This window comes from Eubalaena glacialis, chromosome 1, assembly GCF_028564815.1.
Source record: "Eubalaena glacialis isolate mEubGla1 chromosome 1, mEubGla1.1.hap2.+ XY, whole genome shotgun sequence".
NCBI classification, from domain to species: domain Eukaryota; kingdom Metazoa; phylum Chordata; class Mammalia; order Artiodactyla; family Balaenidae; genus Eubalaena; species Eubalaena glacialis.
In genome coordinates, this window is record NC_083716.1 from 148,803,489 (window position 1) to 148,947,667 (window position 144,179).

At 38.2% G+C, this 144,179-nt stretch overlaps 1 protein-coding gene across 8 annotated transcripts; it reads left to right on the forward strand.

Annotated features, from left to right (window-relative positions):
• Positions 1 to 9,091: 9,091 nt before the first annotated feature.
• Positions 9,092 to 67,372, forward strand: SPOPL (speckle type BTB/POZ protein like). Of its 8 annotated transcripts, XM_061199651.1 has the most exons (14): positions 9,092 to 9,244; positions 27,043 to 27,074; positions 35,336 to 35,367; positions 49,458 to 49,594; positions 49,780 to 49,901; positions 50,174 to 50,325; positions 52,231 to 52,358; positions 54,054 to 54,149; positions 57,828 to 58,005; positions 58,086 to 58,141; positions 59,516 to 59,638; positions 62,587 to 62,729; positions 62,819 to 62,872; positions 66,634 to 67,372. In XM_061199651.1, exons 4-14 carry the CDS (start codon positions 49,517 to 49,519, stop codon positions 66,776 to 66,778), a joined length of 1,275 nt encoding a protein of 424 aa, XP_061055634.1. In that variant the 5' UTR covers positions 9,092 to 9,244; positions 27,043 to 27,074; positions 35,336 to 35,367; positions 49,458 to 49,516; the 3' UTR covers positions 66,779 to 67,372. The 8 variants fall into 8 exon arrangements, with proteins under 8 accessions (XP_061055634.1, XP_061055626.1, XP_061055642.1 ...); XM_061199643.1 differs by lacking the exon at positions 35,336 to 35,367; XM_061199659.1 differs by lacking the exon at positions 27,043 to 27,074.
• The last annotated feature ends 76,807 nt before the right edge of the window (positions 67,373 to 144,179 follow it).

Below are 144,179 nucleotides of genomic sequence, written 5' to 3' on the forward strand. Positions count from 1 at the left end.
CTGCATTTTAATTTTTATTTTATTTATTTATTTTTGGCTGTGTTGGGTCTTCATTGCTGTGCATGGGCTTTTCTCCAGTTGCGGCGAGTGGGCTTCTCATTGCGGTGGCTTCTCTTGTTGCGGAGCATGGGCTCTAGGCGCGCGGGCTTCAGTAGTTGTGGCACACGGGCTCTAGAGGGCAGGCTCAGTAGTTGTGGTGCACGGGCTTAGTTGCTCCTCGGCATGTGGCATCTTCCCAGGGCTCGAACCCATGTCCCCTGCACTGGCAGGTGGATTCCTAACCACTGCGCCTGCAAGGAAGCCCCTGAACTGCATGTTTAAAAGTCCTTTTCCAAAATCTTCTTTGAAAGTCAAACTCTTTTTTAACAGCTTAAATTAAAAGGAGGTGACACGTTTCCCAAGTAGGTTTGGTTAGATCAGTGGTTCTCAACCTGGGTTTTTGTTTGTTTGTTTTTTGGTTTTTTTTTTTTGCTCCACCCTTTCTCCTAGGGAAATCTGGCAATGTTTAGAAATGTTTTGATTGTCAAAAATGAGGAGGAAGGTGTTACTGGCATCTAGCAGCTAGAGGCAGGGATTCCACTAAACATTTTACAATATACAGAGCAGGCTCCTACAACAAAGAATTATCCAGTCCCAAACGTCAATAGAACCATGACTGAGAAATCCCATGTTAGATGAAGGCTGTGTGATGCTATTAAATTTCACTATAAATTCGAATTGAGAAACACCTTTGTGCTAACTTTTAAAATTACGTTTGTTTCATGGACTTCCTCCGTGGTCCAGTGGCTAAGACTCCGCGCTCCCAATGCAAGGGGCATGTGTTTGATCCCAGGCCAGGAAACTAGATACCACACGCTGCAACTAAGAGTCCACATGACGCAACTAGATTCCTCATGGATCAACTAAAGGTCCCACATGCCACAATGAAGATCTCGCACACGGCAACGAAGATCCCTCGTGCCTCAAAGACCCAACACAGCCAAATAAATAAATATTAAAAAATAAAATAAAATTACACCTGTTTCAAGAAAAGATAGTCTTATTCACTGTTTTTAAATAATAACTTCTTACATTTTATCATTTACAAAATCCTTTCATTAATCTCATTTGCTCTTCATAGCTCTGATGAAGAAGTCATCTTTTCCCCTGTTTTACTACCAAGGGCACTGTTGCGCAGGAAGAGGCTGAGGGATTTGAGCAAGATCACAAAGACTCAAATTCTGGGTGGATAATCTAGTGCCCTTTTTGCTATCCTATAGCTGTGACACTCTTGTTAAGAACACTATATAAAAAAGGATTTAAAAAATTTAAAAGCAAATTGTTGTGCATCTATGTGCACAGAAGACAGAAGACAGATGTCATATGCTTTAAGGATGGAGAATGGGAGAAGGACTGGGCCTGGGTTGGGTATTATCAGAGGTGGGAAGCAAGTATGGAAGGTAAGGACCTAAAAGAACGATGACATTAGCCAAGCCACATGGAGGAGAACAGATAGATCCCTAAGTTTAAAAAGGCGACTTCTTGGGACTTCCCTGGAGGTCCAGTGGGTAAGACTCTGTGCTTCCACTGCAGGGGGCATAGGTTTGATCCCTGGCCAGGGAACAAAGATCTCACAAGGCACGCAGCATGGCAGAAAATAAAATAAAATGACTACTTCTCTGTGAAAATCATTCCTTCCCCTATAAATAGGATAAGACCCTTATGAAAACATAAAATGGACAAATGTGCTGAGTCCAACCAGAAAAAAAGAAACCACACTCATTACTTCCAACAGAGGATTTGATACATCCATTGTACAGATGACGGAAAAACTGAGAAGAATTCAGGGATTAACAACCACAGGAAGCCATTACACTTTTAAACAGGCCTGAAGGAGGAGGCGGTATTGCCAGGGCTGATGTGGTGGTAGGCTTGTGCAGCAGGAGTTGGAGCCTGGGAGAAAACACAGTTGCTGCCGGGGAGGGTGCCTAAGGCAGAAAAAGAGGGGGAATACACTGGCTTCTCCATTCCTCCCTCCCTCCAGGACCCCCACAGTGCCTCCTATGGGCCAAAGCCGGCAGGAAGCCAGCTGACACAGGAGCCTGGGAAACAGCCTGCAGGAGCTGGCTGAGATGTGGAGCAGAGAAGGGAAAGGGCAAGGGGTGGCTGGGATGGAAAACGGGTTCAGAACCATAGCATGTCCTGTAGGCTTTATGCCAAAATAAGGACACCACGACTAATTAGCGCAAGGCATCAGGTGAATATTCCAGGAGCTAAATCATGTTTTCCTTCAAGTCAAGGAAAACATATCTTGAATCTATCCTGGACCAAACAAATAAACAAGTAAAATAAAAATCAAACTCAGAAAAGGAACGTGACAAATGAAGCACAACATTCTGTATAAATATCCAGACTTTTTATGGTTAAGTGATTACAACTGAGAAAAATAAAAAACAGAACAAAAGAAAGAAAACAGCTCTAACAGGTGTTCAGAAAGGAAGCTGGGCTTTTGTCACACCTGTTTTGCACACAGTAGGCTCCACATTCAAAATAGAAGCAAGTTCTTGCTGAGCTCTTGACATGAAAATAAAAACATTCATCACTTTTCCTCTCAAAATTGTAGACTATAGCAGAACACAATTTTTAAAAGGCTAGCCTAATTTTCTTTCTGGGGAAAAAAATATTAAGAAAAGACGACTAAAGAGGCAATAATGTATTGCTGCAGGCTCTCTCTCTTAACTGGTTCACTCTGTGCACTGAATATGCATAATTCAATTTTAAGAAGTATATTGAAATTATAGAATCACTAGTATAAAATCCAGAAATCCTGGAAAGTAAAAGCCAAACTACTAATGGCTATTTCAGCTTACTAACAGTTAATACTTAGAAGAGATGTAATCTGGGGTAATTGCTGAGGACATTTTGGTTTCTTTTTCTTTTTTTTTTCTTTTTTTAATATTTATTTATTTATTTGCTTATTTGGTTGCACCGGGTCTTAGTCGCGGCAGGCGGGCTCCTTAGTTGTGGCACATGGCCTCCTTAGTTGGGGCATGCATGTGGGATCTAGTTCCCTGACCAGGGATCGAACCCGTGCCCCCTGCATTGGGAGCACAGAGTCCTATCCACTATGCCACTAGGGAAGTCCCTTGGTTTCTTATATATAAGCTCAATCTGCAAGAATGAGTAACCAGGAAAACTTCCAGAAAAGTGTAGCAGTGATGCCATATGTAACGGAGGCGTACATAGTGCCTCCTTCGGGGAAGGAGACACTCAAAACAGAGAGAAATGTGAGCAGGTACTTAAGTAGAAAAATGTAAAGTGTGGTTTCTGATAGCTATTCTGCTTCAGACACAAGTGGGCTTTGCTGGTCAGTCCTAGCAGACAGGGTAAGACTGAAGCATCCAAAATGCAGTACAGGTGGGCAGGAACTGTCTCATACAGCAGGGGGTGGCGGGTGGAGCGCCAGAGAGCTGGATTGAGCTGTAGACTTACAAAGGTCCAGTCTGAGAACATTGTCATACCTACAGGGTCAAGCAAACAAACGCCATATTTGAAAGCTGCAGCCTCAGAGGGCGAAGGGGCTTCAAGACAATACCCAGGGCCCTCAGTGGTGGAAGGAGTGCTGTGAAAGGGAATCTAGGGGCTGGTGATGCTGTGAAATCCAGACTGGCCAGCCGGCACTGGGAATAAGGGGAGTGTCACATGTGAGCAGCATGGGTAAAAGGTGAGTGACCAAGGCAGAGATCAAACAGAGAAGCCCAGTTATTAAAAACTGGAGAAGAGAAAGATTTCAGTGATGACGAGGTTGCGGGGAGAAGCCTTGAGATGGAGTCAAGGGTGGAAGGGCTTACCTCCCTCCCTCCCAGAGCCATTGTTTTAATCCTTTTAAGGCTCAGGTTCTCACTATAGGCAAGTGCCCAGGGCCCATAAGCTTTTCCAGGTTTTATCAAATGGTTTGAGAGCTGGAAAAGAAACGGTTTTTGGCTCTAAAATACAAAGAAAACTGCAAAATGAAATTATTAAATATTTCAAAAGGAAAATTAGATGAATCTCTTTCATTTTGCATAACAAAACATTGTATTTTTCATGTGAGACATGGCTGCATTTTTTTCCGTGTTTGACAGGATGTGGGATGAGGCCTCTAAGAGGCCTATATAATCCAGGGTTTATATAGCCCTTGAGTTGGCCCTTCTCCAGCCTGGCATAGTTCAGGCAGAGAAGGTCAAGGGTGCTAAACCTTCGGCAAGGTTGGACAGGCAGGGAGGGGAAGGCAAAAAAACCAAATCACCTAGGCTAGAAATGCGGGGACGGGGAGGGGGGGAGGAAGGCTTCGGGGGAGGGTGTTTGGCACCATTGCAGAGGTTGGGCTTGACCGGCTGCTGGGAGGTGAAGGCGCAGTGTCCCCGGAGATGGCGCGGTCTGGTTTCTAATTTTGGAAATGGCCATGCCAGGATTTCCAATTTGGCAGCCAGGCTGGCAGCGAAGGGCTCTGAATAGCAGAGAGAACCATCTGGAGGCAGGTGGCCATTCAGTGTTGTGTAGGGGTATGGATGCAGATTTGGTGACAGCTAGACAGCAGGGCTTAGTTTCTAAAGCAGGGAGGCGGCAGAAGGGGAGAGAAGAGAGTGGGAGAACTCAGTCCTTCTGAGGCTGCAGAGCAGGGGAAAAGCAGCAAGTCAAGGAACACTTGAGGCACGGAGGTTCCAAGGCTCCCGGCTTCACCTAGCGTCTGATTGGCCGCAGGACAATCCCAGGAACACTGCTGCAGCTCACCCAATGGGCCCTACAGGGCTTCTAGATTGCTGGTCTGGGAGCAGGGCCCAATTCTACATGCTTCCCCTTGGAGGAGGAGTGCCTAGTCTGAGGGAAACAGAAGCCCTTCCGAGATTCCGCTGGAGGCAGGGCCCCTTAATATGTCCAAAGAAAACGCCATGCAGCTGCCATTTCTTGAGTCAGGGTCAGAAGGAAGTGGAGTGAAGTGACCCCAATCTTCAGGAAGAAGAAGGCCAGAGAGGCAGGGACCCACGCAGTGGGCGTTGCAGGGACAGATGTTTAAATAAACTCCTCTAGCCAGAAATTGCCCTGATAGGCATTAGGGTGTGTCTCTCTGGGAGGGGACTGAAGACCCTGACCCGGAGACATTGTGATGACTGAGCAGAGATAAAAGAGGAGGAGACAGAGCTGCTGCACCTCTAGAGCCATTTGGGGCTGCTGCAGAGGCTGGTGACCCTGGCTGGAGAGCACAGTGGAGAGCTCCAGCGTTCCCCTGGGACTGTCTCCAGGGTCCAGAATCAACCGCAACTTCTTGGGTTACCTGAGAAGCAAAGAAGGGGCAAGGCCAGTGCACCAGCAGAGGAGAGAGAACTTAGCTGGCCAAGCTGAAGAAGGGAGAGGTCATCAGGGACTACTAGATTATGGCAGCAGCGACCGCCTGGATCCTGGCACAGTAAAAATATTTCCAGCAACCGTAAGTGACCTTGGATGAGACTTCTCAGGGCACATCTGGAGCGATGCAGTAGGGGCTTTGGGTAATCTTGTAGAAGAGAACATTTTTGATGTTTTTCTCCTATTACACTGTGAATAGAGGACTTGCAAGTTGGGTGACCAAGATTTTTCCAAGACGATATATTGTGTAGGTAGAGGTATCACTATTTCTCATTAACTGGGCATTATTGATCCAGAATCTAGGATTGCTGATGGTTTAAGAGCCTCAAAGTGTTTCAGACTTGGTTAAATTTAATATTTAATTAAATGTCTAGAAAATGTAACAGTATGCCAACTAGTGAACTGTTGCTACTCAACCCTTACTCTTCACATGGTGATTGATAGAACAACAAAAGTCCTCCCTCCTATAGCAGACCCGACAGATTATGCAAAGGACCAAAGCATTAAATATATGAATGTGTTTGAAACAAGGGAGCAACTCGAAATATTTGACATAATGTGGCTGAGGACATGAAAATAAGGGTGTCAGTGAAAGACTTAAAAGACATAAGATCCTATTCTCAGAGTTCTGGGCAGGTCCTGTTCTCAGTTTTCTGAGAATGGTTTTTGAGTGATAAGTCCATCAAGTTTACTGGCCCTTTTTTTTTGCTATAGGCATCACTACACAAGAGTTGTAGGTATAATGCTAGTGTTCTGAAGTTTTTAGATCCTTAAAAAGTGAGTATTATATAATGCAAAAGTACTACAAAAGTAGGAATTCATATGCAAGATGAAAAGCCAGAGATAGAAGAAATGGAGACAAGGGAACAGAAAATGAAATTACATGTAATTTACAGGTAATTTACAGGTTATTCAACAAGGGTTTTAGTGTTTTCTTCCAAATAAAAGGCCTAATATTTATAACAATGAAAAATTAACAAATGAGTTGTTCTTTTCTTTCCACCTAAATTCCAAAAACTAAATGTTAAGTGTCTGATCACAAGTGTTAGCTTGTGGGAAGTAAGACCTGAGTTTGGTTCCCTTGAAGAAAATTTAAGATAGGAAGGGACAATGGTTAGAAAAATATGGGGAAGCCAGCTCACTAGGAGAGAAGAGCTTGGTGGACCACATTAACAAGGGTAGGCGTATGAGCAAAATGTTCAGGGAAGCTCAGAGAGCACACCACTTAGGATTCATGAAGAATACAATGTTTGCTAACAAGCACATTATTACCTTTTTTTGCTCTCTAAACAGAAGATAATAATGGATTTGTTAATTGTTTGCCACTGTATGTTTTAGGTTTTGACAGTTAGAATTGGAAAATGATAATACAAAACAGGGTAGTGGCATGCAAGGCAGTGGCAAGTCCATTGTGCCATGAAATGGAAGGAACTGTGATGTTTAATTTAGAAAAGAGGAATAAGATGCTGCAGTCACTAAAATATCAAAGTGGAGTGCTTGGATAGCTCCTCAGACAGAGCCTCATAGGGTTGAGTCAAGAAGATTCGAAATCTGGTCCTCATCTGCATGCATTAAGGTCAGAGAATAAATGGCTCTTCTGATCTTTACTAGCTGCTGACCTATTATCTACAATAAGTAGAACTTCCAAGTCAGCCACATCCATTGAGGAATCTGAATGGTTTCCTATAGAAAACTGACAATGAGCAGCAAAATGAGTATCATAAAGTTTCTTGGCATCTAAGGAGTTGGTCATAATGGCTAATGCCTTAGCAATGCAAATATGAGTGGAAGCACACGATGCTCTACATCAGTGATAAAGCTGTTACTTATTTCTCTATTTATAAAAGTCACTTATGGCTGCAATAAACTAAAACCTATTTTTTCTTTTTCTTTCTTTCTTTTTTTTTTTTTGGCCACATGGCACGCGGGATCTTAGTTCCCCGACCAGGGATCAAATCCGCGCCCCCTGCAGTGTCCTAATCACTGGACTGCCAGGGAATTCCCAACTAAAACCTATTGTAATAAGCTAGTTTTCCAACAGGTATCCAGCAAGTAGGAAATCAAATCAAGAAAGGAAGTTCTTTAGGGGACTGATAATATAGCACCAAGCTTTAATCCAGGTTTATTGACCATAGAGCCATCTTTTACTTTGCCAAACGATCACATTTTTGTTAGCATTATTTACAAGCCTTATTTACTCTTACTATTTACTATTATTTTATCAGTGGATAAAGTCACCAAATACTTCAAGGAAAAGAATGATATATCCTAATACTGCAAAGAGATCAAGCCTAGGGGAAAGACTCTGATAATACCTTGACGAGCAGTCTGACATCCTTGTGGTGGAAGTTTACTGAACCACTCCCCAACCAGAACTCAGTCAAGTATCAAGAGTCACCAAGTACCACTCATTTCTTAACTCCCAATTGGAAATCTACTTGAAGGATTTATTGCAGTTTGATTCCTTGAGCCTATTACATTCATTAGAGCCTAATAATGGTTGATTAGCAAAAGAAAGGGCATGAGTGCTAAGGGGTTGACATAGCTAAAAGGCCTGGGCAAAAATTACATGTAATTTTCACCCTTTCTGTCACATATCATAAAGTTAACACAGACCCACAATGAGTACAGCAACTAATATTAACTGGTTTTTGTTCATGTTTGGAGAACGAGAAATTCTGCACTAATAATTTCCTCTCCCTACAGGCCCCAACACATCAATGCTCACTTCCACTTCTGTTTTTTTAATTCTTGGCTTAAGGTAACTTTGATTATGCGGATCCTATCTCCTCCCTGAAAATCCGGCTGAAGCTGCCTGTATTCCACGCACGTTTTTCTGTGTCAAAACACGTGAATAAGATTGCCAATGTAGTACCGTGGTCACCTTTCTCTTAACTCCGTGAGGCAGTCCCCTCATCTCTTAAGACATCTACTTAGATATAGCCCTATTTACCACCAACGTCCAGCCTCGGGAGGCCGCCTGCTCTTCTGTGCTTCACAAGCATCCTCAGCCGCCCCTCGGCGGACCCCTCCCCTCCTAAGCCTGAGATTTCAGGTTCATCTCCAACCGAAAACCTCTCCACCGTGGCACTTCATTTGTCTACCACACTGCTGTCTTTATCTGTATCCCTCTTCGGAGACTGTATACTGCTGTTTTGTTTGGGCAGTTCATATGGCTCTTGGCTCGCAACAGGAGCGCGGTACAAGTTGTACCTTGGCTTTCTAGCCTGGTACAGCCCTAAAGAAACCGTGCACAGAAACGGCAGTCGCCTCTCACCCGACGTGATCAATCAGACCAGTTAGGAGGAGCTATTCAGTGGGCTTTTTAGTTAAGGAAAGTTTAACGCTGGGCCGAGGAGGCGGGGGGGGGGGGGGGGGGGCGTCCCCACCAGGCGAGGTTCGGCCCGGGATGCGGAACCCGCCGGGCTGGCAACCCAGGACCCGGCGCAAACGGTGGCAGCTACATTCAAACCCCAGCAGCGGATCCGGCCCGGCCCGGAAGTGCCCGGCGCCGGAGGGAGGGAGGGAGGGAGGGAGGGAGGAAAGGCCTTGCGAGCAGACGCCGCAGCGCGCACGCGCCCTCGCGGGCTGGGGGCTGGAGTCGCAACTCGGAAGCCGGAGCCCAGACGGGCCCGGGGCGGGGGGTGGGGGGGGAACCTGCGCGGGGGCGGGAGCGGCGGAGACGGCCGCCCCTGGCGGCGGGTTTGTTTATCCCGGGGAAGAAGTTTAGGAGCGGGAGATAGGGAAGGAGGGCGGGCCGGGGAGGAGGGATGCGGTTCGGCGGAGGCGGCCGCCACAGGGACTCGCCGCCATCACCTCAGTCGCCTCAGCCGGAGAGGAGCCGCCGCCGGGGCTGCCCGCCGCCGCCCCGCACGTCCGGGTAGGTGCCCCTCCCCCTCCGGGGTCCCGGCCGCTGGCTGCCCCCCTCTTTCCCGGGACTCACCTGCACTGAAACCCAGCGACCTCCTCCTCCCCCATTTCGGCGCCCCCATCTCTCTCGGTCTGGGACCCCCGCTCCTGAGGCGTGCCTTCCGCCCCCGCCCTTCAGCCCCACCTCCGCCCCCCGGACCTCCCTAACCTCGCGCGTCTCTACTTCCCCTGGGAATTACCCCCTCCCCCATTGATCTCCCAGCTGCCGTCTACCAGGATCCCCCCGACTTTCCTCCACAAGCCTTGCCCCTTTTTTCTTTATCATTCTCCCCCCTTTGTACCTGTAGACCTCCTCGCCCGCACCTTGATACCTTGTCTTCTTCCCACCTTGAGTACTGCCCAAAGCGAGAAACTGCACGCCACCCCCGCGTTCACGTCCATCCCTCCTTATCCCAAACGTATACGCCTGAAACTGTCCCCATTAGCCCATTTTAGGGTGAATTCTCAGCTCTCCAGCCAGACCACTCGGTGCCTCCACCCCAGTGGGCATGCCCTCAACCTGCCTACCTCCAGGCACACATTGCCCTCTCATCCGTTCTCTCTCCCCAGGTACGTCAAGCTCACTCTGCAGTTCAGGGTCCACGTCCTGACTTACCCCTTTCTGCTCCCTTCTGCTGTCCTTTCCCCTTACAGTTCTTCTTGAATTGATGCATTTGTGTACTGAATCATAGAAAGGGGAGGAGATGGGTGGGATTTTCTCTCTCAAAGCAGTAGATCCAGTAGAAATAGGATTAACCTTCTGCTTAGCCCAACTTTTGGCATCTTTCTCTGTGAATAGTGTCATTCAGCCATACTTTTGAGGCTTCTGATGATTTGTCTGTATTTAAATACTCCTGGGCCTAGATTGTTTTATTATAGTACTCATCTTCCCAGTTTTTCCATATAGCTGAACCTCCTGTTTCTTAGACTGGAAACTTAAGTAATAAAAGGTTCATACCTTGGAAAATTACATCTCTCCTGCCATAATGGGAAAGGTGGAATATTTCATATTATCATTCTATTATTCTTGAGAGAAATGGTGCCTAGTGGTTAAGAGCTCAGACTCTGTAGCTGAACTGCCAGGATCTAAATCCCTGCCTTTCTGTCTACCAGGTCTGGCCTTGGGCAAGTTATTTAATCTCTCTGTGCCTCAGTATTCTTACAGCTGTAGAATGGGGTTAGTGATGTACTTCATAAGATGGTGGTGATAATTGCATAACTTAATGCAGGTAAAATACAACAGTGCCTGGTAAGAGTTCAGTAAATGTTCTTTATCATCATCTCTTAGCTTGGCTTGGCTTGGCTATTGGTAGGATAATTTTGAGAGAGGAAGGGGGGAATGGAAAACTGTCTTTTTGCTCTTTTTTATTTAACACCTTTTTTGAGGTAGCTATGATTCATATTTTGTTACTGTATAAATTAGTTCCTTCTGGTGTGAAAAGTACAGTTTTAGCTCCCTATTTTCAGGTAAGTTACCAGGCTACACGCAGTCCCATTTTCAGGTACCTGTTTGGAAATTTTAAATTTTTATCTTTGTTTTGAGAATAACTGAAGTTGAATTATGTAGCAGATTTATCGTAGGGAAAAATGAGGATTTTGCCGATGAGAATTTTAGTACTACAATTAAATACTCAAACCTGGTTGGATACTTCACACCTACCTGTCCTTTATGTTGAATTGCTACTCAGGATAGAGCTTTGGCTTCATTCCAAAGACTGGTGGCTTTTCTCTTACTAACATGTTATGTTTTATTCACATGACCATGCCTTGATGTGTTCAAAAGTTTACTCTTTAAAACCCTGACAATTTCTGTCATATTTGCTTACCTCCTGTGCATTATTATTTTCTTGATACATTTTTTAAACAACTCACAAAAAAATATCCAAATAGGTACTGTCAACTCAATGTTGTTATAAGTAGTAAAAGTTTGAAATCACAATTTGCTGTCCCAATTACACATAAAAATGTGTGCATATGGAACTATCAAAATAAAGTTGTTTGCCTGTGTATAGCTTAAAATCTTTTTTGTGTGTCACCAATGGAATGTTCATTAAACTTTGGGTAACACTGCCTTTGTTTATGCTATTCTCTGGCCTAGAATAACCTTTGCTCTTTCTCCTGCATATCCAAATTCTACTTATCTTTCACCTCTTACTGTTTTCATAGTTCTTGCCAACATTGGTTTCTATTCCTTGGCTTTCCTACTGTCTGTATTCTGCATTTGGCTTTGAATAATACAGACTGCCCCAGTTCAAGAAAAATGACTCCCATAGAATCATACTTTTAAAGTTTGTAGAAACTTTGAAGGGGTGGAATAAAATTGATAATTAGTATCTACTCTGTGCTGAGCACTATTCCTTTGGTTTTGTAAATATTCATTCTTTCCAAAAATATTTAATGAGCACCTACTTCATGCCAGGTGTTGGGGATACACAAGAGCAGCCCTTCCCAACTGGGGTTCCAGTAAATATCAAGCCCTAATGCTCTAAAGTATCCAGGGTATGTAATAACTACTCTCCTGTGCACCTAAAATGGTCCTGTGTCCCATCCTTGAGAGAGAGAACTGAGGAAATAGTCACTTAACTCAGTTTCTGTAGGGTTTAAGTCTTTGAGAAAAGCTCCACCAGAGAATAATAACACAGTCTCTGCTTTTTTGGTAATTTATATCAGTATGGCACTGGCAGACAATAAGCAAGTAAGAAGATAAAATTATAAGAGCACTGGTAATGTTAAAAACAATGATAATCGCTAATACTTATAAAGCACTATGCCAGCCACTCTTTCAAATGATTTATATATATTAACTTGTTTAAACCTCTCAACAATCCATTGAAGAAGGCTTTATTATATCTCCATTTCACAAATGAGGAACCTGAGAATCAGATTACTTAACTTCCACAAAATCACACAGCTAAGTAAGCAATGGAGCCAGACAATATGGTTGTAGAGACTATTACCCTTTGTTGCCTCTCAGACCTTCCAACCTTCCAATTTTTTGTTGGTTACTTTAGACAAGATTCTTCACCTTTCTGAAAAATCTTTTTTTTTTTTAAATCTCAACAGTGAGATTTCCCTGTCTTTTAGGTTGTTGAGGGGAGTAAAGAAGATTTAACTTTGTAAAGCACCTGGTATACAGATGTATCCCAAGTCTTATATATGACTAGATATCGCAGGCATTTGCATTTTGGTGGTCCTGGTCACCATTTTGTTTCCTGACTTAGATTTATTCACTTAGCAAAAGTTTATTGAACATCTGATCTGTGCCAGGCACTTGCTAGGCTGTGGTGACACACGTTATGGAAAGAGTGTACCTGTATTCATGATGGCAAAACTCTGTTGGGGAATAGAGAAACTAAGCGAATTATTACAAAAATAATAATTACAGTTATGATAACTGCCACAAAGGAAAATTATTGTAAACAACAAAAGCTCACTAATGTATCAGAGAATGTTTGTCTGAAGAAATGACTTTCAGGCCGAAGTCTGAAGGATGAACTGGAGTTACCCAGGCGATGCTGGCGATTTCAGCTTTCTAGGACTGAAAAGTCCTGTGGAGACTGGACCTTAGCACATGAGGCTGGGTGATATGAAATGAGACTGGAGCAGATCACAGTGGTCAATTATTGCTAAGCTCTTTGTACTTAATCCTAAGAGCAGTGGGAAGCCACTGGAGAATGTTCAACAGCTGAGTAAGTTACTTTAATTTTTGTTTTAAAAACATCACTTGGCTGCTCTGTGGAGGACAGATTGGAGAGGCAAGTGTAAAAGCAAGGAGACGAGTTAGGCCAGGGCTTCTCAAACTTATCTGTGACGAAGGACGTATTTTGTTTTGTTTTACTTTCTAGTTTGTGCTGGTACTTTAGTAATACACAGTAAAATGGATGTTGTGGCAGTGTCTGTCAAATTGCTATAAAAATGTCTAAATGCTGCCTCTCAGTTTCTGTATTTACCTTGTCTCACACCAATAACAGTAGTTCATGGGTCAGTATTGGTCCACAGCTCACACTTTGAGTAGAATTGAATTCACCTGTTATAGTCATTCAGGCAAGAGATGATAGAATCTCAGTCCAGACTGGTGGTGATAGAGATAAAGCAGCTGGATTTGACAAATATTTGGGAAGTAAAGTTAATAGGATTTGGTGATGGATTTTATTTGAGGGTCTAGGGAGAGGAGAAGGCCGATTTCCAGGGTTAGCGGTTCTTGTGCTTAACCTAGGGGGATATTGGGGGAGGAGCAGTTTTTTGTTAGTTTATGGAAACGGGGGGAGTATTGATCATAATTCAGTTGGGAATAATCAGTACATAGCTGTTAATGGATGTTTTAGTATGGAAGGTGGGGGATGAGATTGCCTAAGGAGAGAGTAGAGAGAGAGAAGATAAAGGGGCGTGGTCCCCTATGATTCTTCAACATTTAACATTGAGGAAAAGAAATGGAGCAAAGGAGACTGAGAAGATATAGCCAGAGGTTGGAGGAAAATTTCCTTAGCGTCACTGAAGTCAAGGCAATAGACTGAAAAAGGAGGGCGTGGCTAATCTGCTATGTTGATTGAAGCTGAGAAATCAATTAAGTTGGGAACTAAAGAGTACACATTGCATTTAGTGACAGGGAGAAAATTTTATGTCTCAGTCGTCAGTCCATCCATAAACTATTTGATGATTTTTGTTTTAATCTGCCAAAGCAACAATTCTAAATTTAGGGTAGAATTTTATCTGTAACATGAACCATGTCTTCCTTCCTGAGCTCAGACCCATGTTTCTATTTATCACCATCTGGGTGTTCTATAAGCATCTCAGACTCTACAACTCATTCATTCAGAACATACTCAAATAGAATATGTTTTTAAGTACTGTTTATCAGGCGGTAACTATTAGACTTTTAGGAATGCAATTAGACCTCAGAGTCTAGGGGCAATGGACAATTAAATATTGTTTAGTGTGATTAGTGCTGTCATAGCAGTTTATTCAGGTTGCCTTGTAAGCACAGAAAAGGAGCCTTAAGGAAGGCTTTCTAAGGAAAGTAGAGTGTTGGGCAGAGTGTTTCCGAAGGACAAGTGGAGAGATGGAAAGGGCAATGCAATGGTAGAGGAGTTTACTTTGAAAGCATGCAAGTTTGCTGTTTTGATTAATGTCATCACTACCCATTTAGTCACCAAACATGGAGATATCTTCAGACTGTCTTCAGGATTTAAAGATTTTCTTTGTTATTGTCCAAGGTGGTGTTTTGTTTTTGCTGGTTAGCTTTATATTTTATTTATTATATCTATACTTATGGAATCATTAAGTAATAGTAGAATGTAAATATTTTGGTTATGCTTTAATGATTTATTTTTTTCTGAATGGGAGAAATTTTATACATACAACTTTTTCTCAGATTTAGAGAATTAAAATGAAAGCCTTGGTAAGGATTGCTAAGAGTTTACTGCTAAACATCAGGTATATGGTCAATGATGGTGCTTTTGGGCTCAGTGGAATAACACTCCCCTGATACCTTAAATGCTATTTTAGATAGTTGTCTAAATGTCCCTAGACTTAAGTCTTACATCATAGTAGAACACAGTTCATCTTCAGGAATTACTTTATGAAGAATACTGTAGTTGGCAAAACCTTAATTGACAAGAAAATAGTGTATTAGAAGGGTAAATGATGTTAAAATGGAATTTAAAAACACAGTAAATAAAGGTTCTAGAAGACATCTGCTTTAAAATAACAGGAATATAGGGTCAATCAAAATTTTTGCTTCTGAAATACCTTCTTGAGTTTTTGTAGAAACATCGTATTATTCTGATCTGCTAAGGCAGTCTTCCTTATATTTTATATTAAGGAAGTTATAACTTAAAAATTTTGTTTTTATTAGTTCCTACTGGCTTTTGCTCTTGTCTTCTCCCTGGTTTTTTTTTTAATCTTAGTAAATTCTTGTACGACAGCTATATATTTTTCATATATTATGGTTCTTATAGGTATACTTTCCCAGGCCTTTTGTTTATATGCATAAGTAGAATTCTTCTGATATTCTTCAGACTTGCCTACATGTTCTAAAGGACAGAATAATTATTAGCATTAAATTCTGAATTATATAACTTTGTGAAACAGAACTTTACATACATAAAAAATAGCAGTTTTTTAAAAATTTGACCTACAAATATAAAATTGCATTACCTCAGACTTTGGTTGGGGTAGGTTGTTTATACACTTGAAGGGAAAGTAATATAGTTATAAAAATAATTAGGAGTAACAAATACAAAAGAAAGAGGTTTCACTCTGGTATTAGGTAATGCAAGATCTCAAAGGTTGTAGTGTAACTGAAAAGTAGTATGAGGCTTTTAAAATATTATTTGAGATATGTTAAAAGAAGATACTGTTGTTTCCTGTTTTGGTATGTTTTCTGAAGCACATTTCACAGTTTTTCCTTGTGAAAATGCATTTTAATCCTCTCCCCTCTGCCTCATCAAAATTAAGTGATTTTTAAGGTAAAGCGTGCTCAAGGTGGTTTTTTTGTTGTTGTAATTTGGATGCAATTTTTGGTGTTTTAGTGGGAAATTACCCTGAAAGGTAGTTTTCATCCAATAAGACAAAAGCAAACCAAAAAAAAAAAAAAAAAATTGAATATTAATTAAGTCATCCTGAAATTACCAAGGCAAGTATTGACACAGGAATATTTAAATGAATTGAATTTTATTTAAATAAATTTTTTTGGTGGCCGCTCTTAGGATCAGTTTAAACCTTTGTTAACCAGTTATTTAACATGGTGGTTAAGTTCAATATGCCCAGTTTTGTTAGAAAAGCCCAAGTAGGGCATGGGCACACACCAAGCATATTTGGTTATTTGCATTCAAAGTGTATTTTTTAAAAAGTGAAGATACTTTTTCATGTGAACATTTTATCAGTGGCATTTGAGAACTGGCTTGAATCAAGTGGTACTTGGGAGGTATCTTGAGTTATGCTTTACTGTTGATAATTTTTATTTTCTCAGGTGTCTCATTTTCACTGTTGTTTTGTCTGCCTGCCTTCTCCCCACCCAAAGTCCTTTATTTCTTCATCAGATTGTATAACGAAACCAGTTATTTTTCCCTAGTAGGATATAACCAGGTTTAGTTGAACATGGGCCTGAGAAACTGACAACTTACTACAGCGTAAATGGAATTTCCTCATAGATCATTTTGGTTTAAAGGGAAAAAATGCCCTTTTTTAAAGCATTTGTACCAGAGTTGTCAAGTACTTTAGATATTTTATCTCATTTACTTCTTATCACTAACCCATGAGGGTCATACCATAAGTTTTTGAATCGTACTTGCCTGCAATTACCAGATGCACCACTGCTTTATGTACTCCACAGAGAGAGAGCACTGTCAGTTAAAATTGTAAAATGCCATCAATTTTAGATATGTTAAAATATGAAAAAAAATGGGTATCTTAGAATTAATTAACTGTGCCATAGTGCTGCTTCATTTTATGGTTATCACCCAAGGTCTTCAAAATAACTAACCTCCCAACATCAAGTGAAGTCAGGATAAATTTAGTTTTGCTTAACTTCAGAGATCTCTGGGCAGTATAGCATAGAGGTTAATAGAGTGCATCCAGTCTGCTTTTTAATAGCTTTGTGACTTTAGGTAAGTTACTTAGCATCTCTGCCTCAGTGTTCTCATCTGTAAAATGGAAGGGATAACTGTACCTCCCTTGTAAGAGTTGTTACAAGAACCAAATGAGTTATATTTACATTTAGAATAGTGCTTTCCACATAAGTTGCTTTGTGTAAATGTCGGTTAATTAAAACAGTGATGCTATTTCTGATCTAAGATATATAAGTAGATGATGTGCTTAAAAGGAAGGGAAAAAGGGAACCATTAGAACCTTATCTAATGGTTCATTGGTGTTTTGTGCACACGATGGAGATTAAAGTATCTTATTAATTTGTCTTTTAAGTTTAATATAAGATTGCAGTCTTGATGATTTTGATATCTAAATTCATAAAAATAATACCACTGTATAAAGGTTCAACTGAAATCTGCTTTCCTTTCATTTCTGTTATGACATATTTAGTCAGAATATTGACGTGCTATGATAGATGTCTTAAAAATAACCTGTTATATACTTATGATTCCTGTCAAACTCATAAGAAATTCATTCAGAAATATTTTTAAAGGATTTCAGTATTAAAGAACCATGTTTAAATTTTAGTTAAGACATCTGACTTCTTCATTTTGAAGTATATGGAGGAAAAGTAATACTGAGGCAGTTTTTATTTATTTTAATGGTTTTAATATGTACCTGATTCTGTTGCTTCATTTGAGATTTAAAATCTTGTCATTTACCCTGATATAAAAATAAGGCCTTCCTTTGAACTTCTTGATATTTCCCTTTTTCCCACTTTTGCCTTGTTTTTATTTTATTCTTTTTGTTTTGAGCTCATATCATTCATTTACTCCATAAATTGACCAACTGTTAAATGCTGGGTTCTGTGTTTACAGTGATGAATTGGAAATAGCCCTTGACCTGTAAAACTCACTGTTTGGGATTTTTTAATACTGTTTAGTCATTGAGTGCTTAGGCACAATGCTGAAGACTTCATATATCTGCTCTTTTTGCTTCAATCCTCATAACTACCTTTCTAGGGTAGTTCATTCCTTTAAAAATGTTTCCACTAAATAAATGGCAGAGAAGAGTGAACTCTTGGTAGATGGAAGGATGGTGAAGATCTGAGTGTGGTCAAGGTAATGTGGAGAGGGAGAGCTTTGGTGTTAAAATTCTTTTCAGATTAGTGTTTTCTCTCCTAAAAAGGATATGACTCTTGCATTCTGTTACCCTAATATAGCCTTCTTTGTTTTAATATAAAAATGTATTAGAGTAGCATGAGGGAAGATTTTAAAAAGTGTTCTGTCCCAATTTTAGGGTGGAGGGAACATGGCCCTGGGAATAGGATTGTATTATAAACATTTAGGCATCAAGGTTGCTTATTTATTTATTAAATATTTATTTGCTTTTTTATTTTACATAAACTTTTATGGAGTATAACATACATTCAGAGACAAGCATGTAACATCATACAGCATCAACACCCTTGTGTATGGCTTCTTACATCAGTTTTTATGTGATCCATCCATGTAGTGTGTAGTGGTAGCTTCTTCATTCTCATTCTGTTGTTTTCCATCCCATTGTATGACTAGGTATATGTACCGTAATTTATCCATTTTACTGTTGATGAACATATAGGTTGTTTCCAGTTTTGAGTCACAATGGATAGTGCCCCTTATAGAATATTCTTGTATCAATACATATCTTTTGCTGCACATCTGCGCATATTGCTGTAGTAGAATTTTTTGGACCGTGTGTGCTTTTGTTCAGTTTTAGTATACATTATCTAGTGTTTTCCAAAGTGTCTTTTCAGTAGTGAATGAGAGTTTTATTTGTCCCACATACTCTGCAACGTTTGCTTGATATTGTTTCATTTATTTAGCTATTCCGGTGGGTGTAAAGTGGTATGGCTAGTTTTTCAAAATATACACGATTCCTTTCTTCACTCATACCCACGTACCCCTCCCATGTGCACACCAAGGGAAAGTGGAATAGAGACATGTATATTTTCATAAAACCCATCAAATGATTCTGGTTGCCTTGTCAGTTGATAAGATGCAGAATATAAAACAAATGTAAGTATAATTTAAGGAAAATGAGACTGTCATGAAAATTACAACTTCACTGGATAGTTTACTGACTTTCTTACAAATGATGCATTTCTGCCTAACTATTGCTAAACATGGGACAGGTTTTAAGATTTTGCAAGCTGGTGAAAAGTTTTGTAGGCCCTTTTATTGAGTGAGTCTGCAACATTTCCCCAAAGCTCTAATTACACAATACTGGAATGCACTTGCTCTTACTTGACTATCTACCCAGATTGTAGGTTGTGTTCATTCATTATTTTGTGAGGTTTTGCAACCCCTTAAATAGGGGAAGTGCTGTCTACCCAGCAGAGTTGACTCAATTTTCAGAACTTGAAAGTTGAGCAAATTTTACCAAATGCCCACAACATGCTACGTATTGTTTTAGACTTAATTTCTTGTTATTTATGGAGTTTTTCTTGTGTCACAGACGGCAGTGTTGCTACTAATTTTTTTTTTTTTTTTAATTATCGAATTGTGTAGTGAATACCAAGGATGTGAAAAATACTTTTGCCTGTGTATCTTTTTCAGGGTTAGGATTGCGGTTAGTCTCGTCTCATTCCCCAGTCAATGTAGATCATGTTAGAATCATATGTAAGGATGCACCATTCCTGTACCTTTTATGAGTCATAATTAGTTGTTGATTTCTTCTGTTTTAAGTCACACATACAGACTCATAACTGCAGATAAGCTCATAGTTTTCCCTTTTTAACATTGTCTTATGCCTTTTTAGAGCTAATATTTTAATATCTGACTTTATTTCTTACTGCTGCAAAGTACTGTTCGTGGGTAGCACAGCTGTTTGATAAATACTTGTGCTCTACATATTCATAAGTAGTTACTGATTATTGCTAGTCATAAGAATCTTGGGATTATTAGCTCATCATCAGAAGAGCTGAGATGGCATTCATGTACTTAAAGTGTTCTCTTGAGGTATAAGAACAACTCAGTTTATTTTTTTGCAAAGCATTTCCTTGAGAGGCAGGGCCGGTAGGTGGATGGCAATAGCCTCCTTTTATTTAGTCTAGCTTGACCGTGCGTTACATTATTTCAGAAAAGACTGGATTAAAATCCAGGGTCTCCTAACACATTGCTCTTCATGGATCATTTTGCTTCATTTCTTTCTCTTTCAACTTTTCTCTCTTTCTTTCCTTTTTTTCCTCTTTTTTTCCCCTGTAAACTAAGCAACTATATGAAATGTTTTTCTTTAACAAAGTGTGATTCCTTAAGGAGGATTAAGCCATTTTAATGGTTATAGACATGAAAGGTGTAATGATAGAGACATACAGATCCCTACAACCCTGTATCCTAAGGCATGCTGTTTTGCCCATTTCTTTCCCCTAGATTTTATAATTTAGAGTTCCCCAAAGTGGTAGTTCTTCTTATCTTTTTCAAGGATGGTGGTTTTTCCTGCTTTTGTCTAGGATAGTACTAGTTTATGTCTTTTGTCCCAGCATCTTGTCCAATTTAACATTTGTAATGACTTTAATTTTTAATGAAATACTATTATTAATAGTTGCATTAAAATAAGCCTTAGTGGGTTTGGTAGAATTTTTATTTCCAGCTGCTGCCATGGTCTAGTCTAGTGATAGGTGAGAGACATGTGTAATAATGAGTTCTGCCTTTAACAGGTGGTAAAATCTGAAAGGAATCTTAAGTACACCTCTCTTTCCCTAACCCATCTCAGATACAGTGTAACCAGTGACAGTATCAAGGTGGGGATCTCCATGATTAGAAGTGGGCTGGGACATAAATGATTAGGGGTAACTAACTCCTCTTGGTCTCAGGTGATGGTAAGAGATTTGATGCCTCCGCCTTCATTGACTGCTTTGGGTACCAGCCTGTTCCATATTCATGCAGCTTGCAAGATTCATGAAGTCACAAGGATAGCAATAAGTGGTGTCCATGAGAAACTGTAGGTTATGTAAGCTGAATAGTGTTTGAGCAGTTCTGCCATAGAATGAGTAAGCAGCACTGTTTAGTAAAGCTTTGTGTGATGATGGAAATGTTCTATGATTCCCACTTTCCATTATGGTAGCCATTCGCCACTTGTGTATGTTGAGCACTGAAAATGAGTCTAGTACAACTAAGGAGCTGAATTTCTAGTTTAATTATTTCATCATTTGGTAAGACTTTTATTTTGCAACAAATCCTCTTGAAATCAATTAGTTAAAAACAGAAGTACCTATTTAATGAAAGTGTACACTTCAGAAGCTGTTATTCTGCTTTTTTAAAAGATTTTGTACACCATTGCTCAGCAACCCAAATAACAGAGCGTACAGTGGGTGGTTAGACTGATACAGAATGGAGGGTTTACCGAATTGTTGCGATAAAAGAACAAAGGAGTGAAATGTTAAGCATGCTTACTAGAGAGTTTTTGAAGTGATGCACTGTGGGTTTTGAGTTTGATAAGGAAGGAAGGGAAGCCATAAGGGAGTAATGACTTAAGAAGAATGGTATGGACTCAGTGAAGTGTTGGTAATAAGAGCTGTTGGGGGATTAAATTGAGGACAGAATAGGAATAAGTTCTGTTATTAAAATGATATATTCAAGTTTATTTCCATGGTTGGTCAAGCTATCCTAGGTAGTAAGTTCCAAGTCAGAATCTCTGAAAAAGATTGCTAAAATTTTAAGTGGGTGAGATCATTCAGGAAGGTAAAAGAACTTTGATGCTGGTAGGAAAGAAGTCCACTGGAGTGCAGTCATCCAGGGTGGTGGCAGGAATAGTGAATAAGACAATGGAGACAGTGGTTGAAGTCCTCCATGAAGGAGTCTAACTCAGAGAGGTGAGTAGGTGATTGCAAGAGAGAAGAATGTAAGAGAATTTTTTAAGAATGGACTCATGCAGTTGCCATACACTTTTGTTAGGTTGGAAAAGTAGTCTGGAAGCAACAGTGGTGAGTCAGAAGAACTCTTTAACTACTTCCAACTCCTTTTACTATGGGGTTCGCCAAAAAGTTCATTTGTTTTTTTCCATAAGATGACTCAAGTGGTGCTTAGTTGTCTTTAACTTCATTTGAAACAATTTTGTTAGATTGTATTATGACAGCTGTCATATCAGCGTGCATTAAAAAAAACTTACCAAATTGGTGAATTTTTGTGTAGCCATTTTAATATTGAAGATGGAAGAAAAAACAACATTTTCGGCATAGTATGCTTTATTATTTCAAGAAAGGTAAAAACACAACTGAAATGCAAAAACAGATTTGTGCAGTGTATGGAAAAGGTGCTATGACTGATCAAACGTGTCAAAAGTGGTTTGTGAAGTTCCATGCTGGAGATTTCTTGCGGACAGTGCTCCACGGTTGGGTAGACCAGTTGAAGTTGATAACGATCAAATTGAGACATTAATTGAGAACAATCAACATTATACCACACGGGAGATAGCTGACATACTCAAAATATCCAAATCAAGCATTGAAAATTATTTGCATCAGCTTGGATATGTGAATTGCTTTAATGTTTGGGTTCCACATAAGTGAAAAAAACCCTTCTTGACCATATTTCCACATTCAGTTCTCTATTTAAACATAACAAAAATGTTCCGTTTTTAAAACAAATTGTGACGGGCGATGAAAAGTGGATACTGTACAATAATGTGGAACGGAAGAGATCGTGGGGCAAGCAAAGTGAAACACCACCAACCACACCAAAAGCCGGTCTTTATCCAAAGAAGGTGATGTTGTGTATATGGTGGGATTGGAAGGGAGTCCTCTATTTTGAGCTCCTTCCAGAAAACTAAATGATTAATTCTAACAAGTTCTGTTATTAAAATAATATATTCAAGTTTATTTTCGTAGTTGGTCAAGCTATCCTAGGTAGTAAGTTCCACTGAACCCCAATTAGACCAACTGAAAGCATCACTCAACGAAAAGTGTCCAGAATTAGTCAACAGAAAACGCATAATCTTCCATCAGGGTAACGCAAGACCGCACGTTTCTTTGATGACCAGGCAAAAACTGTTTCAGCTTCACTGGGAAGTTCTGATCATCCACCGTATTCACCAGACATTGCACCTTCGGATTTCCATTTATTTCGGTCTTTACAAAATTCTCTTAATGGAAAAAATTTCAATTCCCTGGAAGACTGTAAAAGGCACATGGAACAGTTCTTTGCTCAAAAAGATAAGTTTTGGGAAGATGGAATTATGAAGTTGCCTGAAAAATGGCAGAAGGTAGTGGAACAAAATGGTGAATACGTTAAGTTCAGTAAAGTTCTTAGTGAAAATGAAAAATGTGTCTTTTATTTTTGCTTAAAAACCAAAGGAACTTTTTGGCCAACCCAATAGATCCTTCACAGGTGTAAGAAAAGGATATGATTTTAGCAGTTCTATTTGATCTGTTTTAGTTAGGTATTTGCCTCTCTGACCTTATCTTTGTTTCTCCAGTGCCTGACCGATTTAGGTTCTTAATAAATGTTTGCTCAGTAATTGCTAGATGAATGTGAAATTGTTCCAGTGTCCTGGAATTCTAGAACAAAGAACATTGCTTAGACACTTTTTAAAAGTGATTTGAAAACTAGTAACAGGAATTGTTACTTGGTTTTGTTTTTGGCAGCACCAGGTGGTTTGCGGGATCTTAGTTCCCGACCAGGGATCGAACCCAGGCCCTCGGCAGTGAAAGCGCGGAGTCTTAATTACTAGACCCCCAGGGAATTCTCACTTTCTTGACTATAATTAAATGAGAAGGAAGAGAAATATGAAGGCAAAAGACTATTATGATTTGTTAAAAAAAAACTATGGAGGCAAAAGCTTTAATCAAATATTTACTCATATTTTCCTAAAATAAAAGAGGTGAGGGGAAGAGTAGGAGAAGGGAGAGGGAGAGAATATAGGTTTTATTTTGGAGGAATGTTTTAGGACTCAAATAAATCTGAAAAATGCCTAGGGTTAATGTTAAGTGGATCCAGAATTGGCAACTAACTGTGCAGAAACTAAGTATTTTATAGACCTTATCTCCTTTAACACTTACTATATTCTTTCTGTATGAGAAATTATTCCCTTTCTGAAGATGAGAAAGCTAAGGGCCAAAAAGGGAAAGTAACTTGTTCAAGGGTTATAAAACCTAAAAAAACTTGTTTTTTTTTTTAACTTGCCTTGTTTCATATACACATCTTTTCTTTTGTGTACATTTCAATGAGTTTTGACAGATACGTTCACCTGTGTAACAACAGCCCAGTCAAGAGACAGATCATTTCCATTACTCCAGAAAGTTCTCTAGAAGTTTACACAATTCCTGAGAGACACTTTGGATGTTAGTCTATCTTTTTACAACTACACCTCCACACTACTTGCATTAAAAGGGAGATGGAAGTTGTTAGAGATAAGCAGTGTGAGAGCAGCAGCGTGAGAGCAGTAGTGTTCATAGCTCATGTAAATAGCTCATGGAGAGCCAAGTGATAAAGGTTGAAAAAGTAAAAACAAAACCTCAAAAACATACTTAGGCAAATTTAACTCTGTTCTTCTTCATAGTTCATGAGATTATTACTGTTTTGTAAACTAGTTCTACTTTTTAGTTTCATATTAATACTCATACACATTAAACTAATTTATTGAGTGCTTTCTATGTACCAGACACTATACTAGGCGTCTTCTATACACTCCCATTCAGTACACCAGTCATTTGAGATAATTACCATTTATTATTCCCATTTTACAAACAAAACTGAGGCCCAGAGAGCTTACACAGCTTCAGGATCTGCACCTAACTCTAAATTCAGAAACCAAATTCTTAACCCTGATGGTGTTCCATGGATCATTCTGTAATACTAAATTATATCTGGTACTTTGTTTTTTAGGAAGCAATAAATTTTGTACTGTCTAGTAAATATGTAATACCTTTCCAGTAGTTGACTTCAAATCTAGTCAATATGTCTTTGCTTAGTATCTGCCATCGTATACACTAGGCAGTACGTAAAGGTGAAAATATAATCTCAAGGAGTTCAGCATATTTGATGAATTGAAAAAAACCATAGTATTTTCAGTTAAAAATCCTGGATTCACGGACTTCCCTGGTGGTCCCATGGTTAAGACTCCGTGCTTCCAGTGCAGGGGGCGCAGGTTCAATCCCTGATCAGGGCACTAAGGTCCCACACGCTGTGGGGCATGGCCAAAATGTGGAAAAAAAAAAACCAAAAAAAAAATCCTGGATTCAATTTCTGAATTTTTTTTTGGTCTTTTTGGTTTTTTTTTAAACTCTGTGACCTTAGATCATATTGCTTCTGTTTCAGTTTCCCTGTCTGTAAAATAGAAGTAACTACTTCACAGGGTTGTTTAGAGGATCAAATGAGATAATATGTATAGGAGTAAAATTCTAAAGTGTGAAGTAAAATCTTACAGATTATTGTACTAATAATTACAATAAATTTGGTTAATTCTATATGAGAGGCATTGGTTATGAAAGTGCTTGGGTACCTAAGGAGTAATTCATTTTACTGAAGAAAATGGTATGGGAGTAAACATAAACGGTTGGTTAGTAAACATTTTACAGAAGAAGTGGCAGGCGAGATCAACAGATTAAAACACTGTTGGTGCTTAAAGAAGGAATAAGGTTAAGTTATCTACTGTTTGTTGATTGAGATAACTTATTCCTCTTGTGTTTGATAAAGAGTCTGTTGCTATAATTTATAAACTAGATCTTGAATAAATATTCTACCTGAAGGGACCCCTGAGATCTAGTTCAAATAATGCCATCCTTCCTTGTCTCCACAGGGCTTAGCTCAGCGTAGAACCTCCCAAGATACTCAAACGGGTCAGTGAATAAGAGAGAGAGAGAGACTATAAAGGAACAAATGAATGAGTAAAAAAAAAAACAAAGGAATGGGGGGTGGGGTGGGGTCTTGCAGCTTGGCCATAGTGAGTAGTCTCCTGACTGCTAGTCTTGCCCTGTTTTGGTTCACCACAGTTTATATATTACTATAATTTAAAATCTTAGGGCTTCCCTGGTGGCGCAGTGGTTGGGAATCTGCCTGCCAATGCGGGGGACATGGGTTCGGGCCCTGGTCCGGGAGGATCCCACGTGCTGCGGAGCAACTGGGCCTGTGCACCACAACTACTGAGCCTGCGAGCCACAACTACTGAGCCCGTGAGCCACAACTGCGGAAGCCCACGCGCCTGGAGCCTGTGCTCCGCAGCAAGAGAGGCCACCACAATGAGAAGCCCAATGAAGAGTGGCCCCTGCTTGCCGCAACTAGAGAAGGCCCGCGTGCAGCAACGGGGACCCAATATAGCCAAAAATAAATAAATAAAATTTATAAAATCTTACCTCACGAAGTTTAATGACCATAGTCATAAACTGCCATGCTAAGTATTTAAATAAGGCTGATTTTTTAAAATCCCAATACTGTCTTCATAAGATTTCTGGAAATAGCCTCCTTTTACTTATATTTTTTCCTTCACCCTCCTCTGGAAATAGCCTCCTTTTAGAAAGTGAAATATTTGCTTCATACATCTTAAGGGGATATGACTATTAATATAGATGCAGATAGGCTTATAATTTTCTTATTGTGCCTTGTATATGTCATTACACAAGTAATACGAAAACAATTGAACTTGTAGCAACTAGCATGACATAAATCTAGTTTTTAAATGATGATTTTTTTTTTAAATGGTTGCCAAAGAGCCAGACTGTCCTTAATATGTAATGCTACAGGAAACGCAATCAGGTTCTGAAGTGATCTGTAGTCGATTCTTTTTTTTCCAAGAAGTTCATTGCACTGTGAGGAAACCATGTAGTGATATCGAGTACATCTTAGTCTACAGTGTATGAGTCTTACTGTATAAGCTTATGTTAGAACTGGATAGGATTTAGTGATTCTTGCCCTGAATGCTTTGTTTAGCCAACAGCTCAGTGATGTGCAAAAGGGCATGTGTTCTGAAACCAAAAAGGGCCAGGGATAGAATCCAGGTCTCTCAACACATGGACCCCAGGGCTTTTTTCCATTTTTACCTTTGTTAAGGAAAATGACATTGCGTCTATGTCAAGAAATGTTAAATGACTTTTAGTTTTAATCCTTTTTTTAAAAAAATACATTAAAGCGACAGAAATGGAGTGATTTTTTGGGGTTACAGTGTGTGTACATGGGAGTTGACTTTTAGTTTTTTGTTCTTTTTTTTAAGGGAGAACCTTGGCGTTGAATGACAAGGCAACAGTAAGTAGAGGCTTTAAATCCCTGCTTGTGTGCAAACCTTCACCAACATGTATTAATGGCTTTTAGGATTTATCAAATAGAGAAAGAGTTCATCTTAAAATGTCTGTATTTTGCCTATGCTAATAAAGTTTCCATATATATGTTATTAGAACTACCTCCTTACTATCGGTGTTAGAGGATGTTGTAGATTTCAAAACAGATTCCATAACACTGGAATAAGACCCTGAAACAAAGAAGTTGAAAACTAGCCCAAGAGATCTACCTCTCAGGATAATACTCAGATAAAATGGAAGACTTAGTCATAAGTAGAGGACAGATGGATAGCTGCAGCAGGGATGATGAGATTTTTGTATTATTGGTAATAATAGCTTTCTGGTCTAATCCTCACACTAGAAATGTGATTCTCAGTGTGAGATCCCTAGACGAGCAGCATCAGCACCATCTGAGACTTGTTAGAAATGCAAATTCTGGGGCCTAACCCAGACCCACTGAATCATTCATCCTAGGGTTGGGGCTCCGTATTCTGGTTTCACAAGGCTTCCAGGTGATTCTAATGCACAGTTAAATTTGAGAATCACTGCCCTAGAAAAATATAAACCTGTGAGTCTACCATTTGTAATCACTTAGAGGCTGGCACTACTTGGTTGGACCATATCAAATTACCCATAGTCTCCTGCTTTTGATTTACAAAAATTTCAAATTACCAAGTTTTAAAGAAAAGTCACCTTTTATTTTGGGCAGAGAGTTCAAACTGTAAAACTGCTATTTCACTTAGGCCTCTCAATAACCAAAGTAGGAAAAAATTAAGGGCCCCACTAAGAGACTATGAGGTAAATGGAAGTATTTGCGCAACGTGTGTGTGTGTGTGTGTGTGTGTGTGTGTGTGTGTGTGTGTGTGTGTGTGTGTGTGCGCGCGCATGCGCACGCCCTGCGTAATTTCATCATAAGCCGTGACTCCTGGGTGCCCGTCCACTCCCCCCCAGCTCTTTTGGCTTTCCTCTTCTATAGGAATATATATAGTCAGGAAGGAGGAATGGTCTTCCCACCCCCAGCCATTTTTTTTCTTGAGGGTTCAGAGTATTTCCGTTGCTATATCCTTCATCAGCCCCTGTTCCTGCCCCCTAAAATTTTTACTAGGACCTGTGTTTAGATGTGCTGCCACTGAGTTGACTCACTCTCCTGAGAGTCACAGCTGTTTCTATTTCAAAGAGGAGCCTTTCTCTCCGTGTTATATGCATTTTAGTGAACTTTAGTAAACTTGAGATAAACTGGTTTTAAGTGATTGGAACTACAAGATGGCTTTTCTCCATTATTTTCCTCAGACCATTTAATTAGTCCCCTCCCTCTTTTTAAAAAATAAACACTGAGCATTGTGCTAGGCTTTGCATTGCAGAAATGAATAAAACAGAAAAACCTTCAAGAAGATCATAGTTTAGGTAAAAACACAGCTGTTCTGTGCACATAAAACTCAGTAGTAAAAGGCAGTAAATGAACGGAGGGTGATGGAGGTGGTAGGTGTATTTAATGGGAGCTGACTATGGCCATCAGTAACCAATTTCAGTTTTCTAAATGGGCATACTGTGTTATGTACTGCTTTCCCTCCTGCTTATAATGCTTCTTAAAAATAGAAGTCGTAATTATATTGCAATTCATATTACATAAGAGTAAAAAGAAGAGGAAGTCACCTTCCCACCCCCAGTTCCACTTCCCACTGTAAATTGTGCCTGCTTTTAGTTCTAGACAGTATTGCCTACCTCTGTGAATGATAGTCTTATTTCTCTCCTCACTCCGTCAATCTCCCAATTATTATTCGTTGTTAAGGCTACATCATCAAGGTGTTTGCATTTTAATTTCTTTTTTGCAGACCAATTCTAAAAATTTTAAACCTGGAAATATTTATAATGTGATTATATAAATACTTACTATAGAACAAAGTAGGGTGGCCTCACAGAAAATGAAATGTAATCCTATGTACATAAAAACTTTACCAATGGAAAATTTTCTAAGTGTCAAATTGTAGTGAATTCTCCTAGTTCTTTTTTAGTTTCCTTCTCTACTGAGACCTGTTCAATTCTGTTGTTTTTTCAAGCCCATGGTTTCTTTCTTTAGGGTTCATTTTCATTTGGTTAGAGCTGTGGTCTTCAAAACGAAGCATCCACATAAACAGGTTACACAGGATAATTTGGGGGGGGGTGTCAGAATATATTAAAAATTAAATTATTTAATTTTATCTGATTATTTTAAATTTGATATGCTTTATAATATACATAAATATATTAGTATAATAATATGTTAATTTATAAATAGACATGCATGCTGAGAGCAAATGGTTTTTTACTCATAAAGGCATGTCATACAAAAAAGTTTGGAGTTCATTGGGTTCATTGAGTAATTTTCAATATAGAATGGCAGACTTTTCAAGTATTTGCTGTCTGAAAATGTCCTTTCTTCAGCTTGCATTCCTGAAGAATTTTGAGTATGAAATTCTAAATTCAAAATTTTTCTTAAAAACCTTAAAAGCATTTCTCCTTATATCTTAACAGCATTTAGATTTCAGTGTGACTGGTTCCTTTGTAGATAACGTGAGAAGTTTTAGGATTTTCTCTTTTTTGGTGGAACTTTGAAATTTTGCCAGGATGTGTCTAGGTATAGATCTTTTTTCAGTAAGTATTCTTGGTACTTGGTGAGGCCTGACTGGGAACTTGTGTCTTCCTTCAGATCGTGGAAATAGTCTTCTGGTTTTTTCTCTTGATATAGCTCTGTTATTTCTGTCTTAATCCCCTTCAGGAGCATTTAATGGCTCTCCTGTTGGAATATTGGATCTCTTCTGTCTGACCTCCAGGTCCCTAACTTCTCTTATTTCCTATATTCTTTGTGTATTTAGTTTGTGTCTTCAAAAGTAGTCTTTATCTTTTATTCTCCATTAATTATAAACATTTTATTGTTTATCTTACCCATTGGAATTATCATTTATATATATATTTTTTTTTTAATATTTATTATTTTTGGCTGCGTCAGGTCTTAGTTGCGGCACGCGGGCTCTTCGTTGCAGTGTGCAGGCTTTTCTCTAGTTGTGGAGTGCAGGCTTCTCTCTAGTTGTGGCACGCGGGCTCCACAGCGTGTGGGCTCAGTAGTTGGGACGCTTGGGCTCTCTAGTTGTGGCATGTGGGCTTAGTTGCCCCGCAGCATGTGGGATCTTAGTTCCCTGACCAGGGATTGAACCTGCGTCCCCTGCGTTGGAAGGCGAATTCTTAACCACTGGACCACCAGGGAAGTCCCCCATTTATATTTTTAATTAACAAGAATTCTTGTTTTCTGACCACTTGTTCAAAGCAGCTTATTCCTGTTTTATTTAAGTGTACCATTCTGTCCCCTGAATTGTTTCCATTTCTACCAGGGTTATTTTGTTTTCTTTTGTTTTATTTTACAGTTTTGGACCTTTTCCCAGTTGTCTGTTGTGATTTTCTCCTTTAAGTTTCTCTGCTAACTTGTTCCTATCTAATTGATTTCTCTGCTAATTTGTTCCCATTTATCTGCCTTAAATTTCTCAAAATTTCTGATCCACCAATATCATCCTTTTGTATTTTCCAGCCCTGTTATGACTTCATTCTTTTGCAAAAATTTGTTTTCATCTCATTGGTATGTTGGGAAATAAAAAAGACAGATAAATGTGCTCACTTGACTGCCTTGAACTATGTACTGCTTTCAAAGTTCCATCTTGGGTACAATATCTGATCCAGACATCTAGAAATTAGAAAGTTGATAGAAGGCCATATAATCTGTCACATGAGTTTGGAAGAGAGTATGAAACCCCTTTGTTTGTTTGTTTTGGTTTTTGTTGTTTTTTTCTGTTAATAACATGCTAGAAAGGTTGTCTTTAAGAATTTATTATAAGCTTAGGCTGAATCCAGGCAGGCAGGCAGACATTGCCAAATTTTAGCATTATATTCCTGGGCAGATTATGTAGCCTTTTTGCACTCTAGTTTACTCCCCTATAACATTGGCAGAAGCAGTGATTACTCTCCTCATAGAGTTATTCTGGGAACCAAATTAGACAAATACTTAGGCCTGGCATATAGAAAGCCTTTACAAAATATTTATTCTTGATATTGTTAGATTGCTTCTATTCAGGAAAAAGTTACACATTTTAGATAACTCTTTCCTTATAGAACAGATAAGTTTCTGTAAAGTTGGCTATGAAGTTGATTATTATAAAATAAATTTTCACAATGATTCTCTGTATAATACTGAAAATGCATTTGCAGAGAAAACTTCCTCAGTTCCATGAGTTGAAAACCTTGGATGAAGAAGTCTGTTGGTGACTTGCTGGAACCAGTAGCAAACATACTTGCAGTAACTGCTAGAGATTTTCATTCCCTCTTAGTAAGCACCTACTGGAATAGTAATAGGGTTCTTTGCATGACTGGACTCAGGAAGCTAATAACACTCTTCTCATTGTGTCATTTTTCTGTGTGTGTACTTCTGTAAAGTTATAATAAATATGTATATTTTTATGGTCTTATTGAATGTGATGATAATTCCACGTCCTCTCCTACCCCCAAACTCTTAAATTATCCAAAAATGCAGCTTCTTATTGTCTCTTACGTGAATCACCTTTATCATTGACTTAAGTCTGTTTTCTAAACTGAAAACCTTGATATCCATAATTCCTCAAAACCTTGTCACTTATACCTCTGCTCTTCTGACTTCATTCTCATTGCTGTATGATATTTCACTATATGAATGTACCATAGTTTATCCATTCTATTACTTAGGAATAATTGGGTAGTTTTCAGTTTTTGACAGTCACAAGAGCTTTACTGCTTTATTTTTATATTTATATGTAGAGCCCATCAATGAACAATCTTGTACACATATTTTGAAGAACATATGAGTGTATGCTTCTGGCTGTATACCCAGGAGTGGAATTGATGGGTTTCAAGGTATTCAACTGTTTGGCTTTAATAGATATTGCAAACAGTTTTCCAAAGTGGCTAGACTAATTTATACTTTCACCATCAGTGTAATTTTAGAGATTCATTTCTCCCCTCTGGCAACATGTATTGTCTTTTTTAATTTTAATTTTAGCCATCCTGTTGTGTGAGTAGTGGTTATCACACTGTTGTCTTAATATATTTGTCTGATGACTAATGAAGTTGAACACCTTTTCGTATGTTGACTGACCTTTTGGATATCTTTTTTTTTTTTTTTTACTTTTTATGCAGTATTTAAGTCTTTGGCCAATTTTTCTGTTCAATTCCCTGCATTTTTTATAATAATTTGTAGGAATTCTCTGTATACTCTGGATATGAGCCCTGTATCAGATCTCTGTATTGCAAATATCTTTTTCTACCCTGTGTCCTGCTTAAGAAATACTTGCCTACCCCAGAGTTGTAAAGATATTCTCCCATTCCCCACCCCCCCAAGTTTTATTGCTTTACTTTCATATTTATATCTGAACTATATCTGGAATTGATCATTGTATATGACGTGAGGTAGGAGTCAAGATTTTATTTTTCTATATGACCGTCCATTTGACCCAGGACCATAAAGACCATCATTTCTGTACTGCATTTCATTATTTGTCATAAATGTGCTAAATATGTGTACATCTGTTTCCGGATTCTGTTTTCTTCCATTGGTCAGTTTCTCTAATTTTTTCACCAGTACCACTCTGTCTTAATTTCAATAGCTATATTTTAAGTCTTGAAATTTTATACTTATTTTTTATACTTAAGTCTTGATGTCATACACTTGACGTACTTATAGTCCTTTAGCTTTGTTGTTCTTCAAGAATGCTTTTGCATATCCATATAAATTTTAGAATTCATCTATCAATTTCCACAAAAAGCAAAATTGTGATTTTGATAGTGATTGCACTGAATTTATATGTCAGTCTGGGGAGAATTCTTTATAAGATTTATTTTACATTTCATGAACCATGGCATATTTCTTTTTACTTTTCTCTCAGTACCGTTTTGTAGTTTTCAGTATAGAGTTTGTGAGCATCTTTCATGAGATTTACTTCTAGGAAAAGTGGATTTTTAAATTATATTATAAATGGTATCTTTTAAATTTTCTAATTGTTGTAACATATAGAAATACAATAGATTTTTATATGTTATACAGCAACTTGTGCAAAATTCCTTGTTAATTCTGTTAGTTTGTACACAATCATGTGTGTTATCTGGGAATGATGATGATTTTCTTTTTTCTTTTCCAATTCTTATGCCTTTATTTTTTTCCTGCTTTAAGGTACTGTCTGGGACTTCAAGTGCAGTGTTGAGTGAAAGGCTGATAGTGGTCTTTCTTGTCTCATCTCACCTGGAACTCTTACTGTAGGGGTGTGGGTATGAGTTTTAAGACACTTTTTGTAAAATTAAAGAAGTTCTTTTTTTTTGGAAGTTCTCTTTTATTTGCAGTTTTTTAATGAGTTTTTATCCCAAATGGGTATTAAATTTTATCAAATGCTTTTTCTGCATCTGTCAGGATGATCTGTTTTCCCCCTTTTTTGGTTAATAGAAAAAACTAATAGATTCTGATGTTAATCACCCTTGCATTACTCAACTAAAACTTCATTGGTCATGAAATATACTTTTTATGCAATCCTAGGTTTGACTTGCTATTAGTTTGCTTAGGATTTTTATATGTATGTTCACGAGACAGACTTTCCTATATTTTTCCTTCTTGTAATGTGCTTGACAGGTTTTGGTATAAAAGTTACACTGGTTTCATCAGACAAGCTGGGAAGTTTGTTTTTGTTTTCCATTTTGTGGAAGAGCTTGTGCAGTGAAGCCATTCCTGTAAGTTTTCCTTGTGGGAGGGTTTTTAATAATTAAAGTTTAATAAAAATAGGACTTCATAATTTTCTCTTTCATATTGTATGTCAGTTTTGGAAAGCGATTTTTTTCAGGTAATTTTCTCATTGTACTTAAATTATCAATTAAGTTGGTGTAACGTTTTCATGATAGCCTCATTATCCTTCAGAGCATCATTTTAGGTGTTGTAAATTTGTGTCCTCTCTCGTTTCCCTTGATTAGTCTAAAGCTATCGATTTTATTATTTTTTTCAAAAATAATACAAAGCATTTGGCTTTGCATTTTTTTCTGTTGTCTGTTGTACATTTTTTTTCCTAGTCATTGCTTTCTGCTCATACTTTTATTATTTCTTCTACTTTCTTTGGGTTTGACGTACTCTTTTCTAGCTTCCTTAGATGGAAGCTTGTCATTGATTTTCAGCCTTCCTTATCTGATATATGCATGATAGGTATAAATTTCCTAAGCATTGATATAACTACATCTTACAAGTTTAGAAATTTCTTATCGTTAATATTCAGTTCAAAATGTTTTCTAATTCTCATTGTGATTTCTTTTTTCACCCATAGATTTAGAAAGCTGTTATTTAATTTTTGGAGATTAGGTATTTTCTAGTTATCTTTTTGCTTATTGATTTTTAACTTAATCCCACTGTGATTAAGGTTTATACTCTGAATGATTTCAATGACCAGTACTTGTTTGTAAGGCTTTCTTTATCTTGCAGTAATATGGTCAGTTTTGGCAAATGATTCCTGTGCCATTGAAAATAATTTGCATTCTTTTGCTGTTGGGTGCCATATCTCTCCCCTCAACTCTTGCCTCTCTCCCTCCCTCTGGCCCCTCATATATATATATGAATATGGGTATGTATATTTACCTATATATGTCATTAAGATTGTTCTTTCACTTACTGAGAGAAGTGAATTAAAGTCTCCCACTGTGATTTTTGGAATCATCCTGTTGCATACAGACACGTTTAGTATTATGTTTTTATGATTGACCTTTTTTCTCATTTTATTATTTTCCTTTTTATGTCTCTGAATGCTTCTTGCTTTAAAATTTCTTTTAAATTTTAAATTTAGCTAATATAGCTGTACCTGCTTTGTTTTGGGTAGGATTTGTCAGTTATATATTTTCTCATTATTTGTAACCTAAACCTTTCTTTACCCTTATACAGGCACAACTTTTATTGCATTTTGCTTTATTGTGCTTCACAGATAATGTGCCTTTACAAATTGAAGGTTTGTGGCAACCCTGTGTTGTCAGATGATGGTCAGCATTTTTAGCAAGAAAATATTTTTTAATTAATGTATGTACATTTTTTTTAGACATAATGCTACTGCCCACTTAGTAAACTATAGTATAGTGTAAACATAACTTGTATATGCACTGGGAAATAAAAAAATTCATGTGAGTCACTTTACTGCATTATTCACTTTATTTCAGGGGTCTGGAACTGAACCTGCAGTATCTCCGAGGTATGCCTATATTTAAGTCTTCTCCAAACTTAAATACAGTTGACCCCTGAACAAAGTGGGGGTTAGGGGCACCAACCCCCCATGCAATGGAAAATTTGCATATAACTTTATAGTCGGCCTCCATATCTGTAGTTCCTTTGTATCTACCGTTCTGAATCTGAGGATTCAACCAATTGCCCCTCATACAGTACTGTAGTATTTATTGAAAAAATCGGCATATAAGTGGACCCACAGGGTTCAAACCCATGTTGTTCAAGGGTCAACTGTAGTTGCATTTTTTTCCCCTTATACAGCTTCCCATAATGTTAATACCGTATTAAAACCCATATTAAATAGCAATTAAATGTAAACACCTTGTTATTATATTAAATAATATAACACTATTAAACTTACTGAAACCAAGAAATTAACATTGGTATAATACTGTTAAATGAAGACTTGAATCAGATTTTTACCAATTTTCCTACTACTATTTTTTTTTTTTACTATTCCAAGATCTGACACTGCACTTAGTTGTTATGTCTTTGGGATTTGTTTACTTAATCCAGTCTGATAATGGGAGTATATAGCCTATCTAAGTATAAATAATTTTTTATATATTTATATCATCTACCATCTTACTATTTTCTGTATTTCCCTCTCCTTTTTTTGTTTATCTATTATAATTTGTTATGCTGTCTCATTTTTCTTTTAGTGGTTACCCTAGTGATTACAGTGTTTCATTGAGTTATATTGCCACTTCCCCAAGAATGCTAGAATCTTAGAACACTTTTTTTGTTTGTTAAGAACGCTTTTTATTACATTTACCCCCCCATGCCTTTTACATTATTGTTGTCATGCATTTTAATTGTACATATATTTAAACCCCACCAGACATTACAGTTTTTGTTTTGTTGATGAATTTTGGAAAGTTCTCAGTTATATTTTCAAATGTTGCAACTTCACTCACATATGTTAGACTTTCACTGTGTGTCACATTTGTCCTAGGTTCTTTTTGCATTTTCCATAGTTTTTTTCTGCTTCAGTACAAATGTCTTTTATTGACCTTTTAAAAAGATTTCTTTTCCTATCTTTTGCTGTTAAACTTACATATTAAGTTGTTAATTTCAGTTGTTTTTTAGTTCTAGGGTTTCCACTTGATTCTTTCTTAAGGACTTAAATTCTTTTTTTTTTTTTAATAAATTTATTTATTTTTGGCTGTGTTGGGTCTTCGTTTCTGTGCGAGGGCTTTCTCTAGTTGCGGCGAGCGGGCCTCTCACTATCGCGGCTTCTCTTGCTCCAGGCGCGGAGGCTCAGTAGTTGTGGCTCACGGGCCCAGTTGCTCCACGGCATGTGGGATCTTCCCAGACCAGGGCTCGAACCCGTGTCCCCTGCATTGGCAGGCAGATTCTCAACCACTGCGCCACCAGGGAAGCCCAGGACTTAAATTCTTGATAAAACTCTTTTTCATCTAGTTTTCCCCATCTCTTCCTCTGTTCTACAACATATTATTCACAGTTATTCTGAAAATTTTGTCTTCTGACTTCTGAATGTCTGAAGGTTCTGTGCATCTGTGTCAGTTGCCTGGTTTTTTTCCTTCTAGTTTTAGGTCATGTTTATCTGTCTTTTGGCAGCTTGTAGTATTAATTGATTACTAGCCATTATGAAAATTGTAAAGGTTCCAGATGATATCTTCTTTCGTAGAGTGTTCATCCTTTCCCCTCTTAGATATAAAGCAGAGGGGCTGATAACTTTGAGCTAGTCAGGGACTGACATCAATCAAGACCAAATTAAGGCAGTTTGTACGTATGGTTTGTTCTTCTCGTGTAGCTTAGCTTTCCAGGCCTTCCAAATAAGAGCCTGGTGTTCTTACTTGGGCCCCTCTCTATCTGGCAGATACTGAACTCTAATCCTTGTCTTCTCAGCAATATGAGATATTTGAAAACTTTGCTGTGCTCTTTGAAGGCTTCTTGGCTTTCTGCTCCTTGCAGGGTCAGCATTCAGCAGAAATCTTAAAGGGCACTTTTCATTAGGGTCTTAGCCCCTCAGATACCTACTTTTATCTTCTACCCCATGAGGCCAACAAAATCATTCCTGATATTTCTGCCTCTTGGCAGCAGCCCTCAGCTTGGACAAAACAAAGCCCAGATTCTCACTCTACATTGTGGCTAGAATCAGCAAACGCTCTTAGAGAAAAGGTATTTGTAGTCTATCAGCTTACCTTTCGATTATTCCCTCTTCTCTGGAATCTTGGAACCCACTGTCCTGATTGCTTGAGTAGCTCTAAATGCCTTTAAACAGATAGTTACTTTATTTTTATCCAGGTTTTTCTGCACAGCAGAACTTAGTTCACTTGCCAGCGATTTCATCATACTCAGAAGCAGAAGACCCCATGATAGCCTCTAAGTACTCTTTTTGTATACGTTAATTATCTTGGTTATTACCAGCCTTACCACCACTGCCCAAATTATTTATCTTCAGATGTTACCTGTGAAGTTTTCCTTGCGATGTGTCTATTCTAATAATCACATTGTGCTAAGCGTAAGCACTTTATTTAATTATTTTTATATATATATATATATAAAATTTCATGTTATCCACTCACCAACCATAGGGAAATGAGGTACTATAATCTTTTAATAGGCAAAGGAAAGGCCCAGTATCTAAAAGATTACAGAATTCGTGACAAAACAGTGATTCACATTGGTCTCGGTATAGAACCCTTGCTATTAAGATCTGTGCTGCAGTTTGTGATCTCCCTATAATTTGCTTCCTTTAGAATCCAGCCCAGGGACCATCTTCAGGACATCCTTCCTGTCCTGAAAGTGCTTCATTATTACTCTGGTACATTCCTCTATCATATTACCATATTGAAAGTAATCTAGAATGTATCTATCTCTCCTACTATATTGTAGTCTTCCCCAAAGCAGGGACTATATATATTATTCATCTTTGTAGTACTTCAAGGTCCATTAGTGTGCGCAATATATCTAAGCATATAATAAATGTTTATTGCACTTCCATGAAGTTGTCATATGCTTATTTTTTTTTTAAGGGACATTTATTTATTTATTTATTTTGGCTGCGTTGGGTCTTCGTTGCTGCACGTGGGCTTTCTCTAGTTGCGGCGAGTGGGGGCTACTCTTTGTTGCGGTGCGCAGGCTTCTCATTGCAGTGGCTTGTTTCGTTGTGGAGCATGGGCTCTAGGCACATGGGCTTCAGTAGTTGTGGCACGTGGGCTCAGTAGTTGTGGCACAGGCTCTAGAGTGCTTGCTCAGTAGTTGTAGCGCATGGGCTTAGTTGCTCCACGGCATGTGGGATCTTCCCGGACCAGAGATCAAACCCGTGTCCCCTGCGTTGGCAGGTGGATTCTTTACCACTGCGCCACCAGGGAAGTCCCCATATGCTTAATTTAAAGAGATTTAAGAAGCTTATGATACATAAGCTTATCATAAGCTTATGATACATGTATTGTTATTATTTTATTATCTGTATTCTTCCTGATAAGTCTTAGCAAAACTGTTGAACATTATATATTATTATATATTAAGTTACATACTAACTTATTTCATTATGTAATTATAGTCGATATGTATAAAATTGCCTTGACCTCAGACAGTATTTTCAGTTATAACTTCATGAAGCAGTTCGATAACTTTTAGGATAAATATGGTAGTATTTCACAGTTGCAGCGTGATTTACATTCTGTTAGTTGAAGAATTAATACACAAAAATGTTATGATTAACATCACATTTGGTTAAGATAGCTCCTAGAAGACTTGCGCTGATTACAGATGACAGTACAAAAGAGGTGCCTCGTAAATATGCTAGTCACATTTTATAACTGGATAGAATTTCGATAATATTCTTCAGACAGTATGACTTTAAGAAAAAAACCCTGAACTTTGTTGGATAATTCATATATTCCATTAGTCTGGGAGCTTGATAGCTAACACACTAGGAATACTACACAGCTGTTGAAAATGTCTCTCGAGAGTTATTAAAAATAATCTCTTTAGTACTTTATTCTCTAATAGTGGCTAATTTAGTCTCAACAGTTACAGAAGAGACTTTATAATTACTTCCATTATTTTTAATGACAAAAGAAATATGTGTGTATATGTAGATATGGACATGTATGTGCATATTTTTTTAAAATGAGGTAAAATTCATATAACATAAAACTCACCATTTTAACAGTTTTTTTTTTTTTTAATATTTATTTATTTGGTTGCACCAGGTCTTAGTTGTGGCTCGCGGGGTCCTTAGTTGCGGCAAGTGGGCTCCTTGGGTGTGGCTCGCCAGCTCCTTAGTTGCAGCACACAGGCTCTTTAGTTGCAGCGTGTGAACTCTTAGTTGCAGCCTGCATGTGGGATCTAGTTCCCTGACCAGAGATCGAACCCGGGTCCCCTGCATTGGGAGCTCGGAGTCTTATCCACTGTGCTACCAGGGAAGTCCCAAAATATTTATTTATTTATTTATTTATTTATTTATGGCTGTGCTGGGTCTTATTTGTGGCATGCAGGATCTTCATTGCAGCATGTGGGCTCTTAGTTGCAGCATGCAGACTTCTTAGTTGCAGCATGCATGTGGGATCTAGTTCCCCAACCAGGGATTGAACTTGGGTCCCCTGCTTTGGGAGTGCGGAGTCTTACCCACTGGACCACCGGGGAAGTCCTTTAACAGTTTTAAAGTATACAGTTCATTGGTGTTTATAGTACATTCACAGTATTGTGTAACCAGCACCACTATCTAGTTCCAGAATATTTTTATTACTCCAAAAGGAAACCCCATACCCACTGAGCAGTCACTCCCCATGTCTCACCCTCCCTCTAGCCCCTGGCAACCGCTAATCTGCTTTCTGTCCATATGTCATATCATATTCTGGATATTTCATGTAAATGAAATCATACAGTGTGTGGCCTTTTGTGTTTGGCTTTTTTCATTTAGCATGATATTTTGAGGTCCATCCATGTTATAGCACATACTTCATTACTTTTTCTGGCTATATGATATTCCATTACGTGGATATACATTTTGTTTATCAGTTCATCAGTTGATGATTTGGATTATTAGCCAATAAACTTTTGGCTATTGTGAACAGTGCTGCTGTGAACATCGATGTGCAAGTTTTTGTTCGAACACCTGTCTTCGGTTATTTTGGATGTATAATTAGGAATGGAATTACTTTTTGAGGAACTGCCAAATACACCACAGCAGCTGAAATGAACCATTTTGTTTCCACCAGCAATATGCAAGGTTTCTAATTCCTCCACATTCTCACCAATGCTGGTAATTTTCCATTTTTTAATTGTAGCGTAGCCATCCTAGTGACTATTTTTTCCTTATCTTTGGCTTTCATCATTTTTACTGTGAGGTGTCTATGGATCTCTTTGCATGTATCCTACGTGGATTTAGTTGAGCTCCCTAAATGTGTATATATTGTTGTTTTTCAATAAATTTGGGAAGTTTTCAGCGTTTCTTAGAATATTTTTTTCTTCTCCATTTTGTCTTTTTTTCCCCATTATATGTATGTCAGTGTACTTAATAGGGTCCCACACTTCTCTTAGGCTCTGTTTATTTTTCTTCATTCTTTCATCTATGGATTGCATAATCTCTATTGATCTCTCAGCAGGTTCAGTAATTCTTCTACCAGTTCATATCTGCTGTATATGAACATGGCCCCTTATGTCATTCTTCCATTTCAATTATTGTACTTTTCAAGTCCAGAGTTTCCTTTAAAAAAAAGTAATAATAATTTTTACCTCTACATTGATATGCTCTATTTCTTGTGACATTGTCAACATACTTTACTTATTTAATCATGGTTTCCTTTAGTTCTTCACACGTGTATACAGCATCTCCTACATAGACAGTTTCTATTACCTACTTTTTTCCCATTATATAGGTCATGCTTTCTTGTTTCTTTGCATGTTTTTTGCAAAGAAAATCTGCATAATTTTATGTTTGAAACTGGACATTTTATATAATGTTAGAAATTCTTGGAGCTGGTTTCTCCCTTCCAGTGCATATTATTGTTACTTGCTTGTTTATTTGTTCAGTGACTTGCGGGGTTATTTTAGTGGAGTCTGTTTTCCTCTCCTTCCATCCACCCCACTCCCCCACCCCACCCCCCAACACGTACACACACGCGCACACATGTGCGCACACACACACAGCCTCTGATGTTACTTCTCTAGGGTTATAGCCCTACGTTTTCCAACGGTTAATGCTGGGATGACAATGGTATTGGCAGGGTTCTTGACTATCTCTTTCCCTGACAACTTAGAACTCTTACGATCCACTAATCTAAGGCTAATTGCGCTATAATTTTTAGCAATGGCCTGAGGCATTAATTGCTGCACATACTAATCAAATTTGAGTTCCTTTGGAGGAAAAGTTTCCTAAATCAGTGCTTGAGATATGTTCTGACCCCAGGAATGCTCCTCCTAGTTGTTTCCATTGCTCTCTGGCAAACAAACCCGCCTACAGTTTAGCTTTTATGTCCCAAGATTCCTCCAGTCTCCTCTCAGTTGCCTTTCACCAGGACCTCTACTGTTTTTCAGAGCACCCTTGCTCATTCCCTTGCAAATGAATCACTGTTTCTCTAGGAAAAGATTTGAAGCTTATCAGTTTTATGGCCTCCTTGCCCCACAGGCAGTATCTCCAGGTCAGGTCTCTGGAGTATGGAGAGAGTACAATGATGTATTTCCCAGTGATAATCTCTGCTCTAGGAGCTAAGCACTTGGTGGAATGGGGATAGAGGAGGGGAATGGCACCCTCAGGTCTTCCTGGCTTGGTCCTTCCAGTATGGGACTCCCACCTTACAGGCTGCAACAGTAGCAGTCAGTGCTACAGCAGCACCACACCCAAGGTAGATCCTACATTCCCACCCCGCCCCCCCCACCCCCACCATCTCTTGGCCACATTCACTTGGGAACTTAGCTTCAGCAATAGAATGGGAAGTGTTGACATCCTGCTCTTCCCAGTAAGATGGATACCTGAGCCCCAAGGGGGAAGAGGGAGCGCAATCAGAGAAGATACTTTTTCAGTATTTTAAAATTTGTCAGAGACTTGTTTTGTGGCCTAGCATACAGTCTAAGTGGAGAATATTCCATGTGCACTTGAAAAGAATGTGTATTTGTATTCTGCTGTCGACATGTGAATGTCTGTTAGGTTTAGTTGTTTTATGATGTTGTTCAAGTCCTCAGTTTCTTTATTGATCATCTTCCTGGGTGTTCTTTATATTATTGAAAGTCAGGTATTGATATTTCCAACTATTATTGAAGAATTGTCTGTTTCCAGTTTCATTAGTTCTTGCTTGATATAGTTTGGAGCTCTGTTTGCATATATGTTTATAGTTGTTATGTCTTCTTCATGGTTCACCTTTTTATCAATATGTACTGTACTACTTTGTCTCCTGTGATAACTTTTGACTAAAGTCCATTTGTCTTATTACTATAGCTACCCAGCTCTCTTTTGGTTCTTCGCATGGAATATCTTTTTTCATCTTTTTACTTTCAACTTATTTTTCATTTCCATAAATACACGGAGCCAAAAACATACTTTTCTAGTTTTGTAGAAATTGGCTTTTTCTTTTGAGCACTCCTTCAATGCTTCACCATTTACAGCTCTGCCTTAGTCTTCACTTTCTGCTTGCGTGACACCTAAAGGTCAGCCAGAGTTGATAGCTTGGGGTCTTCTCACATTTTTTCCAAGGATGTGTTTGGATTCAGTTATGCACATGACCTTCTAACTTCCCCTGTATGTGTGAGAGCTTTTAAAAGCCCTTTTCTCCCAAGTATCTTTCTCAGTTTCTTTCTCCCAAGTATCTTTCTCAGTTTCTTTCTCCCCAGGCTTTCCTATCTGGCTGTTGATGGCCCCAACACTTATCCCTGTTCCAGACAGGTACAGTAATACATTTGCTTTTAAATGGTTTTGACAAATGCTGCCACCCAGAATGCTGCTTCTACCCTGCAGAAGCTCCAAGGCAGGTGAGACAAAGGCAAGCCCTTAAGCTGATCCTTCAGGAAGGTTACCATCCTGCACAAAGCACACCCCACTTTGCCATTTTCAGTGAGGTCTATATGCATGTACTTTACTACATCTGTAAATTTCTATCTATGTAGTTTAGGGATTCACAGATACACAAGAATGTGAAGAAATTCTTTGCTATGCTAGCAAATTTAAGATGCAGATAACTTCTGGTAGGAAGAAGAGGTTTGGTGGTAGGAAGATGGTTGTTTGACATACGGTTCTTTATATATATTCTAGATATTTGACATTCTTTATGGTGAATTTATGTAGCTGAGTGTGTGTCTGTTACGTATGCATAATAGAACAGGGGTCCTCAACCCCCGGGCCGTGGACCAGTACCGGTCCATGGCCCGTTAGGAACTGGGCCACACAGCAGGAGGTGAGCAGCAGGCAAGCGAGCGAAGCTTCATGTGCCGCTGCCCATCACTAGCATTAACGCCTGAACCATATCACCAACCCCCACCCCCGTCCATGGAAAAATTGTCTTCCATGAAAGCAGTCCCTGGTGCTAAAAAGCTTGGGGACCACTATAATAGAACATTAAATCTGGCACTCAAACATTTTTTTAAAGTAGAAAATTACATATGTGTTTATTCTAATGTCTTGCTTTTTAAAAAAAGCTATAAAACATCACACTTAAAATTTTTAAAAGAAACATGTTTAGAATATGGATGAAACCTTTATTTGTTAATTTGTATAGATTGTCTACAGTTATTCTCTAGATTTTATATTAGTTGTGCCCTTTCTGCAAGAACAAGAATAGGAAGTCCTGAAGGTCTTGAATGTAGTTGATGGTCTACTATCTTTTTTTTTTTTTTTTTTTAATGTTTGAAGAGAAGAAAAAGAAAATAGAATACTGGCAATAGCACTGAAATGGATATTAGGAGATCTTTGTCTTTGTCCTTCTGATATTTATCCAGCAATGTAAACGTGGGCAGTTTATTTTTCTAGTCTAGTCCATTTCTCTCATCTTGGTCCTCAACTGTAAAATAAGAGTTGGACCAGACAGGTTAAGGGCTGTTTCAGCTCTATAGTATCAGGAGCAGCAGCATTATTCTATGGAAAGAGTATAGACTTTGGAGCCAGGCAAATTTGTGTTCAGCCACTTTCTGGTTAATAAAGTCTAAAGTAAGCTTTCTAACTTGTATAGTCATTTTCTAATGGTTAAGATGGGGTTATTAACATCCATCTCATAGAGTTGTGGAGGAATAAACAAGGTACATAATGTCTTGTAAGTGTGCACAAATGCAGTCTGCTCACCAGCATTCTTCATACCCCCATCACATAACTACATCATTTGAAGTAGTTGGAGAAAAGACAAAAATTTTTGTAACCTTTTACTTGGTTCTCATATATATATATATATATATATATATGGATTATGTTGTGAGTTACACTTGAGCAAGGTAAAAACTCTTGTAGAGGCATTAAAGAACTTTTGTTTTTTACTTTAGATTCTTTAAACTTATGTTTTATTTATTTTATTAGTATTAAATTAGCATCTTATAGAAAGTTAAGTATTAAAGGTTATGACTAAAGTTTTCTTTGACTTACCATCTTCTTTGACCTAATGTCTCTCAATGTCTAGTACTTGGAAAGTCTCTCTCTCTCTCTCTCTCTCTCTCACACACACACACACACAGACACACACACACACGCACACACATTTTCTGTGGGCTAATGTAAGCATGCAAATAACTGATTTTCTCCTTCTTTTAAAAATAATGACTTGTATCTCTGTTAATTAAAACATAATAACATACTTAGAAAATATAAACAAATGAAAATAAGCAAAAATCTCACCACCCAGAGGTAGCCTCTGTTAATACTTAGATATATATCTTAGCAGCATTATCAGTGCCAAAGTTCAACTCGGTGTGTCTGTGTGCCAGTCTGTTTTTCTTTATGCACCCATACTTGTAATAACTCTACAAGCATACTTCGTTTTATTGTGCTTCACTTTTTTGCACTTCACAGATACTGCACTTTTTACAAATTGAGGGTTTATGGCAACCCTGCATCAAACAAGTCTATTAGTGACATTTTTTCAACAGCATTTACTAATGTCATGTCTCTGTGTCACATTTTGGTAATTCTTAAAATATTTCCAACTTTTTCATTTGTTATGGTGATCTGTGATCAGTGATCTTTGATGTTACTATTGCAAAAAGATTATGATTCTCTGTAAGCTCAGGTGATGGTTACATTTTTAAGCAATAAAGTATCTTTTAATTAAGGTGTGTACATTTTTTAGGTGTAATGCTATTGAACATTTAATAGACTACAGCATGGTGTCAACATAACTTTTATATGCATTGGGAAACCAAAAATTTCATGTGACGCACTTTGTGATAGTCGCTTTACTGTGGTGGTCTGGAACCGAACCCTCAATATCTTGAGCTATGCCTGTATGTGCTATTTAAAGTCAGGTCCTTTAAGGCATACTCTGTTTAATGTTTTACTTTAAACATATCTTGAATACTTTACCTGTCATTAAGAAAATTAAGTACATTCTTAATGGTTGCATAGTTCTGTGTATATAAATGTATCACGAAAACATACCACGCTTATACTTAGTTATCTTTTCCCACAGTTGTGATACTTGTCCCAAGATGAATTTCTAGGGTGAATCTGAGAAAAAAATTTCTTTTGATACTAATTGTAAGATTGTCCTACAGAGAGGATTTGCCAGTAAAGTAATATCTGCTTCTCTGCAGTTTTCCTGGCTATAGGAATTGACAGTTTAAAATGATCTTTGAAAATAAATACTATAGGTGAAAAATGGTATGGATTCTTTTATAACTGATTACAAAGGAGGTTAAACTCCACTCTCCCCCTTTTTAGCTATTCTCCTGCAAATTGCTTCTTCATCTCACTAACTTTTTCTGAATTTTTTTGAAATCATTCTTAGTTGACAGAAACCATATAATTGGTTCTCATGGACATCAAATAACACTATCGGCATTTTTATACTTGTAAAATAGTAGTTTATTTATTAGCATCATTTCCTTTCCCTTTTGCCAGAAATTTCACCATAAAAGAATGAGAAGGGAGGTTATTAAAACAACTTTACAATTTGTATACATTCCCGCAAGAAATGTATGAGAGTGCCTATCCTTAAACTCTCACCACTGTTTTTGGATTATCACTAGTGTCCTGGGTTACAAAACGGCTTCTTAACTTAGTTTTAATTTATACTACTCTAATTATGAGTAAAGTTCTTTTTCTGTGAATTATTTGTATTCTTTACTTTTTCTTTCTAATTTTTAGGAATTCTTTATATATTAGGGAAATTACCCTTTTGTGTGCTGTATGCTTTGCAGATACTTTTCTTGGTTTGTTGTTTTCAGGGTTGGTTATTGTGGCTTATTTTATTAGCTTGCTTCAGAATCACTGGTAAAAGTATTGACTAGGACAGGGCTCTTTCACATATTCCTAATGGGTAAGTTGATATAATCGTTGCCCTTTCGGTACATTTATTAATTGTGAATTTGCTTAAGAGAAATATCCAACTCAGGTTTCTGCTCCTATTTCCACCTTCAACCCAGCAGAAAACAGTGGTAGTTTTACTAGCCTGTGGCTAGCCAGGAAAACCAGCAGCTTTGCTGCCAGATCAGGTGGACTTGATTCGGGGCTTGATTTGGGGCCAAGGAGGGAGTGGGAGGAACTTGGCTTTGTCAGCTAAAAGTAGCAAACTTGGTTTGAAAGAAAGGGGACAACCTGCAGCTTTGCTAACCAGGCAAAAAAAGTTAAGAATAAAAAGCCAAACAGATATAAGCAGCTATACAATATGGTGGAGATGGATACTGCAGTTAAGTCCTAGCAAGTTACTAAAAAGAAAACAACCACCGGTAGAAAAACAAATGAGAATCCAGAGTTGCTACAGTGTATTAACTAACATGTCCAGCTTTCAGCCAAATATTATGAGATATGCAAAGAAACAGGAAACTGTAATACATATTCAGGGGAAAGAACAGAAGCCACACATAAAACTACATGTTGTACAATTCTGTTTACATGGAATTTCTAGATAAGGTGTAACTATGGAAAGCAGATGAGTGGTTCCCTAAATTTGGGGGTGGGAAGGACCTTTTGGGATGCTGGAAGTACTCTAAAACTGTATTGATGAGTGTACAACTGTATAAATTCACTAAAAATCATTGATCTGTACATTTAAAATGAGTGAATTTCATGATATGTAAATTATACCTCAGTAAAGCTGTTAAATATGGAGGGGGAACCAACATCTTTGATGGTACTCTGGATCTCCCTGTTGTGACTACCTGTTTGCCGTTCTGTTTTCAAATGTAAATAACCATTTGTGGTTTATAAAAGTAACTGAAGATAACAACTGGAGGTACTTACAAGCAGTACCTAATTTTTATGTAGAAGTGAATAATTCTTGTTAAAGTGACAGTGTACAATGCTCTTAAATTGTATATTCACTTTTTTTGAGGCACTCTTCCTTCCTTCAACCATTTATCTCCTCTAGCTTACTTAATTAAGAGACATCCACTTTTCTTCACCTCTCCTTTAATGCTGATTGTGACTTTTAAGTGCTCCTCATAGAATGTTCCCAATGTTATCATCCTGACTTTCTTGCCTGGCTACTTTGCTGATTGCCTAGTTCATTGTGTCATGCTGCAAGTACATGATGTGACAGGAACTCTTGTATGTGAGGAACCTACATAAATACATTTGGGTGAGTATATTAGTATAGATGCCATTATTGAAAGGGGGAATTACTCAAACAATCCAATCATAAAGGAGTAGAAACATGATATAGTGCAGAATCTTTGTGCTACAGCCCTTTTCCCCTTAGACCTCTGTAGTAATTAATCCTGTTTTCTATATGTATTTAACAATGAGGAGAAAAATGGGGCCATCCTGATTTTTGTTCCTTTAATCAAACATGATACTTGTGATTTTTTTTTAATCTTGGTGGTTTCTTATTTTTATTGTTTATTTCTAGTACAGATTTTGAATGTGCATCTTCATTTGTAGTTTGGCATTTTTTTATACCTTTTATATCTTTTTGTTTTTATGTATCTTTCAGGTAGCTTTCTTCAGTCTTTGTTTTCTTATTTCATTCTATTGTTTCATTGGTTGTAGACACAGAGCAGATATTTCCTTCTGCATTTTGAATGAAATCCTTCCTTTTTTTTCCCTTAGTAGTTTCTTTTTGTAGGACTCATGTGCTTTTCTTCACTCATTAATTATTTTTAAATGAAAACACTTCTCCAGACTTGATTCCTTGTACTGGAATGTAATCTCAACACCTCCACCCATACCCCTGCAAAGTGCAATACTTACATAGCTCTTCTGGATGTTGCCTCTTTTCTTTTATAGACTTTTCCAAGTTGCAAAGCACCATCTAATCACTAATGTCCTGGCCAGGTTATGATGACTAATTATGTGTCCAAATAGATGTAGTTCAAGAACAGCCAATTGGGAGGAAATTTTATGAGACGGTACATATTATCTGGTAGGGAACACTCTGATAGGGACAAAGTCTTATCTGAGAACCTGTGTGTCTGAGATAGAGGTAGATTTCTGTGGAATATAATTCTTCAGCATTGCCTGTTATATCTCATTCTGTGTTTTTATTTGGTCAGAACTTGGGGGTCTGAGAGACGAGTAATATTTGTAGTTTCCAGGGCTGTTCTAACTTCGTAGCCCTTTTGATGTTCATAAATATGTCAACGGAAAGGTGAAGGAAGGTGAATCAGATATTAATTGTTATAAGTTTCCATGTTATTTTGTGATTTTATGTTTTTGATCTTACTATTAAGCTATATGTTATTTTTTGATTTGTGACAGTTTTGGAAAGTATGCCTTTGTATAATAAAATCTGTAAGTATTAATTTCATTCAGATTTCAAGTGTTACATGGCATAAAGTTTTATGGTTTTATTTCTTAAAAAATTAATTTTCATTAATTTAAATGAAATCCTCACGTTTCCTCATAATGTAATTTGAGAAAGTAATTGTTTTATGACTGTTTAAATACTTCTTCCCTCTTGATTCAGTCAGTTAAACTTTTTGATTAGTAAATGAAACTTCTTTTCTTTGTAGTAAAGCACTCAACTGTGTGGGATATTGCGTAAATCTTAGAAGACTGCAATAAAGCGGCAATGTCTCGAGAACCCACCCCACCTCTCTCTGGAGATATGTCTACTGGTCCTATAGCAGAAAGCTGGTGTTACACACAGGTACATGCTGTTAAAAATGCCTTCCTTTATGTCACTTACAAATTGTGTAGTATTTTGAGAATATTGTGAAGCACTTTGGCATTGTTACTAGAAGTGTTAGAAGAGTGGGTCAAAGAATGTTTAACATGTGACAGGTCAAGAGTGTAAAAGTCATCATTGTAAAAGTGCTTTTCTGAATGTTTTAGGTTAAAGTTGTAAAATTTTCCTACATGTGGACCATTAATAACTTCAGTTTTTGTCGAGAGGAAATGGGTGAAGTGTTAAAAAGTTCAACGTTCTCATCTAGCCCCAGTGACAAAATGAAATGGTAAGATGTTTGTTTGTTTTGGGTGTTTGTTTTTGATATGATCATCGGCTACTTTAAAATTTTGTTGTTACTGTTTCTGAATGGATATTTGTCTAATTTTATATTAGATTTGTAATAAGTTCCTAATAGTATAGAGAATTGTAAAGAACTGTGAGGATATTGACAGGAGTGCTGTTCTATTATTTAGATTTAACAAATGATTTCAGTATTGCCTCTATCTTGAATGTTTAAAGTATTATTTTCCTCCTTGTGAGCCTATCGTTTTATTTTAGGTGCCTGAGGGTAAATCCAAAGGGATTAGATGATGAAAGTAAAGACTACTTGTCCTTATATTTGCTTTTAGTCAGCTGTCCAAAAAGTGAAGTTCGAGCAAAATTCAAATTTTCCCTTCTGAATGCTAAAAGGGAAGAAACAAAAGCAATGGGTAAGTGATTTCCAAACTGACTTGAAGAAGTCTCTCTGTAACTATGTACTGTGACTTCCGCACTTTTACTTAGAGAAACTTAGGATTTTTTTCCCTAAAATCTGCTTAACCCAAAACATTTCATTTTGGCTGTTAATTTTAAATGCCAGTGTAGAGTTACAGTTGTTTTACTAAGTCTTAGACTTCCTAAGACATGTAAAATTAGTTTTAAATCATATTAAAATTTAAATTTTTTATGCCCTGAAATGACATTCACTTTTCACTTGTAAAAGCAGCTGCTGTCAGGGCAAGATGCCTGGTTCAATGCCTGGCATATATAATAGGTGTTCAGGAAACATTTCTTTTTCTTCCTTGCCATTTTTGCCGGATAATAAAATCTGAAGAACAATGTGAAAGGAGTTTGAATGTCCTGATATTTTGTCACTAGAATTTTTTTGAGCAGTGGGCTGAACACTGACTGAAAGGAAATCAGTTTTTCTTAGTCTCAGGACCTATTAAATTCAGTTCAAGCTTCTGAATTGTAGCCAGCTGAAACTATGTAGCCTGGCACTTCATAACAGAAGATCATTGTAGGAAATGTACAGTATGCATAGTAGGAAAATACATCATGAACTGCTGCATTAAATTTGAAGTGATTTCTGGAAGTGAATAACAAAAATCAAGTACTAACCTCACTACAAAAAACCCTCCAAATACACACTTTAATAATATATTTTGTTGCTAAGGTAATACATAGTTTCACATGTGTTTTCACATTGTCTGACATTTAAGACAGGCGAGTGTCTTAGTTCAGGCTGCTATAACAAAGTAACATAGACTGGGTGGCCTATAAACAACAGACATTTATTTCTCACAAATCTGGAGGCTGGGAATCCAAGATCAGGGTGCCAGCATAGTCAGATTCTAGTCTGACTGTTCTACTTATAGACTGCCCATGTTTCACTGTGTCTTCACATGATGGAAAGGGCTAGGAAGCACTAATCCTTACATTCATGAGGGTATCTACCCTCATGACCTCATCTAATCCCACTCACTGGCCTCTTAATACCGTCACTTTGGGGATAGGGTTTCAACATGAAACTTTTGAGGGGATACAAACGTTCAGTCCTTAACATGGAGCATCTCAGTTAGATTTATTACTGGTTTTCTACCTCCAACTTGTATAACAGATAATGAATACTTTCTGTAAAGGACCTTGTTTATTTCATAGTATACAGTTGTTAATCAGTATGTTAGGCATTTGAAACATTTACTTCAGACATTTATTAAATCTTTTACTAATCATACTAAGACCGTCTTCTGGACTTTTATGAAAATTGTTTTTAGAGGTAATGGGACTATGTCTGAAGACCTAGAAATGATAGGGGACTTTATTTAGCTTTTTTACCAGTTAATGGATTTTTCTCTAGTTCAGTGAAACTTAAATCAGTGGGATGGTTATCCCAGGAAAGCTTACAGGATGCCGTGGTGATATAGAGCATCCGTTTTTAAAGGGAGAAACAAGAAATGAGAGGTATGTTTCTCTGTTGGTTCTGATATTAGGTGATGAATAGTATGCGTATGCCAATGTATTTTAATCCTACTTCATTGTTAAAGGGCTTAGATTGTTTGAAAGATCTCTTCCTTCTCCTTGAGATTTGATCTGGCTTTTCTTCTACTTAGATACCTAGGAATCTGAAAGTGAGTTCATTGATAATGGCCAGAATTTGTGCTAGGCTGTGAAATGATCTGGTTCTACCTAATGTAACTCTTTTGACATTTTACCTATGAACACACATATCTGTAATTTTTATGATGGATGTGTTGGCCCAGTCCTATTTTTGCACATTCATTTAACTGTGTTATCATTAACAAAATGTTTCTTGGATACTTGTTTATTTAAACTTTTATTCTGTTTTCCACCAGAAAGCCAAAGAGCATATCGATTTGTACAAGGGAAAGACTGGGGTTTTAAAAAATTCATTCGAAGGGATTTTTTGCTTGATGAAGCTAATGGTCTTTTACCAGATGACAAGCTTACATTATTTTGTGAGGTGGGTACATTTTTTATTCAAGGAACTCAGTGTTTGGCTATATTTAGTGCTAAAGCAAAAATATACACTAAGTAACTGGTATAATTGGTAATATTTTATATGTAAATATTTAACCACGTAAAAGCTGACTGGATTTTCTTAGAAATCAATGTAGTAGCCCAGCCTGAAAAAATTCTGTCATACTTTTAAGCTATAAATTGTATATACAGTTATACTACCACATACTAAATACTTCGTCCTCATAGGAAGACTATGGATGTGTATAGCTTCATATCAAGATTTCTGAATATCTTCTTCATTCTGAATAATTCTAAATAGATGGTCAGTATTTTCTGTCATATTCAGATTGATGATATTAAACATTATTACTAGTTTATCAGTTTGAATCTGTACTTGAACGGTAGTGAAAGTGCCTGAAAAAAGGCTGGGAAGCTTTTTGTTCATTCAAGCAGTTGGGTTCATTTATTCAAATAGATGTTAGCATTATAAGCAAAAGCATCTCAAAATTTTTAAGATATACCTATGTCTGTTGACAGACTTATAAGATATAATCATATGCATGAAATGTCATCTTTTGAAAGTTACCAGCATTGCCCCTTCTAATAATTTACACTTATGATTTGTCTTAATTTGAGGCTTGAACTTGCTTCTGTCATTGTTATTACATAGCTTTATCTATATGAATTGTTGAGATGATCAGGTAACCTCAGCATTAAATATATTTCAGTAGGTTATTGTAGACAGATGAGTGTCTTGGAAGCACAATAACTTCCTTAACTGCTACTAAGGTAGCTTTACTCTTTTTATAGAAAATGTGTAAAATTTCTTGGCAAGATTTACAAACTAATTATATATTATGCTGTGTCAGAAGAATAATTGAAATATGGCCCCAGAGACTACATAGTGCAAATATAGTGCATCTTATTTTCACTTAGACAAGTTAAATGAACTGTATGATGAATTTGTTATGAATACAATTATTTGGTTGATAAAGCGCATACCACAAGTGTCTTGAGCAGAGCTTATCATTAAATAATTTGATAAAAATATATACTAAAGCATTTGTTGCCAATAGATAAGATACTCTAAGTAGTATTCTAAATAATTGTAGGTTATGTTATTTAAGCATTTTTAACGTAGAATCTTTTCAGAATTTTAGCAGTTATCTTAAATTTCAGCATGTTAATTTTTTTTAATCACATAATCTTAGAATTTAAAGGACCTTAAAGGCTGTGTAATCCAGTTAAGAAAAAAAACTACTGCAGCTAAAAGTCTTTTTGTGAATAAGCATTTTAAGAAAATATTTCTTTTTTTAGAATTGAAATATTGTTTACTAAGTATATTTCCCTAAGTATATTTTATTGGAAACTAGACAACCAAAAAGTTCAGAATGAAGGCTGAAATTAAGATTTTTTTTTTGATACATGTTTTTGAAGTATACTTTTTATTCACATGCTAAATTAAATTATACAAGCTAGTGACCTCCTAAAAATCAAACCCACCATGACATATATTTTAAGTTGACATTGATCAAATTCAGTTTTGGATACTGTAATACATACCTTTACTGATGTAGACCTTTATACCCTGGGCACTGTATTTAACATAGGTGGGCAAAAAGTGCTTTGAACAAACATTCCTTGTGCCCTTTCCCGCTTTCTTCCGTACCTCTCACTGATGCCCTTCCTTCTACAGCATCTCCAGCACTGCTTGCAGAAGAGGAGGAAGCATTGCACTGGCCTACCTAAAGAACTGCCTCCTCCCCTCCCCTGCAAGTGGTGCTGTAGACAGGTAAGGCAGTCTGGTGCTACCCTTTGGTGCAAGACATAAATAATCTTGCAAGCTCCATACTATGAATCAAATAGCCAGAGGTAGAAATTTCTGGCAGTGTAAACTTCTGCCCCTTCTCTCCCAAAGTGATGCAGAAAACAGGAATTGAGGAATAAGTAGGAAAAATAGAAAATTGGTTAGATTGCTTTATCTTTTGGAATCCAACAGATTTTAGATAATCTCATGGTCCAAAGACCCATGCTATTCTATGGTATACAGAAGACTATAATACAGGTAGAATATACGTAATGAATTGTTCATAAAATTAAATTAATTCATTTAGAAGGACTTTTTTTTCCCTCCTATTTTTCTGTTGCTAAGTTAACCTTTCTATTTCAAAATACTTTTGATAGTGGATGGAAGTTGGGTTTTATTCTCTAAAAATGACAAAATGGAAAATTGACAACCCGATTTCTATCATCTGCATTCTAAAAAAGGATACCTGTCTATGAAAGCCAGAAAGTCTAAGACCCAGTATTCTAGAAGATGATATGAAATTGGACTACTAGAAGTTTCTCACTTTGGAGCCAGTGTAAGGGATGGTTAGGTAGTTGATTAGAGTGGCAACATTTGTAGTACTATGCACCTTTGGATATTCTAGCTAGCCTTCAGAATTAGTTTAGAGAATTGGGAGTTTTAAAAATAGGAACCAGTAGTCCCAGATTTCCAGGGAAGTCACAGCTGATTAGAGCCTGCACATGTTCATCTTTAGTCTAAATTATATTCTCAGAGTTGATCCAAAAGAAATTTGAAAAAGAGCTGTCAAATGAGTTTGAGGTTTTACGTTGTCAGTTTTGAGTATTGTGCAGTTGCTGTTTTATTTTGAAAGAACAACAGTTTAACCTCAGGAAAGAATCTCAGCCTTTCTTCTGAATTTTTTACTCTAGGTTCCATTCAGTAAGAATGTTCATTGCCTATATTTGAATATGTACTAGAAAAAAACAAAAATTTTACCTATTTCTTAATTATAGGTATCAAAGAAAATAATCATCAGAATTCATTGCATATCAGTTTTAATTAGATCATTAATTTCTGCTCTATAAATAGTCCCTTGAATACTCTTCAGAGTATGAAATGTTAGTTATGTCTTACTTAAAATTTGTGGTTGCTGTGATAATAGTATGTAGATGTGTATGCCAATAATATAAATTCTTCTGAATTGTGATTATATATACAAAGTACAAATATATCATCATCAGTATCTATGCCCGATAATGATGGTTTTATTTTTTGATCCTTTTTTCCTTCTATCACCTGATTTTTATAAAATTTTTACATTAAATATATTGTTTTGAGTTAAGATAGTTAGACAATAAGTAGAATTTAAGAAATCCTTTCTTAAATTTAAATAATATGGTCACATTTTCATGACTCCACTGCATACTTTATGCAAGTAATTGAACTGTTCAGTTTAATCCAGTTTCTGCTCTCTAGAAATTTCAAGAGCAGTGCTGATATGAACAAGTAAACACTGTCTTTGTGATCCTAACTAAACCCTGAAGATTAATACCAACATTTTTGATTTATGTATTGTTAAGTTATAATGTATGGTGTAACAGAGCAATCAGGTAAGGATTAGTGAAGCTTTTTTTTTCTGTTTTGTAGTTTGTAAAATTTTAGAAACAATTTGAATAATTAAAAACAATAGAAGAATCTTTATTCATGAACTTATTTATGTGCACAATGTCTTGGCCTCTATATTTAGAAGAACATCTCAGAAGATTGTTGTGATAAATCCCTTCAGAACCATAATTGCATTAACGTACTACTAATTTTTTTAAAACTCCAAAGAAATACTGTCTAGTACAAAGAATGCTATAAAAAGGGATGTAGGTCTGGTCTTCCTCTGATACTGACTAGCAGTGGATTTAGGACACTTTAGTTACCTTCTCTGGATCTCACTTTTTTCAATTTTTTTTAAAAAAATGAGGTGATTGGATTAGATGATTTCTATGATGTGTGATTCCAAAAGGTTAATAATAGCAGAAAAACAAAATGGTTAATAAAAATATCCTCCGAAAATAAAGTTTTTCTTTAGAAGTGTCTATTCATTCATATGAGATAGATGTTATTACATCTGGGTGAATGAGGACTAATGAGATTTAATATTCTCCAAACATTTTATATTGGACCATTATAATACTTTCTTAGCATGTCAGTAGTTTGGTCCAATTTATCCATTTCCAATTTATAATTTCTACATAGTTTACTGTATTTGTCCTTATTTATACCTACTTTTTATTAACAAAAGCCTTACGAAATATGTTTTTAAATGAACACAGTCATCTATTGCTGCATAACAAACAACCATAAAACTTAGTAGCTTGAAACAGTAGATAACTAATATAGCACTTTTTGTGAAAGATGGTTCATTTACTCTTGACACATTTGATTTACTAGTTGAGGTAGTATTTTCTTCAATTTATTAAATGTAATATGAAATTCCTGGTAATAGTATATTCCTTTTCTTAAAATATTAGTGTGCCGGGCTTCCCTGGTGGTGCAGTGGTTGAGAGTCTGCCTGCCAATGCAGGGGACACAGGTTCGAGCCCTGGTCTGGGAAGATCCCACATGCCACGGAGCAACTAGGCCCGTGAGCCACAATTACTGAGCCTGCGCGTCTGGAGCCTGTGCTCCGCAACAAGAGAGACCGCGATAGAGGCCCGCGCACCGCGATGAAGAGTGGCCCCCCCACTTGCCGCAACTGGAGAAAGCCCTCGCACAGAAACGAAGACCCAACACAGCCATAAATAAATAAATATTAAAAAAAAAAAAAAAATTAGTGTGCCAAACTTAGTCAGTAGTGTTTTAAGACTTTATTCAGTATGTAGTCATCTTTAATGAGAGATAATTTAATCCATATATATTGGACTCCATATGAAAGCAGTGTTGCAGTCATACCAAGTTTTATTTATTGATTATTTCATAGGTAAATAAAAGGTCTGCAAATCGAACTAAATTATATTTATATTGTTCTTACTGTTGATTTTTTTAAATAAAAGATTTCCATGAACATTAATAACTACATTGGTTTTGTGAGAATTCTTATACTTTAAAATTTAAGTCAATATTACTAGATATTTAAATCAGTTTGTTTAGAGATGAAACATATAGGGACAACACTTAAAATACTTCCCAAATTGCATATTGTAGGCTGTAGTTTTATAAAACATTTTAAAATACTCCAAAAAGTCATAAGTGTGATGCTGTGTTTATTGAATGTATAATAAACATTAAATGTTGATAGGTCTGTAGTGTGAGGAAATAAAAATTAAAGAAATTTCTTTCTCCTCACAAAAATACCTTCTCCTTGTTTGAATTTGGAATCATATTATGACCGTTTTCTTTTTGAGAAATACTTTTTGTGATTAATAGCTGAGCATTCCAAGGAATCATTAAGCCATTTATTTACATAAAATGTCACTTTAAAATGATCTAGTTCGTTTCAAATTTTTTTCTGTATTATTTCTCTCCTTTAAATTGTGTCCTTAAATTCACTTCCCAAGTATTACCATTTTTGATCAGGAGTACATTGAATTTTCTACATGATTTTAATGATAAGTTTAAGTTTAGACTTAGTAGCTTATTATTGATATTAATTTATAAAAGTGTTTTTTCTTGCTGTCCCTTTTTTATTAGGTGAGTGTGGTCCAAGATTCAGTAAATATATCAGGACATACTAATACAAATACTTTAAAGGTGCCTGAATGTCGACTAGCAGATGATTTAGGTAATCTCTGGGAAAACACAAGATTTACAGATTGCAGTTTTTTCGTGAGAGGACAAGAATTTAAAGCTCATAAATCTGTACTTGCAGGTACTTTCTACTTTTGGGTAATATAGTACCTTTCTTTCATAAATTTGTACATTAAATAATGATGCTTAATCTTGTTACAGCTCGATCCCCAGTTTTTAATGCAATGTTTGAACATGAAATGGAAGAAAGCAAAAAGGTAAACATGGTTTAAAGGGCTAATATTTGTACAAATGTAGAATAGTGGAATGTATATTTTAAAAGTGAAGGTGCATTTTCTTATGATTTTAGAAAGAAATAGAAGGATGGGGGAAATATGTTCTATCATAGAAAAATAGATGTAGCTTAATGTGGGTGAATATTCCAAATAACAGCTATTTCGACAGCTATTTGCTACCAGCTATTTCTGGTAGCAAAATAAGTGGGTAGTTGTTATCCAGAAGGATAGCTATCCAAAAGGACTGTACTGGTCCATAACTATTTGAGAGTTCTCCAGTTAAGATGTATATTCCTCCTTTCTAGACTTTGAGTTGATTTTGGAACTTGTTTTCTAGAACAAAAACAATTCCTACATTCTTTTTACCACTATAATAAGAGGATATTTATTGGATTTAATAAAGGACATAAATTATGTCATTATTTAGTATGCATGAATTGTAATCAAGATATTACCTATTTGGTTTTCTCAGATATTTCTCTTTCACCTGTCATCTTGAAATGTAGTCAGATTAAAGACCAGAGGTTGATTTTTGCGGGTTGCATTACATGTGAGCCTTATTGCTCCAACTAGGCAACTCCTGAGGTTATTTATATGGCTCAGCTTCATTCTCCCTGCAGAACTAGAAGCTGCAACAAAGTAGCTTCTTTCTTTCCTTTGATTATTGGTCTGGGCAGGTAGTATGATCAGTCTTCTGATCAATGATGTCAAATGTTATTGTCATCAAAGGGTCAGAAAAGTTTAGTGTTAAGTATTTAGCTTCTTTGATCTCAGGAGAGAAACCAAATACAAAGATACAGGAGTAAAAAAGCAACTAGTCCTCTTTGGACTTGCATATGTCTCAAGTAAAGAGGTGAGGTGCCTGTAGACAATATTACATGCCGTTTTTGTAGGAGAGTTCTGAGGTAGTGGGGTCTGGTATGTTCTGAAATACCTGACCTTACCTTTGCTTAAAGCTGGGACTAGAACCAGTGGTTATTGGGTCTTAGGCATTGTATTACGACCTAATTCTTTTCAACAACAAAAAAAGTTAATAGCCATCTTCTTCTAAGATAGAGGTCAGAAACTGAATACAGATGTATTTAGTTTGGCCTTACAGATTTTTTTGTTTTTGTTTGAACTCTTTTTAACTGACAAATAGGGGGTTATATTCCTACATGGTAGTGCTTGACTTGGTGTACTTGTCTTAGACCTGCCTGCTTCACTTTGCCTGCTTACTTAGCTTACTGAAGATTTACTTACCTCAATTTTAAAATACACTTTGGGGCTTTTAAGTTACTGTCAGTTTTGCTTTGGTTCATTTGTGTATGTGTGTGTTCTTGAAATATAACTTTTTTTTGTTGTTTTCAATACCAGAATCGAGTGGAAATAAATGATGTAGACCCTGAGGTTTTTAAAGAAATGATGAGATTCATTTACACAGGGAAGGCGCCAAATCTTGACAAAATGGCTGACAACTTGTTGGCAGCTGCAGACAAAGTAAGTAATTAGGTCTTAAAGAGCTGAAAAATGTCCTCAAGCTTGATGTATCTAGAAAACTATCATCAAATGAGAACCCCCAATAACTTGAAATATTGAACTAATTTATACTGTTTGTGGATGGCTCTTGAGAGTATTATGAAATAACACACAGTGGGATAATATAGAAATGAAATTTTTTTAAATCAATAAGACATAAAAATATCTTGAGCCAATTTACAGAAATGGCAGATTAACTGTAGACTCAATAGTTTTGAGTGTATCATTACCCTGTTTTATGAGAACACACACACAATAACATATATAATCTATTGCAATTTTGAGATATTCTTAGTGTTAAGATACAGTGCATGACCTTTGTCTAAAAAAGGAAAAAAATATTGGGTATTTTTTTCTAATTTAATCTTGTATTCATAGATTTATTTTTTAATATAAGAGTATAGAGAAAAAAACAATGTTAATTTTATAATGTTCTTTTATAATGGTGATTTCCTGAAGGTAGGGAAACTACAAAAATTTCAGGAAATCTCAAAGCCAGTAGTTCTCAATCCTCAAAGCACTAAAGCACTTTGGGAGCTTTCTCCAAAAGTATTAATGTCCATGCCACTTCTGTCTGTGTGTGTGTGTATGTAAGTGTGTGTGTGTATGTATGTATATGTATATATAGTGATAATTATACTCATTTTGAAAAATGTTACCATTGGGAGAAACTGGGCCAAGTGTATATTACTATCTCAATAAAAATTTAAATGTAAAAATGCCATTATAATAGAATTAAAAATATGAATTACGTAGACATAAATCTGACAAAATATGTTCAAGACCTGTATGCTGAAAATTATAATATACTGCTAATAGAAATTAAGGTAGACCTCAATAAATGGAGAGAAAAATCTTGTTCATGGACTGGAAGTCTTAACATTGTTAAAATTTCAATTCTCCTTTGATTAGTAGAACCAACATGTCACTATCAAAATCCTAGCATGCTTTTGCAGGGGACAAATTGACATGCTGATTTAAAAATTTATATGCAAGTGCAAGGACCTAGAATAGTCAGATAACTTTGAAAAAGAAGATCAAAGTGGAGGAGTCATAAAGGTTCAGTATTTAAGACAGCGTTGTATTGGTGACAAGATAGACAACTCATTGAAGCAGAATATAGAGTACAGAAATAGACTCACATGTATGACTACTTAATTTTTGATAAAAGTGCGAAGATAGTTCAGTGGAGAAAGGACAGTCTTTTCAATAAATGGTGCTGTAGGAGTTGGATAGCCTATGTCCAAAAAAATGAACTGTGGTTGAACTCATTTGAAAAAACTTTGTATGCGAACTTCACGTCATATACAAAAAGTAACGCAAAATAGATTATAAACCTAAAAATCTTAAACTTCTGAAAGAAAACATAGGAGAAAGTCTTCATGATCTTACATTAGGCAAAGACTTCTTAGCTATGACACCAAAAACATAATACATAAAAGGAAAAATGATAAATTGGACTTCAATGAAATTTAAAACGTCTTTTCTTCAAAAGACATAGGAAAATAAAGACTAGCCACAGACTGGGAGAACATATTTGCAAAGCATATATCTAATGAACAACTTTGGGTTTTGTTTCTGTTTTTTGTTTTGATGATGAACAGCTTTTGTCCAGAATATAAATGATTAAGGACTTTTGTATTCAGACTGTATAAAGACCTCTCAAAACTCAATTATAAGTAAACAAAGTTATTTCTAAAAATAAAAATATTTGAACAGACACTTCCTAAAATAGTGTCAGTCAAGTATATCAAAAGATGCTCAACCGCATTAGGGTAGTGTAAATTAAAACCACTGTGAGATACTTCTATAACTATATTATAATAACTAAAATTACAAAGACCATACCAAGTATGGTCAAAGATATGGAAAAATTAGGACTCTCATATACTGCTAGTGGGAATGTAAAATGATACAACCACTTTGAAAGACCATTTGGCAATTTTTTTTAAAGTTATACACTTACCATATTATTCAGCGAGTTTACTTATAGGTTTCTACTCAAGAGAAAAGAAAGCATATGCCCATACAGTGACTTGTATATGAATGTTTATAGCAGCTTTATTTGTAATGGCTAAAAACTGGAAACACCCAAATGTTCATCAATAGATCAGTGGAATACTATTGAGCAATAAAAAGCATAGAACTGTTGATACATAGACAACAGCATGCATGGATCTCAAAATAATTATAGTGCGTGGAAGCCAGACAAAAACAAATGCAAATTGTATGATTCCATTTATAGAAGACTTCAGAAAATGCAGACTATAGCAGTAGAAAACATATCAGAGGTGTTGCCTGGGGTGGGGTGAGGAAGAAGGGTTACAGAGAGATAGAAGGAAACTGGGGAATAATGAATATGTCCACTGTCTTGATTTAATGATGGTTATATGGCTGTATAAACTTATCAAAGTATACACTTTAAATATGTGCTATTTATTGTATGTCAATTTTACCTCAATAAATTGCCAAGGATGTTCTGATAACATATACTAATAACTAAGTTTTTAATGGTTACGAATATGATTTGTTTAGCTTTATAATTCATTTTTCAGAATTAAGTAGTGACAACATGCCGTGTACTGACTGGTGTTTAAAATAGTAGAAAAGAGAAATATACTCATTAAGAGTATTGAGTAATAAGGGGTTTTTAAAGAATAAAACCCTATTTTAAAAATATCCTGTATCTTGCACTTATGCAAATAGAAATTTCTTAAGAAAAATTAGTCTTTCTCTTGAATGCATTAATTCATACTTTCTTTATATTTAAAGTAATTTAAAGACTTTTAAAGTACCCTCAGTTCAATGTGTAATGGGCTTAAACTTCATTTTCTAAGTTACAAATATCGTGTATTTAAAAACTTGCTAGTTTGAGTAAATGTTTAATGTTATGTTTTCCTTTTGGATAGTATGCACTGGAACGGCTGAAGGTCATGTGTGAAGAAGCTTTGTGTAGTAACCTCTCAGTAGAAAATGTTGCTGATACCCTTGTCCTTGCAGATTTGCACAGTGCGGAACAGTTGAAAGCACAAGCCATAGACTTTATTAATAGGTAAGCTATGCTTGTATTTCAGTGGACATGACACCTTCAACAATTTTTCACCGGCCTTTTTCTTAAGTGTGTTTAAATCTTCAATGCAGGTGCAGTGTACTTCGACAGCTTGGGTGTAAAGATGGGAAAAACTGGAACAGCAAGTAAGATGACATCAGTTTCTGACTTAAAGTTGATCTGCATACATGAAATTAAGTGTTTGCATAGCCTTTTGTTCATCTACAATAAGTATGAATCCAGATATTAGTTATATGAAGCAAACTGCCAGTTTAAAAAATAATAATTTGACTACGTAGTGGATTCTTGAGGCTATGCTCCATTGTAGATCAGCTTCTAATGTGAACTGGGATGGACGCTCTAATGTCTTAAGCACGTATGTTCATGTAGTATATAGCTGAGTCCAGGTATTTCAGTGGCTAGAGATCCTGCCCTTGCCCCTTCAGAAAGCATTTCTAAAAATGTGGGAAATATTTATTTTATCCTATGGGGAAATGTACCCTCCAGATTTGCCTAGAAACTCTTGACATTTGAATGCTAACCCACTGCTTCTTAAGGTAGCCAGATAACTTGCATCACATGCTATATTAGGCTAACTGCCTACCATTCCAGAAATAGTAGCAATTTGATCTTTCCTTTCCCTGGTAGATTATAATGAGCAGGGTAGTTGCGACATCTTTCTAAGCCTGGATCTTCAGAATATGACGTAATTATTAGAACTTATTATTCCCTTCTTTTTTCTTCTTCACTCATTTTATTTATTTATTTATTTATTTATGGCTGAGTTGGGTCTTTGTTGCTGTTGCTGTGCGCGGGCTTTCTCAAGTTGCGGCGAGCGGGGGCTACTCTTCGTTGCGGTGCGCGGGCTTCTCATTGTGCAGGCTTCTCATTGCGGTGGCCTCTCTTGTTGATGAGCACGGGCTCTAGGCGCGCGGGCTTCAGTAGTTGTGGCTCGTGGTCTCTAGAGCTCAGGCTCAGTAGTTGTGGTGCACGGGCTTAGTTGCTCCGCGGCATGTGGGATCTTCCCGGACGAGGGCTCGAACCCGTGTCTCCTGCGTTGGCAGGCGGATTCTTAACCACTGCGCCACCAGGGAAGCCCTTCACTCATTTTTAGAGTGACGTTTTTACTCTTTGCAATTATTCAGTATCAGGAGTCAGGAGGTTGAAGAATTTGCATCTGCTTTTGATTAGTTTTTGCCTGTAAACCCTTAAACTCCATTTTTGCAATTTATCAAAAGTTGATACAAGAAAGTAAAAAAAGACAGCGTTAGAGACAAGAAAATGAATGTTTGATTTATGGTCCCTTGCTTTCATCTGTTTTGATAGATTTGGAGTTGGTTAACTGAATTCTTAACAGTTTGTGAATTCTGTTTTATGAAAGTAAAAATTAGTGGCTATTTTTAAGATATTGGTTATTCTATATATTGGTCAGTGTGTGATAATACATTATCATGGTATGTGATCCTAGAAAAAATCAAATGACTGTATTGTGATTCTTTGTACTTTGCCACTTTCAAGCTCTAGTTTTATTCTGTTAAGAAAATATTTTGCCTTGTATAGCTTTTTCAATGTCAAAAAATATAAGCTTATTTTATATCCCGTGTAGAAGCTGTGTTGTACATAGAGACCTTCAATAGCTATTTGTTGAATTAAATAAATGAAAATGTCAGGTAAATTAAGAAGTATCTGTGTGATTCTAAATGAGTTGAAATTATAAACATGACGACACACTGGTAACTGGATGTTAGGCAAATTTTTTAAAAAATTGTTATTAGCTGCTATTTAGTGAAGCAAACATTTGTGTAACATCTATTGTGTCTCAAGCACCATGCTGGGGTCCTTCATATAAAAACAATTATGGGGAAAAATCCTGTCCTTGATAAATTGATCTAATGACAGGAACACATCCATGAATATATCATTTTATTATAATATGGTAAGTAATGTGATAAAAAAGGGTATGTGCAGGACACTTGACTAAGGCTGGAGGTTTAGGGATGAAGATGACTGAGGCTTGTCTTAAAACAGGAATAGGAATTAGCAGACTAAGAAGGAAATAACAAACATTGCAGACAGCATAGCTTGAATCAAAGTATAGACACATGAAGCAATAGTTGATCAATCGTTTGATAGATATTTATGTTTATTATCCAGTAAATTCCCAGGGCACTGTGCTTACTTAGTACAAAGAATATAATGGTGAACATGACAGATGTTTTCCCTGCCTTCATGGAGTTCATGTTTTAGCAGGAGATGTATAAGAATTAAACAAGTAGTTGAAGTTAAGTGTAATAATAGGTAATGTAGAGCATACCCATCTGAGCATATAGCAAAGGGACCGAACCTAATCTAGTGGTCAGAGAAAGCCCTTTTGAAGAATTATTGTGTAAATAAAGACCTGATGAAGAAGAGTGAAGAGGTGGGAAAGTATATCCTGAAAAAGACATTCAGGTGTGCAAAGTTTTGGTGATAAGAAAGAACAGTATGGAGGGTGGGGCATGAGAAGCTGGAGGAGGAAGGCAAAGATCAGATCACGGAAGGCCTTTTAGACATTATTCGAACAGGAATGGGCATACAGTAAAAGGTTTTAACGTAGAGTAGGATGTGATCAGGTGTGTGTTTTTAGCAGTCTCTCCGCCTGCATGGTCGTGGGGAGGTTGAGTTGGTGGTGGTAGTTGAGGAGCAAGGTTATATATAGGTAGGCCAGTTGGAAAGTTACTGGAGTATTTCAGGCAAAAGATGAGGGCAAAATTAGACTTGACTGGCGACAGTGCGGCCAGAGGGAAATAAAAGGATATAATATTTTGAATGGACAATCTGTAATACTTGGATATTATTTGGATGGAAGGTAGGTACAAAGGAGAGAAGACAGGAGACAAGGAAGGATAACTAGATTTGTTGCTTGGGTAATTGTATTTACTCAGAGCATGTTGTACATCAGGTACAATAAACAGTTCAGTATTATTATACAAAGTGCCAGAGCATGGAAGTGGGAGGTAGAAAGCTAGGGGGAAGAACTAGGAAACTTTATTTCTCTTTCTGAAGAACTTGTGTACTGGCAATGGAGAAAAGTAGAAGAGGGTGTGTTCATGTTAGTGTTTATGTTACTAAGGCAGCATGGAAGCTGGTTTGAGAGGAGCAAGATAGGAGAGTAGAAGACAAATCAGGAGACTCCCGTAATAATTCAAATGTGAGATGATGTGGGCCTTAACTAGGGATTCAGGATACCTTTGGGAATTAAAATAGGGCTTTGATGACTGATTGGAAAGGATGGCGTCTAGGGTGACTCCCAGGTTTCTGACTTGAATCACTGGGTGATGGTGGAAGCATTAGCTGATTGGAAATGAGAGAGGAAGAATTTGGGCCTTGGGAGAAACGTGTTGAGTTCCTTTCCTCCAGGCACATCCAAGTAAAGAGAACAAGTGGTTGGGAACAACCTTTGTGGGGAGGCCTAGGGCTTAGCAAATCATTATTTATCATCACTGAATATGATAGTTAAAATTGTGAATAGTGGATGAGATAAGATGACTAAAGAATGTTAAGGGAGAAGAGTCGAGGGCAAAACTTGCAACTCTAGAGAAAACCTGCAGGTAAGAGCCAGGGAAAAGAGCTCTTGAAAGAGCGGGTATAGAAATGGTAACAGTGGGAGTAGAACAATGCAAACAAGTGTCACACACTTCCAAGAGTAGAATTTCCAGAAAAATTGAATAGTTTCAGTTACAAAAGAAAATACCAGTAAGGTAAAGATGATATTTTAATGAATTCAAATGGTTTGAATACATAGAGAGGCAGACAAAATGTTCCAGAACATTTTGAAATCTGTAAATTAAAAAAAAAAAAATTGACAGTGCAACAATGCATTTTGAAAAGTACTCTTTAGTAAACATCTCTTAATTTTATTTTTCAGCCAAGCAGCAGACATAATGGAAACATCTGGGTGGAAGTCCATGATTCAGTCTCACCCACATTTGGTAGCAGAAGCCTTCCGAGCACTAGCATCTGCACAGTGTCCACAGTTTGGTATTCCACGAAAACGGCTGAAACAGTCTTGAAATCTTCCATGAACTGTAGAAAAGTGGAATTGACTTTCACTCCTCCAGGTCCAGAAGGATTCTAATACACAAACCATAAGCAAGAGTTGTTTCTGTTGTCTTGTCCACAGAACAGAAGCTGAAAAAGCATATTGCTTGAATTTCAGGTGGATAATTTATGGTTTATTCTTCAGCTTTAAATTAGACTGATTATACTCTAATTCACTTCAAGGCCTTAAATTATCTTCAGTGACTTCTCTTGTTCATATATATACTTCAATTTTTTTATTGTGCCTTGTCATTGTGACCAAGGCTATGCAGGATTGCACTAGCTCCATAATGCAGTAATATTGATAACTGAAGATAATAAGTTTCAAAAGGATCTTCCATTAGTTTGAGAAAGGCAAATGAATATGATAGGGTTTGTCCTATGCTATCTCAAAGTTTAAAACTAGGTTTTCCTTAAAAGAGCACTTGTATTGGAGATTACTGGTAATGTCTCCAGTCTAAGTTCTGTAAATACAGGAGAACCTGCTTACCTTCAAGGTAAGTTATGGCAATACACTGCTTCAATTCTAATTTATTTTTCATTTCAGGGGGCAAATATGCAATGAGTTGGCCCAAATTTTTAGTGAAATTTGTGGTGTTTGTATGTTATCTGTCCAACAAACTAAGAGAAGCATAACAAACCTTTGCTTGTGTTTCTTTGTGAGTTTATCCAAGTTTACAATGATTGAGAACTGATTGAGGTTAAGATTTCAATAAGAAAGCATGTTTTGTGCTGAATTAATTTTTTTTTTAATTTATAGTGACCTACATTTATATGAAGAATTCTGTACATGTTAAAAGTAAGGATGACCAAATGTAAATTTAATGAGTGGGCCAATTAAGAAGATATATATGCACTTTTAATGTGTAACTTTTTTATACTGAATGGTACTTTTTTTTTTTTTGCTTTTGAGAGAATTGATAAGGTATAATTAATTGTCTTAACTTTTGAAAGAAATTTTAAGACAGATGGAGGCAACTGGGATGTTTGTGATAATAGATAAGGAAGATATTCTCGAGTATAGTTAAATTGGTTTGACTTCCAGATATTCATTATTGAATTCACGCCTGTTTATCACTCTTTGGAGAAGGCACCTGACAGTAAATGAATCCTGGACAGCCTACTCTCCTTCTAAAAGCAATGAACTGCTATTATTTGCAGACTAAAGGAGAGAACCCTTAGAAATATGTCAGGCTACACTCTGAAACCTTTTTTCCTCCCTAGCTTTCTCCTTTCTGTCTCAGTTACTGTACCAACATTGTGGATGATAGTGAAATTCTGCATAATGTGAACAGGATAAACTATTTATAAACTGCTTTTCACAGGCCAGTTCTTTATTATAAATGAATTTTAGCTTTAAACACATACACATCTTCAGTTTTTGATAGCTGTGTTTACAGCGGAAGTCTGCTCTGGTGCATTGTCCTGGTGAAGCAGGAGCAATCAGTGTCAAGTCACTGCATCTGATTTCCTGTGACAGTGGCAGTATGCTTCTTAGGCAAGATTTACATTTGACCACAAGGGAAAAATTTTTTTCACTGGAAAAAAAAATGCATATACCTATATATTTACATATATAACTTTATTCTCCAGATTAAAATTTGTATAATTTGTTTATTTAGTTTTTGAATTTAGGACAAAAGGAAAAAAGGCGTGAAGTTTTAAAATAGATTTTATTTTTGTTATCTGTCTGTTAGGTATTTACCGAAGCAATCCTAATATACCAAGAGTGATTCATATTTACATTGAACAAACACTGTCAAATAATCATTTGTTATCCACATCAAACTGGAGTTCAAAAAGATCATATTTTCAGATATCTTCATTTCTTCCTGTGTAGCTTGAGTCTTTGTTGTGTTAACCTAAATTTGAAATTGGAAGACTCCCTTCGGATAGAAGAAAGATTCTTACATATGAATGGATTTCATCCTATGTAAGAGTATTATAGGGAGCAGAAATTCACTTCCTTAACTTCACCATAAGATTGAGCCCTTTAAATTTACAATGTGCAATTTAAAAAAGAAACCACACACACATACACATACACTTTAAGAATTTGAGATTTTGCCAGGGTCTTAGAAGAAAACAAAAATTCATCCCTCAGGCCCTAGAATTTTGTTGTCATATATTAAAAAAATACTGGTGTATTCATTTATGTCAGATGCACACAGGCACATTCTGAATTAATTCACTGCTTGGAACTACATTTCTAACCATAGTGACTTCAGTAATAACACCTATTATAATGAACATTTCAGCTTACCCTTACTTACATACTTACTTTAGTGTTTATTGCAAATCTGAAGGGTTTTATTATAAAGATTTTTTTTTTTAGTTTGGTAGCACATTTTGTACCAAAAACGTCCAACACTGTGCTGTAAGAATATCCACATTTGTAGAAATGTCCACTTTTCAGATAATATAATTCCTACCATTATACTAACAGAATCATATGGTAGTTGATTTATTTTTTTTATTTATTATGTATATTTTTGGTATTGTGGGTTCTTGAGACAATGATACAAAACTGTTAACGTATTCTGATGTGAGTGCTCTAATAGCCTTTTTTTTTTTCATTTTTAAACTACAGACATTGTTTCGGTAGGCACAGATTTTTGTCCTGAGCAGTGTTGCCTTTTGAACTAAAGCCTGCTCCTATTTCCCTTTTGTCACCTAAACAGAGCTTTTTCTTAGAAAAGTAGTAACTGGTCTTAAATGTTCCGTATTATAAAAGTAACCATTGGAGAACTGTTCTTTAGATTGAGATACAGAAACACTGTATTTGTGCCTTTTTCATTTTTTAATATTAATGTGTATCGGTATTTGGAGCACAAATATGAAGGTGCCATAACATTATGGCCTGCCATTGTTACCTCCTTGAATACTCATGTGTCATTGTCTTGAAATAGTAATTGGAGATTCTTGCATGTATTCCGTGGTCATTTGGGCATGTGTGTGTGCGTGCGTGCGCGCGTGTGTGTGTACATGTACTTGTATTTGCTTGGACTTGTGTGTGGTATGTTCAAAAGAGTGAATTTCTGAAAATAGGACTCAGTTAAATGTTGAAAGTTTAGGTTAGTTGAAATGTATTCCATTTAAATGTGCTTTATTTGAGGGGACAATTGAGAGGAAATTATAATTCGCAAAAATGTGACCAATTTACTGCATGATGAAATGTGAAAACAGTGCCTTTTAAGGACATCAATTTTAAAATTAAGTTTTAAAATATTAACAAAGATCTCTTAAAAAGTTGTCATGAACATTATTGGTTTATTTTTAAACGAGACCTAAGTTAGAGCTTAAATTGCCAAAAGTATAGTTACTAATTTATTTACCCATTTGTTTTGTGCATAAATTTAAAACCTAAGCAGAATTGTTTATAAAATTGTGGATCATAGATGCTACCCAGTGTTACTAAAATAGAACACTAGGGACTTTGGTAAGTTGTTTTGTTAAAATCCAACTCAAGCTTTTCTCAAAGCCAAGTCTACTTGAAGAGGTGAATTATTCTGAGTTGGATGTTCATGCTCTTTGATGGATAAAATGAAAATATTCAATGTACTCTTGCAAAACAACGTGGGTGGTTGGGTTTTAGTGTTTTTCAGATTATAAAGACAGCACTTTCAACACACATAAGAGTATTTTGCAAACCTCTTTTATACAGATTATGAGCTCTAGTTTATTTAAGTGTTGAATGGAATGATGTAAATTTTAGGTCCAGTTGAACAAATATTGAGTGCCTACCATGTGAGACTTCTTCTTCACTAGGAATGAAATCACCACGCTGTGTCTTCTGTTTGCAGTATGTGGACTTTACGTTTGAAAAAGAATTCTTATATTTAAATCTTTTTCTGTTGTTAAGGGTTTATCCTTGTATACTGTAACCCAGTTAATTTTTGCATTCAGTTTTTTAGAATGAAGATATAACTTAAGTGAGTCCCATTTTTGAAAATAAAATTCTGCTGAAATTATTTAAAAATCAGTTCTGGGGGAAATTGATTTTCAAGATTCAAATGTATAAAGACATTTTGAACTTTTCAGCCTCATTTTTAATCAGCTGATGTCAATGATGAGATACATACTTTTTGTATCTTGTTGCTGAAAATATTTTTTGCATTTCAGCACATTGAGTTAAAATAAAGTTGTTACTACTTATTCAGAATTAATTGGTTTATTTTGTGTTTATTTGAAAAATATGAATAATTCTTTTTCAGATTACTGTGATGCTTTACAAAAAGAGCCATGTATTTGATATGGTAACTTTTAGAATTATGCATAGTAATTGTCTTTTCTACATAGGAAAGCTAGTGTTTTTTTGGAACCTACTAAAGACTTATTCCTTGACTCTGAGATGTTACATACATATGTACTTTAACATATGCATACCATCAATATTGCGTGACTTATGCTAATGTTATGTAATTTAGATCACCTTTCCCTGGTCCTCCTACCCCTTCTTAATTTCAGCTAATTATTTGCTGCTCTCAAAAAGAGCAAATTTGGGGCAGTGTATTCCTACACCAGCTTAGTAACAGCAGCATAATTAGTGCTTAAAAATTACGGCCAAAGTCACAGAAATGCACAGTGAAAAACCTTCCATATACTCAACACACACATACGCATGTCCACACACACTGAATTACCCTTAAAAGAATAAAAGAAGGGTTGAAGCACTTAAAAAATATTATCTATACAACTATAGTAAGATAGGACAAAGGGTCATATTCTAAACTTTAAATGAACTGTGTATAACCTTCTCCCTTACTCTGCAGCAGCCAGCATCCTTCATACTTTATTTTAGAAAATTGGAATGTTGTGTTTCCTCTGTTCTATCACCTCAGAATCATTTGTTTCTAAGAGAAGGCCAAGACTGGCATTTGCTTTTTGATCACTGTTTTTAAATAGAAGACATTGATAGAGATGTTTACATTATTGCTACCTTCTTATTTTTTGTACCAGGGAGGTTTGCATGCAGATATCTGCAGTGATTAGTGGCAAAAAAGTTTGTCATTCCTGTTAGGAGTACTTCCTTTCCACCTCTCCCTCATCTCCTGCCCTCCACCCTTAATTCCTTTGTAAAGGATTCAAGTGTAGTCGTGCTTCAGTCTGTGACATCAGAGCCAAACAATTCCTATGGTATCTAATCTTACCCTTTTGTCCAAATTCAAACCAGGCCTTTCGTCCAAATTCAAACCAGGATAAGTGCAAAGAAAGAAAAATTGTGAGATTTAGGAATAACAGATGCAGCGCGCACACACACAGAGGCAACCAGTGTCCTGAGGACTCTGATATAACTGCCACAGCAGAAGGTTTTTAGAATGTATACTTTATAAATGCCCCCAAAATGTGCAGGTCATTATGAAAATTGGGCAAAAATGAGGAAAAGTGAAAGTGGCATGCAGTTGAAAAAGAGTAGTGAAATTAGATGCATTAAACTTGATAAACCTTCCTGAGGAAGTGACGCTCATCCTAAATTGAGTGGGAGTTAGGCAGTTTAGTGGTGGTATCATCCAACCGATTGTGTGTTGGCAAGGTTCATATGGAACATTTATGGGAGTAAAAACAGGTGTGGCTATATCCCATTGTATAAAGGGAAGAGAAATCTCATGTTGTAAACCAGTTAGCGAAGATCACGATTGTTTAAAGATCTTATTAGAAGAGTCGAACTTATCCTATGAGTGTTGAGTATGTCGTCAACAATCTGTCAATCTTCAGATGGATTGGAGGGGGCTAGAGGAGAGAGGGTAAGGAGACCCTCTTAAGAGGTGAACAATACTAGTGCTTTGTGCTAGGCTAGGAGACCTGGGATGGAGAGATTTGAGAGGAAATTCTGAGAGGGCTTGGAAATTCATATGGTAGAAGGAAGATGGAGGAGTCAAGAGTGACTCCCAGGTTTGATATTTGAGCAACTGGGTGGAGGATGGTACTGATACATTCACTGATACAGTAATCACAAGAGTAGCAGCAGTTTGTGGAGAAAAAAAAAAAAGTTATTTTGATTTGGAGCCTGTTGATCTTAAGGTTCTTATGGGGCATTCTGGTTGGGTATGTGAATCTTAAACATGAGAGTGATCTCAGTTATAAAGTCAGGAATCCTTAGTATTCTATAGATGGTAACCAGTGTATGCAGGCTGAGGTGAGAAGGCAGCACAGGGCAGAGACAGGGACGAACAGAGAAGGAGCAGCTTGCAAAAGAAGATGAGTGATCCCAAAGTCAGAACCAGAAGACTGTCCATCCTAGCAGTTGGAGAAGAGAATGCTTCAAGAAAAGGGATGGTTAACAGTGTCAAGTGCTACTGAGCGGTCAAATAGGCAACTAAAATATAAATTCAATTTGTGAGGGAGCAAATGAAAGGAGTCTTTGGAGTGGGGAAAGCAGTAGGATTAGAGTAAGGAAATGTATGCTCTGAGTATAGACCGTGGGATGTCCAGCAAAGATGGCAAGGCAGAAACCATAGCTGTAAGATGGGGTTTAGGTTCAGTTTCTTACTTTGATTTGTTTTCCTTTATGGTGGGAGAAATGTCAGTATATTAGGATGTCATAATAAGGAGTCAGAAAAATAGAATACAGAAGGGATTACTGATGTCCTAGTCTGAAGAGAAGAGGAGTGGCATCAGATGCCAGACAGAGAGACTGCCCCTAACACATGTGAAGGGGAAATGCATAGGATGCAGAGTCAGATTTATACTTTCTTTTCTTTTTTGCCTGAAAGTTGGTATACTCATTTTATGTCTTTTATTCCTCGTGAAGTCATCTATTCAGAGTAAAGGGGGTGGATGATGGGTTTAGATCAGGAGTCAGCAAACTACTTTGTAAAGGACTAGGTAGTAAACGTTTTACCCACTCGGCCATGCCATTGTAATGTGAAAGCAGCCATAGATAATATGTAAGCTCACGAGGTGGCTGTGTTCCATTAGAACTATTCACAAAAGCTGGCAGTAGGCTGGATTTAACTCTGGTGCCATAGTTTGCTGATTTCAGAGATTTGAGAAGGGCAGAGGAGTTTTGGAATAGCAGATGTGAAGAAAAAACGTGATGGCCCAGTTGCAATTGGAGGCCATGACTTTACAGAGGATGAGTTAAGAAGACTCAATGTTTGCATAATTGGTGCAAAAAATAATAATAATAATTGGAATAGAAGCAGTGATTAAAGATACTAATAATTTTCCTTAAAAAAAATTAAGAGTTTTAGAAATAAGAAAATTCATAGTGCTCCAGGTGGAATTCATGAACAGATGTCCAAACCTAGACATACTGGGTGACTTGTAAATTGGAAAGATAAGTAGTGTGAGTATCCAAGCAATAAATAAAAATTTAAAACTCATATTTCTCTGGCCATACTTTTAAGTGAAAAAAAAATTGACCCAAAAACTCTTAGCTGTTTAGTGATTCATTTCTAAAGTTAACACAAATTATATAGAGGTAGTATATTAACATAGTACCCAAAGCGTAGGGAACATTGATCAAAAGTAATCCAAGCATAGCAAGCTGAGGCTTAAGAGGACTGGCAATGAGTATTAAACTGGTAGAGGGAAGACTGACTAATTGTAACGTTGTAAACTTGAATGCAACCCCTCTCCCCAACCTTCCACACTCCCACCTGCCTGCCCCTCCTCCCACCTCAGGATTACACTCAGAGATAGCTGTCGTCCTCCCGGAAGAAGGTCCTCCTTCCCTTCCCTCACTGATGAACCCTGGCTGGTTCACAACTATAAAATGTAAAATGTGAAAGTGATCATCTATTGTAAGTAAAAAGGAAATTAGACAAGAGGAAGGGGGGAACTGGCATTGGAAAACAAAAGTGCAAAATTCTTCCTCTTCCATAAAATGAGAATTTAAAATGTTTTCTCACTGATTTTAAACTTTGCGTTATAAACATTTAAGCATTTTTAAAAAAAATAATTAAGAGGCTCTAACTATCCACTGGTAGAATTTAAAATAGACTGTATATCCTCCAAAGCACAAAATACTGTGTGTGTGGCAAAGTCAGGGGAAAGAATCAACTAGGATACCAAAAAGAAAGAAGGCAAAGATAACATTACAAAGATCTAGCAGAACTAGTATGACAAACAATAGGTTATACATATGTACTATCAGAAAAACCTTTTCAGTAATGATCACTTTTGTGGGTATGTAATAGACATGCCCTGTTCTGATGGAATTTAATAAAATCAGTAACAATAAAATATAAGCCTGTTAAAGGGGAATAGAGGGTATTGTGTAGCACATCTCAAGAGTAAATTACTGCTAGCCAGGCGTAGAGGAGAGTGTTTATATAAGGGAATAAGTATGGAGGCTCAGGGGTCAGAGGAGTTGGTGATTTTACTGAAATTCAGTAGAGCTCAAAAGTAGTGCTTTTTGTTGATGTGTAGTGCCTCTGTGTGTGCAGATCTTTTTTTTTTTTTTTGATGGGAGTAAGAATGAATCCAAGTGAGAGAACTCTGAATATGTGAGTACATAGGACTAAGTCAGGAAAGGCCTTTTAAGCTCTTAATTGCCCAAATTCACAATCAAGGAAAAAATGGAAACAATTATAAAATAATTACCTCCAGAAAAGGCTTGGAACTAGGTTGACTTTCTTCAAACTTTCTAGGAACTGATAATTCCCATGATGTGTGCATTGAAGAAAATACCGAAAAATAAATTTAAGCAATACTTTTAATCAAACTAGTATGAAACCAGATAACCTTAGAAAATTGCAAAAAAAAAAAAAAAAAGAAATATATGTAAGACACTAATACATTGTCCTAGAGGTAGCAGTAGCCTAGTAAATGCTGGTTCCTAATCCCTTTCCCCATTTTACTAACAGAATACCCAAAAAGGGAGGCTTACAGACCCATCTCTATTATAAATATGAGTGATAGAATCCTAAATAAAATCCTAATAGCTAGAATTTAGTAATAAAAAGAAAAACCAAGTCACCTAAGGTTGACCTAGGACTCTGAGGATGGTTCAGTATTAGGGTATCAGTTTTGTACCATATCAAAAGGTAAAGTAAAAGCCATGATCATCTAGTGGAATTCAGCAAAATTGCACATTTATTTTTTTCACAAGATATCCTTACAAACCTAGTATGGGAGATAATTCTTCAACACCATTGAGACTACCACCCTCACACCATTAGCCAAAAACATCATAATGATGACCCATTAGAGTCAACCAAAACACAGGTAGTTTGATAATATGTTTATTATTTAAAATTATCCTAGAAATTTTAATCAATGAAATATATATGAAATAAATAAGCAATATAAGTATGGGAAAGGAAGCCTATATTTGAAAGTTATATACAGTTGTTTTCCTAGAAGACCCAAATTCATAGTAAACTGGCTAGGAAAATCTAGAGATAATCTGCAAGATAATATATCCTGGCAGAAACCATTTATGAGAAATAAGATCCCAATTACAGTAGCAGCAAATAAAATGGAAAAGGCCGAGGAATGACCTTAGGTTGAGATGTAAAATCACTACAATGAGGAAAATGATCCTATCCTATTATACTGAGAAAGGGAAAGAAATGAATTGTGAAGTAGGAAAAAAGAAAAAAAAAACCTGCTGGTTTTTTTATGTTGTTTAGATAAACCATACTATTATATACCAATATTTAATAAAAATACACTTGAGGGAAATATAAGAATACAATAAGAGCATTTGTCTTTGGATTATGTACTGGGAATCATTTGTTCCAATGGACTGCATTTTCCAAAATTTCCATAGAACAAATATATGTTTATATTACTAATGAGAAAAAAGATTAAACATTAAAAAATGTACATTCTGGGAAAGTCAATAAATTGATTTTTTTTTTAAGCTATCCAGAATGGTAAATTTGGTAACACTGAGAACAGAAGTTAGTGATACAGCTTCTGCTTGGGGAAGATAATTATGGTCATGTAAGCTGATTTGCTAGTTTGTACTTAACTCTTAGGCAGACCATCATTAGATAATCATATGGAAATAAAGTGGCATGCAATTGCTAGAATAATGTAAATTCTTATTTTCAAAACATACATTTTCCATGAAATGAGGATTGGGGTTTTTTTTCCATAAAATGAATGATAATTAAATACTGTTTGGTTTTTGTTTGTTTTAATGAGAACTGGTTACACTCAAACTTAGGAGAATCTAGCACATTGGAGTCTTGATCTGATGCATTCCTCTTGGGCCTTTCAGGTTTGGGGCTGAATGGAGGAGTTATACAGTTGAGCCCTTATTCTATACAAGATGCAGTGATGGTAAAGCAAAACAAAACAAATTCAAAGACAGACCCCTTACTCTCATGCACCTTGCTCACAGATGAGTAGAGGAACAGTCATGGATCAATAATGATCCGTCCTTAAAAACAGTTGTTTTAATGGAAAATTTAGCAATAAATATACAGAGTGTGTTCTAAAATTGTATAGTTTTAGGGCTTAATTTAAATACTGTGAATATGGCATGGTCCCTCCACCAGCTAAGCTGACTGGCGTCATATTTTGAAGCATACAAAAAAGTGTACGCTGTGTATCAGTAAATGGTGGCAATTTTCTAAATTAAAATATGTAAATCCTATATAAATATACGTGGGCAAGTTGTTTTACAAGATAAGCAAGAAGCAAACAGGGAGCTCAGTCCTCGTGTTTCTACCACACATTTATATTACCACTTCACCATGCTCAGCATCATAGAAGGACCATTTAAGAGCAGGCCTTTAAAAACAATCTATAAATCTGTAAGTTTAAAATTAGTTTAAAATAAAAGTTGTTTAAATATCCATAAAAAATTAATGATCGGTCTTGCTACATGAATATAAAAAACAAACTTTTGACTTAATTTTCTCTGTTGTTAGTCCATTTCCTGCTTCATTGATGTCCCCACTTTATTACTTCTTCATCGTTTCTTGGTTTCTTAAGATGGCAGCTCAGATTGTTAATTTTTACATATTTCTTCTTTTCTAATCATGTAAAGCTATTGATTTTTCTCTAAGCACTGCCTTAATTACATCTTACAATTTTTTGTATGTTGTATGTTCATTATCACCAGTTCAAAATATTTTCTAATATCCCTTGTGATTTATTCTTTGGTCCATGGGCTTACTTCCTATATTTGGGAGGATTTTTCTAGGTATTATATTTTTACTGTTTTCTAATTTAAATCTATGGTGGTCAGAGAATAGACCCCATATATTTTCAATAAGTTGATATTTATTGATACTTGTTTCATGGCACAGAATATGATCTATCTTGAAGGTTCTGTATGCACTTGAAAAGAATGTATTTTCTGCAATTGTTGAGTACTGTATGCTATATATGACAGTAAGGTCAAGCTGATTGATAGTGCTGTTCACATCTATATGTTCACTAATTTTTGTCTACTTTTTTCTAGTAATTACTGAACAATGAGTATTAAAATCTTCAGCTTTATCAGTGAATTGGTCTGCTTCTCCCTTATCTGTTAATTTTTTGTATATTTTGAAACTTTGTTTTTAAGGGCACGTATATTTAGAGTTACATATTCTTGATAAGTTGATCCTTTTATCTTCATAAAAGATCTTTACTTCTAGTGATACTCTTCCTTTTGAGGTCACTTTGATGATTAATATCGTCACATCAGCTTTCTTACACTGTTTTCAAGGTATATCTTTTCCCATCTTTTTACTTTCAGACTGTCTCTGTCTTTATATTTAAAGTGTATTTCTTATAAATAGGGTATAGTTGGATCTTGCTTTTGTTCCAGTGTGAAAATCTCTGCAATTTACTTGGAGTGTTTAGTCCATTTCCAATTAATGTGATAATTGATATGTTTGGATTTAACTCTCCCATCTTGATGTCTGGTATTTATCTTGTCCATTTGTTTCTCTCTTCCTCCTTTCCTGCTTTCTGGTGAAGGAATCACATGTTTTTGTTTAATATTTTATTTTACCTTCTATATTGAAATTCTTGTAGTTCCTTCGATCTGTTTTCGAGTGATTGCTCTGGAGATGACAATATGCATCTCTATCACAATCTACCTTCAACTAGTATTATAATACTTCACATACAGCAGTACAGTTCAGTTCCACTTTTTGTGTTTTTCTCTGCTTATATTTTATGTGTACACATTGCTACCAACCCGGAATACATTGTTATTTTTTATTTTAAAAAGGCAGTAATAGTTTTTTAAATACATTTAAAATATTACATATCTGTGTATATGGATATTATTTACAAAAAGTTATTATCATTTACCCAGGTATTTATCCTTTTTTAGTACTCTTTTTCCCTTCCTTCAGATCTCTATTTTCATTATTTCTATTTATTCTGAAGAGCTTCTATTAGCATTTCTTCTAGTATAGTTATGATGAAGACTAATTCTTTCAACTTTTTTCTGCCTGAAACTGGTATCTATTTCTCCTTTGTTTCTAAATTATGATTTCACTGGATATAGAATGCTAAGTCAGCTGTTTTCTTTCAGCACTTGAAAGATGTTATTGCAATATGTTCTGGCCTCTTTTGTTTTTGGTAATTTGTATTGTTAAATGTAATATATCTTTTTTTCCCTCTGGTTGCTTTTAAAATTCATTCTTTGTCTTCAGTTTCCAGCAGTTTGTTGTGAAGTGTCTAGGTATGTTTTTCTCTGAATTGCTCCTCTTTGGGGTTTCTTGAGCTTTTTGATATATAGGTTGGTGTTGTTCATCAACTTTGAAAAATTCTCAGTCATTATTTCTTTAGATATTTCTCCTTTCCCATTCTCTCTGTCCTCTTTCTGTGACTCCAGTTGTGTATGTTAGATCATTTAATATTGCCTCACATATTTCAGATGCTCTGTTTTGGTTTTCTTTTTTTCTTTTTTTTTTCATTCTGTATCCTACTTGTTTTTGAGTTTGGGTACTATCTATTGACCCATTTTCAAGTGCACAGATTCTTTCTTAAATGGAATCCACTCTGATACTAATCTCACCTAATGATGTAATTTTCACTTAGAGACTTTCCATTTGATTCTTTCAATGTTTTAGTGTCTCTTGTGAAGTTTCTTATTCTTTTCATGTATATTGTTTAGCTTTCCATTTCCTTTAGCATTTTTAGTATAGTTTCAAGTCCCTCTCTGTTAATTCCAACTTCTGGGCTATAGCTGGATCTGCTTTTATTGACTATTTCTTTGCTTGACGATGAATCACATTTTCTTCTTAATTTTGCTGGTAATGTTTGATTTTATGCCACACATGAAAAAAAAAAAACAATAAAAACTAAATAATATGTACTTCCCAAAAAGTACATGCTATTTTTTGAGTCACACCACTAAAGTGAGGCTGAGTCAATATCTGTAGTGATTCTGTTCAGGGTTTTGTCATGACTTTGTATTAATGCATTTTACCACTGGCTTCAAATACTTTGAAACAAACTGAAGATTTTCCCTTCTGAGCACTGGCAATATTCCAGATGTATTTTGTGTTTTATAGCCAAGCTGCCAGCTGAGAAGTGTCATTTGCTCTTCAGTCTTGTTCCAGGCTTTCAGTTCCCTGGGAGATCTCTTTCTGCCTTGGAGAGGTATCTCCAACTTCACCCCCATACCTTGGAAGCTGAGAGCCTACAATACCTAGTATGGGGAGAGGGGAGAAGGGCTCTCTACGTTTTAGCTTGGACCTCAATATTTCACTGGTAAAAGTCCTGAGTACCTTGAATTGATTTCCCTCATTCCCTTTGCCCATCCAATTCAGTGGATGGTTGCCTTATATTTGGGAGAGGCTCCTCTGGCATAGGAGTGTCTTTCCTGCCCTACTCTGCCCTCAGTTGTGGTGTACTGTGCCTAGTACTCTGTAAAGCACTCTGTAAAGTCCCATAGGAAAGATTTGGCAGGTTGGTGCCTGACTTCCTCTGTGACTGTGGCTTTTCAGAATTTCAGAATTATAATTTGTCATGCCAGTCCACATACAGCCATTAAGTGGTTTAAATTTTTTTTGGTTAGTTTCACCTTACATCTGTGGTAGGTTCTGCTTTACCCTGCTGTTTCACCAGAGGTGAGAATAGCCATGGATTTCTTCCACCTTATAAAGAACTAGTCACTTTCTGGAGTTCTCTTAAGGTTTTTGGTTTTTTGTTTTGTTTTGTTTCTTTGTTTGTTTTTTGCATCGTCAGTTCTCTGATGGGTTTAGAAAAATTAAGCCTTGTCTGATTTATTTTTGTTGTTAAGGTGAAAGTGATAACCTCTTGCAACCATCTAAATACTAACGAAGTAGAAATCCTGGTATTTTTTAAATTTTATTTTCCATTGTTTGTTTCTAAGGTATAAATATGCAATTTTTATATTATCTTGTATGACCTTCTACATTCACTTATTAACTCTACTAGGGGTTTTTGTATATTATTGTTTTGTTTTTTGTATATTCCTTCTGATTTTCTACATAAATTTTTATCCTCTGGAACAAAAGAAAGTTTTACTTCTTATTCTTTATACTTTCTGTTTTGTTTTGTTTTGTTTTGAGGAGGGGGCTTATTTCATTATCTAGGACCTCCAGTGCAATGTTGAATAGAAGTGATGAGAATGAGCATCATTCCCAGGTTGCTGAAGTAAGGAGGAAAAGTTTACTACTTTTCCGTTAAGTATGGTGTTACCCGCAGTTTATCACAGATGCCTTTAACAGACTGAGAAGGCTTCCTTCTATCCCAGCTTTGCAAGTTTTCTCATGAATAGGTGTTAAATTTAGTCAAATACACTTTTTTTTAAATCTATTGAGATGATTACATATTTTTCTCTTTTATTGTTTTAATGTGGTGAATTACATTGAGTAATTAAAAAATTTTAAAACAATCTTGAATTTCTGGAATAAGCCCAAATTGGCTGTGAGGTACTCTTTTTCTATATTACTGATTAAATTTGCTAATATATGTTTAAGGAATTTTTGTGTATATGTTTGTGAAGGATTTTGGTCTCTGTGTGTGTGTGTGTGTGCTTTCATTTTTTCTTGTAGTAGCTGTATTAGGTTTTGGTATTACAATTATTCTTGCCAAATTATTCTAAAATGGGTTGGGTAATGTTTCTTTGTCCTCTATTTTCTGAAAGAGATTGTATAATATGGCATTATTGCCTTCTTAAATGTTCGAAATAATTCACCAGTGAAGTTATCTAGACCAGAAATTTTCTCTATAGGGATTTTTTTTTTTTTTTTGCAATTTATTTAATAATGTAAAGCTGTTCAGATTTTGTACTTCTTCTCATGTACATTTTGGTAAGTCGTGTTTTTCACTTATGACTGTTTTATATATGTTGTCAAACATAATTGGCATGAATTAAGTTGCTCATACTATTTCCCTTTTTTATCCTTTTGATGTTTGTGGATCTGTAGTGATACCTGTTTTTCATTCCTAATATTGGTATTTTTTTTCCTTTATTTTCTTGATTGGGCTTCGTAGGAGTTTATCAGCTTTAATTAATCTTTTTTAAAGGTCAGATTTTTTTATTTTAAATCTCCTTTTGAATTTTCTTTTTTTATTGTTGGTTATTTCTATTTTATTTATTTCCAACTTGTCTAATTATTTCCTTCTTTTTAGTTGCTCTAAGTTACATTTCCTCATCTTTTTCTAGTTTTTTATTTTTTTATTTTATGTATTTTTTATTAAAGTATAGTTGATTTACAATATTATATTAGTTTCAGGTGTACAACATAGTGATTCAATGTCTTTATAGATTATACTCCATTTAAAGTTATTACAAAATAATGGCTATATTTGCCTATGCTGTAAAATATATCCTTGTCGCTTATTTATTTTATCCTTGTCGCTTATTTAAATAGTAGTTTGTGTCTCTTAATCCCATGCCCCTATTTTGCCCCTCCCTTTTTCTAGTTTTTTAAGGTAGAATCTTAGATCATGGATTTTACACCTTTATTCTTTCCTATCATAAGCATTTAAAGCCATAACTTTTCCTCTAAAAAAATCTTGAAACTGATCTTCAAAGTTGCTTTTTATGTTTCTTTACTGTTCCATTTGACCATTTTCTAATTTCCCTGTGATTTTTTTTCTTTGACCAATGAGTTATTTAGAAGTGTTTTATCTTGATTTCCAAATAGTTAGGAATTTTTCTAGATATCTTATTTTTTAATTTTAATTTAATTCTGTTGTGGCCAGAGGATATGCTCTGACCTTTGACATTTATTGATACTTGTGTTATCACTCAGCATGTAATCTGTCTTGGTAAGTGTTTCACCTGCATGAAAGAATATATATTCTTCAGTTGTGTAGCAGTCTATATAAATGTCTGTTAGATCAAACTGGTTGAAAATGCTATTCAAATCTTCTATACCTTTACTAGTTTTTTGTATTCTTTATCAATAGGTAAAGATCCTGAGAGAGGGGTGTTCATCTCAATCTCGCCAACTATAATTGTATATTTGTTTATTTCTCCTTTCAGTCCTGTTGATGTTTACTTACTGTATTTGAAGTTTCTTTTTATTAGATACACACACACTTAGGATTTTTATGTTTTTCTAATGACAATCTTTTTATCATAATAAAAGTCCTCTTTATCTCTGATAATACTTTGTCTTGAACTCTACTTTAGTAATCTTAATATAGCTACACCAGTTTTTTAAAGCTTATATTAACATGGTACATATATTTCCCCCCATCACTTTCATCCTATTTGTGTTTTTATATCTAAAGTGAGTCTTTTGTAGACAACATATAGTTTTGTCTTATTTTTAATTTAGTCTAATAAGTTCTGCCTTTTAATTGGTGTTTGTCAATTTTAAAAAATTACATAAATTACATTATGTAATTACTGATATGTTGGAATTTACATCTACTATCTTCATATTTCTTTTCTGTATTTTTCTTCCTTTTTTTGTTGTTGTTGTTCCTCTGTTGCTCCTTTCCTGCTCTTCTTGTGTGTTTTTTAATGTTTTTAATATCCTATTTCATTTCCTCTGTTTACTTTTTAAGCTATACTTTTTTGCATTTTTAGTAGTTTTAGACTTATAATGTATATCCTTAACTTATCACAGTCTACTTATACTTAATGTTGCATCATTTCATGTAAGTTATAAAAAAATACAACTATTTAATTTCATTTATTACCTCCTCCATCTCTTGTACCACTCTTGTCATGTGCTTTATTTCTACATACAGTTATCATGTTATAGTTATCGCTCTAAACAGCCAATATCTTTTAAAGAAATTAAAAGAAGGAAAATAAAGGAAATATTTTCAATTTACCCGCATATTTAGTATTTCAGTGTTCTTTACTTATTCCTGTAGATCTGAATTTTCCTCTATTGTTTTTGCACTTATTTAGAGAATTCTGGAGAGAGTTTGTGAATTAAGTTAATGATTGATAACTAGAAGACTAAGCACATACACAGACAAAATCATTTGTTAACTCCAGGGAACTAAAATAGTCCTACAGAGAGGAAATGCAATCAGATCATACTATTGGGCTCAACTGGGAACAGTGTTTTTATACTAGCACAATAATGTAAACACTGAGTATTGCCGTAACCACAAACTGTGATCCTATGCTCTTAATCTATCTTAGTGGGAAATCGATAGATAATGTCAAACTAAAAATAAAAAATTAAATAAATAAGAAATAATAGGGGAATTCCCTGGCAGTCCAGTGGTCAGGGCTCTGCGCTTCCACTGCAGGGGGCATGGGTTCGATCCCTGGTTGGGGAACTAAGATCCCACTTGCTGTGACACAGCCAAAAAAAAAGAAAAAGAAAGAAATAATAAATAGCCATAACAGCAAGTTTGGAGTTTGGAAAGAGGGAAGAGTTGAGAGTTGGCTGAGTTTGCCTCTGGGAAAAGCAGGAGTGGCAGTAAAGTAGGGGCTGCTCTTTCTCATAACAGGTTTAGTTTTACTGTTTGTCTTTTTGTATTATGTACCTGTACTACTCTGATAACAAAAACAATCGTTAAGCTAATGGGAATATCCCAGTGAGAGGGAAAATATGAGTATATAAGAAACAGGCTAATGGACTATGTAAGATTTCTGAATACACACATTGGGATGATGTTCAGTAACATAAGTGGCCTTAAATAGAAGAAAAGACAATTGTTCCGGTCTGTTTAACAAGAGGGGAGGAAATAGGATTAAAACAGATGATGGTAAATCTATGTGTTTGGCTAACTGAAGGGCATCCTGGTTCTATTTGCTATAAAAAGTTGGCAGGAGAGTAAAATGGAAGTATGAAGTGTCAGCTGCTTTTCCCTGAGGCCTAGCAGTGATGAAGACGAGGGGATTTTGTTAATCATTTAAAATTTTTCCATTAATTTTGGGGGTGTATTTTTGTTGTCACGTTCATCCTTATAGCCTGATACTTTACTTCTTAGTTTATTTTATATGTATTTCCTTTCATAATTTTTCATCTGCTTGGTCTCAGGTTTACTCCCCTGAAAGACATCTGTAGTCCTTTGAAGACATGTTCTTTTTCTGTTCTTTGAATATGCAAAATAAGCTTTATTTATGAATATTTGAGGGCTGTTAGCATCTGAAGAAAAATTATAAATGTCCATGTCATCCCTGTAATTTCTTAACTACTGTGCTTTGGAAAGTATATTGTCAAGAGGCTAAGGAAGCTGAAAATCGAATGGGGGTATAGCCCAAAGTCTCCTGTGTGTAACTTTCTGTCTTAAAGAGCCAGATAGATGTGCTTTGGACCTAGAGGAAGGATTTAGTAAACCTGATAATAGTGACTGGAGAGAGCTGCATAGACATTGAAGGGACACTCAATCTAAGCCGTATGGTTAGAACTTGGGTCCACCAACCAGCTGTGGTTTCCTGCCCTCAGTACACACGGATTTAATTAAGCCACTGGGAGTCAGTATCACTGCAATGGAATCCTCCACGGCTTACCAGCTGTATGTTCTTGGGCAAATGACTTAACTCTGAGCTTAATGCTCCATTTTTAAAAATGTTAACAGCTTTGTTACCTTATAGGAATGTTGTGAGGATTGAATGACAAGAGTGGATGTGAATGCAACTCTCACACTGACATACATACAGGCACATACTTGGCTACAGGAGAAAGTAGCTCTCATCACCACTGCAGGATCAATCAGTAGCTAAACTGAACACTAACTCTTCTAAATTTGAGGAAACTTACTTCTTAGAGGATCAAGAGTTTTCACGTTTCAATGAGGCAATTGGCAATTAGTTTAAGATTCTGCTGTGGGAAGTGGGACAATAAAATGGAGAAAGATGAGAGTAATCTGGAAAGTTAGGAAAAGTGAAAGATTGGGGTTGGAGACCAAAAGAAGAGTATGAGAGCAATTGCAGAACAAAGATGCCGAGGTCTTAACTGGGGTTGATGGCCATGAGGTAGGGGTAGACCCAATATTTCCAAACTGTGCTAATGTGGCCAGTGTGTGAATGTGAGTTTCCCATGAAATGAATAAAGCTTCTGCTTCAAAGCCCCTCACCTGTACACATGGGCTCCTTCCAAGGCTCTGGGACAGATTCTGGTAATGTGATTGCATATTCTTGTGTTTTCATAAAATTTGCAAAATAAGATGTTTGGACTGCAATTGGTTAAGACTGTTGCCTCTTTTCACTTCAACTTTCTCTCTGACACTCTTCCTCTTGTATTGGGTGGGGTGGTATTGTATTGGAGTGGCCCTAGGCATTTTGAGGCTATGACCAGGGAAAGATTGAGTTGGGAACACATTTAGTTTGAGTTTTGTGGGATCTATGGAGGTGGATCACAAGCATCCATGTACAGTTAATTATTGCCAGCTGTTCTGGTGAAGGAATGACTTCCAGGAATAATCCTTCTGCCTACCGTGCCAACTTCCTGAAGCAATGTAAAAAAAGGTTCAGGGCCAGATGTTATATCGTGATATAAACGTGTCCTACTGCACCTGGCATTATGTATATGGGTAATAAAGGAAAAACAATATTTGAAATGTATGGAGCCACGTGGCCTGTGGAAAAGTCTTCCCACCCTCAGATGTACAAATTTTCAAGAGGTGAATTCAGTTCTCATTGATACCTAGGAAAGATGGAAGTTGTGTCCTGTGAGAATATAGTACCTTATAATGCACCATCTATAATTATCAAAGCACATTTTTTCTGTCTTGATGGAATTTGTGGAAAATTTATCAAAATTTCCATGTGTGTAGGGCACAAAACTGGCAGCAGTATTACAGACGCAGCACAACTGAGTGTGAAGTCATGTTTCATGCATCCCAACATACAGCATCTCATTACCAACAGCAAGTTGTGAAACTGAACTTTTTAAAAAAAACTATCAGTATTATAACACAGATTTCATCCACCATGTTTCAGGCTGATGTATGTTTCTGTTACTTCTTTAGAGATAATATATTACAAAATTGTCAATATGAAGAAGCGTTCAAAGGTTATGCAAATTTTAGGGAAAAAGAGAAGTATAGTGTATGTCAGACCATTAATTAATAAAAACATTGTTATATTGATTTTGTGATTCTGTATTTATCAGCTTTTAAAAGTGTGTAATTTATTGTGATTTCTTTTCTCATTCAAAATAAATATTCACTTTTCTAACAAATTTTGCAATAATTTAGTTTTTTTTTCTTAAAGAGCACCCCCCAAAGTGGTATAAACTTCAGCCTCACAAAACCTGACACCACCCTGGACAAGTTAGATAGTACAGGATAGAACAGTTTTTCTAGAAAAGGACATTAGTTCACTCTTGACACCACTGAGAGTTTCCAGTTAATCACTAAACTCAAATGAGTGATTCCACAGACTGGGCTATTCTCAGAAATTGACTTTTCTTTTAGTACCTTGCTACGGACTCTTAATTCTCCGTAATGGATCAGCTGCATCCTAGAGCAGATGTTGGCCAAAACCTTCGGGTACCCTTGTGCTTAACGACTTTCTCTTTCAAATTAGCATGAGACCTCTCAAGCTTTCTTGATTCCTCCCAGCAAAATGGGGCAGCCAGGACACAGGACCTTGAGATACCAAAAGAAAAGTTGTGATGTTCTCTTTGTTAGTACTGTAAGTAAAGAATTTATCCTAATTTCTCTCTTCCTTTTTTTTTTTTTTCAATGGAGTGTAAACCTAGGAAATCCTCTTTATGTTTTACAGACCCAAAATTGGGCTTGAATTGTTTCTGAGATAAAACCAGGTGCTCTTTGTTGCAGTGATTACAAATGAAATATGGATATGGAGGATATTCACAGTGTAATTCAAATGCAAACCACTGTTAAGAATTTGTTCAACTCATTCTGTGTTACTAACCTTCAAATGTCTCTGTAAACTTCTATAGACCTTGTCATTAATTACACATTGAAAATTGAAAGTAGGAAGCAAACTGTTTCCACTGTGATCTTTTTTTCTCATAGAATTGTAAAGAGCAAGACAGCCCAATAGACTGATTTACAGTAGGATCAGTTCTCACTTAAGGGACAGTTGTCATCCTACCTTGTGTAGTTTCCTGTAATCTTCTCCTTTGTTCACAGTTTTGCAGTTATAATCTCTGATGTCCTAGGAGCAAATCCCTTGGCATTTCCCTAGGAGAAAAATGACTTCCAATACCATAGATAGTATAGAAAAAGGAGATGGAGAGGATCAGATCAATTTAAGGAAGATCTGCTTATTTTATTTTATTTTATTTATTTATTTTGGCTGTGTCGGGTCTTAGTTGTGGCACGCGGGATCTTTCTTGCGGCGCGTGGGCTCTTCGCTGCGGTGCATGGGCTTCTCTCTAGTTGTGGTGCAGGCTTCTCTCTAGTTGTGGCTCATGGGCTCCAGAGTGCAGGGGCTCAGTAGTTGTGGTGCGAGGGCTCCAGAGCGCATGGGCTCTGTAGTTGGGGCACTTAGGCTCTCTAGTTGTGGTGCAGGGGCTCAGTAGTTGCGGCACACGGACTTAGTTGCCCCACGGCATGTGGGATCTTAGTTCCCCGACCAGGGATCGAACCAGTGTCCCCTGCATTGCAAGACCGATTCTTAACCACTGGACCACCAGGGAAGTCCCAAGATCTGCTTATTTTAAACTTGACTTCTATCTTTATCGAGGCTGAACCAATGGATTTTTTAAATAAGAAGACCTACGCTTTGGTTTCTTAACTCTTAAAAAGCATGTTGAACCAACTTCCTGAGCTAGAAGCCATAGGAACGAAAAGCCAGCAGAGCAAACAGATGAAGCTGAGCGTTTTGTTAATCCGTAAATTCAACGTTCCTCCCATGGTCGTATTCCTTCCTCCTGGATCAGACATCTGCTTATTTGTGTTTTCCAGTCGGGCAGCATTTCATCCCTTCCCTTCCTCTGCAAAATGTTTCTTGATTTTCAGGTTTGAGGAAAGACCTTTAAGTGATAGCTATATTTATTCCTTTTGTAGCTCTTGGTGTAATAAAATGTATCTCTCTCATCTACATTTAAGTTTAGTGATTTCCTATCTTCTTGGTCAATGTTTGTACCTCTTAGGGTTTTGAGTTTATTTTGTGAAAAGGAGGCTGAGAATTTCTTCCCCAAATTGTCTCAAGTGAAGCGACCTTCTGCTTAGAGTCTTCAGACCTATATTTTTTTAGCTGACTCTCTCCTACTCCTTTTCTCTCCATTCCTCCATCCTTTCTTCTCCCTGGCCCCTTCCCCTTGATTTCATTGTCATTCAGGGAAGACTGGGAGAGCGAGAAATTACTCACTGGCTCTCATCCTCTCTGCTGGGACCTGAAGGGACTTAGTCCACCTGGACAAGGTGAATACGGACGACATCAGGCAGAAGACAACTTCTGCCTAGAGACCACTTGGATCTTATACTGAATTGTAACCAATGGTGAAATCAGAACAAGACACCAATACACAGTGAGTGATGGTCAGCTTAGAGAGGGAAATATTTCTCAGAATTGTGAAAAGGAGATTTATCTCTCTGCTTCTAGGAGAGCTAACACCCCCATCCTGCATAAGAAGTCATTTTGAGAAAATACTCATGGTACAGAAAACCTTGAAAAACCCTGGATTAGATCATATGTCTCTCCAGCCCCCGAACCTGAGGTCCAACCTGCATTTTTATTTGGGTTTAATTCACATTCCGTACTTTTTTTTTTCTGGCCATGCTACGTGTCTTGTGGGATCTTAGTTCCCTGACCAGGGATTGAACCAGGGCCCTCGGCAGTGCCTAGTCCTAACCACTAGACCACCAGGGAATTCCCCACCCAGGTTTCTCCTTAATAGCTTATCTGGTACATCTTCCTGTTTTTCCTGCAACCACTGTAACATCTTCAGAGCTCCAAATGACAGCAAAAATGTTGTGTTCATTGACTCTTTGATTACAGTATACTCAGTGATCTCCAGTACCTCTTAGGTGACTCTCTGAACTCAAGGCTTAATTTATTAGAGTATATCCCACCACTATTTAGGTCTTCCATTTTCCCTAGACAGGAAGGATCACCAGTTTTACCAGCTACAATTATTTTTATACTATACCTTTTACAAAAAAACTGATCTTTAAAAATCATACACAAAAATTAAGAAGAAAAAAAACAAGAGAAAATATGACAACCATTAAATGTCAAAACATTTTTGAGATTCCAGTTGGTCAAGGCACAAAGAAAAAGCTGGTGAATTAACATTATCCCATAGAAGACAACATACTCGTTCCTCAGATGACATCTTTCTGAATTTTGACTTCTTCATGCAATTGATCAGATTACAACTTTCCAATAATATCAGCACCTCCCATGTTCTTCTGTACTCTCACATATATTCAAAATCTGTAACATGGCAACAGTAATAGTAACTATTAGAAATGGCTATTTTTGTAGGTCAAAATAGTTAAATATTACCAATTTCTTATGAGATAACCCCATACCTTGTGGGGTTAAGATTAGTAATAGAGGGAAAAATTGCTCTCACTTCTACCTCCATCCAAACTGAATGCTCCTTTTAATGATTTTTGTGTCTCCTTCCAGAATATCTTTATATCAATATAAGCAAATAAAAATATGTATTTTTTTTCTATTCTTGCAAAAAAAGTATACCATATTCACTATGGGCCTTGCTTTTTTTAAAAATATATTTTAAGTGTCAGTAGCTTCAAATCCCCCTCGCCCCTCCTTTTTTAAAACAAGTATGTAAGTATCTTACTGTAAGAATGTAATATGACTTGTTTTATCAGCCCCGAGTGATGGATTTTTCAGGTTGATATTTTTAAGATGACTATTGATATGATCAGGCAAATCTTTTGCTATTATAAACAGTGTTACAATGGATAACACTGCCATGTGTCCTATGTGTGCAGATATATGGTTAAGATACATTCTCAGAAACGAAGTTCCTGAGTCAAATGGTAAATGTATTTGCACGTATGATAGTTCACTGCCAGGTTACCTCCACAGGGGCAATTTGTGCTCCTGCCAATGAATGAAAGTGCTATTTGCCTACAGCTTCACCAACATGATACATTGTTAAATGGTTGGAATTTTTGCCATGAGGAAGGTCATATTTTAGTATGGTCTTATTTTGTATTTCTATATATACATGAATAAATCTTAGAATGTTTTTCATTTAAGGAACATTTTTTCCTATAGAGAGCCCATTTAGCCTATTTATCTCTTTTTCCCTTTAATGTTGTCGATCTTAATCTCATCATTTGTATAGAAGCTATTTATGTATTAGGAAAATTAGCACTATACTTCTAATATAAATTGTAAATAAATACTTTTCCCAGTTAATCTCTTATATTTTGACTTTGCTTGTATTTTTTTGAATTTTTGAATTTTATTTTATTGATTTTTTTAAACAGCAGGTTCTTATTAGTTATCCATTTTATACATATTAGTGTATATATGTCAATCCCAATCTCCCAATTGCTTGTATTTTTGTCTTTTACTGAGTAGAAGTTTTTATTTTTATGGAGATGAATGTACCCATTTATCCATCTTTTCTTTAATAGATTCTAGATTTTGAATCAGGTAGAAAGGACACTGCAAGTTTGCAAAGGATTTTCCTGAAGTTTTCCTCTAGTAACTTTATATGTTTTTTTAACATTGAATTATTTGATTCATATGGAATTTATCATAAAATGTAAGATTTAAACCAACTTTTTTTTAAGTGATTATCTAGTTTTTCCAGCATCACCTATTGAAAAACCCATCTTGTCTTCACACATTATTTTCTTGTTTATTTTTCCATATAAACTTTAGAATCACCTTTTAAAGTTTTTTTAAAAGTATCCTGTTGGCACTTTTGAGATTATATTACATTTCTATATTAATGTAGTTGAGAACTGACATCTTGTTATTTTTTCCCCCTAGAAATTATATCTTTTTTGGTTGCAATTAGAAATGGGATTTTTTTCTTCTACTACATTTTGTAACTTGTTTCTGGTATATATGGAATCCAGTGATTTGTGTATATTAATTTTCTACTCTGCTACCTTACTGAATTTTCTTACTGCGTGCATGAAGTAGTTTTCAAGTCAATTTTATTTTGCAAGTATATAACCGTATCATCTGCAAATAATTATAGTTTTATCTTCTCCTTCTCATTTTACACAAACAATATATGAATATATTATCACTGAATAAAAATTTAAACAATACAGAAATATTTTGAATCACAAACAAGAATCATTCCTAACTTGCCCCACCAACTATCTTTCCCAAATATAACCATTTTTCATCTAAAGCTCTTTCTGTATATTTCCATAGGTCTGTATGTAAAGTTATACATAGTTTTTTCTATTTTCATATTTGGAATAGACTTTATGTACTATTATTTTGTATAGTTGTCTTCAAGAAAATATTTTTGAAACAATTGCAAAATTAGAAGTTGCGAGTACAGAACAAAGAATTTATTCTCCTGAATCGTTTTGAGGAAGTTACTGACCTTATAATCCATAACCCTCAATACTTTTATGTGAATTTCCTACATCAGGGATGTTATCCAAATAGAACCATTGAAATCAGGTAATCAACATCAGTACATTAAACCCGTCTAAACTGATACTGCATTCTCATTTTTCCAGTTGTTGCAATCATGTTCTTTATGACAAAAGGATCCCATTCAGCTTTGCATGTTGCATTTAATTGTAATAATGGCTCTTGAGTCTCCTTCAGTCTTTCCTTGAGTTTCATGACCTTTGCAGTTTTGAAGATTCCTGGCCAATTATTTTGTATAATGTCCCTCAATTTGAGTTGGTTTGGATTTTTTTTTTTTCTTCTCATGATTAAATTCAGGTTACTCGCAGGAATACACTGGGAGGAATATCACAGAAGTAAATCTGTGTTCTTCTCATTGTAACATATCTGGTGGCACATGACTCCCATTTGTCCCATTATATTCACCTTGATTATTAAGTGTCTGTCAGCCGGGCTTTTCCATTAGAATGTAACTTTTTAATCTTTTTGAAATGAATAAGCCTTTTGTGAGGAGTTACTTTGAAACCATGTAAGTATCCCAAGCTTCATGAAACTTCTTTACTTACTTGGTTATGTATTTACTTATATCTGTATGAACATGATTTTCTATTTTATTCAATGGGTTATATAGTCCTTTACTATCATTATTTCTTTTAATGGTCAAATTGTCCCTGATTTGGCCAATGAGGGCTTCATCAGGCTGAGTTCTGTGTCCTTTCATCATGTCTCGACATTCTTTAAGCACTTCCTTGCTTCCTGAAACAGCAAGATGTTTCAGACATATACTTCTGCCCCAGCCCTAGAATCAGGTATTTTTTTCAAGTAACCCCAGTTGCTTTTAGTGGAGAATGGTATGTAGAAGCCAGGAGCTGAGCACTTGGCATGCTTATTGCTACTGGAGTATCCTTGTTCTCAGATCCTTTTAAGGGCTAGAGCGAGGGAATATATGTATATGTATATGTACATGTTCATGTACGTGTACATGTATATGTGTACATATATCATATGCATATATATTTACGTCCTTTTTCCTATGTTTATTATATGTCCATCTGTGTATTTTGAAAACCACAAGGTCACATTGATACTTCTAAATCCAGTAGTAAACGACAGGATTCATTTTAATGTTCTACCTTTCATAGTTATAGACCCTTTTCCAGCTAATGATAAACCTATCTCCCATTATCTTTAATATACTTAGTTATGTGATCGGTTTTCTTGAGTGTACTCGATCTCCTATCTCCGCCCCCCAAGTTCACGTGGGCATCCTCCTCACCCGGTTTGGACCCTGACATCCCACTCTGGGTCACTACAGCTCCCCCTTTCTCTGGTGTGGGCACCTACCTTGTTCCCTTCCACTTAATGACTTCAGAATTGAACTGTTCAGGAAGGGGTAGAGGAACAGGAAGTACAGATACCCTAGACAAAAAATTTAATAGTAAAATAACCCAAACATCAACTTTGAAATCAAAATCAATTGTATTTCAATTTGCTTTTTATTTTATGTAATGCATGTATTGAAAATCTTTCATTGTGTATATACATATATCTACTTCATCCTTTTTAAATTGCCTGGATGAATTCTATAATATGGCTCTACTGCAGCTTGTCAGTAAAGGAATGGTAAAATATACATTTGATTTCTTGAACTTTTCTATGTTATAAACAATGGATATCATGTACATATTGCCTCTTCGTGTATTTTCCGTGTAGAAAATGGAAAGTGGAATTTCTGGATTAAAGGGTATTATTGGCACTTTAGTTTAGTCAGTAGTTTTGCTGCAGGACTCCTAATCCCCAGAATTCCTAGCCTAACAAAGGAAAACTTGAACTGGGCTCTTTTATTTTATCTATTTGCCTCCTAAATGTCTAATACTAAAGGCAGACTGTGATGAGTAAAATGCTTAACATCCCTACTCTTGAGTTTATAGTTCAGCCAAGAGGAAGCTCTAGCTACGCACACAGCCAAATCCAATAAAACTTTATAAGATTATTTTAATGTTTAAAACTCTATGACTTCATGGAGGAAATGAGATATATGAAAGTAGTTTGAAGATAAAAAAAACACAGACAAGTGAGATGATGCAGTATCTGTCTTTCTGTGTCTGGCTAATTTCACTTAGCATAATGTCCCCCAGTTTTACCCATGTTGTCCCAAATGGCAGGATTTCCTTCTTTGTGGTGGTTAAATAATATCCCATTTTGTGTGTGTGTGTGTGTGTCTGTGTGTGTGTGTGTGTGTGTGTATCGCATTTTCTTTATCCATTCATCCGTTGATGGACACTTGGGTTGATTCCATATCTTGCCTATTGTGAATAATGCTGCAATGAAGATAGGAGTACAGATATCTCTTCAAGATCTGATTTCATTTCCTTTGGATATATACCCAGAAGTGGGATTGCTGTATCATAGGTTGGTTCTATTTTTAATATTTTGAGGAACCTCCATACTGTTTTCCATAGTGGCTGCACCAATTTACGTTCCTACCAACAGTGACAAGGATTCTCTTTTCTCCACACCCTTGAGAGTCTAAAAAACTCGAGCTCATAGAAGCAGAGAATAGAATGGTTGTTGACAGGGGTTTGGGGTGGGGGAAATTAGGAGATGTTGGTTAAAGGGTACAAACTTTTCACTAAAAGATGAATAAGTTCTGGGGATCTAATGTATAAAATGTTGATTATAGTTAATAATACTGTCTTGAACACTTGAAATTTGCTAAGAGGGTAAATCTTAAGTATTCCTACCACACAGAAAATGTTTCATATCTGAATGTAGGCATTGCTGTAAGCATTTTGTTGAATATTCCAGTTGCTCATGCCTCAGCAAAGTTTCTCAAGATTAAAATTCATACAAACTACCTAAGAACAATAACCACTCAAGGAATTTAGTCTAATTTGTCAATACTGTCAATAAAATACAAACTATGTGAAAAGCTTGATAACAACAACCTAATTAGTACATTTTCTGAAATTAAGGCAATACAAGGAAATTCTCTGGAATAAATATATAATAATTTATGAATGATGTAAGTTTTTATTTTATCACTCATCCTAACATCACCAACCCTTCTACGGGACACCCAGGCAGATCACCTTTGATATTTTGCCGATTTTCAATTAAATCAAAACCATAGCTTTCCAATTTCTTCATAAAGTTTGTAGTAATGAAGGTGTGTTTGTCAACATAGGAGAATATAACTTATTTGACAATTTGTAGCATGAAATATAACTTTAAATAATTAGACACATGCCATGTGGGTCTCTTTGCCGTCTTATCCCGAGCCCAGCAAATGTTAAGGGTGGGCTGGTCTATTGTGATTATATTACTGACCCCTATATACGCACTGGGTGAGTAATCATGAGTGTTACAGGTCTTAGCACAGGGGAGGAAAAGGGCTGATGAGAGTGAAGAGGGAGGGAGGGGAACCCAGACTACTGCACTGCTTGTTTTTCTGTACAAGCATCATGGTGTTACAAGTCCCTCTGGCCTGACTTATGATCGTCTTTCTATCAGAAATATCTTCTCGGGACTTCCCTGGTGGCGCAGTGGTTAAGACTCTGCACTCCCAGTGCAGGGGCCCTGGGTTCAATCTGTGGTCAGGGAACTAGATCCTAAATGCATGCTGCAACTAAGAGTTCACATGCCACAACTAAGGAGCCCACCAGCCGCAACTAAGACCCTGTGCAACCAAATAAATAAATATTTTTTAAAAAGAAAGAACTATCTTCTCCTCCGTGTTCACTTAGATGCTTCCTATTTGTTCTTCATGTGCCAGTGTTGTGGTTAAATTGTGTCTTCCAAAAAGAAATGTTGAGGTCTGGAATGTGTGAATGTGACTTTACTTGGAAATAAGGTCATTGTGGATGTACTCAAGGGAAGATGAGGTTTATTGAGTTAAAGTGGGCCTTAATCTGGTGACTGGTGTCCTCATTAGAAGGCCATGAGTGACACGTGAGGAGGGCCACGTGACGGTGGAGGCATAGTGATGCGGACAGAAGCCAGGGGATACCAGCAATCACCAGAAGCTGGAAGAGGCAAGAAAGGATTCTTCCCTACAAGCTTCAGAGGGAGCATGGCCCTGAGAGCATCTTGATTTCAGACCTCTAGCCCCCCAAAATGTAAGACAACAGATTTCTGTTGTTTTAAGCCACCCAACTCGCAGTACTTTGTCATGGCTGCCCTAGGAAACTGATATGAGCATCATGGTGTTTCAAGCCCGTGGGCCTGACTCATGGGACTCTTTCTACCAGAAACATGCTCTCCTCTATATCCACATGGACACTTCCTATCCATCCTACACATTCCACTCACTGCTTCCAAGTGGACTTTGTTGACTGTCTAGAGGAGGACTGGCTTCATGCAGGCCAAGGGAGAGCTGAAGGTTGAATGCAGCCCGCTAGAGGATGCTGCTGCTTCTTCTACCTCGCATTGGCTCGTTGTTTCCTCCTGTAATTAGGAAGAACCATGTGCAGTCTCGCCGCAGCAGCAAGTCCTCCTGATCTGTTCCTGGGATCAAACAGTCTAACAAATCAGACTGGCATAGCCCGGGTTCATTCCTTCCAACTGTCTCCTTTTGGAAGGTGGCAACCTTGGCCAGCATCTGCTCACAGTCTAGGAAGGACAGATATCTTGATGCTTGTTCATCTGCAGGACAGAACAGGCTTTTGGCGCCGCCGTGATTGGTTCCACCAAATGCAACGGCTCGGCTTCTCTGGGCCCTAGAGTCTGAAGTCTCCGGGGCCACCTACCTGGCATTGATGTCAGGAGCAGCACTTTCAAAAGGACCCTGGTGTCAGCAGCTGCTTGTGTGGGTAACACTAGGTGTAATCATCCACTTAGGCCCTCGAATTAAGAGTTGATTAGACCAATTGTATCCAGATCATTTTTCCCCTATAAACAATGGCAACTATGGAGCACATTAAAAAAAAAAAATCTAGTCTAAAATGGGAGAAAAAGATACTGTTTTTTCTTTTTCTTGGAAATGAGAAAATAGATTTGGACTCAGCTCCTGAATTATATTTTCTGTCTCCCTGGGTTTCAGTAACAAGCCTAACGTAGAAAAGAAGCATTTTAATCTGGAGGGAAGGAGTTTGTCCTCTCAACAAATCGACATTCTCTTCTCTTCCGTGTAACACTTGAGCTTGAATATGCAAATGATCCTCTAGTAGGAATTATCATTAGTCATTCTTTCACAAAGAAATAATTGAACATTGTGGTAGATGACAGCATTAAGATTCATCAATGTTCAATTCTTCCAATCTGTCATCCTGTCAGAAAGCAGACGTCTAATTTTGTGGCCCTGCTGGTGAAACGCTGGACGCTTTCTCCTGGTGCACAGTTGAATCACCTCCTATAATTTGCTTTGAAATGAACAAGACCTGGCACGGTACATCTTCTATTTAATGGGCAATATTACGAACAAGATAAAAAGAAATGTCTATAAAGCTGTTGTCTTTGTAAATTGGATTTGGCAAGATACTACCTCAGGCAACTAATGAGCTTACTGGATACATTATCAGGACTGATCACCAAACTCGAGAATGGCATCGTTTTTTTCTTTATAAGCCTTAGTAAATATATGGGAGGGTTTGTCATTCTAACAGTAACAGTTACAGAGAATCTAGGATGGATTTCAGCAAGAGACCATGTGACTTAATTTTAGAGGCAAATAAAAGATCATTATTCAGTCTAATTTTTATTGTTAACTTTGATCTTTGGGGTAAAGTTGGGACAAAGTTGGGGAATCTGTACATTTGAAAACTTTTACTATTACCTCTAATATTAATGATAGTTCCTATTTACTGAGTAGTTACTATATGTCAGCCATTGTATTTAGTGTTTTCCATTTAATCCTCAAAGTGATACAAGGAGGTAAGTAGTATGGTTATTCCCATTTCAAGTGAGTAACATGAGAGTATTAAACATTAACTTGCCCAAGATCAGCAACTAGAAAGGGCAGTCAGAATTCAACCTCTGCTCATCTGACTCTAGAGCCTGCACTTTGAGTCACTGGGTTAAATAACTTAGAGCCAGAGAAGAACACTCTGCATGGAGAACTTCTATTTAGGAAGCTGACTGAGTCTCCTGATTTCTTTGGAGCCGTAATCTAGATCTGGGGGGAGATGCAGCCCCAAGGAAAACACACAGAGTGCACTTGGCTCTCACGATTGACATAACCTCTCCTCTCTGGTTTTTGCTCTCTCTAGATAAATAGAAGTTTTGTACCTATGGAAGCAATGCATCTTCTCTAAAGGGAAGTCTTAGGTGTGTGATACTGTGGTCTATAATAAGAAATATGTATTTGGCCTTCACCCCCTTTCCTGGCACAGAGCTCCTAAAACTCTTGGAATTCCCATGTGAAAAGAGCCATAAAGGTGTCTTCATATTCATAACAAACCCCTTCTAACCATACCTGAATTTATGTTAACAAAGTGACTTTTGGAAAGGACCTAAGGAGGGGGGTTGGTTGCCAGAGGGGCCAACCCAACCACGTGTGATTAGAGGGTTCAGTCCCACCCCAGACCTCTGGGAAGGGGAGAGGCACTGGAGGTTGAATCAATTGCCAATGTCCAGTGATTTAATCAATCTTGCCTACGTAATGAAGCCTCTATAAAAAACCAAAAGGATGGGGTTCAGAGAAGTTCTGGGTTGGTGAACACATGGAGATTTGGGGAGAGTGGCGTGTCTGGAGAGGGCATGGAAGCCCTGTGCCCCTTCCCCACATACTCTGCAATTATGCATCTCTTCCGTCTGGCTGCTCCTTTTATAACAAACCTGTAATCTTGTAAGTAAAATGTGTCTCTGAGTTCTGGGAGCTGCTCTAACAAGTTAATCAAACCCAAGGAGAGGGTCATTGGAACCTCCAATCTATAGCTAGACAGTCAGAAGCACAGGTGACAACCTGGACTTGGTGATTGACGTCCTAGAGTTGGGAGACAGTCTCGTGGGACTGAGCCCTTAACCTGTGGGTTATGATGCTATCTCCAAGTAGACAGTGTCAGAATTGAATTGAATTGTAGGACACCCAGCTGGTGTCAGAGAATTGCTTGGTGTGGGGAGAAAACCCACACACTGGAACTGGTACCAGAATTGTGGGTGCATTAATGTGGCTGTAATTCAAAGCTTTCTGTGCCAGATAACTTTAAATACTCCCTCCCCCACGCCGCCCCATTGCCCCCAATATTCTCAACTCTCTTCTTCTTGCCATTTGCTGACTTCCAAATACTAAACTGTCCAGTCTCCGCTGAGCTAGGTGAGACCATGTGACCCACGCCTAGCCCAAGAGAAATAAGTGCAAGTCTGTACAGGGTGCACTGTTCTGGGAAGTCTGTGCTCTCCTGATAAAGGGGGCAGAGGAGACTGTTGATCCTTGAACCAACCCCAGTGATTGCCTACTCTAGGCTTGTTCTATGAGAAAAATAAACCCAATTCTTAAAGTTACTGTGAGTTGCGTTGTTTGCTTCTTTTACCCCCAAAACACTCCTAACAGCTACAGTTCCTGATATTTAAACATATCAAAATTTTTTCTTGCTCAGTTTAATTAGTTCAACAATCACATACACTAAATAGCATGATATTATCTCTATTTTAAAGATAAGAAGAACATTACCTAGGGTGACAAAGCTACCCAGTGCACGAGCTCGGGCTGGGACCCAGGTCCTCCAGCCCTGCCTGGGGGCTCTTTGAAATACTCAGTGAAGAATCTGTGAATGCCATGAGGTCTTTCCTGACCTTTGCATTAGAACCACTGTGGGGCTTAAACATCATTGCAGGTTGATTTAAAGTGGAGAAAGGGAAAAACTCATTAGACAGTCCTCTGAAAGATGAAGGGAGTCATTTATGAAATAGAGTTAGATTACAGAATGTAATGGATATGAGAGAATTCTTCAAACACAAAGAGAAGCAGTGGAATGGAGGGAAATGAATATAAACTTCTGTTATGGTAATGGATAATCTAAGGAATTAGCACAGAACGGGACAAGAGATTTACCTAAATATTTTAAGGTGTTTCCTTTATTCAAAACTAAGTAAAGAGAGCTTTTATTAATGAACAGAGAATAGGTGGAGAGAGAGGAAAGGAATGAGAAAGAGAGAAAGAGAAAGAAAGAGGTTGAGAATATGAGCTAAAAAAGCTGGAGCAAGTTCCAATTGGAGGAACAATGAAGCAACGTGCATAACATAGATGTTCACCTTCTCCTCCTGTCAAGAAACCTAAATTGAGCCTTCAGAAAAGATCCTGTTTCAAGTCCTTCCACTTTCATTTGGAAAAAGTTGAATGGTTTCCACACTGATGGATGTAGTCTGTCACCCTTGTGATATAGACGAAGCCTTCCCTTGGCAAAGATGTCAAATCCACATAGTAGGATATTCTGATTGACTCTGGCCCAAGGCATTGAAGGTCCTATTTAAAGAGCAAATTTTTGAAAGACATAGCCATTGACACTCAAAGACATACCGAGTCAGAATGCACCATAGATGTATGTGTCAACAGATGGATAGTGAGGGACTTCCCTTGTGGTTCAGTGGTTAAGACTCTGCACTCCCGATGTAGGGGGCCTGGGTCCAATCCCTGGTCAGGAAACTAGATCCCGCATGCCACAACTAAGACCCGGCACAGCCAAATAAATAAAAATAAATAAATATTTAAAGAAAAGATGGATAGAGAATGTAGGGTTTGGGCACGAACCCAGTGACGCAGTTTTGGAACCCGAGTACATGATTATCAACCTAGTTGGAGTGCGATAGAAGGAGGGGTTAAAGATATTCAGATGAGGTGAACTACCTGGGCCAGAAGACAGAAGGACAGTCAAAGAAAAGTTTGTCCAGCTCTATCCGAAATGAACGTGCCCCCAAATTCCATAATGGATGTGATCCCTGGGAGGACTCTCTGGTCCTTGCCCTTGAACAACATTCTTCGGTTTCTGATGCATAACAACTTCAAAAGTTCAGTGTTTTACAGCAATGCTCACAGTTCTTCAGGTCAGCTAAGCAAGGCGGTGCTTAGCTGGGTCAGGCTGGACCCAGGCTTCAGGTTGTGTTCAGGGCAGCTCTACATGGCTTCATGCTGGGGCTTAGGCTGGAGGGCCAGGGGCTCCCTGAAACATACTCTTCTCACAGAAGATCAAAAGAGCACAAGAGGACAAGCCAAACGTGAAAGCATATTTAAAGTCTCTGTTTACATCTCGTCCACCAATATTATACTGATCATAGACAGTTACGTGGCCAAGGCTACTGTGAGAGTCACTTCGAAGTGACGTGGCAAAGGACGTGGGTGTAAAATCCTATTCCAGGGGAGTGAAGAATTAGGAACAATAATCCAACCTGCCATGGAGCTGCTCCAGCCCCATCTATCCAGCTGCCTACTAGAGACAAATGCCTTATGGATACCGCTAAGGCACTTTAAATTCAATGTGAGCAAAACCAAACTCATGATCCATTCCCTCACCCCATACGTGCACACGCAAACCATTCCTCCTCTGTGTTTCCTGTCCTGGTGAATGGCACACCATCCGTCCACCCACCTGTGTAAGCCAAACCCCAGAAGTCATCCATGGTGTCCCTCTCTCCGTCACCTCTCCCTAACTCATCATTCACCTGGTCCTGTCGATTGCTCTCCTAAATATCTCTTGAGTCCATCCACTTTTCTCCATTTCTAATCCTATCCTTTGCCAGAGCTGCCATCTCCTTTTGCCTGAGCTGTTGCAGTACCTCCTAAGCAGCCTCTTCAAATCCACTCTCACCCGCTTCTCTCATACCCTTTGCACTATAGACAGAGTGGTCCTTTAAAAATGCATATCATCTTCTTTTGCCTAAAGCCCTTCTGTTGCTTCCCATTGTCAAATGAAGTCCTCAGCATGGTCTGTAGGGCCTGTGTGATCCAGTCCGTTCCTAACTCTGCAGCCCCATCCTATGACACTCCCTCTCTCTGCCCCCTATACTCAGGTATCACTACCCTTATTTCCATTTCTAGATGGCTCTCAGCTCCTCTGACTCAGGGCCTTTGCCCAGGCTGCTTTCTCTCCTAGGAACCCTCTTACCCACATCCTTTGCCTATTTAACTCTGATTCAGCCCTCAAATCTCAGCTCAAATGTCACTTCCTCCAAAAAGCTTCCTCTGTCCATGATGACAATGACAGAGTCCTCATTATATATTCTCTTGTCACCATCTACCTTTTTGGGGGGCCGTCATCACAGTGCTTACTATTATGTGATTGCCCAGGAAGGAAACCCATACCGGAGGAAACTTAATGAAGGGAATGGTTCCAGAGATGCTAAACACGGGGGAGACGACTGTTGGAAGCCCCTGCCATCCCTGGGTCTGGAGGGGTGATGAAGAAGAATATTATCAGAGCTGAGGAGCTGGGGAGGCCTGGGAGGCACTGGAAACTTGGGGGAGAAGCCACATGGTGTGAGTTAGAGCCATAGCCAGGGCTGTCCAGAGGAAATGTGGTGAGGGAGGAGAAGAAGCTCCCCCTCCCACTCTCCAGTCTTGCCAGTGCCTTCTGTCGGCTGAACTGACCAGAAAGCCAGAGGGTGGAGGAAATGCAGCAGATCAGGGGAAGAGCAGAAAATAGCTTCGAGAACAAACAAGCACAGACCCACAATTGGCAAGTTATAGGTTTGTTTCTGTAGTGATCTGTACACTGCTTGGTGCCCACACTAGACTGAACCTCCCTGAGCAAGGGCGGGGTTCATTTTTCCCATCATTGATTCCTCAGTGCTTTTCATAGGGACTAAGACTGGTCCCTAGTGAATGAATGAATGAATGAAAGACATTCAAGAGAGCCTGAGAATAAAGAATAAAATGATCTGTTAACATTTTAGCAGGCACTAACTCGAGAATGGGCATACTTTCTCTCCTCCATCTCTTCCCTTTTCCCAATCCACTTCTTTTCCAGAAGTTTCTGATTACCATTCTAATTTGGAGGTATGTTGTTGGAAGAATTGACAAAAGAAAAGAAGACTGTGAGGCTAATTGTCCACATTGTCAAACACACACACACAGAGTTTCTTTTCTCTTCCCTCAGCTACAGGAGCAGGACCCTAAGGAGGGTCTTTTGTAGTTTGCAAAGTCTGTTCCTATCACAGCAGAATCTGCCAGATGCCAGGCTCGTCTTTCCCAAGGTGAATATCAAATCTGGCCCCTCTGAATCTGAGCAAAATGTAAAATAAAATAAAAAATCTATGTGCTTACATTTATAACCATCTCACAAAATGATTGAAATGGGTTATTGGCACACGTTTTTGGCCTTATTTCCAGAACTTGTCATGAAAGTATTTTAAACAGTTTCGGGAGAACATTTGTACTTTGGGTGAGCTGTCTTGTGGAAATTACAACTTCAAGGAGAAATAATAACCATAACCATGGATGGGGGTGGTGGTGGCAGAATCTGGGTGAGATACTCTGCCAGGTGTCCTTCCCGACTAATTCTACCTGTTGTGTAAAATTGAGTAAGAACCTCACAGGACCACCTAAGTTGACGCTGGTAGGAGAGTAAGGCAGGCAAAGGGCCCATGAACACCCCCTGCTTTGTGTGTTCTTTCCTTGATACCCATAGTGACCAGTGTGGGAGACACAGTGGGGTTCTGCAAACATTCCCATGTTGCTCTCTTACGTTTCCCAGCATCCTCACTGGTAGACAAGGTTATATGATTGGTTCTGGCTAATGGGCAGTGGCTGGGAATAATGTGTGTCATCTCCAGGCCAAGGCATGGAAAAGCTGCCTGGTGCTTGAGTAGGACTCCTGTTGAGATGCACGGCTTGGATTGTTGAGTCATACATGAAGGAAAGTTTGCTCTAAAGAGTTATATGGACCCACAGCAGACTTTTTGTGAGTAAGAAAGAAACCTCTGGTATGTTAAGCTACTGAGATTTTGAGATTATTTGTTACTGCAGCATAAGCTAGCCTATTCTGACCAATAATGTGTGGATACAGCAAAACCAGAAAGACTTCTAAAAATCTTGTTTGGTTATATTGCTTTGCTTTCTCTTTCCTTTGAGAGTGTGAGGAGTACACTGGGGTGAAAAATAACAAAGTTTAAAAATGGAGCTTATTTGGAATTGGGTTGTGACAGTCTTTATTCCAAATACATATCTAGATCTAATAATAAAAGAACAAACTTCTGGTTAAAATGGACAGGGCAAATTCTTCTTTAGAAGCCATTTAACTTTTATGACAGAACACCTCCTAGGGAACATTCCTGGGCAGAACCTGCAGGCATCATGTGATGTGGGGAGGGGGGGTGATGAAAGAAGGCTTCTTATGCCTCAAATGATCATCTCACCATTCCTCAAGAAGACATTGTTTGTTGGACTTAGACGTATCTCTTATTAACAGTCGTGCTTAAAACGGGCACTTAGGAAGACACTGAGGAAGCGAAGATAAAAGCTCCCCTCAATGCGTGAAGGAGTTCACAGGCCATATACTCTTGTAGTTATAGCAAGACTTTAAAACCAGTGGCCAGCCATGAAAAAATTAAGCCAGATCTAGAGTCACAGAACCTACAAGACTGACTATTTCATCACCCTGTTATATTTCTCTCGTATCCCTCGTCATCATCTGAAATTATTTATTATTTTTTTTAGCCTACCTGGTTATTAACAGCTTCCTCCATCAGAATATAGTGTCACAAGAGCTAGGGAATTGTCTGTGTTCATCACTGTATCTCCAGAGCCTAAAAGAGAGCCTGGCACAGAGTAGATGCTCAACAGTATATTTGCTGAATGAATGAATGAATGACAAGACAGAAGGGCCACTGTCCACAAACGTGGGCACAGAATCTGGAAAAGTCAAGGCTGGATGGTATGGATGAAGAATGTCACCTGCCATATCAGTAAACAAAGGATGTTGGGGCCATGAAGCCATCAGCCAGCCACTGCAGCCACCCCAGACTGTGCACCCTGAGGGGATTCAGGATGGAGAAAAGCAGGATACTGGCCCTAGATAGTTAAGATGCATCTCAAAGGAATGACTTCAGTGAACCCAGACTCTTGCATCTTCCCATACACAGAAAAGCCCCACATTCATTAACCTGAGATGTCTAGTTTTCTTTAATTAACAGTAATGTTTTGATGTTCTGACCTCGTAGTTTTTGTTGCAAAAACTCCTGTATACACTGGCTTCTCCCCACCGCTTCAGAGCAGTCCCTCAGAGCTGTCTGAGAGGCTGCCTCCCAGGCTTAACTCCTCAGCAAGTCTGTCGAATAAAACATAATTCTCCCTTTTAAGTTGTGCATTTATTTTTCAGTCGACGATAGTTTTTTTAGTGTTCAACATCTACAGATGCTAAGGATTCCTAAGTGTGCCATTTTGATGGATTGCTTTTGACTCTATTCTTATGAAAAGTGACAGAGAAAATAAACACAAATGGATATTTTGCAAAGTAAAATAATCCCTGAAATACTTCAATATTATGTTCTGAGCTGACACCTCTTAAGCACCTTTTAAGATCCTCGAAGCTGTGCCTTCCACTGGGGCTTTGGGGCACTAGTTTGGCCCCAGAGGCTGCTGTCGCCTGACTTCACACAGGTGCAGCCTGACAGCACTGCCTGGGCTGGGCTTCCTCCTGGCAGAGCTAAGGATGCTTGGACACTCAGGCAGGCACAACTGCCAGGGTGGTGGAGTTAACGCCAATCTGAGATGCAAACTTTTGACCAAGGAGAAATGGAAGCGAAGAAGCAATAGTCTTCTTCCTCTCTCTCGCACATAGTGGACCACCTCGAGTGTCCGTCCTCCAAAAGGCCTCTCAGAAAAGTGTCCCTTGAGATGGAGCGTGTGGCGGCTGGCTTGGTGGCTTGGTGACTTCTCCCCTCCCCCCACTCCTCTGCCCTTGCCGCCATTCCTGCTCCCTGGGGATGGGATTCTCTGATAAATATTAGTCCGTACGTTTTGCCTCCGGCTCTATCACCTGGGAACCCAGGATAAAACATTGTCTAAACGTTTCCTCCCAGAAATGATGATAAACATCAAAAGAGAAATATGACTTGAAAGTTAAATATTTATTGTGTGCACATTTTTTTGATGTTGATGCCAAATAGTATAAAGAAAGGCCAACTGCTTTGGGGATCCTTTGGAAGTTCAGTTTAAATGAAGTCCAGATTCCTGCCAGTGGAAGCATTCCCATGGATTATAGTAAATAAACCATATGAAGATTATGCCCTTCATTAGAAAGCTCTTTATAATTTCAAAGTTCTTTCAGATTATTATCTTTATATCTTTAAATAATACTACTTTTATGTAAGGGGAAATGGAAATTAGGAGTTTTAATTGACATGTTCAAAGTCAAACAATAATAAGGCCCTGGAACAAAGTGTAAATAGTCTAAGTTTTCTCATCTTTAACCAAGGTTTCTTCCGTTATACTTGCCTGCTTGCTTCTCCAGACCTAAGTCTGTTAAAAAGCACACAGAGAGGGACTTCCCTTGTAATCCAGTGGTTAAGACTCCTCGCTTCCACTGCAGGGGGTGTGGGTTCGATCCCTGGTCGGATAAGATTCCCGCATGCCACATGCAGTACGGCCAAAAAACTGAAAAAAAAAAAAAAGAATAAAAATGCACACAAGTGCTTGTAAGTAAAGAGCAAGCACATTGGCCGAAATGGGTAGAAAGCCTCAAATACAACTCACATTTTAAATACAATCTTGCTTCCTGGAAGATCATTTAAGTGGTCCATTCAAGCTGTTTCTGTTCTGGATGCTTTGTCTGATGACACGTTATTAATAGCTTGGCTTGAAACTTATGATTTAACAAAAGAGTCCAAATACCTTGTGCCAAATTATTGAATGCAAAGTCTGAGAACCAAGAAACAAAAAAAAGCACTGATTTAGAATAAAAAGAGAAAGAAGAACTAGTAAAGACATCTTGAGTCATGTGAAGATCAGGAGTCATGAGTCTATAATTTTATTTTGCCATTTGAAGTGTTTTCAGAAAGATGGCATTTTCGGGTATATTCCTTGTAGGGGTGTTTGGTTGACATTCACTCTGAAAGGAAGGGAGTGATTTACAGATCACTGGGGTTAGAAAAGATGGGCTGTGCTGGACTCCCCCCACCCCCCACCAGGGAGACTTAGTATCTGAGCCCCGAGTCCTTTTTGCATCCTTAGACAGGGTAAGTTGTAGACTTGTTTGCTGACTGCTTTCCTGGTGTGAAATAGAAGGACCCCCGAGATCGTCTTTGGACAAGATTGGGATGGAGGTTCTCCCCACCAAAGGAGGCAGGGCTGGGGCTGGCCCACGCTAATGTGACCTTTGCATGAGTTAGTAGAAGGCACAACCTCTCCCAGGGCCTCTGTGGCTGCTGCCCTCTTGGGACGGCTACTCTGCTGGTCACAGCTTCCTCTGATGGAGATGGCTGCTGAAATCCCCACTGGTCTTTGGAGATTACCGGCAGTGCTCTTGGTAACCCTCCCAGCACACCTGAGACACACCAGGTGGGACTTCTAAGTAGACTTGGCTGTGAACTGGGGGACAGCAGCAGTGCCACACAGACTGAAACTTACAGCTGCAACTGGAAGGACCAGTCTTCCCTTCCATAGATTCCAGACAACTTTTCTTGGAATTTAGGCTACAGATCCTCATTTCCGCTTTCAAAGTATTCACAATCCAAGGGAGAGGAAGAGGATTGCCCTTACCTTGTTCATGCCCTGGGATTAGCCTCTTGGAAGAATGCTTGACCTTCAGATGAAGTGGATCACGTGCTTACTCTTGGGATGGAATCTGGCCAACAATTCCTTTCCAGTCTGGTTCATTCAGCCATGCAGCCCAACGTGTGGGGACCCACAGTCCCATCCCAGGAGCAAGGTGCCAAGTGCAGTCCCCGTCATCACCAGTTTCCTCCAGCACCGAGGGCAGAGAGCAAGTCTGTGCTCATCTCATGAAATAGCCTGGCCTCTGTGTTCATCCTGAAACCGAGCAGGACCTTGTGGGGCTCCTAGGCATGAAAGCCATTCTGTGTCCCCCTTTTCTTGTTTGTAGGAAGTAGGCTCCAGCCGCCATGACCTTCCCTGAGTTCCAAAGGGCAGGACCAAACATTTGCTAATCAGGGAACGGAGGGGACGCAGAGACAAGGGAGGATCACCCAAGAAACAATAGTGTAGCCTTGGGGCAGGGTCCTGGTTCCTCCTCAAGGGATACATATAACAATATCTTTGAGCTCTTCTGCAAAACTAAAACCCCCAACAAATGGAAGATGTTAACTACTTGATGAAGCATTCTTCATTCCAGAGAGAAGGTCACAGTTTGATAACCTCGAGAACCACAGGAGCTCATCAAGAGACCACCTGAGGCCAGATTAAAGGAGTGCGGGCCCTGCACACACCCTGACCCTTATCAGCAAACCCTCCCTTGAACCATTGCTATAAAACTCCTCACTAAATCCCCCCGGGTGGGAACATACAGTTTTTGAGGGTATGAGCCCCCTGTGTCCCTGTTTTCCTAGCAAAGCAATAAAGCTATTCTTTTCTACTTCACCCACAACTCTGTCTCTGAGATTTGATTCGGCACCAGTGCACAGAAGCTGAGTTTCGGCATCAGTCTCTTATGAATAATTGTTTAGGTGAGAATTCACATGCATCTCTCAAGAACAAGCCACAGTTCTCAAGCACAGGACAATCTATTCCTGTTTTAGGGTGAAGAATTTAACAATTCAGGGATACTCTTTGCTAAAACATCCACTTTACATTACTATGTAGTTTACTTAATATTTTGTCTTAAGTATCTATATTTGCTACATACAAGGCTTCCCTAAGGGCAATATTTGGGTACTTACCTTGCATTTACATGACAGAAAAGGGTCCTTTCCAGAACAAAGAGAAGATAGGCCACAAGGACAAAAGATGGTTTCTGGACCAACAGAGCAGAAAAATTGCAAAGAACCAAAACATGGCAGATTTCCAACATTAAAAAAGACTCCTCAGTCCTTTCAGGTTTAACTCATATTCACCCTAATGAGGGCAAGGGGAATGCCTTCAGCAAAGGTGGCTCAAAGCAATCTCTCTCTTCCCTTCCCGTCCAACCCTCAGAACAGCTCTGTTTGCTGATTACTTTTGGTGTTCACCTTGGTCAATATTTCATAATTTAATGCACCCAAATATTTACTTACTTATAGCAGGGCCGATATTCCAGACGTTTTTCTAATTCTGACACTAAGTACAGAGTATATGTCAACTCTTTATACCTCCCTACTTATTTCTGTTCCTCTTAGCTGCAGTAAAGATCCATGCAATTATGAAGCGTGAAAAGGTTTACGCTCTGTAACACCTACTCTGCAAAATGTCCAATCCGGCTGCCTGTTAGTGAATGAATTTTGACGGGAAGAGGGTAACTTCCGGATTGAGCCTCATCTGAGAAATCTTCCCCCTCTACAGAAACAAGCCACTGAGTGACTCTCTGCTTTGTACAATTGAACATGTTCTTCTGGCTGCAGCAGTTTAGAACTGGCTATTTAACCTTTTTAAGCTAATCTATGCCTGGGATACTATCTCTTCTGCTTCATGATATCAATGAAAATCCTATACAACCAAATTTCCTTACATTTCTCTTCCTCACTTTTTTCCTGAATTCCAAGCTAGTTTTTCCAAAATTTATCTAGATGCCTCACATAGGAATCTCAAACCTACATGTCCCATATCACCATCTTCCCTCACAAACAAGCTTCTTCTGACGCACTAATGTTAGTTAAAGGTGAGTTAAATATTCACTCATCTGTCAAGTGTCCTAACTCATCTGAGACCTGGCTCCCTCACTGCTTGTATCTCTTCTATAGTCAGGCCCAGGTATTTCTTCTTGTTCTCTCTCTCTCGAAGCCCTTGCCTCTTCTCCAGCCCACAGACCTCCATCATGCTTTCCTAGGACAGTTTCAGCTGAGTGATGATTTACCACAAAGGGCAAGCACGTGGCGTTCTGCCTGGGTGCAGATCTGGTCTGCCACATTCTGTCTGGACTTGGTGAAAGTATTTTACTTCCCTAAGTCTCAGTATAATAATCTATAAACTAGGGATGATATTGGGTTGGCCAAAAAGTTCGTTCGGCTTTAAGTAAAGACTTTTTTCATTTTCACCAAGAAGTGTATTGAACAATGTATTCACTAACCGAACGAACTTTTTGGCCTATCCAGTATTAGGAGGATTGAATGAGATAATACATGGAAAGGCGTTTATAACAGCACACGGCACATAATAAGTACATATTAACCTAAAAACTTCTTGAAGCCAAAGACCTTGTCCAGGGCTTCCCTGGTGGCGCAGTGGTTGAGAATCTGCCTGCCAATGCAGGGGACACGGGTTCAAGCCCTGGTCTGGGAAGATCTCACATGCCACGGAGCAGCTGGGCCTGTGAGCCACAACTACTGAGCCTGCGCGTCTGGAGCCTGTGCTCTGCAACAAGAGAGGCCGTGATAGTGAGAGGCCCACGCAACGCGATGAAGAGTGGTCCCCGCTTGCCACAACTAGAGAAAGCCCTCGCACAGAAACGAAGACCCAACACAGCAATCAATCAATCAATAAATCAATCAATAAATAAGAACGTGAATTTCTAAAAAAAAAAAAAAAAAAAAAAAGACCTTGTCCATCTTATGGACCCCACTCTGTCCTGGCACAAGCACTGCAGAAGGTATGGTGGATAACAAGTATTCAGTATTGTGGAATGAATAAGAATTCATTGTTATTATGATAATTCTTCAATCTTTTTTTTATTATAAAAATGCATGAATATTTATTTTAGGTTTTACTGGGTGCAGTTATTTTTAGGACTGTTAAACAAAGTTAGCAGGCTTTAACACTATCAGTTCTTTTTTTTAAAATTAATTTTTATTGGAGTATAATTGATTTACACTGCTGTGTTAGTTTCTGCTGTACAGCAAAGTGAATCAGTTATACATATATCCACTCTTTTTTAGATTCTTTTCCCATATAGGTCATTACAGAGTAACATCTCTTCAATCCTTTTCTGCAAGACTTCCAGAGTGTGGCAAGTTGTAATCTTCCTCAAAAGATGTTTCTGCCCACTCCTCTTGGGGGCAGTGTTATTATTCCCCGCTCTGGTGTCAGGCTTGGCTTTGTGAGCTGCTTTGGTCAATGAAATGACGATGGGGATGCCCTGTGACATATCCAAGCAGAGGCTGGAAGGACCTGCATGCAGTTTTCCTTTTTTCTTTTTCTTTTCTTTCCTTTTTTCTTTTCTGTGTGGGTGTGCGGTGAGAACAATTAAAATTTATTCTCTTAGCAACCTTTGAGGATATAACACAGTATTGTTAACTAGAGTCACCATTCTGTACATTAGGTCCCCAGAACCTGTTCATCTTATAACTGAAAGTTTGTGCCCTTTAACCAACATCTCCCCCTTTTTTCCACTCCCCAGCTCCTGGCAACAATCATTCTACTCTGTTCCTATGAGTTCGGCTTTTTTAGATTCCACATATGAATGTGAGGTCATGCATCCTTTGTCTTTCTCCGTCTGGCTTATTTCATTTGGCATCATGACTTGTCACAAATCACATGGGGTTTTCTAACTTCTCTTTCCCTTTGCTGTGAGACTTGCCATGTTCCAGATAGAGGGTGCTCTATTAGGGGGTCCTAGCTGGAGTCTAACTGTATCAGACATGTGGAAAGTATGCACGAGAAATAAGCCTCCCCTGTTGTAAACCACTACGATTCTGAGATTGCACATAATCCTAGCTTATCCTGGCTGACCATTCAGAAACACACACATGAATCTATTGCTTTCCATTAGCTACAAACTAAGGGCATAATGTCCTTAGTATGACATCCAGGGACCTTCAAAATATGCCCACAGGTCACCTCCCCAATCTGATTCTACCAGTCTGTCCTGAGACACTCTGTTTAATCCATACGTAATTTTTAAACATCTCTTAAACATCAATCTGAAAATCTGAAGACCTGTTTCCACCTCTCTCTGAGGTCCTATCTCTTCTTAGCAACTGACTTAGGAAAAATCGAAATAACTTTTGACTCTAGTGCGTTTAAGGCAGGATTTATAGCTGATTGCTAAATCGTTTACAGAATCACTGGAGGACAGAGGGAACTAATTCTATAGGCAGAGCTTCCAAGAAAAACTCCCAAGGCCATACCCCAGAACCGGGCTGACAAAGGAGCAGCTGCTTCAACCACAATCACTAAACTGCCTTTCCCATCCAGAGGTTACCTATCCAGCTGCCTGCTGCAAAACCATGCCACTTCTGTAACAGTTGGCTCAAGCAAAACCCGGGCTCTTCACTACACTACACTACACTACTACACTACATACAATCCCCTACTCAAGTCTCTCATAAATGCGTGTGATTGGCAAAACTCAAATTACACCCAGACTACCGGTTGCGAGATCATCTGAGGAATGTCATTAACTTCTGGGCCCTACAATACAGGAAGGCATCCTAGAAAGAGGTTGGAATAGATGCTGATCAGAACATCCCACACTCTCCAACACATAGTTTATTAATTTCTATAGTGCTTGGCCTTTGGTATGCACTGAATGTTCGTGTCCCACTCTCCGCACCCCTCTCCCTACCCCAATTCATATGTTGAAGCCCTAACCACTAAAGTGATGGTATTTAGAGGTGGGGCCTTTGGGAGGTAATTTAATTTAGATGAGGCCATGAGCGTGAAGCGCCTGTGATGGGATTAGTGCCCTCTTAAGAAGAGGAAGAGACCAGAACACACAATCTCGCTCCTTTAATGTGAGAATATAACAAGAAGGTGGCCTTCTCTAAGTCAGGAGGAGAGACTCTGCTGACAACTGAATCTGCTGACATCCTGATCTTGGACTTTCCAGCCTCCAGAACTGTGAGGGATGACTGTCTGTTGCTTAAGACACCACCTAGCCTATGTACTTTGTTATAGTAGCAAGCGCTGACTAAGACAACCTACAATAATGAACTTTCATGCATCTTATCTTGCAGAGACCCCTTGAGGTTTGTAGAACCAGGATCATTATTCCCACCTCTGAGACTCAGGTAAGTCACATGGTCAAACCAAGGCCACAACTCAGTTGTCCTAGATGCTAGTCCAGAGCCCCTCCCAATCCACTCAGGAATCTCAGTTTTCACTAAGTCCTAGCATCTGAGAATTTAAAAATCTAGAGTGACAACTGCAGCTGCTACTGTTTCTCTGCATAAGGCAGTATTATCGGTGATGCAGGAGAACTGCTGGAGGGAAAGACTGCCTCTTACTGGGGGGGAGTCACTTCCAGGGGAAATAATTAATCCTTTAGTCCTCTGATTCCTATTAGGATAGCGTCTCTCTTATTTGTTATCTTTAAATGAAGTGAAGTGGTGCTTCTTCCTCTGCTTGCTGGGAAGTTGGGGGGGGAAGCAAAAATATTTTCTACGTTTTGATTTTCACTGGAAATTTTCAGTGGAAGAGATAAGTCTTTGTGGGCCACTCATATGCCTAGTAGATCCCATTTGCTGTTTTACAAATCTGACCAGAAAAGACAATGATTTATTTGCCTGGGAAATCCTGAAAAGCTATTAACGCGTTTATGCCTACATGCACTTAGAGTGCCAGCGTGAGAACATTCCTCTAGAGGTAGACGGCACTTCTAGAAAATGATTCACTCCAAGGCCAAAGAAGAAATGAATTTTAAAATTCAGGAGTCGGAAATACTAATTTCAATGTTCTCTAAGTCTAGAAATTATTGAATCTTAGAATGTTTGAGCCAGAGGAAATCTCAGAAATGATCTGATTTTAACCAAATTTAAAGCGAGAAAACTTTTTATTCAAACAAGATGTTATGGGAAACTCCCAACCAGATAAAAACAGAACTGTTCTGAATGAAATGGGGCAAGATCGCCACAGCTGATACACGTGGCCGCCTTCTCACAATGCCTCCATGCCCAACACATCTCCAAGGAAACTGAGGCTTCAGAGAACACAGTTCAAGGGCCACAATGATTGTCCAGCTGAAGGCCAAGTAGATAGTGCCAGCATTGGAATTGGAATCCAGGTTTTCTGATTTCCATATTCTTTCCTTGGAGAATTCCTGGGACAGCGTTTTCTTTGGTGACATCTGCAGGTTTCCCTTTACCTCGTTCCCAAGCCTCCACACCTGCTTCTCACAGCAGCTTAAGGGGCAGCCCCTTTTGCTAATAGCTGGGATTACTCTTGAGAGTCTGGGATTACTCCTGAGAGTCTTACTTTCCAGGACCAGCTACTGTGCCAGGCATCAGGGATGCATTGGTCACAAGACATTGTCCATGACCTTAAGGGGGAACAGAGTGCTGTGGGTTGTTAAAAGGGGAAACCCAGAGATAGTCAGAGGAATGAAAAGATAAAGACATGGATTTTGAGCAAATTCTAATTATTCTTGGAAACTCCTGGGACCTGACTTTTGTTGGCTTCTTTTAGGGTCTGGACATTTAAAGGCACAGAACTGGGACAAATCATCCTTTCTCTATTCTATCCATTTCTGTCTCCTTCACTCAAGCACTTCTCCAAATCCTTCAAGGCAATGGCTCTCAAACCAGTTCCCAGGGTGAATTCTAACAGCGGCAGGCATTTGCATAAAAGTTAAGATAATTGATAGAATTTTCTCAAACTAAAGTTTATCTCCCAAAGTACTTTTTAAACTTTGGTGTCTACTACTGCTGGTCTGTCACTGAGAGCTAACGGATGGCAAAATTAATAAACATATAGCAAAGGAATATTTATACAAAACCTAGAAGCAACTGATTCTGCTCAGCTTAGCAGCTTGTTTCTTTGTAGACTTGTGGGCTAACGGCTTTATGCTACACACATCCATATAGCAGAGGCTGTCGTATGTGTGGTGAATATAATTGTTAATAATTCATATAACAATAAGAATATCAATTTTTATGCTTATATATGCTCCGGATAGCTCTGCTTCGTTGCCAAGAAGCTGGTCATAGTGGTAGTGTCTGAAAAGATAATAGATCTTTTATTAAGAGTAAGAGGTGGGAGGAGACGTTTATTGTCTATCCTTGTTTTTTGGGGTTTTTTTGTTTTTTTTAAATTTTATTTATTTATTTATTTTTGGTTGTGTTGGGTCTTCGTTTCTGTGCGAGGGCTTTCTCTAGTTGCGGCCAGCGGGGGCCACTCTTCATCGCGGTGCGCGGGCCTCTCACTATCGCGGCCTCTCTCGTTGCGGAGCACAGGCTCCAGACGCGCAGGCTCAGTAGTTGTGGCTCACGGGCCCAGTTGCTCCGCGGCATGTGGGATCTTCCCAAACCAGGGCTTGAACCCGTGTCCCCTGCATTGGCAGGCAGATTCTCAACCACTGCGCCACCAGGGAAGCCCCTATAGTTACTCTTTTCACCTCCAATCAACGATCAAGTTTCATTCAACCAAAATTAAAACATGCTAATCTAAGGAGAACTATTCTATATATTGGATTTTTCTTAGATATATTACCACACCATGGTACTTGGCATGATTTTTATTAAGGCTTACATATTTTCCCGTCAGTTCTGAAAACTATGGATTTTTTCCTCCCTTGGGAATATCTGACTCTACTTTAACGTTAAAAATCATTAAAGAAATAGAAAAGCATTTCGCCCCTCAAATGTGCAATAAATATATAGTTCAAGTTCTACCCATTTTGCAAGTAAGCAGGACTCCAGCCATCAATCAACCTATAGTAACTTTTATTTAATTGTATTTTAAAGGCTTATGAGATGACAGTAGTAGCTGGAAAAAGCCTGTCTCACCTAAATTGTCATATCATAGTTAACTAATAGTGCCAAAGGATTCTCCAGAATCTGCTTCCAAATCCTCAGGAAGCCTGGCTTGTTCTTTTTGTAGATATTCCTCTGGCTGTTTCTCATTCATCCTTGTGAACTCCTGAATTATAATAAAGTTTTTCCCTCTTTCTTTTTTTTTTTTTTTGGCCATGCCGCATGGCTTGTGGGATCTTAGTTCACAGGCCAGGGATTGAACCCAGGCCCTTGGCAGTGAAAGCGAGGAGTCCTAACCACTGGACCCCCAGGGAATTCCACATTCTTTTTTTATATAATCATAAAAGTAATCCATGCTTATTATAGAGCATTTTGGAAGAAAATATATATTTAAAAAATCCTTAAGCTCACCATTATATCCTATCTTTCAGAGATAACCACTCAAAGTTTTGTTGCATTTCCTTTTCTCTTTTCTCTATGTACATGGTGTGTGTGTGTGTATGTTTATACATATATACACACAAATTTATAAACAAAATAGGAGCATATGGTATGTGTACACATTTTTGTGTTCTGTTTCATTCTCTTAAAATCTATTATTAGCATCTGGGTCCCCATTTCCCATGTCTTCTCTTCTCTCTTCTCACATTCGTTGCCCCAATTCCAGATGTCAGCTCCTCTCTTCCAGGTTATTCCAGTAGCCTCCCTCCTGGTAGTTTTCTCAGTCCTCACCTTCCTCCCCCTCCCCCCAGTCTATCCTTAGTGCTGCAGTCAGATGCATTTCTCTACAGTATGGTACCAATCACATCACTCCCCTATTTTAAAGCCTTTGACTTGTTGCCTCTCTGCCCACAGAGTAAATCCAAGTTCCCCTTAGTTTCCCACGTGACCGTCACCTCCTTACTCAGCCCTATCTTTCAGTCACATCCAGTTGTCCTCTTCCCTCTGTGTCTTCTATGCTGTTGCAGCATTTCTCAAAGCATGGCCCACAGACCACCCGCTTTAGAGTCACAGAGGAACTTATAAACAATGCAGAATGTTGGGTTACACTCTAAGTACCTTGAATCAGAAACTCTAAATATGGATTCCAGGATGCTGTATTTTTAACAAGCTTTCCAAGTAAAATCTGAATACCTTACAACATGAAAGCTTATTTTCTAAAACCATCTAATAGAAAAAATGAAATGGATTGTTTAAAGGCATTTCCCATCAGTATATACCTCACTTGCATTGCTCCTCATTGCACTGCTCTGAAGTCAGTTTTACTATTATTCTAGTCATCCCACAGATGAGGAAACATATGGATGAAGCAAAGACATTAAGAGATTTGTCTGATATACATAACCAGTAAGGTCTGGAGTTAACATTCAAGTATGCTCCTTTCAAATCCAAACTCCACGGACTGTCCACTATACAATACCAGCTTCCCGCTTTGCTCTGTAAAGACAGTGACTTTGTTTTACGTGCCTTTGGTAGATGTGCTCATCCTTCAAGGTTGTAGTAGACGCTGTAGGTGCCCTTACCATGTGCCCCCAGCACTCACCTTTCCAGTGCAGGTGGTTGATCAGCACTCTACTGCAAGCACCTACGATTCTCTGCTTAACATCTTTCTCTTGGCCTGAGCAAGAGGCAGAGAAGTGCCAGGGAGTTAGAGATCCCAGGAGCCAATGACAATGGGGCCTAGAGGAAAATACTGGAGCTTCCTTACCTGGGGTGGGGAGAGGGGACTCATGTGTTCTACAGAGAGGCCCAGAGATGTTCACAGTGATGCACTGCTTTGTAAAGCAGATTTCTCTCTGCTTTTCAAGTTTTGATATATCATACATACTATTGGCATACCAATTAGTTCATTTAGTTCATAAACTTTCTGTTTATAGCAGGACTAAACATAAATTAATTGTGTTATTCTTTTTTTTTTTAAAATAAATTTATTTTATTTATTTATTATTTTTGGCTGTGTTGGGTCTTTGTTGCTACGCACGGGGTTTCTCTAGTTGTGGCGAGCTGGGGCTACTCTTCGTTGCGGTGCGTGGGCTTCTCATCGCGGTGGTTTCTCTTGTTGCGGAGCACGGGCTCTAGGCGCGCAGGCTTCAGTAGTTGTGGCTCGCGGGCTTCAGTAGTTGTGGCTCACGGGCTCTAGAGCACAGGCTGAGTAGCTGTGGCGCATGGGCTTAGTTGCTCCGTGGCATGTGGGATCTTCCCGGACCAGGGCTCGAACCCGTGTCCCCTGCATTGGCAGGCGGATTCTTAACCACTGCGCCACCAAGGAAGCCCCAATTATGTTATTCTTGAATATGAGCCCCAGGAAATCTCAGAGAGGAGACTGACTCAAAATTGGGCATCAGGGACTTCCCTGGCAGTCCAGTGGTTGGGACACCACCCTTCCACTGCAGGGGGCATGGGTTTGATACCTGGTCGGGGAACTAGGATCCCGTATGCCGCAGGGCGTGGCCAAAAACAAAAAAAAATTGGGGATCAATGTTGTTTCCCACTTAGATCATAAGAAAAGTACATCTCCTCCCTATATCCAAATGCCACTGCTGCCTTCTTACCTCAGAAGTAGCTTGCTGTTCAGTCTGTCTTCAAATTATTTCAAAATCCATTTCATTCACTAGTTCTCACAACCCTGAGAGAAGTCTAAAGCAGTGGCCCTCAAGTGTGGTTTGTGAATGTTTGATGATCCATATAAGATAAGTACAAAAATTGAGAATAAGAGTACAGCAATTTTTTTTTTTTTAATTTTTGGCTACGTTGGGTCTTCGTTGCTGCACCTGGGCTTTCTCTAGTTGTGGCACGCAGGGGCTGCTCTTCGTTGTGGTGCGCGGGTTTCTCATTGCGGTGGCTTCTCTTGTTGCGGAGCACGGGGCTCTAGGTGCGCCGGCTTCAGTAGTTGTGGTGAGTGGGCTCAGTAGTTGTGGCTTGCGGGCTCTAGAGCGCAGGCTCAGTAGTTGTGGCGCACAGGCTTAGCTGCTCTGCGGCATGTGGGATCTTCCCGGACCAGGGATTGAACCCATGTCCCCTGCATTGGCAGACGGATTCTTAACCACTGCACCACCAGGGAAGCCCAAGAGTACAGCAGTTTGAAAGATTAATTTTCTTTGTCCTTTTCATATTCTTTTCCATTATGGTTTATTATGGGATATTGAATATAGTTCCTTGTGCTATACAGTAGGACCTTGTTGTTTATCTATTTTATATATAGTAGTTTGTATCTGCTAATCCCAAACTCCTAATTTATCCCTCCCCCATCCCCTTTCCTCTTTGGTAACCATAAGTTTGTTTTCTATGTCTGTGAGTCTGTTTCTCTTCCGTAAATAAGTTTATTTGTATCATATTTTAGATTCCACATGTAAGGGGACTTCCCTGGTGATCCAGTGGTTAAGGCTTCATGCTCTCAATGCAGGGGGCACTGGTTCAATCCCTGGTCAGGGAACTAAGATCTCACATGCTGCATGGCATGGCCAAAAAAAAAAAAAAGAAAAGAAAAGAAAAAAAATGGTGTGGCTTCCAAGCAGTATCATCTTTAGATTTCACATATAAGTGATATCATATGGTATTTGAAAAGAATAACTTTACAGCTATCGAATCTAATAATAAAATATTGAGGCTTTACTTTGCATATCTTTTTATTTTATTTTACCTATTCTCTTTTTCAAGTTATAAATTATTTTAATGAGGAATCTATGGCTTTCCATTTTGCAAATTGTTAAATTGAATATTGGCATAGAAAAAATACTTATTGCTCCAAAATGAAAAGATAACCTTTTTTTAAAAAAAACATATAAACCTTCTGAACTCCATGTAGGAAGGATATATTTACTGACACAGTAACAGAGTCAGAAGTAAGTTCAGTACTACAAAAGGTCAGGAGTGCTGGATCTGGCCTCAGACTATTGGGGTTTCATTTCTGTTTCTCCCACTTGCTAACTGTGATTTTTGGAAATTACCTACTCTGTTCACTAACAATAATATAGTAATAATCATCATCAAACCTGCTTTATAGGGTTTCTATGAGCATATGAAAATTGCTTGGAAGAAACCCTGGCACGCAGTAGGTACTCAATAAAGGTATTATCTGTTAATAATTTTTTTTAAGAAGTAGTCACATCAAAAGGGCAATAAAATACCCAGATTCTCTTACATTAAAATGTTCCAATTATTTATGAGTATTAATTAGAAAATGACCTTTTCAGAGGCAGGGGCTGTATCACGTCAATCTTTGCAACTCTGGTATCTATCCTAGTGCCTGGCGTGAAAAGATGCCTGGAGCGCTCCTCCCCAAGACCTAGGCCCTCCAGGCTCTTCCTCCCATCAGATCTCGAGCTTCAGATCCTTGTCTCAGAGATCTCCCTTCAGAGACTACTCAGTTAAAAGCAGCCCATCATTCCCTATCTCTCTCTGACCTGTTACCTGGTTTCTTTTCCCCACATCTCCTGTCACTATCCCAAATTACCATTTTCTTTGTTGGTTTACTTATTTCCTAGTTCTTTTCTTCACACTGGAATATAAGGTTTATGGACTCAGGAAACTTGTTTGTGTTTTATTTGCTCTTTCATCTCATCGGTGCCCAGAATAGTGTTACTGTTTTTGCTTTTTTGTTGTTTTGTGGGGTTTTTTTTCTTGTATTTTAAAGGATTATCAATTCACAACCAGTGGAAAATTACAAAAACAAAACAAAATGTAAGACACAAAACTGGTCCTTTACCACAGATAGTTGAAGAGACACAGGTTTAATGGGGCATATTTACCATTTCCACACATATATAAACTGAGCCATAGGGCTGGCTGGGCAGTGACTTGCTTAAAGGCTAACGTGGTTAAATCATGGGACCTGCTAGAAACCCAGGTCCCAGGATCCTGGCTTTGAGTTCTTTGCTCTTCTCCTGCTGCAGAATCTCTTGCCTCTAGCAGGATAATGCATTGAGCTTCTTCGACTGAACAGGTGTGTGAGTTGTTAAACTTCCTGCTTGCAGGTGCCCAACTCTGAATGTTTCCCCACGCCAGTGCAACAGCCAATACCCCGAGAGCTGTGCTAGACAGTGGGGATCTGTCCCTGACTCTTGAGCAAGGCCAGGATTTTCATTAGCCCTGGATTTGCCTTGCTAAGTAAACATGCTTATTTGGTTTTAATATATTAGGCTCTGCTGTTCAGAACTAGATTAAACTGTCAGTCATCTCCATCATATTTCATATTGTTTCCTCTGGATAGGGGCACGTGTAGTGTTACACATGTCTTGCCAATAAAACAGCCCTCTGGATTGAAATCTGTTCAGGACATATAGCAAGATGTCAAATTAATTGTACCGAAATAATGAGTTAGCACCAAATGCTAATTAAATATTGATGAAAGTCATACTTTCAATTATCTCCATTATGGCCCCATGTTTTATGTAGGCATTAAATGCTTGCAGGATGGGTACGTCTGGTAATTAGCTGTGCACTGTAAAAAAAAAAAAAGTCCGAATTATTCCCCTCAATATTAAAAGCACTTAGAAACCACTTGGAAAATGGAGACGCTGAAAAGAGGCAGTACTTTTCTTTTCTGAAAGTGTTTGAAATTCTATGCAGTTTGTACTTCCTGCTTGTAGTATTGGATATTCCTTTTTTTTTTTGACTGGGCAGATTAGAAGTCAGAAGGCCCTTGAAGATCCTGCTGAGCTCTGCTGAGTCATGGCTTTTTCCACTCAAGCTGACTTTTGGCAGCCTCTTCTTCTAAACACCTGTGCTACCTTGTACGCTTTTCCTGCCTGCAGGCGAAATGGCTCCCTCTGGCAAATCTGACCATTGTTACCATTTATTGAGCTGTGATTAAGATGCTTCTTGCATTGGAATCACCTGGTTACTACTTAATGTACGCATTCACCAGCCCCGACCCATAGGTGTCCCAATAAAGAAGGAGAAGGCCAGAGATGTGGACCATAAAGTTTGACAACCAATATATAATTCAGTATTTTTCAATCCTGACTTCATAGCCAAATAGACCTGGGGTCATTTAAAACATAGTAACTTAATTGGTATTAAGTAGAGCCACAGTACATATGTATATGTGTGGACACGTGTGCACACAGACACACACACATCTGATGTGATTCTGAAGTGAAGTTAGGATGGGGAACCAGTATCATGGTCCTTAAACTGTATGTACACTTTGCTGTTCTTTCTGCTTGGAGGGTTCTTTCCCGTTCTTTGCTTGAAAATATTCCTCTTCATTCATTGTTAGTGACGCACTTTGTTTTGAAATGTGAACATACTCGGGCACTGGTCATCTGCCTGTTTGTTTTCAGATCCATTCTTTTCAATACACAACACACTCAGGGGTAGAATCAGGTCATGGACAGCCTGTCATGGAGCCATGGAGGCCCTGTGGACTTGGAGTTGGGAAGCCCAACTCCATTGGTGAATCCTGACTCTACCATTTATCGGCTGTGTGACTTTATGTAAGATACTTAACTTCTCTGAACCTCAGTTTCATCATCTGTAAAATAAGGGTAATAAAATCCATCCACTTCCTAGTTGTCATGAACACCATCTCCAGCAAAGGTATCATGAAAGGAGGCTGCTCTTGAACCACTTATCACCTGTGAAAGGGCCTGGAAGAACGTCATAGTAAATGCTCTGTAAATGTCATTTGAAAAAACTTCATTGAATTCTACAGCTGTTCTATATTCATTCACTGAATTGAAGTAGAACTAGAAGAGAGCATTGGAGAGAGTTGGTTCTGTTGAAGGCTTCTGCCTCCTGACATAGGCTGAAACATTCTGCGCTCTAGGACATACCTCTTGTCACTCTCCAACTCACAATCCTCCAGTGTCTTCCATCTCACTTTGACAGAGTAAAAGCCAACTCCTCCCCTCATGTGGTCTAGCTCTGGCCACATCTTTAGTATCAATTCCTACCACGCTCACTGGGTTCCAGCCACATAGGTCTTTGTGCCGCTCCTAGAACAAACCAATTGAATGCACCTCAGGGTCTTTATGATTTTTGGTCCCCTCTGCCTGCACCCACTTCCCCATCACCATCTTTATGGCCATCCTTCTCACTCCACTCAGGGCTGTGCTTAAATGTCACTGCCCCAGAGAGACTTCCTTGGCCATTCTACATGAAACAGTGCCCCATCTCTCCTCTTCACCCTACTCTATTCATCTTCCTGCTGTTTAGCTAGAATACAGTCTGTGTGTTTTATCATCTGTCTACACTTTTAGAAAGTAAACTCCACGAGAGCAGGGACTTTGTGGGTTCACCCATGTATCTAGAAGAGTACTTGGCACGTGTTGAATGAATTAATGAAGGAAGGCTGGGTGTGAGAAAAGAAAGCTGAGCGTTTCGTCTGCTGGGTCCTGAGCCAGGTCTCATAATCACTCTTTAGGATAGTAATGTCCTCACCGTTGCACACATGGGCTCAGACTTTGTCACTGCAAATTCACAGTGTCCAAAATCACAATTATGATCTTCCTCCTCTGCCTGTCTTTCTTCCAGTGAATCCTATCTCAGTGAATGGCAGCAGCATCTTCCCAGCTGTTCAAATTAGAAACCTAGGAGTCTTGCAGGGTGCACCCCACTCCTTCGTTGCCTAGATCCAATCCATCACAACGACTTATTGATTTCGCCTTCTAAATGTCTCTCAAGTCCATCTGCTTCTCTCCATCTTTATTGTTAACACTCTTGTCCAAGGAATCGTTATTTTTCACTTGGAACTTGCGATAGCTTACTACCTAGTTGACTCCCTTTTTCTATGCTTGTTCCTCTGACAATCCATTCTCTTCTCAGAAACCTGAGTAATCATTACAAAATGCAGAACTGATTATGCCCTGGCCTCTCTCCCTTGCTTAAATATTGCAATGATTTCCCATTGCTCTTAGCATAACACCGAGGTCCCAACCTTGGCTCTCAGGGTTGGGTACCATCTTGCCCTTGCCTCGCTTCATCAGTTTCCACTCTGCTCGCTGGATACTGGACACTCGGGCTTGTGCCATGTCGATCATACTCCAGGTGCCTTCCCAGCTCCATGGGCACACTCTCATCGTCCTTCTGCCTTATTGCCCAGCTGTGATTAGTTAATTTCTCATCTTTTAAATTTCATTCCAGTTACAGTTTGAAAATGTATCCTGATCCCACAGACTACAGATTGATGTGAAACATCATAGAACAAGTGGCTTCTCTGTCAGGGAGTTTGTCACAGTTGTAACCAAGGAATTGTGAAATTATGCCTATCTTTCCTACTAGATTATAAACTCCTTGAAGTAGCATTCTGTACACCTATCTTTTTTTTAATTAATTGAACTTGTAGGAAAGCATGTATTTATTATTTTGTTTATGCTTATAGAAAAGATTATCCATTAAGTTAAATTTAAAAAAAATATTTGAGGCCATCAATTAATGAAAATGAAGAAATAACATGTACCAGTTCCTTTCACATGCTGTCATATTTAGTTCTTAAAGATGAAATGAAACTGGTTTCTTGCCCATTTTGTAGCCAGAGAAACTGAGCCTCAGACAGGCTAAGTATCTTGCCCAAGATTCTTTATATACATCTGTCTTATGGCTGTTTTTCCATCATTTAGTATAGAGTGGCACAGAGAAAGCACTCAGTAAGTACTGTTGAATTAATGAATGTGACCCCACCTTGAATGGTGAACCTGATGGGATTAGATCCTGGCTTTGAACCTGAGGCTGTCTGACTCCTAACCTTACCAGCGTTCTTTCCAAAAGTGTCCTGGTCCAAAGCCTACCAAGGAGCAAGAGAGGAGAGGAGGGCTGGAAGTTCCAGCAGCCTGGAAAGTTCTGCATGAAAGCAGGGGCTGGGAGGCACCCACTTGTGGTGGACCAGTTTTGGTCCAGGTCCATGGAGGTGCTGTGTTCTTAGCCCTTACCATCAGCCTCCAAGACTGGTTTAGATTCTCCTTGTTGGAGTTTGCCTTTGTTTTTTCACTTCTCTCAGCTTTTGAAGCCGTGACAGCATATCACCCTTCAGGAGGCGTGCTGCCTCATTTGGAACTGTTAAGATAAGGAAAACGAAAGCTTAATTGATGGGAGAGTGACAAGATGGGTGCTGCTGTGTTTCTGAAAATGAGGTGTGTGAGACGAAACTGGATTTGTGGTGACAGCAGCAGCAGAAACAGGGCCATGCTGCTAAAGAGCAGAGAAAATTCATTCATTCATTCAAGTATTGATAGAGCTCCAACTACGTACTAGGCACTGATCTAGCACAAAATATACAAAAATGAGAAAAAGAAAGAAACTGCTGGCACTGTCCTAATGGAGCTTATATTTTTGTGTGAGAAGACAATAAACAAATAATAATTAAATATATACCCACATTAGCTGATGGTATATACTTTGAAGGAAAATAGTGTAAGGTAAGGGGATGATAGACAGTGATGGAGAGGGGCTAGATTATTTTAGAGGAGTAATCAGAGAAGGAAGGCTTTTTGGAGTAGATGACATTTAAGTAAAGGTCTAATGAGTAGGCCATATGAATACAGAAAGGTTTCAAGCAAAGGAAGTAAGTGACATAGGAAGAAGTTCGGTACATGATTTAGTTAGGAGAGGATTATGCTTTAATAAATACCATTCACTCCCACCATGGAAACTCAGTGGTTTAATATAAAATAGGCTTAGTTCTTGCTCATAGCAGAGGCTAGTATGGTTTTAGGGGATGTGCTTTCATGAATTGTTTCAGGAATCCAGGATCCTTCCCTTTTGTGGCTTTACTACCCTCTAGGGGCCTGAGTCCTCTGCCAGATTATCTGCATCCCATTGGCAGATGAGGGAAATAGATTATGTGGGAGGTTTTTACAAGCTAGGTCTGGAAATGGTATGTGTCACTTATCTTCTTATTCCACTGGTTAGAACTTAGTTATATGCCACTGCTAATGGCATGGGAGGCTGAGAAAGGTAACCTATCTCTGTATCCAGGAGGAAGAGATCCAGGTTTGGGAAGCAGCTAGCTAATCTCTTCCTACCATATATGAAGAATATACAAAAGCCAGAATGACTGTTGCTGAAGGATTAAAGGTGGGCGAGTGCTAGGGTAGGTAAGACCTTTGGGTCATAGTAAGGACTATGTATTATTTTCCTGAGTATATTGGGATGCTACTGGAGGATTTCAAACAAGGGAGTGATATGCTTGGATTTCAATATTAAAAAAGAACTTGAAAGCTCTCTAGAGACTACAAAGTAAGGGACAAGAAAGGCTATGGGAGTGATAATCATAGCTGGGAGTAGGTTATGGCTGTGGTAAAGTGCTGTAAGTTGGTCTGACTGAATATATTTTTGATGCAAAAGCAAACAGGAGTTGTTAAATTGGATGTGGAGAGTATAAGAAACAGAGGAATCAATGAAGTTTGCTAAATTTTTTTGTCTGAGAATCTAGGTAATAGATCGTGCCATTCACTGAGATGAGGAAGTCTGGAGAAGGAGAAGCAGACAAAAATGAAGAATTCTCTTCTACACATTACGTCTGTAATGCCTATTGAACAGCCAGTGAAGATATCAGGTGGGCAATTGGAGATGGGAAGCTCATGGTGGGAGGAAAGGAGAGATTGGGGCTGGAGATATAAAGTTTGGAGTTGTCAGGGTGTTGGTGTATGAAACCAAGAGACTTCTTGAGATCCCCAAGTGTCAGTAGAGAAGAGAATTTTGAGGACCATGTCCAAGGGCACTCCAATATTTAAAGCTCAAATCATAGACTCATGGACTCAGGAATTAAAAGGCTCTAAGAAGTTATTCGGTTAAACCCTCATCTTTCCAGTGAAGAAACTAAGGCTCAAATGATTAAGTTGCTCATGTCAGATCATATAATTTGTGTTGGCAGAATTAGACTACCATCCAGATTTGGGGGCTGCTTGCCCACTGCTTCTTCATCTATCTTATAATCAAAATAATAATTCCTGTGCTGAAGGAGAAAAAGAGGAATCAATAAGATGAAAGAAAAAAAGGGAGGGAAACAAAGTGCGCAAGATAATGTTTTCCCTTCCATATCCACTCTTCACCCTTCTAGTAGGTGCAGAATACATTCTATGGAAAGTATTGATAGAGTATTTGATAACACTTGTATTATTTCAACTAGGAAAGGCCTGGGAGAATCCTCAGCAGTCGCCAATACCATAGTAATGTGGCAAGAAACACGTCTCAGATTGAGTGGGGAAAGTAGGATGAGCTGCTGGAAGAAAGAGAAGGGACAACTCCACCCATTGTCCTTATATCACGAAGCAGAAGTTAATCTGGTTTTGCCCCTGTCTCAGAGCTCCAGATCTGGGTTGCAGTTGGGGGTGAGGGAAGGTACGACAGGCCAGACCCATGATGGAAATGATGGACATGGTGGAAAAGGGTAGAAGAGCCTCAAGGGGCAGGTCCCATTTAAGCAAAATGCGAAGAGGTCAAATTCAGGGACTGAAAAATAACGGTAGATGGTGGGAAAACAGATGGGACTTACCAAAAAATATCCAGAATGATAAATAAGGTGCATATAGTGAAGAGAAAGATGAATCTCGCCAAAGAAGAGAGGGAGAGCAACTCATCTACCTGCTGTTTCTGTTTATCACAGAGGTTGAACCAGGCAATGTCAGATGGAGATTTTCTAATTCCATCATCCCTTCTAGATTTATGAATTGGCAATCTATTGCAGGTGGAACTTTCCCTTCTCCTCCATTTATTGATTCATTTGTATCAGCATGTACTCATGGCTTTCCATTTTACTCAAGGGGTTACAATATGTTACAATTATTATTTTTATACTCAAATTGTCCTTATTCGTGTGACCTTCTTATGTCTCCTTCATCACTCTTCAGTGTTTCCTTAATTTCTAGCACAAAAGGTGTTAGTTTCGTTATGTATGCCCCAGTCCTGGAGAGAGCCATTTCTTCAAGAAGCCCAGATTCCTTTTAATGGAAAATGGCATTAAGAAAGCAAGAGCAGCCTTTAGAGTGTTGTTGCTTCTAGAGTCTCTGAATGTATCAATCAATGTATGGATGCACACATATATACCTGTACCTGTTTAATCCATCTATCATCTATCTACCTACCTGCCTACCTGCCTGTCTTTCTATTACAGGCCAGTTCAGTCCAGTCCAGCGCTATAAAGTGATTAGTATTCCCATTTCCTTAATTGTAACTCCCTTATCTGACAGTGAAAAACCTGGCTCTCATTGTTCTCACTGTATTTATTTATTTGCTCAATCTCCTGACCACACCAGCTGGAAATCTGACCCTGGACACATTGGTCCCTCCCATCCCACCTCCAGCTCCACCAAGCACGCTAGCCAACAGCTTGGAACCAATGAAGGGAAGGCACTTCTCTGCCTCTTTCCACCACTTGGCCCCAAGGCCACTCAGCTTGAGCTCAGGGGTGCAGGGTTTCCATCAGCTTCTGGCTTTCACTCATGCCCTGATGTCTCCCCAATACTTTCATCAAATAACAAACAATCACACCAACAGAAACAGTTCTGTCTTTTTCTGGTCCTTCCATTTTGTCACAGAGACTCTAATAAAGTTTATTGGCCAAAAGGGGGGCCATGGTTTTCTGCTCCTAGTTTCTCAGCACCCCCTCAGGCCTTCCTCATCTACTTCCCAGTCTTCTAACATTCAAATTTCCCCCCTCTTTTCTGAGTAACAAAACATGTGCCAATCCTACTGATGGATGTGAACAGATCCTGGAGGAAAGAGGGTGGAGTGACATCTGGTCTAGATGTCTCTGTCAACCCCAGGTGCCCATCTCCCTGATCTGATGATCTCTTGCTGCTTTTAGCACCCCAAAGACAGGCTAGCAGCAACACCTAAGGAAGGGGCTGGCCACCTCCATACCCAGCCAAGCCCCGTGGTACTCTGGAGAGAAACACTCTGCCCCAGCGCTGGGCCAGCCCTAAGTGACTCACACTACTAGGACCAGGCTGAATGGAGCGACAGAGCTGTGGGAATTGATGGATCGTGCTTAGATCACACCATGAGAATGGCTGGCTTCCAGGTTTCTTCAATTTGAAACACAGTCTGAGTACGTCCTGTATTCCAGTTGGTGCTAAATGGTGAGGTTACAGGGTTGAATATTAATATTAAAAATCACTATTTATTAATAGTCTTTTTGATTGACAGGTACACACTGCTGTAATTAAAGTAGATAACCAACAAGGGCCTACTGTATAACACAGGAAACGCTGCTCAATATTCTGTAATAAGCTAAATGGGAAAATATTTGAAAAGGAACAGATACTGAATCACTTTGCTGTACTCCTGAAGCTAACGCAACATTATTAATCAACTATGTTCTAATATAAAATAAAAATTAAAAATAAATAAATATATAGTCCTTTTCCTCAAAGAATTCACTGCCTAGTTTAAGGGACAGACAAATGAACAAATCATTGCAATGCATTATATTTGGTGGGATGCCAGAAGTATGATAGAAACATAGAACAAAGAGGAGCTGGCAGAGATTGGTGAGGAAATGTTTTCAAGACGAGCTCATAAGCATTGGAAGGGGAGTAACATTGGCCAGGCTGAGTATACAAAAGAAACAAAGGCACGTAGGTGACAGAACTTGACACTTGGTGGGTGGGGAGGGGGGCGGGGCTTGGGTTAATCAGCAAGAATGTTAGGAAATCAGCACAATCACACCCTGAGGTTCTGCTGTACAGTCCAAATTGGTACAATCTTCCTGGAGGACAATTTATATTTCAACAGCCTTGGTCTTTGACCCATTGATTGCATCTGTATGAATTTATCCTTAGGAAATAATCAGAGAGGTAGGAAAATACTTATGCACAAAACCATGTTTATCTCAATATTATTTATAATAGCTATTTATAATAGCTAAATAAAGTGCCTATGGTGAAAAGAAAGATGAACCTCACAAAGGAAGACAAGGGAGAATAATCATTGAAACAATATTTCAAAACATTGGAAATGACTTCTTTGTCTAATAAATTAGGGTGGCATATTCATGGGTTCATGAGATGGAACATTACACCATAGTGACTGTGAGACTTTAAATTCAATGTTTTAGCACACAATTAAATGAGGCAGGGAAATGTTACAGTTTATTATTACAGATACAGTAGGACTTGGTTTTCCAAGCATTCAGTTCTCTGCTCCTTCTGCAAAAGTAGACTGACCTTCCATTTATAAAGTTACCCCTTCCCTTGGTGGAGCAGCTGTGGAGTTTGGGGAGAATAGACCCTCCCTCCCCCAACTGCCAGCTCCAGGGTGAGCGCTCATGGGGTCAAGTTCATCAGCTCACCCGCTTTGTCGCTAGGGAGAACCACCTCCCCTCGGTGGGGCTAGGGAATGAAACTACGGGCTTCTGCTTAAAGATTCAGAGGGAAGCCTTCTCTCGATTCCCTTCTGGCTGCTGTGGTATATGGGTTCAAAATCTGCAACTGAAATGGTCGTTTATTGCTGCTGCAAACAATGAAGCGAGCCTGAGAATGAAGCCAGCACCTGTGAATGGCAGAGGGGACAGAACAGCAGAGAAAGGGAGTTGGATTCCTGAAAAAAGCCCTACTTTTGGAATTTTCTATTGCAGGAATAAAGAAATGCCTTTGATGATTTAAGCCAGTCTGATCTGGAGTTTTGGTTACTTACACATGAAAACACCTTACCTGATATAATTAAGTGAAAATAGCAGTAAACGAAACTGCAGACACACAGAATTAATTTGCTATTTTTGTACATAATGTATTCCTCAACATGTTTTTTAAAGTCAAGTAATAGGGGGAGATGACAATTAAATGGATGGAGGAAGGTTTAATGTGAGTTGATGGAGGGAAGTGCAGAGAAGGGAGCATGTGGGCAGATGTTGGAGCCTGTGAAAGAACTCTGGTGGGAAGGAGAGGTGGAGACAAGGAACTAAGTATAGCCAGCATGCATGAGGGGAGGAGTGGGTACCACGCAAGCCTGGGAAAGTTGGGAGGGTCAGATCAGGCCAACGTTATCTTTTTTTTTAAACTTTTTATTTTATATTGTAGCATAGTTGATTAACAATGTTGTGTTAGTTTCAGGTGTACAGCAAAAGTGATTCAGTTACACATATACGTATCTATTCTTCTTCAAATTCTTTTCCCATTTAGGTTGTTACATAATATTGAGCAGAGTTCCCTGTGCTCTACAGTAGGTCCTTGTTGGTTACCCATTTTAAATATAGCAGTGTGTTATCTTTTAAGTCAAGAGGAGTGTCTTAATTCTCAGAGCAAATGGCAAGCCAGTAAAGGTTTTAAAGGGAGTTTGGGGAGCAAAGACTGGGTGGGTCTGGAGAGAGGATCAGATTTACATTTTGAAGTAGAAAGATGATTCTCTCTGTAGAGTGGAGAATAAATTCAAGGGAGGGTGGTCAAGAGGGAATGAAGTCATTACTTAGGGCCCAGGTCAGTGCACACAGGAGCGGGTGATGGTTGTACCATGGCATGGTGAGTGGATGATTTGGGAGTAAAATCAATGAAACTTTCCCATAGAAGGAATATGGGGAGGTGGGGAGACTCCTCAGTCTGACGTCTACGATATTTAGAACTTACTATAATACAGGTGTACCTTGTTTTATTGTGCTTCACAAATATTGCATTTTTTACAAACATTCAATTTGTGGCTTGAGCTTTGAGCAACTGCTTTGAGCAAGTTTATGGGCCATTTTTTTCAACAGCATTTGCTCACTTTCTGTCTCTGTGTCATATTTTGGTAATTTTCTCAGTATTTCAAACTTTTTCATTATTTTATTTGCTACGATGATCTCTTATCAGTGATCTTTGTTGTTACTGTTGCAGAAAGATTGCAACTCACTGAAGGCTCTGATGATGGTTAGCATTTTTTAACAGTAAAGTATTTTTTAATTGAGGTATGTATCAATATTTTTTTTAGACATAATGCTATTGCACAATTAATGGACTACAGTACAGTGTAAACATAACTTTTATGTGCACTGGGAAACAAAAATATTTGTGTGACTTGCTTTATTGCGATGCTTGATTGATTGCCATGGTCTGAGACTGAACCTGCAGTATCTCTGAGGTCTGCTTGTAATTAGAGAGAAAAGGTACAAAACGTGAAACTGTATGGCAGGATATGTTAACAAAATTAACATGCAGACCAGAGACTACACTGAAGCTGGGGTGGAGTAGGAGCTGAAAGGGTGCCATAGGCTGAAACGATCAGAGGGGACTTAGGGAAGAGTAAGGCCCTGAAGGAATGGGAGAATTTGGACAGGTCATGGAGTTATGTGGTTAAAATATTGTAGTGGACTTTATGCTATCTCAAAGGGAGCAGAAACTTTTTTTTTAATCTGAGAGAGACTGAAAAAGCTCTAGGATCAGTCCGAGATTTTGTCCAGGGGAGAGAAAAGAAAACATAGTTCATAGAGCAGGCTGGAAGGCAGTGAAAGCAAGAATCAAGTTGGTTTCTGCTCAGATTCTACTCTGTTGAGTGTATTCAAGCATTGGTAGCTTTTGGCAGAGCTGGTGATTTGTGGTAATCTATACCCCAGGATTAGTAACAAATCTGTTGGGATTTCATCTAGAGCAGGGGTTGACAAACCACAGCCCAAGAGCCAAATCTGGTTCACAGCTGCTTTTGTAAATAGAGTTTCACTGGCTCCCAGTCAAGCCCTTTTGTCTAGTATTGTACCCAGGGCGGCTTTAGCAATACAGAGGGAGAGTTGAGTAGTTGTGACAGAGACCCTTTGGCCTGCAAGCTAAAAATATTTACTACTTGACTTTTAAGAAAAAATGTGCTGATCTCCAATCTAGAGAAACTGAGGAATGAGAAGTTCACTTCCTAATGCAATGTAATTTTAGAGAGAGATATACTGATTTAAATGAAAAAAAAAATCAAAAAGTTTTTATTGAACAGAATGTGAGAAGTCAAATAATAGGTATAGAAAAAAAGAAGTTTATCCACATCTCTACCAGAACATTATTCTACCATTCATTCCATCTTTCATTCATCTAATAATTACTTATCGAGTACATACTATGTGCCAGGCACACAGCTAGCTGGGAAAATCTCCCATCACCTTGAAGCTTTATTCTTGGGAGTGGGGAAAGCGTGATGGAAAGAAAAAAAAAAATGAAAGTAAAGATATATAGAATGTTGATGGTGACGCATGCTATGGAGAATAATAGAGCAGGAAAGGAGGAGAGTGAGGGATGGGTATTTGAAATAGGGTGGTTAGGGAAAGCTTCATTTATTTTTTTATTTTTTAACATCTTTATTAGAGTATAATTGCTTTACAATGGTGTGTCAGTTTCCGCTTTATAACAAAGTGAATCAGTTATACATATACATATATCCCCATATCTCTTCCCTCTTGCATCTCCCTCCCTCCCATTCTCCTTATCCCACCCCTCTAGGTGGACACAAAGCACCGAGCTGATCTCCCTGTGCTATGCGGCTGCTTCCCACTAGCTAGCTATTTTATATTTGGTAGTGTATACATGTCCATGTCACTCTCTCACTTTGTGCCAGCTTACCCTTCCCCCTCCCCGTATCCTCAAGTCCATTCTCTAGTAGGTCTGCATCTTTATTCCTGTCTTGCCCCTAGGTTCTTCTGACCATTTTCTTTTTCTTTTTTTTGTTTGGTTTCCATATATATGTGTGAGCATATGGTATTTGTTTTTCTCTTTCTGACTTACTTCACTCTGTATGACAGTCTCTAGGTCCATCCACCTCACTACAAATAACTCAATTTCATTTCTTTTTATGGCTGAGTAATATTCCATTGTATATATGTGCCACATCTTCTTTATCCATTCATCTGTTGATGGACACTTAGGTTGCTTCCATGTCCTGGCTATTGTAAATAGAGCTGCAATGAACATTTTGGTACATGACTCTTTTTGAATTATGGTTTTCTCAGGGTATATGCCCAGTAGTGGGATTGCTGGGTCGTATGGTAGTTGTATTTTTAGTTTTTTAAGGAACCTCCATACTGTTCTCCATAGTGGCTGTATTAATTTACATAGGGGAAGACTCATTTGATGAGCAGATATTTGAACTGAGACCTGATGGAGGTGGAAGAAGGTTGCCATGTGGCTCTGGGGCAGAAGCCCCCGCAGAGTGGGCCAGAGGGCCAATGTCTTAAGGCATGAACATGTCTGCTGAGTCAGTAGGACCGGAGGAGGCAAGTGTGCCTGCAGTGCGGTGAAGCTGAAGGAAACAAGGTGAGAGAAGAAATAGCAAAGTCAGATGATGAGGGCTGATTGGAGGGACTTTGGCTTTTCTCTGAATGAGAGGGTGGGTCTTGCAAAGGTGGGCAAAAGGGTAGTATGACCTGACTTACATTTTAAAGGGTTACTCTGCCTGCTACTTGAGAATAGACTGTCAGGAGCCTGAAGAGATGGAGGCGAGCCAGTTAGGAGGCAATAATCCATTCCAGAGGTGATGTGGTTTACAACAGGGCAGGCAACTGAAGTGGCAGCTCCAACGGGACTTGCACTTGGGTTGGATATGAGGTATGAGAAAAAGCACAGCCAAGTATGACTCCAAGGTTTTGGGAATGAGTAACGGGAAAGATGATGGAAGCCTGCGGGGGGAGCCAACTTTGGCTGAAGATTAGGAGATTGAGTTTGGATTAGTTAGGGTTGAGATGCCTGTGGCATCCACATGGAGATGTCAGATAGACAGAGGGGTGTATGGGTCTGGAGTTCAGGGGAGAGGCCCCTTTTTTTTTAGTCCTGAATATAGCCTTTCCAGAAATTTGGGGAGCCCACAGGCCTGAGAAGGGCAAGATGCTGTTGAATATGATGGATTCAAAGGTTTTCAGACTTAAGGACAATATAAAACTTGGCTTTAGGCATGTAGAGGTAGAGGTTTTCTTTCTTTTAAAGGAACTGAATATTGAAAATCACTTAAAACTGATTTTACCTATATAATAAAATATGTCTCAACAAATATGGTTCCAATATCCTATTGCTTGATTTTTCCTAAGAAGGCCTTGTAGCTGAAAAGTTAAAGCAAAACAAAACCAAACAAACCAACTGATGGGGTTCAGGGGAGGCCAGCCCAAAATATACCACTTTGACATATTGATTATTTTGAATTAAAGTTACTTAAGAAACATCAGGTGCAAGAAGGACACTCTGACGCTCCTTTGTCCCCTTGAAAGCAGGAGATAAATCTCTCATGTGAAAGGTACCCTCCCTGTACCAGGGGTTAGAGAGACATCCTTATCACCAGAGACAGGGAATTCAGGTCCGAGAAGGCTGTATAAACAAACTTCGTTACTTCCTCGGTAATTTACTACCCTATGCTCAAACTTCTTTGTCTTATCAATTCTTCACGAATTTATCATTTCTTTGTCTAAAAACGTATAAAACCTGCCTGCTTTGGTCACTTCTTTGAGTCTCATATCTTTGGGGTCCCTGTACATACATAATTCAATTAAATTTGTTTTTCTCCTGTTAATCTCTGTTTTATTATGGGGGGGGTGATCTCAGCCAAAAACCTAGAAGGGTAGGGGGAAGACTATTTTTCCTCTCCTCACAACTAAGCAAAACCAAAGTATAGTTTATAAGAATTAGTCATAAACGGTCTTGCAAAACTTAAAGCACGTTATAAATTTCTCTTCAAAATGCAGAGTAAAACCTTGTAGAGAACCTAAGTTTAGTAGTTCTTTTTTAAGTGAAAAAAGAGTGAGATGGTAAAACATGGTCCTGATGAGTAATGTTTAGAAAACCATACATACTTGAGAGGCTCATTTCTCCCATATTTACAAATCCAGTTTATCTGCTCATTCTTTCTGATTGAGTCTCAGAAATGGTCCCTCACACTCCAAATAACACACCTCAAGGGAAACCGTATTCCCCCTGTGCTGGTCCGTCTTCATTTGCTGCTGCCTCTTCCAAACCAATCCGTTCTCTGCCTTTCTTTGCTCTGCTTTGTGCCACGGAAATCTGACCTCTACATGTTGTACTCTGTGTTCTCCATTGCTCTTTGGCTTATGGTTGAGTTGATCAGTGGAAACACCAAAAGGAGATTGGAAGGCGGGAGGAGAGAAAGGTTGGGGTATTTCTTTCTCAGCGCCATCCCTGCTCCAGACTAAAATTCCGGTGGGTCTTCATCCCTTCATGGCTCAGCTCTTGTTGAACATACTTTCTTCGATAGTAGCTCCAATTCACTGATTTTTGTTTTTGTTGTTCTTGTGATTTTTTTCCTGTTTCCTTCCTTCCCTTCAGGCTTGGGAGTAGTAGGGAATTCCCACTGCTGCCTTCCCTGGGTGTCTCAACACCCCTTGGTAGTTCCTCAACCCTTGCAATACCTCTGTAAATAAGTCCCTCATTAAATTTTTTTCAGAATACCTCTTCTGGGTGTCTTTTGTTTCCTGCTGGAATGTTGACTGATAGATACATCACCTAAGCTTTTGAAGGTGGACTTTACTAATTCCACAATATGGCCCCAAATGGAGGGCCCCAGAAGGTAGTCTCTCTCATTGTCAAGTGAATTAAACACAAATTACTGGGCATACTAGGGGTCGGGCACTTTGCTAAGCGCTAGAGAAGAATGATGAAAAAGAACAATGAAGAAGAGATCCATGGCCTGAGCAAGTGGACAATCTAGTCAAAAGGAGAGTGCTTTTTTAACACAAATTATATACCTGCTATTTATCATTGTGTCCACATTGTACCCTGGCCAGATATCATGCCACTAAGGTGGCACCTCAAGGCAACATCTATTAAGAAGCACATGGTCTCTGGACACAGTTATTCTGCCATAGACCATGTTATATTTATTACCACCTCATAGAAAATCATGCAAAATAATATTCAATGAGTTGAGGTTTTATTGACCTGTCCTTGGACTAAAGTGCTCACACTCAGCATGGAACCCTCTATATTGATACTTAGACAAGATCTCCATGGAAGTCGGGTGGGAAGGTTTGGGGATGAAAGAGTTAAACATTTCCAGTTGGGTAACCCCAGCATGTGTTTTGAAACGTTTTCTCTTTCGCTTGTTTCTTACACATTCATACTATTTGTGAATGAGTTAATCACATCTTGCATCTTGCCTGCTTTCCCCCCAACCTTTAGTACAGTGAACAGAAAGATGACCATTCTTTTATTTGCAGCAGATAGGATTTTATTATATTGAGTTAGAAAAGACCTGAACAAAACTTCTTCCTGATTTTGGCTGGAAAAGGGCTATAGCTTTTTTCCTAACTGAAGTTGTTATTTTTGGTAAACATCTTCAATAAATAAGAATGCTTTGGGCTTCCCTGGTGGCGCAGTGGTTAAGAATCCGCCTGTCAATGCAGGGGACACGGGTTCGAGCCCTGGTCCGGGAAGATCCCACATGCCGAGGAGCAACTAAGCCCGTGCGCCGCAACTACTGAGCCTGCGCTCTAGAGCCCGCGTGCCACAACTACTGAAACCCGCGTGCCTAGAGCCTGTGCTCCGCAACAAGAGAAACCACTGCGATGAGAAGCCCGTGCACCACAACAAAGAGTAGCCCCCGCTCGCCGCAACTAGAGAAAGCCCGCGCGCAGCAACAAAGACCCAACGCAGCCAAAAAAAAAAAAGAATGCTTTATTGAGAAATAACTTCATGTATTTCCCTCGGCATACATTTTGGAAGTAGTTCGTTTTGTAGAGTACATCAGAAATTAACTTCGATGAAAGTTATTTTCATCAATGGAAACTGGCAATCAATCGATAAGGGCTTTAATGAGAGTTTGTTTGGGGAAGGATAGCTGTTGGGTTTCCTCCTCCTTAGAATGACTCTCAGGTTCAAACTCTTGTAACCATGTTTTGTGGAAGAAAACGTTGAGAATCCCAAACAATACCAACGACTGTTTTCTCAGCCTATCTCACAGCTGGGATTGTGCAGTCCTAGGGAATGTGACGTGGACGTCACTGGGAGGGGCTTCGGGGAAAGCCCTTTAACATGGGGTAGATAAACCAGCCTGTTTCATTGTTTTGGCTTTGCCCTCTGTCTTTCCTTTTCCTCCTGCCTGATATAAGACTGCATTGATGCAAACCTTTTCACTGTGTGTTAAGGAGGAGAGGAAAGCCACCTGCTAGGGATGGCACAGCAGGAAGAGCCTGGTCCCTGTTGGCAAGATTACATCATGATGCTTTCATAACAGCCCTAGATTTCCCTGCTTACTTCCAGACTTATTTTACATGAAAACAACAGAACCTTTATTTGCTTAAGCCATTCTAAGCTGGGTGTTTTTTAGGTGGAGCTGATATGTTCTCTGCCCCTATTTAATTGTGAAGACCATATTTTGGTTATTAATCTAGAAGAGCTCTTTTGATTTAAAGGGTATGAAAACACCTTATTTAATGAGTATTGCCAAATCTTTTCCAGTTTTTCATTTTTAAAATTTTTTGTGTGGCCTCTTTTGGTATTTAAAAAATTCCATGATCAAATTTATCAGTCTTTTGTTTTTATAGTTTCTGCCTTAGTGTCATACTTGGGGAAACCTTCTCCACTACATGATTATTCACTTATATTTTCATTTAAAACTTAGGTTTCAGTTTTTACCTAAAAAAACTATGATGGTATATCTGCTGTTTTCCCCTCCCACACTCATGGCAGACATTGCTAATCGGTTATGTCACTCATTCTTAGTGAGCAGCAAAGCAGGCTGCAAATCCTTTTCAACACCATTTTCTGGGCCTCCACTACCAAACAATAAAGTTTCATGTAGCATAAAAGCCATTTGTCATCATTGATCTATAGCATTTTGTATTAAAAAAACTTTCCCTTTAAGCCACCTTAAATAATTTCTTGGACAAGATGAAACGTAAGTAAATAAATGGAGAGACTGATCTCCTGATACTTTTAATAATATTGGTCAAGCATCACTGAGGGCACATGAGCAGCTATTAATATTTCATAGACTAGAAAAGAAGCTAAGAAACATTTTTTTTAAAAATTATGTAGCTTTCAGTCCAAAAAGAAAGTCAGTACAATTCAAATGATGATGTCCCTCAAATGACAAAATTACTGATCTATCTAAAGGAATCAAAAAAATTATTTAGACAGACACAGATGTTTTCTTTTGGCCTCTCACTTCCACAATATAAGCTAGTGTTTGGGTAGTCTAAGTGTTTGTGGAGGAGTTTAGATCCCTGGTGTGTTCAGAACCATGTCAATTTAATGGGAGGACTTATTTTTTTTGGCCGGCTGCTCGGCATGCGTTCCTGTCCAGGGATCGAACCATCGCCCTCTGCATTGGAAGCTCGGAGTCTTAACCACTGGACTGCCAGGGAATTCCCTAATGGGAGGACTTAAGAGGGAGATGAGCATCTTTGTACAATAGCTCAGAAATAGGGAGTAGTGATTAATGAATTAAAAACAATAAATACAAATCCTTTGGGAGCAAGAAGTTCTTCAGCAAGATTTGAGGAACTAAAAGTAAGAGGAACGTCATCCGTGGATCCTAGGAATAAATTATCAGGAGCATTTGGGAGTCATGGCGGATTTTTCTTTGACCTTCAACTTGGCCCATTCCCTTCATTATCTCTCTTGGAAGCTGCCCACCTCCTACCTAATATAGAAGGTGCTAATACCTGTTATGACTTTCCTTCTTGCTCTCTCCTTAGAATGCAAACAAAGGGGCACTGTAGATGTAGATCCTTATAAAATTGAAAGGAAATAATTCTTAAAAATATGCGTTCTGTAGTTCCTTTCAGGGTTTAATTTATATTATTAGGTTCTGAAAGGAAATACCTAGACAACCTCTAAAAGCTTCCTTCTAGCTAGTGTCTGTCACAGAGCTACTAACTGAAGATCAGTGGCTGGCTGCTCTGATGTTATCGTGGTGATACCACAGCATAAAGTAGGAAGAAATAAATGGGACTGGGCTTCATTGGTTTAACCTCAAGAAGAATCATGGCACTAAGAAGAGAGGATGTGGGAGAGGATCAATAGTTGACAAATGAAAAGAGTCTCAGTCAGTTGGAAAGAGCATTTATTTTCCCATGATGTAGCAGAATAAATCACGTGTAGAATCCCACAACTCAAGATTCTCTTTTGCAAAATAACACCCTCAGTTTTTTGTTACCTAAAATCTTTGAGAACTACAGTACAGTTTTCCTTTTCTCTACATTGCATAATCAGGAAAAGAGAAATACACTCTCTAAATCCATGCTGGAAGAGAAGCAAATCTATTCTCACTGTCATTGTCCTGATCAAGTACTTATGTAATGTATAAATTATGTGGTACAACATCAGGTACCACAGAATCAGCTTAAATAAAATGTGATTCCTCTTCCCATCAAGTTATTTCCTCTCAATAAAGTAGCTTATAGCCTACTAGTAACCTATGGTCTCAATGTTCTTTCCTATTGAGAGAATGATCTCAAATCATTATGTATCTCTCACTAATTATTTGTGTAAGTAAACTTTATCTTTTACATTTGTAGGACTCTTGGTTGCATGAAACATAAATATGTTTGAGTTATTTTGGAGTTATTCTACACTTGTCCTTCCCGTTCTCCATCCATTCACTGCCATTATGGCTAATGGCTAGTGTCTGCCATCGCGTTGGTCGATGCTCTGGGATGCTGAGCCCTCTGGGTTCATTCACGTGGACCATCTTGTTGATTGACTTCTGGTTGGCTTTGACAGTGGGAAGTGCTGTCAAATATGAATGAAGGTAAGAGGAGGGAGAGACCTGGATATTCATTTCTTTCCTCTGCTGTTCTTTGAGCAGTGGCTCCATTCCCTGGACCACAGCTTCCCCTAGGCTTTGCTCACTCCTGCAGCTCTCACTGGCTCTCAGTATACTATTTTTTCCTTTATTTCTTTAACTTAAGGTACCGATGGCCTCTAGCTATTGCTCATCTATGGGTACCTCACTGTATTTGTCAGTTTTTATTGCGGCAACAAATAACTGCAAAGTCTCAGTAGCTTAAAACAACGGACACTTGTTTTTGGCTTGTGTAACGTGAGGGGTATGAGTCAGCTGTGGCTCAAATTCCAAGTGTCTTCTCAATTTAAATCACAGGCTGAAAGGATATGATGTTTTCATGACAGAGGACAGAAACTCAAGAAAGTGAACCAACCCAAACCCCACAATTACATATAAAGCTTCTGCTTGGATGGGGCAAAGGTCAAGTCTACTCACTTCCAAGTGGCCAAAGCATGTAACATGGCCAATCCTAAAGTCAAATAAGTGGGGACATTTACTTCTTCCACAGGATTCTCAGACCATCTGGGTGACCTTTATTTCCTGCTATGACTCTAGCTAATACAACTATCTATAGGAAAAAAAATTATTAAAATGATACCTAGAGTAGTCTCTCTGAACCCAAAGATGGGGATTGCAGCCAGCCCCTGGGGATGAACCAGAATGAGAGACTTGCATGCTTGCTGTTTCTCATCTCTGCTCCTTTCTGTTTGCTTCTCTCTTTCTCTTTCTGTAGGATAGTTTCATTTGTTTCTTTACCTACACGTTGGAAACATCACGGCCAACAGTCCCTAAGTGTCTCTTGGTCTTACCTTGACATTCCCAGAGAAAACTTCAGGCTGGCTCAGTGTGCAAGAGGTGCTCATTCCCAGTGCTATTGAAAGAATCCAACCGGCAAGGTCACATTGTACAAAATAGCTGCTGGGATCCAGCAATGTCACTACATCGATTCTGCCAAAGTAAAATTGATAGGAGACAATGGGGGTGGCAAGACCATCCATTAAGTGCTCACTATACACAGATATTGTTTTGGTCATAGATTTTCCTTTGTCATCATTATTTTGTTAAACAGCATTTATAACTAAGTAAAATTAATTTACTTTTGCTTTACCTTTTTCTTTAGTGCAATATCTATTCTCTACTTAAAAGAAATCTGGGCTTTATAATAAGAAGTCAATTGTCCCTTGTTTTTAAAATCTTTGATTGTCTCTATGCAAGACACTACGTCTAAATATTCACCTTCTCCCAAATAAAGAAAACATCTTTTATATATATATATATATATTTTTTTAATTTATTTTTTTTCTTATTAGTCATCCATTTTATACACAGGAGTGTATACATGTCAATCCCAATCGCCCAATTCATCCCACCACCACCCCCACCCCCCGCTTTCCCCCCTTGGTGTCCATACGTTTTTTCTCTACTTCTGTGTCTCAAATTCTGCTCTGTAAACCAGTTCATCTGTACCATTTTCTAGGTTCCACATATATGCGCTAATATACGATATTTGTTTTTCTCTTTCTGACTTACTTCACTCTGTATGATAGTCTCTAGATGCATCCATGTCTCTACAAATGACCCAATTTTGTTCCTTTTTATGGCTGAGTAATATTCCATTGTATATATGTACCACATCTTCTTTATCCATTCGTCTGTCGATGGGGATTTAGGTTGCTTCCATGACCTGGCTATTATAAATAGTGCTGCAGTGAACATTGGGGTGTATGTGTCTTTTTGAATTATGGTTTTCTCTGGGTGAATGCCCAGTAGTGGGATTGCTGGGTCATATGGTAGTTCTATTTTTAGTTCTTTAAGGAACCTCCATACTGTTCTCCATAGTGACTGTATCAATTTACATTCCCACCAACAGTGCAAGAGGGTTCCCTTTTCTCCACACCCTCTCCTTCATTTGTCGTTTGTAGATTTTCTGATGATGCCCATTCTAACTGGTGTGAGGCGATACCTCATTGGAGTTTTGATTTGCATTTCTCTAATAATTAGTGATGTTGAGCATCTTTTCATGTGCTTCTTGGCCATCTGTATGTCTTCTTTGGAGAAATGTCTATTTAGGTCTTCTGCCCATTTTTGGATTGGGTTGTTTGTTTTTTTAATATTGAGCTGCATGAGCTGTTTATATATTTTGGAGATTAATCCTTTGTCCAATGATTCATTTGCAAATATTTTCTCCCATTCTGAGGGTTGTCTTTTCATCTTGTTTATGGTTTCCTTCGCAGTGCAAAAGCTTTTGAGTTTCATTAGGTCCATTTGTTTATTTTTGTTTTTATTTCCATTTCTCTAGGAGGTGGATCAAAAAATATATTGCTGTGATTTATGTCAAAGAGTGTTCTGCCTATGTTTTCCTCTAAGAGTTTTATAGTGCCTGCTCTTATTTAGGTCTCTAATCCATTTTGAGTTTATTTTTGTGTATAATGTTAGGGAGTGTTCTAATTTCATTCTTTTATATGTAGCTGTCCAGTTTTCCCAGCACCACTTATTGAAGAGACTGTCTTTTCTCCACTGTATATTCTTGCCTCTTTTGTCATAGATTAGTTGTCCACAGGTGCGTGGGTTTATCTCTGGGCTTTCTATCCTGTTCCATTGATCTATATTTCTGTTTGTGTGCCAGTACCATATTGTCTTGATTACTGTAGCTTTGTAGTATAGTCTGAAGTCAGGGAGTCTAATTCCTCCATCTCCGTTTCTTTCCCTGAAGACTACTTTGGCTATTCGGAGACTTTTTTTGGCTCCATACAAATTTTAAGATTTTTTGTTCTAGTTCCATAAAAAATGCCATTGATAATTTGATAGGGATTGCATTGAATCTGTAGATTGCTTTGGGTAGTATAGTTATTTTCACAATATTGATTCTTCCAATCCAAGAACATGGTATATCTCTCCATCTGTTGGTATCATCTTTAATTTCTTTCATCAGTGTCTTATAGTTTTCTGCATACAGGTCTTTTGTCCCCCTAGGTAAGTTTATTCCTAGGTAATTTATTCTTTTTTTTGCAATGGTAAATGGGAGTGTTTCCTTAATTTCTCTTTCAGATTTTTCATCATTAGTGTATAGGAATGCAAGAGATTTCTGTGCATTAATTTTGTATCCTGCAACTTTATCAAATTCATTGATTATCTCTAGTAGTTTTCTGGTGGCATCGTTAGGTTTCTCTATGTATAGTATCATGTCATCTGCAAACAGTGACAGTTTTACTTCTTCTTTTCCAATTTATATTCCTTTTATTTCTTTTTCTTCTCTGATAGCTGTGGCTAGGACTCCCAAAACTATGTTGAATAATAGTGGTGAGAGTGGACATCCTTGT

Coding starts and splice junctions, on each gene's coding strand:
- SPOPL (XM_061199651.1), top strand. CDS start 49,517: ATGTCTCGAGAACCCACCCCACCTCTCTCTGGAGATATGTCTACTGGT. Junction 49,902..50,173: donor CCCAGTGACAAAATGAAATG/GTAAGATGTTTG, acceptor GTTTTATTTTAG/GTGCCTGAGGGTAAATCCAA. Junction 58,006..58,085: donor TCATAAATCTGTACTTGCAG/GTACTTTCTACT, acceptor ATCTTGTTACAG/CTCGATCCCCAGTTTTTAAT.